The 108,757-nt window shown below is 43.9% G+C and overlaps 2 protein-coding genes across 10 annotated transcripts; one reads left to right on the top strand and one right to left on the bottom strand.

The window, feature by feature from the left end:
- Window positions 1-4,731: 4,731 nt before the first annotated feature.
- On the bottom strand, window positions 4,732-22,049 carry Cnep1r1 (CTD nuclear envelope phosphatase 1 regulatory subunit 1). Its single transcript, XM_040735310.1, has 6 exons — window positions 21,928-22,049; window positions 21,029-21,100; window positions 15,624-15,697; window positions 10,065-10,174; window positions 9,493-9,547; window positions 4,732-6,055 (listed from the first exon to the last, which is right to left on the bottom strand). Exons 1-6 carry the CDS (start codon window positions 21,950-21,952, stop codon window positions 6,014-6,016), a joined length of 378 nt encoding a protein of 125 aa, XP_040591244.1. The 5' UTR covers window positions 21,953-22,049; the 3' UTR covers window positions 4,732-6,013.
- A 21,860-nt stretch (window positions 22,050-43,909) lies between these two features.
- On the top strand, window positions 43,910-99,309 carry LOC110342650 (nuclear receptor coactivator 5-like). 9 transcript variants are annotated; one of them, XM_040735365.1, is made up of 10 exons: window positions 43,910-44,045; window positions 46,708-46,771; window positions 77,486-77,563; window positions 81,434-81,519; window positions 81,648-81,774; window positions 85,477-85,676; window positions 90,814-91,077; window positions 93,916-94,110; window positions 96,164-96,295; window positions 98,815-99,309. In XM_040735365.1, exons 1-10 carry the CDS (start codon window positions 43,925-43,927, stop codon window positions 98,871-98,873), a joined length of 1,326 nt encoding a protein of 441 aa, XP_040591299.1. In that variant the 5' UTR covers window positions 43,910-43,924; the 3' UTR covers window positions 98,874-99,309. The 9 variants fall into 9 exon arrangements, with proteins under 9 accessions (XP_040591299.1, XP_040591298.1, XP_040591297.1 ...); XM_040735364.1 differs by having other exon boundaries at window positions 77,483-77,563; window positions 81,437-81,519; XM_040735363.1 differs by having other exon boundaries at window positions 77,483-77,563.
- The last annotated feature ends 9,448 nt before the right edge of the window (window positions 99,310-108,757 follow it).

Here is a 108,757-nt window from a genome sequence, read left to right as displayed (position 1 = left end):
CCAAATATCGTTCCATGATTTTTTTTTGTTTGTTTGTTTGTTTTGGTTTTTCGAGACAGGATTTCTCTGTGGCTTTGGAGGCTGTCCTGGAACTCGCTTGGTAGTCCAGGCTGGTCTCGAACTTACAGAGATCCGCCTGCCTCTGCCTCCCGAGTGCTGGGATTAAAGGCGTGCACCACCAACGCCCGGCCCCATGATTCTTATTATATCCATTGTCCTGCTCAAAACCTTTCAGTGGCTTCTTTTCTTCTGAGGGTAGTTTTGAAAATCTAGCTAGGCTGCCTCATCTCATTTCACTCCTGTGCCCTTATCTTTAGGGCCTGGGGTTTCTCCGCCCCCACTTTTTTTTTTTTTTTTTTTTTTTGGTTCGATACAGGATTTCTCTTTGTAGCACTGGCTGTCCTGAAACTCATTCTAGACCAGGCTGGCCTCAAACTCACAGAGATCCACCTGCCTCTGCCTCCTGAGTTCAGGGATTAAAGGTGTGCACCCCCACTCCCTGCTAAAAAGTATTTCTTTATGGGTACCTTTTCTGACTTTGGGCAGAAACAGGTCTCTCTAGAAATACACCCTGTTCCTTTGCTTCAAGGCACAATGATGAATCGCCACCTCTGTTTCTATATGTAGTTGCACAATTGCTGTCTTTCCAGCTGAAAATCACATCTCGTAAGGACAAGATACCCATTCCCACACATCACTGTATTTCCAAAAAGATCTTGGCACAAAACTGTCATCCAGTTCCTTAAACGAACAAAGAGACATAATCAGGAAAGATCAGGAAATGCAATCTAGATGGATTAGAATTAGAATTCAGATGAGATATAAATGTATTTCTTTCTTTCTTTTTTTTTTTTTTTTTTTTTTTTTTTTGGTTTTCCGAGACAGGGTTTCTCTGTGGCTTTGGAGGCTGTCCTGGAACTAGCAAATGAAGCTTATTATTTATTTTATTATTATTTTTGGATGGGCCTTCATTCTGTAGTCTCACTGAGTCTCACTCGCTACATGGCCCTAGCTGGTCTTGAACTCACAGAGATTCAGCTACCTTTGCCTCTCAAGAGCTGAGATTAAAGAGATGTGCTACTATTCCCATGTACTGGCTTTTGTTTTTGTTTTTGAGACAGGGTTTCTCTGTGTAACAGCAGTTCTTGTTCTGGTGTTTGAGACAAGGTCTTGCTATTTAATCTTGCCTGGCATCAAGCTAGTTATTCAGCATCCCATAGCTAAGATTTTGAATTATTTTTCCCCTTGCACATACCCACAAAGAAGTAGTAGAAATACATTTATATCTCAGCCGGGCATTGGTGGCACATGCCTTTAATCCCAGCACTCGGGAGGCAGAGGCAGGCGGATCTCTGTGAGTTCGAGGCCAATCTGGTCTACAGAGTGAGTCCTAGGACAGGCTCCAAAGCTATGCAAAGAAATGCTGTCTCAAGAAAAAAAAAGATATTTGTCATAAACTACTGATTTAACAAATTTTTTGTTTGTTCTTTAAGACACAGTTTCTCTGTATAGCTCTGGTTGTCCTGGATCTCACTCTGTAGACCAGGCTGGCCTTGAACTCAGAATTCCCTCCACCTGCCTCTGCTCCTGAGTGCTGGGATTAAAGGCATTCACTGCCAGCATCCCACTTAGCAAAAATTTAAAGTGTGTGTGTGCCCGCGAGCGCGTGTGTGTGATGTGTGTGGGCACACATGCCACCTTGTTTATGTGGAGGAAAGAGGACTACTTTGTGGAATTGTTTCTTCCCACCAGCCTTTGTAAGAGTTCCAGGAATCACATTTAGGTTGCCAGGTTTGCTTGAAATGCCTTACTTACTGAGTCATCTCATCTTTTTATTTTTTTTAGGATTATTATTATTTGTTCAGACATCCGTTGCCCCTTCATAATTGTGTATTGTAGCATCCCTAAAATAACTGAACTATTTTGTTTTGTTTTGCTTTTGGTTTTTGAGACAGTGTTTTTCTGTGTAACAGCTGTGGTTGTCCTGGAACTTGCTCTGTAAACCAGGCTGGACTCAAACTCACAGAGACCTGCCTGCCTAAAACTTTTGAGAGCCACATAGCATGGCATTCTGCTTCATGCTACCAGCACCTTCTCTGTAAACCAGGGAGCCTCCTCAGTCTTCCAGAAGTTTTCTTGGACTACTCTTAGGCCTGGGAAACTGAATAACTTGGGTTTACACAATGTTCTAGCATTTATCATTTGATCATTACCTAGAGCATATTCTCAGACCTAGTTAAAAAGTTGTTTTCTTGTTTTATTATAGGTAGGGATGCATTCTGGAGAAATTAACATTAACATGGGTCCGCCATTTAGTTTGTGTGCCCATCTCTCTCTTAATAGTCCAAAACTGTCAGCAAATGTGTGCACATGAGGGCTGGGGATGAGCATTGGTGTTAGAGTGATTGCTTAGCAAGTGCAAGGCCCTGGGTTCCAGCACCAGTGTTTCCAAAAAGTGCACACAGAAAAGACATACCTGCATGTTGTCCTTACTAGCCTGGGAGCTCCCTGCAGGGAGGGTGCACTGATAGCCTGTATTAGCAGTGTAGTTGAAATAAGTCTCTAGAGAGCTGCTTTCCCTACTTGCTATTGCCCCTGGCTCATGTTGCCCTACATTAAGTAATTAGGTAATTATCAAAGAACTTCAATGCCAGGAGTCAGCTAGGCAGTCCTCTGGTTCGACTCACCAGTATGACTGTATATGATCAAGGAGAGGTTTCTTTTTTTTTTTTTTTTTTTTTTCTTTTTGGTTTTACGAGACAGGGTTTCTCTGTTTTGGAGGCTGTCGGTCCAGCCTGGCCTCGAACTCACAGAGATCCGCCTGCCTCTGCCTCCCGAGTGCTGGGATTAAAGGCGTGCGCCACCAACGCCCAGCGGAGAGGTTTCTTTATTTACGAAGTTTTTGAAATATCAAAGGAGTATGAATGATTTTGATTATTTCAGAAGAGATAATTACTTTTGAAAGGAAAGCTGAATATTGAATGCCTTCAACAGATGTGGCTGGCAGGCAGGGGTGGTGATTATGTAAATACTGACAGCTCTGAAAAAGTTGCTGTTGGACAGTCGGCTGCCCATTCAATTCCACATCACTCATTCATGAGCAAGTCTTTCTGCTCATATAAAAGTGCTTGTTTTAGGCACTGCCCAGGGAGCTGGAAACAGCAGCTATACCCTGGTCCTGGTAGGGGTTTACAGAGCACTGTAGCTCTAGACTGTCTTTAACAAAGTTACTATTGCCAGTGGTGACACACCTATAATCCCAGCACTCAATGTTATGATAAAGCAAGTGGGGAACCTTGATGGATTCCATGGCAGGCGAGGGTGACCAAGGAGGGGGACAAACATGCCAGGCAGACAGAACTTATTAAGAAGTTTTATCAGAAAGGGAATGGTGGGGGAGGGGAGGAAAGAGAAAAGAAGCAAATGGACAGAGAAGGGAGACCGGAAAAGTCCGTCTGCCCAGGGAACAGCAGGAAAGAGGGAGAAGAGCGGGAAAGAGAGCTTAATTGACAGAGGTCTTTCTTTTAAAGGGGTCCTTTGCACCTGGGCTGACCAGGGTACTGCCTGAGTGCATTCTGCCAGGTGACATGGGAAGGCCAGCATAATGCCTGAATCCTTACAAGTAGGAGGCTGAGGCAGGCAATCTCTGAGTTCCAGGACAGCCAGGGCTACATAGTAGGACCTTGTCTTGAAAACCGGGGGGTGGGGGTGTGGGAGGTGGAGATAATTATCCTAAGTCTGGAGAGATGGTTCACCACTCTTGCATAGGACACAGATTGAATTCCCACCACCTATATGATGGCTCACAACCATATGTAACTCCAGTCCCAGGGAACCTGACATCTTTTGGCCTCTGTAGACAAAACACCCATACACATAAATACCTAAAGAATTAAAAACAATTATGGCTGTTTGCTTTGCAAACATAATAGCACATCCCTTTAATCACCCTAAATGATAGACTTAGGACACTGAAGGATTGCCATAGCCCAAGAATTCAGGATTGACTTAGAAAACAATGAGGCCTGGTCTCCAAATGAACAAGAATGAATAGAAATATAAAGGAAAACACCAACCTCTGGTGCTGTAGCAGGATGCTGTTTCTCAGAGCCAGTGGATCCCAAGCATATATATTCAGATATATGCTTATATATTCAGATATATCTCTTCTAGGGGAGAAGAGCCAGGATCTTATCACACACCAAATGAGTACTCCCCTGCCCCCAATACTCAGGGCCTTAAAATCTTCTTAAGCTTTACACTATAGGGGGAAATTCCCAATCTAAGTCTGTAAGAGCAACAAGACAAAAACCTACATTTTCTGAGTAAAAGTCAAGCACTATTAGACCATGAAGAGTAAGTCATGGAGAAAGCTAATAGTCTAGAATAGTACCGGCAACTGTGCTTGTTCTACTGAACAGTTACAATAAGACATGGAAGCTAGAGAGTACTAGCTGTTCTGGAAGACATCGGGCTCAATTCCCAGCTGCTACATGGTGCCTCACAAACATCTGTAACTCCAGTTCCCGTGAATCTGATGCCCTTTTCTCATTCCCACAGGCACCAAGCATGTAAGTGGGACACAGACACACGTGAAGGCAGAACACTCACACACATAAAAAAATTAAGTAAATTTCTAATTTGGAATTAGCTTGTATCTGATACATAAAATGTTTACATTTTTTTCTATTTTGCAAACACAATAAACCAAAGAAAGACTCTAATCACTAGTTATATATAAAGTATTTATTTTTATGCACATATTTACCTACAAAATTTACAGAAAACAATGCAGAACATACAGAATACCCTCTGAAAGAGTTCTTGAAAACAGAGGGTTTTATTGCCGCAATTCAAAGAATGCAATTTTATACACAGGAAAGTCAAGATGAACAGGTTAGTTAATGGCAGCTTTATTCAATGTTTTTGTCCTATTATTCAAATTTAGTTTCATATTAGATGAAATTTAAAATATTGCTCATGAAATAATTTAACCTTTTCAAAACCTTCTAATAAACAGGTAAAAGGCACCTCTAGTACTTTTAAGTATTTACAGCAATCCCATTGTTCATTTTCAGGGCTACTGTAGTACACGTGGCTGTTGCGCATACACAGTATGTCATCAACACTCTCCAGCAGTGACAACTGCAGGCTCTGGTTTGTGGTGTGGTTCCTGTTAATGGTGATGGGTTGGGCCATCAGCTACACCAGGACAGTACTAGTCTCCCACATCTAACATGCCTACCACAGCATAAAATTCAGTCACCTAAAATAAGGACTGTCAAATTCCCAGACAATACATAATTTAACTTGTACAATCAGAAGACTTTGGGGTGTTTTTTAAAATTCTTTTTTAAAAAAGTAATTTAGTGTTAAATGAAAACAATTTACTGAAAAATTATAACAATAGTTGCCAGAATCCAGTATTGGGCTTAACAAAAAAATTGTCGAAACATGTATAAATTTTCAACATAATGGAAAAGAGATTTTCTCAGTCTAAGTGGAGTCTGATCTTTTCCTGCAGCACAATGGAGGAGGCGCTGAGAATGAAAGGCACACATAGCAGCCAGTTTTGAGGAGCTGTGGAGATGCCAAGCAGATGGTTCCTGAAATACTGGTGCAGGAGAACAAAGTCCAAACATTTTCTTCTTGCTTTAACATTGGCATTGATTTGCTATTTACAGTAGTTTGCAAAAATACATTATAAAAACTGAATGAGGTTTGGTTTCTAAGTTTAACTTAGTAACATACACACATACTTCATCTGCAAAATTCTTTGCAGGAGCTGAAGTACTAAAGTGACACTAATACTGAACACAGGTAATCAAAGGTACTGAAGCACTGAGAGCTCAGTCATCATCATCGAGATAATCTGGGCAAATATTGCACGCTTCTTGTCAGTTGTTGCTAAACCGTCACATATTCAACTCCAAAAGGAATCCTTTATGGCGTTTTGCTGTATGACTTATTTGAAGAAAGACTGGTTTAGGTTTCCTAACAACAGTGCTGATTGTCATTGAACGTGAGGTCTAGGTTTCAAAATTAGCTTTCCTGTCTGTAAAAAAGAAAAACAAAAAAAGTCAATTCACAGTTAAAAACACCAGCAGTTACTTACAAACTTAAAAGGCATTGGAGGACCATGGTTTAACAGGTAAAGAAAGACACTCGGTGTCAAGCTTGATAACCTGAGCTCAGCCACTAGAACCCATATGGTAGATTCCTGTGAATTATCCTGTGGTCTCCCCCGTTTCTCCAGTGCTGGTATTAAGGGGTACACCACCACACCCTGCAACATGCACTTTTGTCCTGATGTTTTGTTGAGTAATGTTTTATGGTGGCACTGTTCAGTTAGGTTGTCACTAGCTATATGAAGTTGAGTACTTGAAATGAAAATAGTTTAAATTGAGATGTTCTATAAGACACAGGGAATGTCATAGAAAATACCAAAAGGGGGATAGTTTAAAAAGAAAAAATACACTGGGCAGAGTTGGAACTTTTGGCCTGGGGAGGATGGTGGGGTGACAGCAGTGGTAGAGGCAGCGGTGCACGTCTTTCATCCCAGCACTCGGGAGGCAGAGGCAGGTGGATCTCTACGAGTCTGAGGTCAGCCTGGTCTACAAAGTGAGTTCCAGGACAGTCAGAGAAATACTATCACCAAAAAAAAAAAAAAAAAAAAAAAAAAAGCACAAGGATTTGGTGTTATTTTTTGGCCACCATCACCACCACCACGACCACGACCACCACCACCATCCCACCCAAACTTTTCTTTTTAGGGGTTTATCTGAAGGAAACTAGATTTAGGTTGAAGGGTTAAATCAAATGTGTTACTTTCCTAACATATCTATTCAGTATTGTTTGAGTGCCTACTATGTGCCAGGTACCATGTAACATACTAAATATTTAGTAATAAACCACACAAAGCAGCTTCTATCACAGTACATTTAACAGAGAACACACCCAGCATGAAAGATGGGAAAATAACCATATGTCAAATAGGAAGTTAAATTACAATGCAACCAATATGCAATTAGACATAACAGAAGATGATTTGGGAAGGGAAATAAGCCTGGGACTACACATGGTTAATGGCCAATAATTAGTGGCTGTTGGGTCAACACATTCTTTTACTAGAACCTAATAAGAATATATATCAGGGGGCTGGAGAGATGGCTCAGGGATTAAGAGCACTGGCTGCTCTTTCAGAGATCCTCAGTTCAATTCCCAGCAACCACATAGTGACTCACAACCATCTATAATGAGATCTGGTGCCCTCTTCTGGCATAAAGGCATACATGCAGACAGAACACAATACATGATTAAAAAAATAAATCTTAAGAGCCACTGTTCAGTTCCCAGCACTCCCACCTTGGGAAACTCAACTACCTTGTAACTCCATTTCTAGGGGAGCTCAATGCCTCTGCACCCCGAGGGCACCTGCACACACTGGCATATACCACCATATATACACGCACACACATTAAAAAACGAGAATACACAACAAAGGCCGGGTGGTGACGGTGGTGGCAGCAGTGCACACCTTCAATCCCAGCCCTTGAGAGGCAGAGACAGGAGGATCTCTGTGAGTTCTACAGAGCAAATTCCAGAACAGACTCCAAAGCTACATAGAAAAACCCTGTCTCAAAAACAAAAAGAAATTCAAATAAAATATACAACCAAAGTGCAAAACACAGTATTTGGTTGCTGAGAATTTAGACAGTTTTAATTTATATTTCTCTTCAGACCAAAAATGTCACCTAGATCCTGGTTGCTTTTTCAGCAGTCACTTAATTTTTGTTAACTTCTTGCTATCTTAGAATGCTTCTCTTATGTGTGTATGGCTCTGTATTCACGGCGTGTATGCAGAGGACAACAGCAGGTGTTCTGTTCCATCACTCTCCATTTTACTCTTCTCGATCAGGGCGTCTCACTAACCCTGGAGCTGACAGCCCCAGCAAGTCTCCTGTCTACCCACTACAGTGCTGGGTTACAGGCAGCTGTGTGGCCATCCCTGGCTTCTTAGCATATTTTTTCATACTAGCTTTTCACTATTCTACTGAGGTATAATTTTTTAAAAATAAGATTCATTTTACTTTATGTATGTGAATGTTTTGCCTGCATGGATGTGGGTGGTCCATGTGAATACTTAGTGCCCTCACAAGACCCACTTGCCTCTGCTTCCTGGGACTAAAGGTATACACCATACCTGGGTTTTTTTTTTTTTTTTTCTGATTTATTTGAGACAGGGTTTCTCTGTGTAACAGCCCTAGCTGTCCTGGAACTAACTCTGTAGACCAGTTAAGTTTTGTTTTTTGTTTTTTTCCAGACAGGGGTTCTCTATATTGTTTTGGAGGCTGTCCTGGAACTCGTTCTGTAGACCAGGCTGGCCTCAAACTCACAGAGATCCACCTGCCTCTGCCTCCCAAGTGCTGAGATTAAAGGCGTGCCATGTTGTTTTTTGAGATAAGGTTTTTGTATGTAGTTCTGGTAGTCCTGGAGCTCACTATGCAGACCAAGATGCCCAGAACTCAGAGAGATCCTCCTGCCTCTGCCTCCTGAGTGATGGGATTAAGGTACATCATGATTTTGTCATTAAGGAAGATCAAAATGAGATGGGCAATGGTTGTGCATACCAGTGATACCAGTAATCAGGAGGCTAAGGCAGGAAAAATGCAGGTTTGAGACCAGCTTGGATGACTTAGTAAATTCTAGACTAGCCTAGGCTACAAACCAAAACCCTGTCTCAAAATTAAAATAAAAAAACAAAAACAAAAAAGATCAAATTGTCAACCCTACCAATTATTTGGCACCACTGACTGTTGAAGCTAGAACCCACAAAAGTCTATAGACTGTAACCCTGGCTGGTCTGGAACTTGCTATGTAAATCAGGCTTATCTCTGCTTCCTGAGTGCTGGGGTTAAAGGTGTGTGCCAACAAGCCTGATAAAGAATTCAGGTATACTCTTGTTTTGTTCAGATAAGGTATTATTATGGAGCCCAGGCTGGCCTTAACCCCTTTGCTGTTTCTTTGTTTTGTTTTGTTTTAGGACAGTATTTTTATCTTCAGGCTAGCCTCAAATTTGTACATAGGTAAAGAGAGCCTGGAACTTTGATCTTCCTGCTTCCATCTCCCAAGTGCTGGGATTACAGGTGTACACCATCATGCCTGGTTTCATGTGGTTTATACGAGTTAAACAATCATTCTACCAACTGAGCTACACCGCTGCACACTCTTGATTCTCTTGCCTCAGTTCCCTAGTAGGGAGATTACAGATAAATGCCACCCTGCCTGACCCACATGACCCAAAGGCCAGTTTTTCTAAAACTAAACATATTAGTACTCTCTCAGTGTTTTTGTTATTTTTGAAACAGGGTCTCACTATGTTGATCAGGGTGACCTTGAACTTGAAGTAATCCTCTTGCCTCCCAAGGGCAGAGATTATAAATGTCAACAATCATACCTGGCTACAGATATATTCTAATAAAAAATACTTACATCATCACAAGACATATTGTATTCTGCTAGTACCGTTCGACATCGAGCCGCTATACTGAATCAATGTCGTCAAAGGAAAATCACCAATACAAAGAAAGCTTCTGTTATGGTTTAGAAATGAAATCGTCCCCAAAGGCTATGTGTTACAGGCTTGGTCCCCAGTCCTTGGCATGTTGAGGTAACTGAGTAATAGAGAGATACACTTCATCAACAGATAAATCCACTGACCCGTTCATAGCTAAGGGGGTGGGTGGGACCTAGTCAGAGGATGCAGGTCACCAAGGAGGTGACTTTGAAAGACACTGTTTTGTTACTGACCCTTCACTGTTTCCTGCCAGCATGAGGTGAGTGGGTTGATTTCCTTCATGCTCCTTGCTGTGATGTGCTGCTAAACACACTGGAGCTAGCCAATCATGAACTGGACCTCTGAAACCATGAGCCCAGACCAATCTTCCCAGGTATTTTGTCACTGGGATGGATGTGATTAACACAGTTTCTAACAACCACTTAGATTACAGGGATGGTCTTCAGCTTAGTTCAGAGCACAGAGTTCAACTCGTGGTAAAGGATACATTGACGGTGCGACTACTCTTTTGTGTATGCCAGCAAAGAACAAGCCTATTAGAGTTATACAGCTAACTGTGAAAAACGGATGATTCCATAATGACGTGAAGAAGGACACCTGTAAAAGAAAAGTGTGAGATATAAAAATCTTAGGATCCTACCAGAAATGCAAAATGTTCTATCATCTAGACTATAAGGGTGTGAAGACTTCCAACAACTCTAGTTCTCTTTATTGCTGTGCTGTGAAAATAAACACATGACCATTTCAAATTCACTCCTATAACAAAAAACCACCCCACCAAAACCCTGACTTCTCTGCTCAGTGAATGAGGACGAGGCCTTTAGTCAACATCTCTCCCATGTTCTCCCCCACCCTCCAAAGACAGGTTTCTCTGCTTAGCTCTGGCTGTTCTGGAATTGGCCAGGCTGGCCTCTAACTCACAGAGATCTGCTTGCCTCTGCTTGAGTGCTGGGATTAAAGATGTGCACCCCCCCCCAACCTTTAGTCTCAATGGAAACACAGATTAAAGTTGATTTAATTACCTCCCTGTTGAAAAGCTTCCTCAAGGAAGGAGTGGTAGTGGTTGTGATACATACCTTTAATTTCAACACTCAGGAGATAGAGGCAAGTAGATCTCTGTGAGTTCAAGGCCAGCCTTGTCCACATAGGGAGTTCTGGAATAGCTGCATATTGAGACTTTGTCTCACAAAATTAAAACTACCAACAAAAGCTGCCTTTAGAGAATTGGGCCAGCTCTGTCATTGATGATCAGGTTGCACTGCAGACTAATCTTCATCTCCTGCTCTACCTCCACACATATGCTACCTACCCTATTAGCTTAATTCTACAGCTCCTCAACCACCTTGGCTTGAAAAAAATAAATGAAGCTTATTTGAAATTTTAAAAAATGACAGTTTTGAAGCTACTTGAAAAATATTGAAGTAAAAATATGAAATTTTTAAAAAGTTGTTTTTGAAGCTACTAAGATTTTAGTGGCCACAGAACCCTGAAGCAGGGAAAACTGGGAATAGGGAGGCTTCATTCAGATTTGGGCATAATGAAATAACTATAGAAAAGCTGGAAATACACAATTCTAAGAATATGTATGAACAAGAGTCCAGAATCCATGCTTGGAATATGAGAGGGCACAAAGGGCAGAAGGTTTAGAAACAGAAATGCAGCAAAGGGAAAAGATAAACTAGAAAGAGAAAGTAAACGGACTGGTAACTGCATAGAGGAAACCCTACGGGAGGCGCAGCACTCCCCACAAGAGATACCTCGGGGCTTAAGACGGAGAATAAATATACACACACATTCAAGACAAAGAAATGGACTCGGGGGCTGGAGAGATGGCTCAGAGGTTAAGAGCACTTCCAGAGGTTCTGAGTTCAATTCCCAGCAACCACATGGTGGCTCACAACCATCTGCAATTCAATCTGGTGCCCTCTTCTGGCATGTAGACAGAACACTGTATATGTAATAAATAAACAAATCTTTAAAAAAAAAAAAAAGAAAGAAATGGACTAGGTATATGATTCAATAAGGCCAATCCAAGAAATAAATAGCAGGAGGGAAATACTCTTGGGATGAGGAGATGCTGAAGACAAGCTAATGTTCCACTGGTCTCTGACCTGGTACTTACATTGTAGCCATGGAGCTTGGAACTCACAGCAATCCCTCTGCTTCAGCCTCCCAAGTATGGGGAATATAGGCATAAGTCACCACATTCGCCCCTAAAGAACAATCTTTTACTCTCTGAGGTTTATTGGTTAGCAAGATGGCTGGGTAAATAATGATACTTGCCATCAAGCCTGATAATCTGAGTTCAATCCCTAGGACCCACATGGTGGAAGGAGAGGGATAGAGGGAGACAGAGAGACAGGGAGAGAAGGAGGGAGGAAACAAGGGAAGAAGGGGGAAGGAAGGGAGGGGGGAGGAAGGGAGGGAGTGAGGGAGGGAGAGGGAGAGAGAGAGAGAGAGAGAGAGAGAGAGAGAGAGAGAGAGAGAGAGAGAGAGAGAGAGAGAGAGAGAGAGAGAGAGAGGGTTTTCTTTCTTTCTTTGTTTTTTGGGACAGGGTTTCTCTGTATTGTTTTGGAGGCTGTCCTAGAACTCGCTCTGTAGACCAGGCTGGCCTCGAACTCACAGAGATCCTCCTGCCTCTGCCTCCCGAGTGCTGGGATTAAAGGTGTGTGCCACCACCGCCCGGCTGAGAGAGAGAGATGTAATTCAAGAAAATCTGAGGTTTTTTTATTTTGTTTTTTCTGTGTTTCCTTGGCTGTCCCAGAACTTGCTCTGTAAACCAGGCTGGCCTCAAACTCAAAGACTCTACTGCCTCTGTCTCCTAAGTGCTGGGATTAAAGGTGTGTGTCACCACATCTGGCTAAAATGTGTCTATAGTTAGCATACAGTACCGTTTTAACTAGTAATGTGTGTATAGTCCATGTGTGTGCACTAACCTGCTTCTCTATAACCCTCCACCTTATTTTTAAGACGGGGTCTCTCACTGAACCTGGAGCTCACTGATTTGGCTGAACTGGCTGGTCAGCAAGCCCTGGATACTGTATCATCACCAACCCTGTCCTCCCCCCAGCACTATGGTTACTGACATGAACTGCATGTCTGGTTCTACATGGCTGTCAGAGTTATAAACTCTGGTCCTCATACTATACAGCAAACACTTTACCCACTCAATGGTCTCCCAAGGCCTGATATTTCATAGTTGTATGTTACTTTTCTGTTGTTATCTAGCAACAATGTCTCACCAGGCTGGTCTCTGTCACTCCTGGTTTAGTCTCCCATGACGCCAAGATTACAGGACTGCACTACTACCCTGGCTTTATGTTTTCATTTTAATTAGGTCAGCTGTATTAGCCTCCTCCCCTCCATGGTAACAATCAATGGTATCTAAACAGCAGTCTCCTTCTTTCAGGAGTTTGCAATATCCGTTCTCTCCCTGGCTTTTGTATTCATACCTCCTGCTTCAGATATAATTGCTGGTTAGAACTCTCATCAGGCTTGCGGTTATTAAATACTGAAGTGAAAAGAGCCAGCCCTAAGGCTAACATCTTCTCATCTAATTTAGAAAATTATATTAACTACAGAGTTTTGGGCCTATTTCCGATTACATTTAATTCTTCGTTTTATTAAGATCTCAACTAGCTGAAATCAGCTTATATTTTTCTCAATTAGAAGTAGACTCATTTCCCAAGATAGAACTTTTTAATCTTCTTGCCAGTTTCCTTCCACCCTCCCCTACAGCTGAGTACCAAGTACAGCCTTCAGATCAGACTTTATACATGAACTCACAGGAGCGTTTCCTGTGTGTCACAAAACACCCTCTAGTAACATAAAACTCTACTACCAACCTCCCTTGATTCCTGTCCTTCTCCATCTCCACTCCGTGGAGAGTCAGAGAGGCCACACGCTAAACAACCCCCGTGGCTGTCTGAATTGCCAACTAAATTGATGACAGAAGCTGTATTATTAGGTTTCCCCTTCTGCATAACTTAAAAAGTAGAACATAAACCTTCAAATGGTGTCTACTTAATTATAACTTTAAAAGAGAGAGCCTAAGCTGGGCAGTGGTGGCACATGCCTTTAATACATGCATTCGAGAGGCAGAGGCAAGCTGATTTCTGTGATACTGAGGCCAGCCTGGTCTACAGAACAGGACTGCTACACAGAGAAACTCTGTCTTGACAAAAGCTAAAGAAAAAAAAAAAAAAAGGACTGAGAGATGGCTCAGTAGTTAAGAGCACTAGCTGCTCTTCTAGAGGTCCTGAGTTCAATTCCCAGCAATCATATATAACCATCTGTAATGAGATCTGGAGCCCTCTTCTGGTGTGCAGAGACACAAGCAGACAGAACACTGTAAACATAATAAATCATTGAAAAAGAAAGGAGAGCCTATTTTTAAGATTCTGTAAATTGTAAGACTAACTTACAGCTGGGGAGAGGTGATCACTGACAAGCCTGAGACTAGCCAGATGTGTTGGTGTGTGCTTAGAAGCTCAGCACTGGGGAGGCAGACACAGAAGCAGCTGGATGTGTGTAAGTTGAAGCTACCTTGGTCTATACAACAAGTTCCAGGACAGCCAGGGCTACTTAGTGAGACCCTGTCTTGAAAGGGGACAGGGACGGGGACAGGGAAGGGGGTGGGGTAGAATAAAAAAAAAAACAAGGAAAAACCCAAGGCTGCAGATTTTCTAATAAAAAAGACTGAGCTTAAAATTATGGCACTAGGAGAAAGAGGTGGAAACTCACAACATTCTATCGGCTTTCGTCAAATAACCCTTCCAGAGCTGGCCTTATGAAATTCAATATTGCACTTGGTATAGTAAAGCTCCTGCACAGTGCCCAGTGGGAGATCTCTCAGTGTTCCCTATATTAAACACCAGGCAAGAAACATGGAAGGACTAATGTGTGTGTGTGTGGGGGGGGCACTTTGCTAACTAAGCAGCTGGCAGGTGTTCTCTTCAATGACAATAAAAACACATGGAATTAATTGTGACTCCAGGATTAGGTCACTTAGAGATCAATGTATAACTCAATTCTATCAACTTTGCTGAGCTATGTGGCCTAGAAATCAGTGACTTGGTTTCCTTCCTGATTTTGGCCACCTGGTCTAATCTGTTTATCAGTTATATTTGTCTTTTTTTTCCTGGCATCTCAAATGCTTTATAGGTTACTAAAAGGTATTAACAGATAATTCACTGAATTACAATTTTTTTTGGAATTGTTTTGGAGCCTGCCTCTGCCTCCCAAGTGCTGGGATTAAAGGCATGCACCACCAACGCCCGGCTTGAATTACAACTTTTAAAAGCTGGTACTAAGCAGGGCAGTGGTGGTTCACACCTTTAGTCCCAGCTCTTATGAGGTGGAGGCAGGTGGGTCTCTGTGAGTCTAAGGCCAGCCTGGTCTACAGAGAGAGTTCTAGGACAGTCAGGGCTATACAGAGAAATTGTCTCAAAAAACAAACAAACAAAAAATAAATAAACAAGCAAAAAAAAAAAAGCTGGTACTAATGATACTAGCTGAACAAAACAGAAAGAAAAGAATTGCTATATAGAAACAGAAAAATTCAAAAAATGAAATAACAGTACAATTTTTTTTTGTTTTTTTGAGACAGGGTTTCTCTGTATTGTTTTGGAGGCTGTCCAACAGTACAATTTTTAATATCTTTTCCCTTATAAAGGTAATTAGCCCATGTTGGGTGGTAGTGGTACACATCTGTAATCCCAACACTCACAAGGCAGAGGCAAGTGGTCTCTTGAATTTGAGGTCAGCTTGCTCTGGTCTACAGAGTAAGTTCTAAGACAGCCAGGGATACACACAGTATACAAAGAAACCCTGTCTTGAAAAGCACAAAAAAAAAAAAAGTAACTAACCCACAAGAGCCAGCCAGCTAGAGCTTTCCTTAAGCAAACTATTACTGAGCACGTTGTTAATATAAGGATTAACGTCATTAGTAGCAGGCACAGGTAGCTTGGCCTCATACTCCATGAATAGCATTACTACATCCAGTATCTCATTTAATCTGCTAAAGATTTTAAAATGAAATTTCTACCTTTTGTGTCTCAGGATCTATTAGCCAGTTCCAGGCACCAGTAGCTGTACAGACAGACACCACTATAAGAAGCACTGGTGAAAGATAAACAAAAAATTAGTAAGCAAACACATCCCTTATCCCTTCTTGTCTTGATATCCTTCCATCAGTGCCTAACAGACACAGCCAAGGAGTGTATAGCGTTTGATCAGACAGCAATGACAGTGCTCAAGAGTCAGACTTGACATCTTAAGGGACTCTCCTCAACATTCTGAACCCTGGGAAAGGAGGATGATAGCAACCTCCTCTTTCTTGGTTAGAATTCATGAGAGTGAGCTCTAAAACTTAAAACCAAGAAGTTAGATGGCAAAACTTCTACATAAGTCTCCATGTTACAGAAGTTTGATTGTGGCTTTGCAGATCCTGTAAACTTGAATTGGAAAAAAATCTTCCTATTTTCAGCCGGGCAGTAGTGGTGCACTCCGGAGGCAGAGGCAGGTGGATCTCTGTGAGTTTGAGGTCAGTCTGGTCTACAAGAGTGAGTTTCAGGACAGGCACCAAATTACACAGAGAAACCCCGTCTCGAAAAACCAAAAACCAAACAAATAAACAAAAAAACAACCTTCCTATTTTCTAATTTTCTAATGTCTGAACCACACTGAAGCCCTGTGAGTTCTAACTGAGGGGCTCTTCCATCAAGACTACTGCTGTTGGGTTAAACAAGAGTCACTGTTGGAGTCCTGTGGGTGTGAACTCAATGTGGAACACACCAATTAGGACTGGTTTCTAAAAGGGACTTAAAGAAAGACTTAAAGAAATTTCTACAGCTAGTGCAACCTGAAAAGGGCTTACACTTTCCCACTAATTTTTTTAATTCCACATTTGTTCAGCTGCATATATGTATGCATGCACATGTATGTGCCATAGTGCACATGTGGAGGTCTGAGGTACCTATGGGAGCTGGTTCTCTCCCTACACCAGATGGCTGCTGGGGACTGAACTCAAGTCATCAGGTTGGGCGACAATCACTTTACCTGCTGAGCCATTTGCTAGAATCCCCCCCTTAAAATCTAAATAGATTATAAATTGAAGAATAGATGGCATTAATAAAAGAAGAATGAAACTGTGATAGTTAATGTTCTGGAAATTCATTAACTCACAATGAATAGATTCTGGATTTTATTTATTTATCACATTGGACAGATTTACGAATAGGAAAACCAATTTTCAGGAAACAGAAACATAATAATATTGTAATCATCTGCAATTTCTAGTGATAGAGGTTAGTAAAAAATAATTTTATGCAGCTGGAGATATGGCTCAAAGGTTAAGAGCAATGGCTGCTCTTTCAGAGGTCATAAGTTCAATTCCCAGGAACCACATGATGGCTCACAACCATCTATAATGAGATCTGGTGTCCTCTTCTGACAGAACACTGTATACACAATAAATAAATAAATAAATCTTTAAAAATGTATTTTAGGTATTTAGTAATACACTCAAAATTATTTTCTGAGCTAGGAATAAATTAAACTCAATTTCTTACTTTGTAGTTCCAGAAAGAGCTATATTATCCTGGTACTTTTACAAAAATGACATAAAACCAAAACCAAATGTTAGAAAGGATTTCATATCTGTGTTTTTATTTGACTGGTCCATGCAAGCTGATGGCACTTGCATGAAGCAGATGGAGAGTAAATGTGTAAGTCACATGCCACTTTCCAAGACAGGGCAGCGCTGCACACATTTTAAAAGGTTTTCCAGCAAAGGTTTGGGAACAATTTCTTCCTAAACAAAAACAAGAAAATCATTATTTATGTATCTAACCAATCAAAACTTACAGTATATGGTTACAGCTTCACAAAGACAGCTAATAAAATCATTTAAAAGTTCTGATCCCAGGGCTGGAGAGATAGCTCAGAGGTTAAGAGCATTGACTGCTCTTCAAGAGGTCTTGAGTTCAATTTCCAGCAACCACATGGTGGCTCACAGCCATCTGTAATGAGATCTGGCACCTTCTTCTGGCCTGCAGGCATACATGCAGGAAGAACACTGTGTACATAATAAAAAATAAATCTTAAAAAAAAAGTCCTAACCCTTGACTTCAGTAGTGCTTTTTTGGTCCTGCAGCCGGAGTCAAACCCTGAAATAAGATATGTCTTTGCAGGGCTGAGATGGCTCAGTAGACTAAAGAGCACATGCTGCTCTTGCAGAAGACTGGAGTTCAGTTCTCAGTACATGGTGGCTTACAATGGTCCATAACTCCAATTCTAGTGGGCCCAGCACCCTCTGCTGCCCTCCTTGGTACTAGGCATGCACACTTGAAAGGAAAATACTCATACACATTAGGATAAATATAATAATTTAAAAAGGGCAGTGGTGGTGTGCACCTTTAATCTCAGTACTTGGGAGGCAGAGGCAGGCAAGTTCTAGGACAGCCTGGACTGTTACACAGAGAAACACTGTCTACAGAAACAAAACCCAATATAATAAAACAAAATAAAATAAAGGACCAGGTTCAATTCCTAGGACCCACACTGTGTGTGGCTCACTACCTCCTCGGATACCAGGCACGCATGTGGTACACATATACATATGCAGGCAAAATACTCATACATATAAAATAATAAAATCTAAACAAATTTAACAAAAACTTAAAAAGCCCATGTCTTCGTGCTGTCTGGGTGGTTCAGCCATAGAGAGCATGTCTAGCAAACTGGCCCTGGATCTGAGGCCCAGCACTGAAAAACAAGTTCCATCCCAACTGTACTTCTAGGCAGAAACTAAATCTGTGTCCAACTTCCTAGGACTAGTCCAGAGCTGAGTGGTATAACACATCCGTGGTCCTGGCAACTGGGGAAGCAGGGCAGGAGGATCATTTGAGCCTAGAAGTTAGAGGTCAGCCTGAGCAAGATAAGAAGGAGATCCCAAATCCAAAAAGAAAAGGAGGAGAGGGAAGAGGGAAAAGAGACAACTTGTCTCAGTACAGATGAGCAGAACATTCTCATGGCTTTAACAATGCTTTCATTCTTGTTCACATTTCCCACTCTGCTCCTTCCTTGGAGCAGTAACTAGAACTCATTCAAACCATACTTCGCAGCCTTCATAGTACTTAGGAATAGGCAGTGGTAAGGTGGAAGTCTTTTCTGGGTCAGGCTCCAAAGTACATCATTATGTTGTATTAAACATCAACTAGGGAGGTCACCAAGATGGCTCATCTGATAACAGTGTTTACCCTCAAGCCTCATCCTAAGTTCAAGTCCCAGGATCCACATGGTAGACAGAAAGAGCTGTCTCCCACACATAGTCCTCTGGCTTCAGCATGTTAGTAAACCTGTATGCAGGTACACGTACCCACAGTAAATGTAAGAAATATAATAGTTTTAAAATAAACTAAGAAAAAGTCATAACCTTTATTTTTAAATATGTAATTTTATATGTGTGTACCTGAGTGTACATATGTACACTACATGTATGCAGGACCTGCAGAGGTCAGAAGGTTGAGCTGCCGTGTGGGTGCTGGGAACCAATCTCAGGTCCTCTGCTGAGCCATCTCCCCAGCCCTATGTTTTAACCTTTTCTAGGTATAAAATGAATGATTTTTTTTTTTGGTTTTTTGTTTTTGTTTTTCGAGACAGGGTTTGTCTGTATTGTTTTGGAGGCTGTCCTGGAACTCGCTTTGTAGACCAGGATGACCTAGAACTCACAGAGATCCGCCTGCCTCTGTCTCCCAAGTGCTGGGATTAAAGGCGTGCGCCACCAAAGCCCGGCCAATGAATGATTTTTTTAAAGCAAGTGTTGTATATGCTAAGCATATGCTCTACCACTGAGTCATGCCGCAAGTCAAAATATGACTTTTCACTTTCAAAAATATTTTATTATTTTAAGTTATGTGCATGTGTGTGTGTGTGTGTGTGTGTGTCTGTGTGTGTTCATATGGATTTGTGCACACATGTGCAGAATCTAAGAGAAGGCTGGAGTTACAGGTAGCCGGCATGGGTGCTGGGAACTGAACCTGTGTCCTCTACAAGATCAGTATGCACTCTGAATAATGGAGCCACCTCTACAGCTCCAAAATATGATTTTTCATAACAAAATTGTATTTCAACTGCTTGTAAGCAAATTGTGTTTTGCTTTGAGAGTCTCTTATGCATAAGTACACATGTTCACGCTCATACACGTACAGTGTGTGTGGGTTGGCACAGTCAATGTGTAACCTATTTTATGAGACAGAGCATCCCATCGAACCTGGAACTCACAGGCTACTAAAATTTTATTGCAATTTTTAATCAAAGTATAACATTTAATAAAAAACATTTATGTTAGAGCTGGAAAGATGGCTTAGCAATTAAGAACACCGGTTGCTCTTCCAGAAGTCCTGAGTTCAATTCCCAGCACCCACATGACAACATACAATCCTCTGTAACTCCAGTCCAAGAAGATCTATTGCCCTTTTCTGGCCTCTTTGGACACACACACACACACACACACACACACACACACACACACACACACACACACACACGTAATTCACAGATATACATGCAGGCAAAATACCTTAACACATAAACTAAAAAAAACCGTGATTTTGTTTTGGACAGACAGCGCAGCAGTGAAGAGCACTTGGGTTCTCACAGAGAACCTGGGTTCAGTCCCCAGCATCCACACAGTTGCTTATAATCACTAGCCTAGCAACTCCAGTTGCAGGGTATATGGTGCCCTCTTCTGGACTCTGCAGGCACCAGGCTGTACATACATATATGTAAGACAAAACATTGATATACATACTTCTGACATGTGTATACATAATGAATAAAAAAAGAAAAGAAAAATATAACCATATAAAATAGTCTGTTGCCAGGCAGTGGTGGTGCAAGCCTTTAATCCCAGAACTCAGGAGGCAGAAGCAGGTGGATCTCTGTGAGTTCGAGACCAGCTTGGTCTACAGAGTGAGTGCCAGGACTGCCTCCAAAGCTACAGAGAAACCCTGTCTCAAAAAAAAAAAAAATTCACATATCGTGTGTGTGTGTGTGTGTGTGTGTGTGTGTGTGTGTGTGTGTGTGTGTACATGATATGTATAGCCATGCATGCCACAGCAGGAATGCAGAGGTCAGAGAACTCTGTGGAGTCCATCTGCCCCTTCCCCATTTAAATGGCTTCTGAGGACGAAGCTAAGTCTAATGTCTACTGCAAGCACCCAGACATCTTGCTAGCCCATAATTTTCTTTTCTTAAGCACTTCTTTGTAATACATTGTTGACAGTGTCAAATAATACATTTAAAAGTTGTCTAAACACAGAAATCTTATGGCTGAGTAAAACATGCCTTTCTCAGTCCAAATTATTAAATGAAAGGAAGTCATTCCCACTTAGGAATACAGTTATCAGCGGCACTGCATTTTCCCTTAGAAAGCAATCGGAAACTTACTTCTCCAGCGTCCAGTGGCAGGTTGCAAGCAATGAATATACTCAGTAAGTCTTCTTTCGAAAGCCTTGAGATCTAGGCAAAGAGAGTTCAGTTCTCCACCTGCGCTTGCCAGTCTGAACTTACTACAACGAAATTCAGGTCGATAACTGCTACAGGTCTTACACATCAAATCACGTGTCGTGCATTGTTTGCTTATGATGGCAGCTTTAAGTAAACAGCAAAAACATCACTTTCCTTTAATTCCAATTTCTGGAAACCAGTTGGTCTACTTTTAGAAGCTTGAAAAAAAATGGTAGTGGAAGACCATTCAGAGCCATAAGCTGGAATTGGGGGAGTTGCAAATAAAAGGACCAGAACCTGACTGAATTCTAATTCTGTGGAACCAAGTCTACTTGACCGCAAATCATCCGATTCAGGCTCTAGTTCTATCATTAATTGATGCTTATGTAGCATGGGCTTACTAGACTTCCGGAGACAGATAACGGGCTGTGCAAAGACACTCCCTGCCCTCCTCGGAATGGGCTACCGGCGCGGGCAGCAGCACAGCACCTACGCCTTGTGCTGAGGCAGGGCGTACCTCCGAAGGAAGTGGGTGCGAGTTCCACAGTGGCTTTTTTTTTTTAAACTTTGGAAGGCCAAGAGCACTTCGAAGCCCGGGCAATTACCGGAAGCCGAGGAAGAAATTAGGGTTCCGGCTCTTGGGGCTGTCAGACAAAAAAAAAAAAAAAAAAGAAAGCAAGAAAGAAAAGCAAAAGGATCCGCAGTCCACGACAGTAAGGGCTGCTCAATGAGAAGGTCCCCAGCCCGAGCCGGGAGAACGCGGCCCCTCCGCGGCCGTGCGCCCGTGTCCCCGCACGCCGCCCTCGCGGGCCCACCTGCCTCGGGGCCACACACTCTACCTTCCGCCTGTTCCAGCGAGTTCATGTCGGGCGGCAGCTCCGGTCACCGCCACGGCCCGGTCCGCATCGCAGCCCTCAGTCCCCGCCCGACCCGCAGCGCCAACTCCCACCTCTAACCGCTCCCCTCAGCCCCTCCCCTTCGCACCGCCCATTTTCTAGAAACGCTGATTTTACTGGGTGTCTTTGTCAGACCTCTTAACTAAAGTTGTTTTCTATTGGCTAATTTCAGCAAACGCCTTCAGGGACCTGGGGTTAGACGGTCAGCGGGAAGGGCCAAGAACAGCAGGCAGTCAGGCTGATATGGCCATGGCGCCACCTGCTGCCTCGGGGAGGAACTGCAGGCTGGCCAAGCGTCCTTCACTTCTACACATTTACTTGGTTTCTTTTTTAGTTCTTTCAGTTTCTAAACAGCAATAGAGCGCCCACTACTTTCTGGGAAGTGTTCTGTTGCTAAGAGTAGATCAACAAGCTATCCTTGCCCTCAAGAAACTAAAATATGTTCAGTGGTAAGTAAATAGAAGCCCTTAAAATAGATTAATGGTACCTCTTTTCTTAGATATCCAACTCCTTCAAGAAGGGTTTTCTCTCTTAGTTATTTTCTTCTTATGTCATCCTGTATTCATAAGTAATAAAGAATGCAAGGTACAACTATAACAAAAATATGTACACGGCTAGCAAAATGTATATTTGATTCTAATGTCCTGTTTATTTCCTGGCTGTCATTGATTCATTCAATAAGTATTTATTGCATGACACACTAAGCATTCTATTTATCCAAGATACAATTATGACCAAGGTAGATAAGATTGCAGTCCTCACAGTGAAAGGCTGCAAGGAGCAATAAGCATGACAGCAAGCAATTGATTTCAGATACGAGTGGTTCTCCAGAGAAGGCAATAGATAATACGATGATGGAAAGAAAGGGGTTTAGTGACCTTACAAGGACATTTGCGCTGAGGGCTCCAAGATGACAGAAAAGATGAGGGCTGATCAGGTCTTGCAAAGCACTACCTTGTTTCAAAATTGATACATTGTATGTTTTACTCACCTTCAGACTTCCTCTGATAATAGGAGTCTGCTCCTGACTTGTTACAGATCCCTCTATTGCAGTGTCCCCCCCCCTTTTTTTTTTTTTTTTTTTTGGTTTTTCGAGACAGGCTTTCTCTGTGGCTTTGGAGACTGTCCTGGAACTAGCTCTTGTAGACCAGGCTGGTCTTGAACTCACAGACATCCACCTGTCTCTGCCTCCCGAGTGCTGGGATTAAAGGTGTGCACCACCACTGCCTTTTGAGATCAAGTTTTTCTCTGTAGATTAAGCTTGCCATGAACCTGCTGTGTAACCCACTCTGGCTTCAAACTTGCAGTCACTCCTGCTTAAGTGCTGGGACTGCAGGTGGTGTAGGGAAAAGGGTCCAGCCAAAGAAACACACCTTGAGCAGAGCCAAAGAAACACACCCTGACCCTAAAACTAAAGTCAAAAGGCTAAAAAGGACCAGTGAGAGAAACGCCCTTTGGCCCTGAAACCAGAGCCAAATCTGACCCTGTGCAGAAAATTAGCCAATCCCTGAGCAGAAGACCTAGCCATCTTAAACTCAGGGATTGAAATCTGACCAATCCCCACCCTGGAAAACCTCAGCCCTCTAAGAATCCCTATATAAACCCTGTATCTGTTCAGCTTGTGGATGTTTGTGCTGCCCAGCTGTCCTCTGCCACCTTTCCATCCGAGCTGTAACACATAATATTCATTGACTCCCGAGTGTCATAATCCATCCCTGTCCATCACATCAGATCTGTTGAAATGCTTATAGGTGTGGGTTGCCATGTCTGACTTTCAATGTGTAGATTAAACCTTTGAAAGAGTTATAAGCCGGGTGTTGGTGGCGCACGCCTTTAATCCCAGCACTCGGGAGGCAGAGGCAGGCGGATCTCTGTGAGTTCGAGGCCAGCCTGGTCTACAGAGCGAGTGCCAGGACAGCCTCCAAAACTACACAGAGAAACCCTGTCTCGAAAAAACCAAAAAAAAAGAGTTATAAAATACACTTAATAGATCATAAGTTTTTTGTTTTGTTTAAAGACAGGATCTCTATATACTCCCAGCTGTCCTGGAACTCACTCTGTAGACCATGCTCACATTGAACTCACAGAGATCTGCCTGCCTCTGCTAGGATTAAAGGCATGCACCACTGCATCCAGACCTGTAAACATTATTATTTTTAAAAATGAGGCATCTGAGTGTGGGAGGCAGAGGCAGGCAGATGTCTTTGAGATGAGGCAGAAGCAGGCGGATCTACAGAGGGAGCTCAAAGTTAACCAAGACTACAGCGAGAGTCATCTTAAACCAAACAAACAACAAGCTGCATCACTGGAAATGGGGAGTAAGCTTTGTTTCACAGGCTTTTGCTTCAGGTGTGTGTGTATGTGTTTTCCTGTGCACATGCCTAAAGTGTGTTCTCATCAAAATGTAAAGCATTCATACATAATTCAGGGATCCAGTAAGAAAAAAGTCTTGAAACTATACAAGTTATCAAGGCAGTTGTTCAGAGCTTGATTCTATGACTGAGAAAAGTAAAAATGTGTTTGCAAGAATCTTGCATTAATGACCATAGTCTGAGTGTCCTCTAGTTCAAACTACCTTCTCTCTCTCTCTCTCTCTCTCTCTCTCTCTCTCTCTCTCTCTCTCTCTCTCTCTCTAAGGAAGTTAGAATTTATTTTGGCGCAATTTTCAAATATTAATATTTTATGTGATGGGTATTTTACCTACATGTATGTTGTGGACCATTTGTATGCCTGGTGCCAGCAGTGGTCACAAGAGAGTGTCAAATGGCCCAGAGTAATAGGTAGTTGTGAGCTGTGGTGTGGGTGCTGGGAATCAGACCTGAGTTCTTTGGAAGATCGTCCAGTGGCTTTAATCCATAAGCCATCACAATTTTCTAAAGTATATTTTATTTTAAGTTTTATGTATGTGGTAGTTTTTATGTCACAGGTACGCAGATGCCAGAGAAGCCCAAAACAGGGCATATGATCCCCTGGAACTGAACTCACAGGGTGTTTAAGCTGCCTTATGGAAGCTGGGAACTGAACTTGGGTCCTGTGCAAGAGCTCTGAGTGATCTTGGCACCTGAGCTATCTCTCCAGCCTATTAGTTCAAACTTCCAGGGTAAATCTTTACTCATGACAAGGAAGGCATGGCACTGGGCGATCAGGCAGCCAGTGAAACTGCATCTTCTGGTTAGTTGCAGGGATAAATGCTGGTGAGTCCTCAAGCTGCTTTGACTTCTTCAACGCTCCATTTCCACACCTCCAAGTCTAATTTCCACATCTCCAAGTCTAATTCATCATGCTTCGTTTTGACACACAGCAGTACTTAGGGGGAGCATGAGCAAATGTCTACTCAACCAGATAAGGTGCTGACAAAATGGCAAAGCAAGGATAACTCAGAAGTCCATCTTAGAGAACCAGTGAGCTCATCCAGGTTGCTTATAGGAGTGTAGCTGAGGTTACTCACAGGAGTATAGCTGAGGTTACTCACAGGAGTGATGGGGAAAGTCCTTCTGCGTATATGTTGTCTTATTGGTTGATAAATAAAGCACTGTTGGCCAATAGGGAAGCAAGATATGTGGGACTAGTGTAGGTATTTTGGACTGATCAGGTGGGACGGGTATTCTGGCACTCGGGAGTCACAGAATACTAAGTGTTACACAGCTCAGATGGAAAGGTATCCTGCAGCTCGGGAGCCAAGGACCACCACAGGTTGTAGTAAGTTTAGCAGCTTACAGCCCTGCCTCAGGGAAAGGCTTCCCCAGCGTATTTGCTCTGCTCCAGCAGGAGAGGGTCTTCCAGCTGGGGATGTTTTCCCAGTGCAGCAGTTTTGCTTTGGCAGGAGGTTTCCCAGGGCGAAGCTGTGTTCAGCTCTGCTCCTGGGAGAGTGGAGAGGGAAGTGTAACAACTCTGCTCTGCCAGGGGAAGGTCCCCCCCCGCCCCTCCCCCGGCCCCCCCACCCGCAAAAGTGTTACAGCCCTGCTGGCTCTGCTCTGTCCAGGATCGTCTCTGCTCCGCCCCACAAAAGAAGGTCTTCACCCGAAGCTCATCCAAGGGGTTTATTGGGAGGGAAGAATCCAGGAGAGTGGCTGCCCTTGCCACAGTGGCAGAGGACAGCTGGGTAGCACAAACAGCCACAACTGAACAGATACAGGGTTTATATAGGGCTTCCAGGGTGGGGATTGGTCAGATTTCAATGCTGAGTTCAGATTAGCTAGAGCTCCTGATCAAGGATTGGTTAGTTTTTCTGCCCAGGGTTAGGATCAGATTTGGCTCTGGTTTCAGTGTGTTTCTTTCACTGGTCCTTTTTAGCCTTTTGGCTCTAATTTTAGGGCCAGGGTGTATTTCTTTCACTGACTCTGATTCCAGGGACAAAGTGTGTTCATTTGGCACTGGTTTCAGGGTCAGGGTATGTTTCTTTGGTTCTGGTTGCAGGGCCAAAGTGTGTTTCTTTGGCTCTGCTCAAGGTGCATTTCTTTGGCTGGCCCCTTTTCCCTACAACTAGGAGTAGAGGAGGATTCTGGGAAATGTAGTCAAGATTGGATTCCAGGAAGAGAGGACGCACGAGGCTGGCATCCTTGGTAAAATAAGACCATATATATGTAGTTATGGGTAATACTTAAGACAGAACTAGACAATGAAAAGCCCTGGACATAAAAAAAAAGAAAAAGAAAAACCCTGGACATTGGCCAAAGCATTGTAACTAATAGAGTCTCCATGTGTTATTTTGGGGTTGGCGTGACATTGGGACCAGGCTGGTGGGAAGAATCTCGTTACAATAGGAGTGTAGCTGAGGTTACTCTCTGTGCAGCATGGAAGTCTGCTGTGCATATATGAATGAGTGGAGGTGCACTCAGAGACCAGATCCCCCTGTGGTCAGTGCCCAGTTGGCCCTGAGAACCAGGCCAGGCCAGATCCTCTGGAAGAACAGTCCACACTCTTAACCGCTGAGCCAAGTCTCCAGCCCCATCACTGTCAAGCTGGAAAAACTGGATCCAATTATCTCTTGTCTCCAAAAACACACCTCATTGGCAAACACACGCACAAACTGGGAGTCCAAGAAATGAAAGACAGTCCATCAAGCTAGTGTAGCTATTCTTGTATTGGGTAAAATAGACTTCAAGCCAAAATCAGTCAGAAGTGACAAAGATCAGATGGCTCTTGTCACACAAGTCTAGTGACCTGACTTCTGTTCTTGGAACCTACATAAAGATAGGAGGAGAGAAGGGACTTGACTAAGTTGTCCTATGCATCATTCGCAGGCACACACACACACACACACACACACACACACACACACACACACTCTCTCATGTGCACACACAGACACACATACAGATAAAGGTAGACACACACGAACATACACAGTAACACACAGAGAGACATAAACACACCCACACACAGATACACACATACAGAATAATATCAATGCCAATAATAATAATTTCCAAAGAGAGTCAGGGCCTGGTGAGATGGCTCAGCAGGCGATGGGGATTGCAGCCAAGCCTGAGGACTTGAGTTGAACCCCTAGGCACCATGTCGTATAAAGAGATAACTAACCCTCATGGTTGTCTCCTGACCTCCACACACATGCTATTGCATTTGTGCAATCATATACATATACAGAACAATGGATAATTTTCTTTTAAAGAGAGGGGACTAGCTAGGAGGCCTGGGCAGTCTATAGGTCCTCTAAAGTGGAACCAGGGTTTATCCCTAGTGCACAAGTGGACTTTGGGAGCCCATTCCCTATGGAGGGATACTGTTGCAGCCCAGATACACGAAAGAGGGCCTAGGGCCTCCCCCAAATGATGTGACAGACTTTGATGATCTCCTGTGTAGGGTCTCACTATCCTTGGGGGTTGGGTGGGACCTGGGTTGGGATGGTCAGTAGGGGGGGCATGGGAGAATGGGAGGGCAAGGGAATGGGGGGATTGATATGTAAAATAGGATTTTTGGGGGCTGGAAACATGGCTCAGAGGTTAAGAGCACTGGTTTCTCTTCCAGAGGTCCTGAGTTCAGTTCCCAGCAACCACATGGTGACTCACAACCATCTATAATGTGATTTGGTGCCCTCTTTTGCCATGCTACACGCCAGAACACTGTATATATAAATAAATAAGTAAATCTTAAAAAGATTGTTTCTTTTTTTTTCTGAGACAGGGTTTCTCTGTATTGTTTTGGAGGTTGTCCTGGAACTCACTCTGTAGACCAGGCTGGCCTCGAACTCACAGAGATCTGCCTGCCTCTGCCTCCCGAGTGCTGAAAAAGATTGTTTCTAAAGTAAATTAAAGAAAGAAAGAAAGAAAAGAAGGAAGATGAAGGAAGGAAGGGAGTAAGAAAGAAAATAAGAAGGAAAGAAAGAAAGAGAGAAAGAAAGAAAGAAAGAAAGAAAGAAAGAAAGAAAGAGAAAGAGAGGGAACTAGAGCGAGAACGCAGTGCTTAGGAGCACTGGTTGTTCTTGCAAAGGACTCAGGTTCAATTCCCAGCACCCACATGGTAGCTCACAACTGTAACTCCAGTTTCAGGGGTCTGATGCTCTCTTCTGTTCTCCGAGAGCACTAAGCATGCAAATGGTTTAAAAACTTACCACTATGAAAAACCTGGGACATCTAGAAGTGGAAAAGTTCCTGGACACATATGGCCTACACATTTAAGGGGATACAAATGATTTAAATAGTCCTGTTACAAGCAAGCAGATTGAAACAGTTAATAAAATTCTCCCAATGAAGCCAGGCATTGGTGGTGCACGCCTTAATCCCAGCACTCGGGAGGCAGAGGCAGGTGGATCTCTTTGACTTTGAGGTCAGCCTGGTCTACAGAGCGAGTTCCAGGACAGCCTCCAAAACGATACAGAGAAACCTTGTCTTGAAAAAAAAAATCTCCCAATGAGGAGAACTTCAGGTCTTAACAGAGCTAAAATTAAGTTAATGATGTCAGGAATACAAACTGTAGCTGAGATAGTTATCAGTTGGTAAATGATAGTAACAGGGAGAGGGAGAGAGAACAGAGAAAGATGGTGTCAGGGCAGTGAAAAGAACCCGAGGACTGGAAATAGGAAGGTGTGCTGCAGGTGAGGCAGAAAACAGAGTGAACCTTCCTTCCTTCCTTCTTCCCTCTCTTCTTCCTTTCTCCCTTCCTCCCTCCCTCCCTCCCTCCCTCTCTCCTCCCTCCCTCTCTTCTCCCTTCTTTCCTCCCTCCCTCCCTCCCTCCCTCCCTTCCTCCCTCTCTTCTTTCTCCCTCCCTCCCTCCCTTCCTCCCTTCCTTCTTCTCTCCCTCCCTCCTTCTCTCTGTCTTTGAGACCAGGTCTTATTATATGTAGCCATGTTGGCCTTGAAGGCATGATTGACCCTCCTGTCTCGACCACCTAAGTACTGTGATAACAGGGACAAACCCATGCACACATGAAAACTGGACACGACCTTGTTTTGTGAAACAAGAAAACCTACAGAAGCCAGAGACAATGCAGAACCAACAGGATGAAGTAAGTCATTGTGATGAACAGTGAGGGCCCCGAATGCAATCTGGATGCTGAGCGCGAACTCCTGGAACTCATCACCTTGACACCAAGACACAAGAGGCAGATGGACGAGGAGAGTGAGGACCATGCAACCTGGGCTCCATCAGAGTTTCCATCAGGCGTTCACACCTCCTGATTCCTGACTGACTCATCATTCTTGGGGGGGACATCGAAGAACCCAGGCGTCCGTCCGTTCTCTGCACCTTACTTTTTCTGACACCTGTGAAGATATGGAGAGTGTAATAGGGTTCCAGACCTTAGTAAGCCCCAAAGAACTTAGCACAACTGACTCGTTGATGGAAGTAACTTTCAAGCTGTAAACCTTAGCATGTGGGCATACCACCTGACAAAATGAAAACAGAATTAACCCATCAAAGTCCACAGTTCTGGGAAAGTCTCTAAATGTTCTAACCTTGCTTTTTGGCTTCTGTAGTTCTGCTTCTGGCTAACTGATCTTGTTAATTGAAGTATGTCAACCTAGAACATAGTTTTTGTGCTTAAAAGCTCACCTTGAGGGGCAGGCATTGGTGCTGCACGCCTTTAATCCCAGCACTCAAGAGGCAGAGGCAGGCGGATCTCTGGGAGTTTGAGGCCAGTCCGGTCTACAGAGCCAGTACCAGGACAGGTTCCAAAGCTACACAGAAAATCCCTGTCTCAAAAAACAAAAACAAGCAAGCAAACAAACAAACAAAAATCTCTCTCACCTTGGGACTACACTGAGATCTGGAACACCTAGTGTAGTCACTGGTTAGCTAATAAAGATTTCCATTTGTTAAAAAAAAAAGTCTCCCAACACAGCCTGGCTATGGTGGCACACTGCCTTTATCCCAGCACTCGAGGGGCAGAGGCAGGCCGATCTCTTTGAGTTCCAGGCCAGCCTGGTCTAAAGAGTGAGTTTCAGGACAGCCAAGGCTGTTATTCAGTGAAATGCTGTCTCAACCCCTCACCTTCTGCCTAAAAAAAGTCTCCCAACATAGAAAATCCCATGAGCAGATGAGTTCACTGCTAAATTATACCAAACCTTTCAAGAAGAGCTAAGACCAACGGTCCTCAGACTGTTATGTAACAGAAATAGAAGGAACCCAACCAAACCATCCATCCTAAAGAGCAAGTGTTATCATAATACTCAAAATTCATAAGGAAGTAACAAAATTAGAAAACTATGGAGTAGTTTTCTTGATGAACACAGACATAAAAATTTTACTAAGATCCTGGCAAATTCAAGAAACAAAGTTGGTTCCCTTCCAGCCGTGCAAGGATAGTTTGACATACAAAAATCACTAAGAAGAGTTTGGCACATAAATAGACTTCAGGATAGAAAGTGTATGCTCAGCTGGGCATTGGTGGCGCACGCCTTTAATCCCAGCACTTGGGAGGCAGAGGCAGGTGGATTTCTGTGAGTTCGAGGCCAGCCTGGTCTACAAAGTGAGTTCCAGGACAGCCTCCAAAGCTACAGAGAAACCCTGTCTCGAAAAACCAAAAAAAGAAAAAAAAAAAAAAAAAGAAAGAGCATGCTCAAGTCATCAGACATGATAGTGTGCACCTATGATCACAAGACAGTAGCGGCAGGAGGATCCAGAGTTTAATGATATCCTCGGCTACGTAGCAAGTGTGAGGCCAGTGTGGGGTGCATGAGATCCTGTCTCAAAGGAAAAAATACTGAAAGAAGACATAGAAGCATTTCAACTGATGCAGGGAACGCTGTCTACAAGTTCAGATCCTTTCATGATAAAATCTTGGAAGACACTAGGAATTGAAGGAACATATGTATCTATTATGTAACAGACCTTTGTGGGGCGATACAACACGTGTCCATGCACTCAAGAAAAAGAACTTTCATCAGATGGAAGTAATTATTGTAGCAAAGTCCAACTTGGTAAGTCAGGGGCTTTCCTTGGGGGTACTAAGAGAAGTGTGGGTGAGGGACCCTTATTGGAGTAGGGATGACCGAAAAGCCCAGCCCAGTACCGGTGACAACTCACAAACCTGAAGCCCACAGTTGTCTGCATAGCTTTTGGAGCTTGCAGACAGCTCCAAAGAAAAAATACGAATTGCCAATAAGTACTTGAAAATGTGTTCCCCATTTGCATCAGGGAAATGCAAATTAAAACTAATTTGGGCTGGGCCATGGTGGCACACACCTTAATCCTAGCACTGAGGAGGCAAAAGCTGATGGGTCTCTGAGCTGGAGGCCAGCCTGGTCTACAGAGTAAGTTCCAGGACAGTCAGGGCTACACAAAGAAACCCTGTCTCAATAAATAAACAAACAAACAAACAAACAAATAACAAAAGCCCAACTAATTTGGAATTCATTTTCTTCCAGTCTGAATGGCTGTCATTAAGAAAACAATTGATCTTAATCCCAGCACTTGGGAGGCAGAGGCAGGTGAATCTCTGTGAGATCAAGACTAGCCTGGTCTACAAGAGCTAGTTCCGGGGCTGGAGAGATGGCTCAGAGGTTAAGAGCACTGGCTGCTTCCCCAGAAGTCCTGAGTTCAATTCCCAGCAACCACATGGTGGCTCACAACCATCTACAATTCAATCTGGTGCCCTCTTCTGGCGTGTTGACAGAACACTGTATATGTAATAAATAAATCTTTAAAAAAAAAAAAAAAGCTAAAGAGCTAGTTCCAGGACAGGTTCCAAAGCCACAGAGAAACCCTGTCTCGAAACCTCGCCCCCCAAAAAAAAAGAAAAAGAAAAAAAAAAGAAAACAATTGACAGCAAATGTTGCTAAGGTGTAAGGAAAGAAGATTCTATGTTTTGACTTTTAATCATGTTTACGTGTGTGTGTCTGTGTTGATGACCTGGTGCCCCCAGAGGTCACTTGTGTCCAGTTCACTTCAAGTTGACTCATAGTGATTGCCAGACACCTGACACGGGTGCTGGGCACCAAGCTCAGGTCCTCTGCAAGAGCACTACGTGCTGTAAACATTGAGTCATCTCTCCAGCCCCAGATGAGCAATCTTTTTTTAACGATTTATTTATGTATTTATTATGTATACAGTGTTCTGTCTACATGTATCCCTGCAGGCTAGAAGAGGGCACCACATCTCATTACAGATAGTTGTGAGCCACCATGTTGTTGCTGGGATTTGAACTCAGGACCTCTGGAAGAGCAGCCAGTGCTCTTAACCTCTGAGCCATCTCTCCAGCCCCAGGATATGGAATCTTTAATTATTGACTGTGGAAACATAAACTGGTACAGCCACTGTGGAAACCCATGTAACAGTTCCTCACAACCTTGCGACGGAGCTCCCGTATGACCCAGCTCTGCCAACTTTGAATTTATACCTGAAGGGCGCCGAGTCAACACACCACGGAGAAACATGTGCATCCATATTTATTGCTGCATTGTTCACAACAGTCAGGAAGTAGAACCAACCTAGAAATCTATCAACAGATTAATGGGTAAAGAAAATGTGGCACACAATGGAATTTCATGTAGGTATAGAGAAGAAAATGGATGCAACTGGAAATCATTGTGTTAACCAAAACAATATTGACCCAGAAAGACAAACACTGAATGCATTCCTTATATAAAGAGCCTAGATTTAAAACTATATGTGGTGTGTATATGTGTGTGTGTATTTGTGTGTGTGTTTGTATATTTGTGTGCATGTGTTTGTATACTTGTGTATGTGTGTTCTGAAACTAGAAAGGAAAAAAAAGAGATATTTTTAAAGGCCTATTTAGTTTTCTTTGTGTGTGTGAGTGTTTTGTTTGCAAGCATGTGTGTGCACCATGTATACTTGGTGCCTTCAGGGACCAAAAGAGGGCATCAGATTCCCTGGTACTGGCATTATAGATGGTTGTGAGCCGCCATGAGGGGTCTGGTAACTGAACCTAGGTCCTCTATAAAATGTAGTGAGTGCCCTTAACCACTATGCATCCCTCCCACCCAGGAAGAAGGATCTTAAAGGGAGGGGTGAGGAAGAAAGGCTAAGCAGAGGAAGGCGGGAAGAATGCTCCCCGAGGGGAGGGGAAAGACTAAGAACACAGTTTGAGGACTGTATGAAATGCCATGGTACATCCCATCACATTGTAATACTCACTTGATTTTTTTTTAAAGATGAAAAACAAAAGGCCTTAAACATCATTGAGAGAGCCAGGCAGTGATGGCGAATGCCCTTGATCCCAGCACTTGGAAGGCAGAGGCTGGGGGCTATAGCTCCTCCATCTATTCAGCCCCTTGCCCTCTTTTCCTAACAGCGGTTTGATGGACATTAAAAGATAACATTACTCAGTTCAGGACTCTCCAATGCTGCTCCTAAAGTGACTACAACAGTGCTGGTCATTCTGTTTTTCTCGGTAGCTCTGCAGTAACGCTGACCAACTGTTTGGGTAAACTTGAGTGTGGGGTTACTTATTTGGTCACCAGAAACTAACCAGAGGCTACATTCTTGAGTGAATGGTGGTAGATCATGCCTTTAATACCAGCATTCAGAAGGCAGAGGTAGGCAGATCTCTGTGAGTTCGAGGTCAGTCGGTCTACAAAGCTACACAGAGAAACCCTGTCTCAGAAAAACAAAACAAAAACACAAAAACTGACTCTCCTACCCACAGCCACTATTAACGGCCCATAGCCCCTCAGCTAGGGAGCCTCATGTGTTCCTCCCCATCCATGCTGGAAGGTCCACAGACTTGATATAGGGCAGGTAACCACAGCCACCAGGAATTCATGTCCAGAAGACAGCTTCATAACCTCTCTAATATTCTTTGTACCCCCTCTTCTGTGATGTCCACTGAGCCTTGGGGTGTGGGAAGATGTCCTCATCAGTTCTGAGCACTCAACAGTCAGTTATTCTCACAACTTGGATCAATGAACCTCGCACTGACCGCTGTCCAATGTGAATGGAAGCGTCTCATCAGAGAGCAGCACTGATCTATGTGGGTGCTCTGGGGTTTACCTTGTTGTTGTTTTGTTGGTTTTTAGAAGCAGGGTTTCTCTGTGTAGCCTTGGTTGTCCTGAAACTCACTCTGTAGAACAGACTGTCCTCAAATTCAGAGATCCACCTGCATCTGCCACCCCAGAGCTGGGATTAAAGGTGTGTGTGAGTCGCTACCACTCAGTGTAACATGTTTTGGTTTTGTTTCTACATTTATGATATGAAAACAGCTTTTCTCCTCTATGAGCTCTTGAATATGTGTGAAGGTGGAACTTTTCCCACACCACGAGCATTGACACGGTTTTATTTCTTGGTGCATTGTTAAGTGCTTATTAAGATCTATAGGTGGTGATGGTGCACACGTTTAATCCCAGCACTCAGGAGGCAGAGGCAAGATAACTATGAGTTTCAAGTCAGCCTGGTCTGCAGAGTGAGTTCCACGATAACCAGGGTCTACAGAAAGAAACAATACCTCAAAAAAATTATTAAGATCTTAACTTAGTCTGGACCTCTTATCTATCATGTTGCTGGCATTTATAAAGTTTCTCTTCAGTGTGAATTCTTTGGTATTTAATAAGCTTTCCCGAATTCCTGGTACTTCAGAAGCTTTCTCATCCATGTGTTCCTGGTGAAGGTATGGAGGTCTCAGGGGTTCTTCTTTCCATATTGTGGGATGAAATGTGATTGGACAGCTTCCTGAGGCTATGTCTTCCTCACCGTTTTGAACTCTTTCTGAAATCCTAAACCCAATAGGATTCTTTTTTTTTTCTTTATTTGTTTTTTTGAGACAGGGTTTCTCTATGTAGCTTTGGAGCCAGATATGGCACTGTCTCTGTAGACCAGATTGGCCTATAACTCACAGAGATCCGCCTGCCTCTGCCTCCCAAGTGCTGGGATTAAAGGTGTGCGCCACTACTGCCCAGCCTCTTCTTCTTACCTTCCTTCCATTTTTTTTCAAGACAGCGTTTCTCTATGCAACAGCGCTGCTATCCTGGAACTCACAGAGATCTGCCTCTGCCTCCTGAGTGCTGGGATTAAAGGTGAACACAACTGTGCCTGATTCTAAACAGGATTCTTTATTTATTTACTCTTATTTTTATGTACATTGGTGTTTTTGCCTGCATGTATGTCTATGTGAGGGTGTTAGATCTTGGAGTTAACGTCAGTTTGTTTGTTGCCGTGTGGGTGCTGGGAATTGAACTCAGGATCTCTGGAAGAGTAGTCAGTGCTCTCCATCACTGAGCTATTTCTCCAGTCCCCTCAAACAGGATTCTTTAAATTGCCCTTGTCATATTATTTTATCACAGCAACTAATAAATACCCAAGAGAAATGAAAGCATATGTTTATGCAAACATTTGTGAATGAATTTGTATAGTCAGTCATTCATAATGACTAAAACTCGGAAGGACTCAAATATCTATCAATGAATGAGTGAACAAAACATGACTCTAACTCATTCAAAGCAGTGAAAAGGGAATTCTGATAAATGTACTGAAGTGAACCAACCTTGAAAGGGTGTTAAATGAAAGAAGCCCAAACACAGCCAATGGTGGTGGTGCATGCCTTTAATCCCAGCACTTGGGAGGCCGAGGCAGGCAGATCTCTGTGAGTTTGAGACCAGCCTGGTCTACAAGAGCTAGTTCTGGGACAGACTCCAAAGCCACAGAGAAACCCTGTCTCGGAAAAAAAAAAGAAGCCCAAACACAAAAACAACATAATCCATATTTCCATTTACATACAACAGCCAAGGTAGATAAATCCACCAAGATGGGAAATAAAAACAGCAGTGTTCAGGGGACTCAGGAAAAAGATAACAGGGAACAGCAGATGGCAAGTGCGAAATTTATTTCCAGGACAAGATGCCAGGTGAACAACTCTGTAAAGAAACTTAGAACCACTGAATTGTGCACTTCTAAAGGGCTAACACTGTGGCATGGAAATTATATCTCAATATTTAGGAGTGGTGGAGAAATGTCATACAATTTACCTCAACTGCTGCAGAAAAAAAAATGTTTGACCAAAATCCAGTGGCCTTGAAGTACAGAGGCAGCAAGTTGTCTCAGTGAGGCCTGCTTTGTGAGCCTGGTGCTTTCGTCACAGTGTTTTATCAAAGCAACAAAAGATAACTGATACAGCAGGGACAGAATGGAAGGGACCGTCCTCAACATGATCCAGAATGTTCTGTAAAACTCACAGTGACCCTCGTAGCTGATGGTGAAAGACTGATGCTTTCCTCTAAGGAGAACACAAGAGTTTCCACTTTTTTCCCCCAAAGACAGCTAAGTGGGGGGAGAAATAGTTAAAACAATAGGTGTTTTGTTTTATTTGTGGTTTATTGTTTTGGTTTGTGGGTTTTTTTGTTTGTTTGTTGTGTTTTTCACTGTTGTTGTTTTGAGGCAGGATTTCTCTGTGTAGCTTTGGAGGCTGTCCTGGAACTTATTTTGTAGACCAGGTTGCCCTTGAACTCACCGAGATCCACCTGCCTCTGCCTGCCAAGTGCTGGGATTCAAGACCTGTGTCATTACAATCTGGTTAAGTTTTCACTCTTAACCACATTAGAAAAATTCCTGAGCTGGCCATTGCTGGCACATGCCGTTAATCCCAGCACTCGGAGGACAGAGGCAGGTAGAACTCAGTGAGTTCGAGGCCACTTGGTCTACAAAGCAAGTTCCAGGACAGGCAGGACTGTTACATGGAGAAATCCTGTCTCGAAAATCCAAAACCAAACCAAACCAAACCAACCAACCAAACGCTGGAAAACAAAAAACAAAAATTATTTCTGTGTATAGGTGTTTTTCTGCAAGCATGTCTATGTACCGTGTGCATGCCTGATGCCCAGTGAGGCAAGATGAGGCCATTACACACAATGGTGAGCCACCATGTGAGCGTGAGGATGACACTTACTAAGACAGTCCATAAGCAGCCAGTGCTCTTAACATCTGAGCCGTCTCTCCAGCCCCCACTCTTAGCACTTCTGTTCAGTATTGTGCTGGAGCTTCTTGATGGGGCTGTTAAACAAAGAAAAAAAATCACAGGAAAAGCAAAATGTAGCTGACTTGATCCTGTATAGTATCTTAAGAATTACATCAACAAATAATTAGAATGAACAAATAATGTAACAGGATCATAGAATACAAGGTCAATAAAAATAAATTGTATCTTTTTCTTCATTTTGTTTTTTGAAACTGTGTAACCTGGCTGACCTCAAGCTCAAAGAGAGATCCAACTGTCTCTGCCTCCTGAGTGCTAGAATTAAAGATGTGGGTCACCATTCCTAGCTCACAAAAAATCTTAAAAAGTAGTTTATTTTTATTTTATGTGCATTGGTATTTCACCATGGGTATCAGATCCCCTGGAACCTGAGTTATAGACAATTGTGAATTGCCATGTAGGTTCTGGGAATTGAATCAGTGTTCTTAACCTCTGAACCATCTCTCCACCCCATTTAAAAACAAAACAAAACAACAAAAAATTTTAAAGCTAAAAAAGAATAAAAAAAGAGCTGAGTGGGTTGACTTATGCTGTAAATATAGCAAGTGGAGGTTGAGACAGGAGAATCACAAGTTTAAGGCCAGCCTGGGCTGTGTAGTATAAAACTACAGCTCTCATCTTACAGGGACTAATAGACAGTTTATTTTGGGCTCATTTTGAGTAGCCATGGCCCAGAAACACAGATTTAGGTTACCCCAAGTTCCATGTTCCAATGTGGAAGCAGTTTCACAGTTATTCTAGTTTTATAGAACAAAGAAAATAATAAATCAAGGCAAGTTTAAAATACATTGGTGGGATAGCCAGGCAGTGGTGTTGCACACCTTTAATCCCAGCACTTGGGAGGCAGAAGCATGTGGATCTCTGTGAGTTTGAGGCTAGCCTGGTCCACAGGGCTAGCTCTAGGACAGCCAGGGATATACAGTGAAAGCCTATCTTGAAAAGGTACATCAGAAGGGCAGGTAGAGTAAATTATCTAATCACATTCTTAGTTTTTGGATTGGTGGACACTAACTGCCTGCTAAGTCAATAGATTTGAAAAGAGTTTCATCCATTGTCATAGATGTTAGTTCTGACACAGAACTAGGCAAGGAATGGTTGTCCTGAGGTTCGGAATTTAACCCAAGATAAGGTCTAACCTCTGGACCTGTGACATTCCAGTCTCTCCACAGCCCAAAACCAATGAGCAGCCAAAGAACAGACGCAGACACCGTTCAGTTTTCAGCCACAGTGGGAAGATCTTGTCTTTGTTTTTGAGAGAGAGTCTCACCATGAAGTCCTGGCTGTCCTGGGACCATACGCCTTCAATCCCAGAACTCAGGAGGAAGAGGCAGGCAGATATCTGTGAGTTCGAGGCTCAAGAAAAAAAACTAAATTAAGAAAATTGATTTAATTAAAAAATTAAAGCCTAGGATAGTGAGTTCGCTCTCTTTTTGTTATGTATATGTGCCACAATAAAAAAAGCACAGGGATATGACATAATAAATATTCAGTAGCTTTCCCAGTTTATGAAAGCTTAAGTCCAGCTTGAGCCTCCGAAAGGAAGGGTAGGTGTGCAACTTGCTGGACCTTTTTCACGGTCCTCCAGGACCTCACTTGTCAAAGGCAAGCACAATCCCTAGGGAGGAAGACTGGGGGAGGGGCGGGAAAATACTCCCCATGGCCGGAAGTTCCTGGTCAGGTGAGTGTGGCTGGCAGAGGCAAGGAGGCTGCTTTTGTCCCTCTTTCACAGTTGGTGGCTTTCCCCAGCAAGATACGCCTGGTCATCGCTTACTAGCCTGTGATCCCAGGTGGGTTTGCCGACTTTCCTCAGCTCTTCCCTACGGAGTTGGGGAAACTAGGGGAAGCAAGCTGCTCAGATGTTTGAGGGGGAATTCGGAGAGGAGGGATGACAAGTGTCCAGGCCACACCCATAGTACTGTTTCAGTATCAGCTACTATAGTTATTAATTATGTTGTGTGTGTAGGAGTGTGTGTGAGTGTACTCTCTGGGGATTACTCACTGTAGGTAAATACCACTGAGCTATGAACTCAACCCTAGCTTTTATTATAAGTTTTTCTTGTATAAATGATATTTATTTATATATATATTAAAATATTTGCAAGTAGGGTGTTGGTGGCGCACGTCTTTAATCCCAGTACTCGGAAGGCAGAGGCAGGCGGATCTCTATGAGTTTGAGGCCAGCCTGGTCTACAGAGTGAGTTCCAGGACAGCCTCCAAAGCCACAGAGAAACCTTGTCTGCACTTTCTGGTTCTGCCTGGGCTCTATTTCACTGGCCAGGCCTGACTAAACAAGTGCATTCTATCTTCAGAACAACAGTTCAAAATCCCCTCAGCACTGCTGTCACCCCTATGCTATGCTGGACTCTGGGCTGTTCTCAGAAATGCAACCTAATAGCACCCCTCCCCCTTTTTTCCAAGTTAGGGTTTCTCTGTGTAGCTTTGGAGCCTGTCTTGACACACCCTCTGCAGACCAGGCTGGCCTGGAACTCACAGAGATCCACCTGCCTCTGCCTCCCAAGTGCTGGGATTAAAGGCGTGAGCCACTGATGCCTGGCTACTCCTCCCCTTTTGTTTTTGTTTTTGTTTTTTTTTTTGAGACAGGTTTTCTCTGTGTAGCTTTGGAGCCTGTTCTGGAACTAACTCTTGTAGATCAGGGTCTCAGCATTATGAAGGTTGAAGACCACTGTGCTAAAGCATCTCCTTAACCACTCCCCATTCCTTTTTAAAGAAAGATGTTGCTGCAGATTACAAAATGACTTCATTGCCGCCAAATCCATAAGGTAAAGAAATCCTACAGTTTGGTCTGGATGGCTACCTAGTAACCCATTGTTTGGTATATTTAGATCATCTCTAGAGGGCAGAGAAGAATTGGCATTTACTATCTGTCTTTACTTGGCCTTGTGACTCTTTAATTCTTGCAATCCACATGGGGATGAAATAAAATCTCAGTAAGTGCCATCTTCAAGGCTAGAGTACCTCCCTCGGCACAAGGCCCTGGATTTGATCTCCAGAACCGCCCAGGCCCCTAACATCTGCTGCTGTTTCACTTCTGACTTATTCATGTGCATTAATTTTTTCTTGGCTATATATTCAGTGTTGGCATCATCTCCTAATTTATATATATTCACTTGGTCGGTGAAAGACAAACAGACATTCTTCACTTTAATTTAGACTGTTGTGTGTCTTTTCCCAGGGAGACAGGAACAAACATTTGCTTGATGCTGTGGATGGGTGTAGGAACAGGTTCATTTTCTCTGCCAATTAAAAGATTAAAAGGCGGAAAAGAAGCCTTATGGGAAACCTTTGGGGCGTGCTGGTGGACCACCATATGATGCTTGGACAATCTGGGTTCTTAGTCTCTCTCATTAATAAAGAATTTAAGAATGGATTCAAATGGAAGTTTGAGGACAATTTACTAAAATCAAACAAAACAAAACAACTTCAAAAAGACAGAGGGCGGGCAAGCAGTAAATCTTGCAGCTGTCCAGAGAAGACTTGAGAAGATTAAACTGGCATGGAGGCCAGCCACGTAGCAGGGATGGGGCTCTAGAGAAAGATTAAGAAAGCCCAAAACATGGGCTGGAGAGATGGCTCAGCCGTTAAGAGCACTGGCTGCTCTTCTAAAAGTTCTGAGTTCAAATCCCAGCAACCACATGTTGGCTCACAACCATCTGTAGCGAGGTCTGGTGCTCTCTTCTGGCCTGCAGGCATACATGCAGACAGAATACTGTATACACAATGAATAAATCTTAAAGAAAGAAAGAAAGGAAGCCCAAAACATCTGTGAGTTTAAAAGCAGGGGTTGTCCGACTTGCATGGAAAATACCTTTACCAGCTAAGCTATTTTGTGGCTATATTATTATTATTATTATTACTTTTTGTTGTTGTTTGTGTTTTTGAGACAGGGTTTCCATCACTCTGGAACTCACTCTGTAGACCAGGCTGGTTTCAAACACGAGTTTGAGACCACCTGCCTCAGCCTCCTGTGTGCTGGAACTAAAGGCATGTGCCACCACTGCCCAGCTTTATTGTTTTTGAGGCATGGTTTCTTTTATCCCAGACTGACCTCATAATTGCTATGTAGCTGTGTGTGGATTTGAGCTCTTGATTCTACAGGCCCTGCCTCCAAATTGCTGGGATTAGAGATGAGTGCCACCACGCCCAGTTTATGTGCTACAGAGATCTGATCTCAGAGCTTGTGTGTGCCGGACAAGCCAACACTCTACCAGTTAAACATCCAGCTCTGTCCTCTCCTCTTTGCTCTTTGAGACAGTGCTCCAAGCTGGCCTGGAACTCACTGTGTAGCCCAATCTGAACTTGTGACACTCCTGCTTTTCTGCCTCCTGAGTGCTGCAACTATAGGTTTGTATCACCATTCCTGGCCTTTCCTTCCTTCCTTCCTTCTTTCTTTGTTTCTTTTTTTTTTGTAAAGAATAATGAATGAAATCATATTTTACTATTTGAGTATCTGTTGCTTCCTTCTTTTTTTTTCCCCCCGAGACAGGGTTTCTCTGTAGCTTTGGAGGCTGTCCTGGAATTCACTCTGCAGACCAGGCTGGTCTCGAACTTACAGAGATCTGCCTGCTTCTGGCTCCCAAGTGCTGGGAATAAAGTTGGGTGCCACCACCACCTGGCTACTTTCCTCACTTTTAATAAGGCATATCTATCTTTCCACTTGTGCTCAAGTAGATATTTAATGAGCCCCCAAGTAATAGACATTAGCTTATTAAAATAGTTCACTGTTATAAAAAAGGATGAAAATGAATTGCATTTTGCTGGGTTCCCCAAAGAACACACAATTGTGTGTGTGTGTGTGTGTGTGTGTGTGTGTGTGTGTATGTATTCAAGTGTGTAAAAAGAAACTGCTTAGTAATTGTGGAGGCTCATGTGTTTAGAAACATCAGGGTAGCCCTCAGGCTGCAGACACATGGAAAAGCCAATCTTGTTGCAGTTCAGATCTGAAGGCCTTCTTGAAGCTTCCCTTTTGCTTGGGGAGGGCAGGCAGTCTTGTTTTAATCAATCCTTTAACGGACTGGATGAGGTCCATCTATATTATAGCAGGCAATCTGTTTTATTCAAAATCTGATTTAAAAAATTTTTATTTTATACTCTATGCATGAGTGCTCTGCATATAAACCTGCACCCCAGAAGAGAGCATCAGATCCTATTATAGATGGTTGTGAGCCATGATGTGATTGCTGGGAATTGAACTCAGGACCTCTCAAAGAACAGCCAGTGCTCTTAACCCCTGAGCCATTTCTCCAGTCACTCAAAAATCTGGTTTGATCATTAACTTTTATTCAAAAACATCTTAGAATTATCTAGACTAGTGTTTGATCAACTAATCCTTGGCATAGCTAAGTTGACATGCAAAATGAACAGCTTGCACTCAAAATTCTGAATGAAACCCCTGCCTTGTCATTCCTGCTTCTATTTCACAAGCTCCTTTGTCACTAACTCTTGTCACTCTGCTCTTTGTCCTCTGCTCACTAACTGTCCTGTGAAGAAGAAGAGAGCTGAGTGTGGTAGTACACAGTCACAATCCCTAAACTCAAGAGACAGATAAGGAGCCAACGACAGCTCACGTTAATGACTCCACCAAAGTCCAACTTGGCAAACCAATGGGTGTATTGGGGTTATTTACTGAAGAGTCATTGAGGGGTAACTTATTAGTTCAGTGGTACATAGCTTATCTAGGATGTGCAAGAACTTGGATTTAATGCTTAGCATTGGGTGTGTGTGGAAATAGTTGGTTTTATCTAACCTGTTTCTTACATCTATGGGTTTTATTGCTTTTTGGATATATTAATAGATGCTTACAATGGTTCATTCAGTAGCAAGTCTTCAGAAATAAACTCATCACAGACTCATCAGTTCTCGAAGGAAAAAAAATACCCCAACAACCCACAAACAAACACACAAAGAAAACCTAGCATGGCTCCAAGGAGAAAGCAAACAGGCAGGAAGTCCTTCATTTCCCATCGCGTTCCCTCTGCTGGTGGGATTCACTGCCGGACAGTGAGCGTCCTCACAGAGGGGAGATATCAGATAAACTCGGCTCTGGTGTGTATGTGTCCTTGTAGGTGGTATCACGTGTGCTGCAACTGTGGGTGGTGGGCTTTCGGATTAGTGTCAATGTTTTTTGAGACAGCGTGTTACTTTTTAGTCTTAGCTGGCCTGGAATCACTGTGTAGATAAGGCTGGCCTTGAATCACTGAGATCTGGCCTGCCTCTGCCTCTTGAATCATTGTCATCTCTTTAACCCGGACTGAAGCTTTTGGGTGCAGAAATTCTGTCTTTTTTGCCGTATACTCAACATTTTGAACGGCTGTGTGTAGTACACAACTACTGAATGAGAGAGGTGATCTGGTTGCCAAAAAAAAAAAAAGAAGAAGAAAAGAAAAGCAAAACTAGAGGGAGGAAGGTTCTGTAGAGGAGTGACTGAGAAAGAAGAACAAAGAAAAAGTAAAGGAGGGCGGGGAAAAATCAGTGATAGAACCAGTTCCAGGCTCCAGCCCCCAGTTTCTGGGAGGTGGAGTAGAGGAAAATTGTACTGCTATGTGCCTCCTCCGCGGCAGGGGGCGCCGTTTGATTCAGCTAGTTTTTGGGCGTGGCACATGGGGGCGTGGCCACAATCAAGCGAGGCTGGAGAGGCTGAGGCAAGGTTCCGTAGCTCCAGGTGAGTGTCGCCTACTGTGGCTCACAGCAAGATCCTCTTGGCCCTACGTGACACTGGAGTGCCGAGGAGGCAGAATCCGGGCCTCGGAGACTGGGCCGACTGGCTCCTGCAGGCCTCAGTTTCCCCAGCGGTGAGTGGGGGATGGGCTGGCTGCTTGGGCCCTTGGCTTGCTCCTGGTTCCCGCCTGGCGGCCAGGCCTTGTCCTGGAGGTCCCATCCCTCCTCCAGCCCAGCCTGGTGGCTGGGGCCAAACCTAGATGTGAATCTAGACCAACTGTGCGACCTTGGGCAAGTCACGTCCCCTGCATGCCTGTCCTTTTAGGGCTGACTTAGGCAGTATGCGGGCAAGGGGATGGCGCAGCAGGTGAAGGCGCCTGACGGTGGCTTGTTCTCTGACCTCCCACACCACTGCCGTGGCACGTGAGCACACCTCTACTCCAATAAGTGAATAAAAAAAGAAAATGAAAAAAGATTGCTTTGAAATAGGCAGCATGCACCCTTACCTGATAGGGTTTTCAGAGCCCAGTATAGGTTCAGAGTACATTAAACCACAGTTTCTTTGCGTTACTGTCGCTCTAGTTGCACTTCTGTGATGATGTGATTATCATTTTGATTGCCTGGTGTTGTATTCTTTGTTGTGCTGGAATGGAATCCCGGACCTTCTGTGATATAGAGAACTGAACCACGTTCTTTGTCTAATACTCTGTGATTTCCTCCCCAGTAAAGGAGCAGAAACCGCTGTCCTCACATCTTTTATCTCCGTGGTGAATGAGTGGGGGAAGTTTGAGGCTTAGTACTGGCCAGTCTGGGGGTCAGTGGTTGATTCTGAGGTTCCTGCTTTGTCTGAAAGAGGCATTTTAGTAATTAAAGTGTTTGATGAGCATGGTGGAACATGACTTTAATCTTAACTGAGGCAGGCAGATCTCCTGAGTTCAAGGTCATCTTGGTCAACATAGGGAGTTCCAGGACATCTCAAGAAAGAAGGGCGCTAAGCGGCGTGATTGGGTCTTATTTTTATGGCATGATGCCTGGAACAGCAGCTCTTCGTTCTTCGGCGCCTCCCTCCCCCTCTTACTGTTTTTAATCTTTGTATTGTAGCTCTGACCTAGGCGAAGGGAGGCGAAGGGCTTTTGCTGGGTCAGCATCTTCTGCCCTGGCTTGCCCTAGGCCTGCAGTTCAGTGCTGATTTCAATGCTGCCCTTTGTTGAAAATGTTTGAGAATCTGCAGCTCTAAGGTCTCATTTTGCCAGGTCTGGTGACAGTGAACTCTTTCTGGTTGGTTGTTTTCTTCCCTTTTTTTTGAAAGACATTTATTTCTTTCCCATGTGTAACTGGACAACTATAGTCTACAGTATTTTTCTTTTTTACTTCCAAAGACTTGTAAAGAACAATGGGATGGAAAGATGGCCTTATTGTGAATAAGGCCGTTACAGATACTTGTTTACATGATTTATAGGAATCTGTTTTTTTCTTTTATTTCTTCTTCTTTTTTTTTTTTTTTTTTTTTTTGGTTTTTCGAGACAGAGTTTCTCTGTATTGTTCTGGAGGCTGTCCTGGAACTTGCTCTGTAGACCAGGCTGGCCTCAAACTCACAGAGATCCGCTTGCCTCTGCCTCCTGAGTGCTGGGATTAAAGGCATTCACCACCACTGCCTGACTCATGAAGTATATTTTAGTAGGAAGGGTTCCTTAATGTTTCTTCTTATTACCAAACCTTAATGTTTCTACTGTTTGGTCTTAGACATTTCATCATCTCTCTCAGGAGTAATCAATTGATTAAGGGAAAAACAGATCTTTGCAGGCCCTAAATAACAGGTTTTTTTGTTGTTGTTGTTGTTTTGGTTTGGGTTTTTTTTTTTGTTATTGTTGTTGTTTTCTTTTTGGTTTTTTTTTTTTGAGACAGGGTTTCTCTGTGGCTTTGGAGGTTGTCCTGAACTAGCTCTTGTAGACCAGACTGGTCTCGAACTCACAGAGACCCATCTGCCTTTGCTTCCTGAGTGCTAGGAATAAAGGCATGCGCCACCACCGCCCAGCTATAGCTGTCACTTTGTCCAGCAGTATGTGGCACTGAAGGGAGGGAGACGGCCCAGCAAAGGGGGCTAAAATCAGTGAAATAAAGATTCAGGTTTTCTGGACTAGAGAGATGGCTCAGAGGTTAAGAGCACTGACTGCTCTTCCAGAGCTCCTGAGTTCAATTCTCAGCAACTACATGGTGGTGGCTCACAACCATCTGTAATGAGATCTGGTGCCCTCTGCTGGCCTGCAGGCATACATGCAGACAGAATGCTGTATACACAATAAATAAATAAATCTTAAAAAAAGATTCAGGTTTTCTTAAGTCTTTTGGGGTGTGGTGTTACATCGGTGAGCTGCATCCCCAGTTTTACAAATGATAACATTGCCACTGCTGTTCTCAGCTTCCGCTCACCTCTGTCCTGTTCTGTAATCTCATCTTTCCTAGATGGCTTTGTTGGCTTAGACATTCTTCTTTTCTCTGTTGCACAGAAATGGAATTCATAGAGTATCTCTGGGCTGTAATTACTCGTCCTCTGTTGTGTGTGCTTTGGGTGGACAATTACAGGGTGGGGGTGTGGGCTAGAAATAAGCTGGTATTGATGTTGTAAAGAATGGTCTTCTAATTTAATCTTGAAATATCTTTTTTAGGACTTAAGATGTCTTCTTTGATCAGGCGCCATTTAGGACATGGGAGACCTTCAGTAGCTAAAAGGTAAAATGAAATATTTTTAAATGTGTCTTTTTAAAAATCCATTTGGGGTAAAAATATCAAAATTAGATGAAGACAGAGTGCAGGTGTCAAGATTTTTTTTTTTTTTTTTTGGTTTTTCGAGACAGGGTTTTTCTGTGGCTTTGGAGGCTGTCCTGGAACTAGCTCTTGTAGACCAGGCTGGCCTCGAACTCACAGAGATCCGCCTGCCTCTGCCTCCCGAGTGCTGGGATTAAAGGCGTGCGCCACCAACGCCCGGTGCAGGTGTCAAGATTTAACTTTGACAATTACTTCTGCTCTTACTTTAATTTTTAGTCCATATAACTAGAAAAACGACATCCTTTTCATTTTCTGGTTGCAAAAGCAATGCACGATTTGTTTTGTTTGTAAATAAACTATTTAGGAATGATAACATACTTACAAGAAGCTGAAAGAAATACTTTATAAATATATTCACAACCCTGTGGTGTGTGGTATGAAGCAAGCCCCAATCCTGTGTAACTCATCCCTGGGCATTCACGAGGGTTAAGCTATGTGGATTCTTGACGCTCATTTTTATATTACTAGTGAAGGTCAGAAATTGTAAATTCTGTTTCTGTATTGCAGGTAGTCTGTAAACATCATTGTTTATGAATATTCATTAACTTTCTAGCTCTGCAAATGTCAGAATAGCTGCTATCCAGTTTTTGTTTTTTCCTTCTGTTTTTAAAGATTTAAAAAAGTTAATTGTGCTTATATGTGTATCTTTGTGTGTGTGTGTGTGTGTGTGTGTGTGTGTGTGCACGCATGTGTGCATGCCTGTGGAGGCCAGAGGCAGCAGATCCCTTGGAATCAATCCATTGGGAGTCATATGACATGGGTGCTAAGAGCCGAACTTGGGTCCTCTGGAAGAGCACTCTGTGCTTTTGACCAGCTCACCAACTGTTGTTTTAACAGTTTTATCCACATATATTAATTGTACAGAAAACAGGTGTCATTGTGACATTTCTTTTCTTTTCTTTTTTTGAGACAGGGTTTCTCTGTATTGTTTTGGACGCTGTCCTGGAACTCACTCTGTAGACTAGGCTGGCCTCGAACTCACAGATTAAAGGCGTGCGCCACCAACACTCGGCTCATTGTGACATTTCATACATCTGTGTACTAGACTTAGATCACGCCACCCCCCTGTCTCTTCCCCACTGGCTAAATTTGACATGAGAGAGAAAAGTTGTAATCCTTGTCATTCAGAGTCTGGTTTATCTGGTGTAACAGATGATCTCCAGTTTCATCTGCTTTCCTGAAATGGCGTTTCTTTTTTCTTAGTGTATGTGCAGGTGTGTGTAGTTTCCTGAACTGCATTTCCTTTTACTTAGTGTGTGTGCAGGTGTGCAGGTGTGTGTAGTTGTGGATGCATGCACGAGTGTGTCATTCTCAGGAAGCATCTACCTTGAATTTTGAGATAGGGTTTCTTACTGGCCTAAAGTTCACCAGTTAGGCTAGGAGAGCTGGCTGGCCAGCAAGCCCTACCTGTTTTTGCCCCCTCAGAGCTAGGTTTACAGGTAGGGACCACTATACTCATATCCATCCTCCTCATTAACTCTATCCATCAAACTTAAACCTCCCCATGGCAAGCACTTCCCTACTGAGCTGTCTCCACAGCTAATTTTGGTTGTTAACACACCTGGGGGGAAGGAGTCCGATTGGCTTGTAGGCATGTCTGTGGGTGTTTTCTTGATTGCTAAATAATGGAGGAGGCCCTGACCCACTGTGGATGGTGCGACTTATATGCGGGTGGGCCTGGGCTGTGTAAGAAAGCCAGGTGAATAGGAGCAGGGAAAGCTAGTCAGGAAGCAATGTCCCCCATAGTCTTTGCTTTTGCTCCATCTCCTGGTTCCAGAGTGTTTGCTCTGGCTTCTCTTGGTGGCACACTATGATATGGACATATAAGCCAAATAAAGTCCCCCCCCCTCCCCGCCAAGTTGTTTTTAGTCAGTGTTTTATCATAGCACTTGCAAGTTAGGACACCAGCCCTCCATTTTTCTCTACAGCTGAGTAATAATCAATATATATGTTGTGCCTGTGTGTATGTATGTGTGTGAGCACCACATATTCTTTTTTTGGGGGGGGTTCAAGACAGTTTTTCTCTGTATTGCTTTAGAGCCTGTCTTGGAACTCACTCTGTAGACCAGGCTGGCCTTGAACTCACAGAGATCCGCCTGCCTTTGCCTCTTGAGTGCTGGGATTAAAGGTGAGCGCCACCAACACCTGGCTCATTACATATTCTTTATTCATTTATCTGATGATGGGTTTCTTTGACTATCGTGAACAGTTTCAAGACAGAAGTAGATATGCAGGAATCTCTGTTGTATGCTGACTTTGATTCCTTTGATGAATTTTGGGAGTGATTAGTATAGTTCTTTTTAAGGAACCTCTATGCTGATTTCCATAATTGCTATACAAGTTACTAGAACAGCTATAAGGAGATTTGGTGCATTTGTCTTGGTGATAGCCATTCTGACTATGATGAGATCCTCTAGCTTCTGCCTCCTGAGTGCTGAGATAATAGACTTGTGCCACCACACCTAGCTCAATATGATTTTGAAATGCATTTCATTTTCCTAATGGCTGGTTGTAGATGTTGAACATGATATGCTGCCATGTGTAGCAGTGAGAAGAAACCCGTGAGAGTTGACTCTTCTGTGTAGTTGCAGGGTCGGAACTCAGGTCATCAGTAACAAGTGCCTTTATTTGAGCCATCTTGCCAGCCTGTATTTAATGTTTTGAGTTCTTTATGTTTTCTGGGTATCAGTTCTGGTCAGAGGAAATGGTTGATAATCCCTCTCTTGTCCCGTAGGTTCTGGTTACTGTTAATGGCTTGCATTGCTGTGCAGGGCTTTTAATTTGAAGTGTTCCATTTGCTAACCCTGGAGTCCTGTGCCTGTTTGGAAGTCTTTCCCCATTTCTCTCTGGAAGTCTCAAAGTTCAGGTCTTATATGAAGGCCTGTGATTCTAGGATAAGATGACAAGTAGGGATCTAGAGGACATTCTTCAATGTGCGGATATCCAGTTTACCAGCACCATTTGCTCAAAAGGCCATCTTTTCTCCAAAGCATGCTTTTGGAACTTTTGTATAAATTAAGTTGCTCAGACTCAAAAAGACGAATACTATGTTTTCCCTCATATATGGAACCTAGAGCCAGGTTTATATGTGTATGTGTGTTGTTTTGTATATGTGTATAGGTTTGTAGCTCACTAAATTAGAAAGCTGACCAGGAGCAGGAAGGAAGGTATACTAAGGGAGGGGTAAAGGGGAGAACAGGATAATGTCCCCTGGAAGTAGAACAGGGAATTGGATTGGGGGAGGATTGTATGGGCACCTGCAAGAAGGTAGGGGTGAGAGAGTGTAAATTAGAACAAAATATAATGACACATATGAAAATGCCACGGTGAAATTAATTGGTTTTAATAAGGGACTGAGGACATGTTTCAGTGGGTTAAACACTTGTTTCAAAAACATAATAACCTGAGTTCGGATCTTTAACATCCACATAAAAAGCCACTTTTTTGAATTTACCTGGGGAAAAGTCTTTGGTAGAATCTTTAAAAGTCTTCTAAATAAAGGGTTGTATTGTCTGCAAGCAGGAAGACTTTTTCTTTTGTATTTATATTCCTTTTATTGAAAGTAGACACGGTTTCCCCTCCCTCTACCCTTCCCAGTTCCTCCCCACCTCCCCTCTGATCCAGCTTTACTCTCTCGTTAGGGATACTATAACAAAATAGAATATAAGTTAAAACAAAAACAATCACATTGGAATTGGACAAGACAAACAAACAGAAGGAAAAGAGCCCAAGAAAAGGCACAGGAATCAGAGACCCACCCGTCTACACACCCAGGAGTCCTATGAAATCACTAAGCTGGAAGCCATGTTACGCATGCAGAGGACCTGGTGCAGACCTGCGCATGTCTGTGCTTGCTGCTTCAGTCTCTGTGAGTTCGCTCGTGTTGATCTAGAGGGCCTTGGACTCCTGGGGTCCTCCATCCCTGTCGCATCCGCCACGCAGCCTCTCTGACTCTTACACTCTTTCCGCCGCCTCTTTCAAGGGGGCTTCTCTGAGCTCTGAGAGGAGGGATTTGACGTAGACATCCCGTTTAGGGCTGAGTGTTCTAAGGTCTCTCACTCTGTATGTTGTCTGGCTGTGGGTCTCTGTATTTGTTCCCACTTGCTGCATTATCTCTGGTGATGGCTGAGCAAGGCACTGATCTTTGAGTATAGTGGCGTCTCAGTAGGAGTCATTTTATTGCTATTTTTTTTCTTTTTGGACCCATAGTATTTGATTTTACCCTAGGTCCCCAGTCTATACAGTGTTTGGTTCTTGATCACCCAAGCATATTGGGATGGGTTCCAGTCTCCTGGAATGGGCCTGAAGTCATGTCTCATGTCTAATTGGTTGGTCACTCCCTCAAGCTTTGTGCCACCATTGCCGTAGCGTATCTTGTAGGCAGGAAACCATCGTAGATCTAAGGGTTTGTGGCTGGCTTTGTATTGATGCTTTTCTTCCAGTAGACTGCAGAGTACCTTCCTGTATCAAAGACACTAGAATGTCTCATATTCAACTCCTTTGGCCAACAACTTATTAGATAGAATTCAGTCCTGGTACTAGAAACTTCATCTTGGTGACAAGAGATATCCAACTGGGGCTCTGTCTCCCCGTTATTTGGTGCTTTCATTTAGATCACCTTCATATATCTGTATATTTTAGGAAGCCTCTGCTGTAGTAGGTTTCTATACTACCCCTCAAATAGTCCTTAATTTTAGCCATCTCTCCCAGGATTCCCTCCCTCATCCCCCTCCTGATCTAGAAGGAACCATTGCCTGGCTGTTGCTGCTGCTGCCGCTTTTTTTTTTTTTTTTTTTTTTTTTTTTGGTTTTTCGAGACAGGGTTTCTTTATGTAGCTTTGGAGCCTATCCTGGCCCTCACTCTGTAGACTGGGCTGACCTGGAACTCACAGAGATCCACCTGCCTCTGCCTCCTGAGTGCTGGGATTAAAGGTGTGCACCACCATCGCCTGGCTTCCATTGCCTGGCTTCTTATGTTTCTCTGCTGAGGGACATTTAGATTGTCTCTAATTTCTGACTGTTATGAGCAGCAATGAGCGTGGTGGTGTAAATAAATGTCTCTGTGGTAGGTTGAAGCATCCTTTGGGTCTATGCTTGTGCTGGCTAATTTTATGTCAACCTGATACAAGCTAGAGTCATCTGAGAGGAGGGAACCCCAATTAAGAAAATGCCTCCACAAATGGAGCTGTAGGCAAGCCCGTAGAGCATTTTAATACAATCAGCCCATTGTGGGTATGGTCAGCCCTGGGCATGTTGTCCTGGATTCTGTAAGAAAGCAGGCAGAGCAGGCCATGGAGCTCAAGCCAGTAAGCAGCACCTCTCAATGACATCTGTATCAGCTCCTGCCTCCAGATTCCTACTCTGCTTAAGTTCCTGTTTTTATGGATGTGGAAGTATAGACCTTTCCTCCCTAGGTTGCTTTTGGTCTTGGTGTTTCGTCATAACAATAGTAACCCAAACTAAGACAGTGCCGAAGAGTGGTGTAGCTGGATCTTGAGGTACATGGATCTCCATCTTCATGAGCAACGGACTCACCCGAAGAGTGGTGTAGCTGGATCTTGAGGTACATGGATCTCCATCTTCATGAGCAACGGACTCCCTGATTGCCATAGTGGCTGTACAAGTTTGCACTCTCACCAGCAATGGATGATGTTGCCATGACTCCGCATCCTTGCCAGCATGAGCTATTACTTGTTTTATTGATCCTACCCATTCTTACTTGTGTAAAATGAAATCTCAAAGGTAGTTTTGATTTGTATTTCTCTGGTGGCTAAGGCTGTTGAATATTTTTCAAAGTGTTTCTCATCCAATTGATTTCCCTCTATTGAGAATTCTGTTTAGATCTGCACCCCATTTTTAAGTTGTGTTATTTTTTCTTGATATCCAGTTTTTAAAAAATATTTTATTTATTTATTGTGTATACACTCTTCTGCCTGCATGCCAGCAGAGGGCACCAAATCTCATTCAAGGTGGCTGTGAGCCACCATGTGGTTGCTGGGAATTGAATTCAGGCTCTCTGGAAGAACAGTCAGTGCTCTTAATGGCTGAGCCATCTCTTTATATATTTTGGATAGTAACTCTCTACTGGTCAGATGTGTAGTTGGTGAAAATCTTTTCCCATAGGCTGCTGATTTGTCTGAATGACAGTGTCCTTTGCCATGCAGAAGCTTCTCAGTTTCATGAAGTCCATTTATTGTCGACCTAACTATATTCTGTTCAGGAATTCTGCTCTGTGCCAGTGAGTCAAGGCTGTTCCCATTTTCTCTTCTGTCAGGTTCATCAAATCTGGTTTTATGTTGAGGTCTTTGATCCATCTGGAGTTGAGTTTTGTACAGGGTGATAAGTGGATCTATTTGCATTCTTCTGCATGTGACATCCAGTTTGAGCAGCACCATTTGTTGAAGATACTGTGTTTTTTCCAGTGTGTATTTCATTAATCTACATGTCTGTTTTTGTGTCAATACTATGTTGTTTTTATTATTATAGCTCTGTAATATATACTGTAAAGTATAATTGGGGATAATGTTACCTCCCTCAGTTTTTTTATTATTCAGGATTGTTTTAGCTATCTGGGATTTTTCCATAGGAAGCTGTAAATTTTCCTTATGAGATCTATGAAGAAATGCATTGGAATTTTTTTTTTTTTTTTTTTTTTTTTGGTTTTTCGAGACAGGGTTTCTCTGTGGCTTTGGAGGCTGTCCTGGAACTAGCTCTTGTAGACCAGGCTGGCCTCGAACTCACAGAGATCCGCCTGCCTCTGCCTCCCAAGTGCTGGGATTAAAGGCGTGCGCCACCAACGCCCGGCTGCATTGGAATTTTGATGGAGGATTGTGTTAGATTTGTAAATTGCTTTTGATACAATGGCCATTTTTTTTTTTACTGTATTTTACTGATTCATGAGCATGGGTGATCTTTCTATTCTTTTTTTAAGTTTTATTTATTATGTATAGAGTGTTTTGTCTGCAGGCCAGAAAAGGGCACTAGGTCTCATTATAGATGGTTGTGAGCCACCATGTGGTTTCTGGTAATTGAACTCAGGACTTCTGGAAGAGCAGTCAGTGCTCTTAACCCCTGAGCCATCTCTCCAGCCCTGATCTTTCTATTTTTGGATATGTTCTTCAATGACTTGAAGGTTTTTCTTCTTCTTCTTCTCCTCCTCCTCCTCTTCTTTTTCTTTTCTTTTTGATTTTCAAGACAGGGTTTCCCTGTGTAGCCCTAGTTGTCCTGGAACTCACTATGTAGACCAGCTGACCTCAAATTCATTGATCTGCCTGCCTCTGCCTCCCAAGTGCTGGTATTAAAGTGTGTGCTGAAGTTTTTAACCACATAAGTCTTTCACTTACTTGGTTAGAGTTACTGCAAGATAGTTTATATATTATTTTAAACTATTGTGAAAGGTGTTGTTTTCCTTATTTCTTTCTCAGTCTATTGGTCATTTGTATATAGGAGGGCTACTCATTTTTGTAACTTAGTTTTGTATTCAGCTACTTTGCTGAAAGTGTTTATTAGCTATCGGAGTTTCTTGGTGAAATTTTTAGGGTCATTAATACACTATCATATCATCTACAAATAAATGTACTATAACTTGTAGCTCGTTGATCTCCTTCATTTGTCTTATTGCTTTAGCTAAGACTTCAAGTACTGTGTTGAATTGGTATGGAGAGAGTGGGCAACCTTGTCTTTCTGAACTTAATGAGATGATCATGTGTTTTGTTTTTCTTTCAGTTTTTTATATAGTAGACTATATTTATTGATTTTTGTATGATAACCTAACCCTGCATCTCTGGGATAAAACATACTTGATCATGGTGGATGATCTTTTTGATGTGTTCTTGGTTTCAGTCTGCTAGTATTTTATTGAGAAATTTTACATCTATGTTTATAAGAAAAAATGGTTTGTAATTCTCTTTCTTTGTTGGGTCTTTATGTGGTTTGGCTATCAGGGTAATTGTGGCCTTGTAAAATGAATTGGGTGATGTTCCTTCTGTGTCTATTTTATGGGATAACTTGAGGGGTATTGGCATCAACCCTTCCTTCAGCAGTTCATCTGGTAATGCCGAGTGCTGTGGCTAACTCCTAGGCATTGACTCTTCTTTGAAAGTCTGATAGAATTGGGCTTTTTTTTTTCTTGAGACTTAATAACTGCTTCTCTTTCACTAGGGATTACAGATCTGTTTAAATTGCTTATCTGATCTTGATTTAACTTTGGTAAGCAGTATGCATTGATAAAATTATCCATTTCTTTTATTATTAGACTTTCCAGTTTAGTGGAGTACAGATTTATAAAGTATGTCCTTTTGATTCCCTGGATTTCCTCAGGGTCTTTTTTTTCAAATTATTTATTTATTATGCATACAGTTTTTGTTTTTGTTGTTTTTTGTTTTTTGTTTTTTGTTTTTTTGACACAGGGTTTATCCGTGGCTTTGGAGCCTGTCCTGGAACTCACTCTGTAGACCAGGCTGGCCTCGAACTCACAGAGATCCGCCTGCCTCTGCCTCCCGAGTGCTGGGATTAAAGGCGTGTGCCACCAACACCCGGCTTGTTTTTGTTTTTTATCTGTGTACATACTTGTACCCCAGGAGAAGGCATCAAACCTCATTATAGATGGTTGTGAGCCACCATGTGGTTGCTGGGAATTGAACTCAGGACCTCTGGAAGAACATGCAATGCTCTTAACCTCTGAGCCATCTCTCCAGCTCCAGGGTCTGTTGTTATGTCTCCCTTTCATTTCTAATTTTGCTAATTTGGATATTTTCCCTTTACCTTTTAGGTAATTTGGATAAGCGTTGTCAATCTTGGTTTCCTCAAAGAACTGATTCTTTGTTTTATTGATTCTTTGTATTTTTTGCTTATTTGATTTCTTTTTTTTTCTTTTCCTTGTTTTTTTTTTTTTTAGCTGCTGACCAGTATTCCATAGTGTATACGGAGCATGTTTTGTTATCCATTTGTCAGTTGAAGTGCATTTTGGCTGTTTCCATTTCCTAGCTGTTGTTAATAGAGCTGCAGTTAACATGGCTGAGCAAGTATCTGCGGAGTAAGATGAGTTTGCTGGGTATAGAAGTCTTAGTTGGCAGTTATTTTGTTTTAGGGCTTGAAATTTTTCCTCTTTTCCTTCCTCCTCCTCCTTTTCTTTTCCTCCTCTCTTCTTGCTCCTCCTCCTTTGAACAAAGTATTTGACACCTTCCAGTTTGGTAGTGTTTGTTGTGTGAAATTAGGTACCCAGTGTTTGGCACATAGATATTCAGGGTTGCAGTTTTTTGATGGGTTGTTCCCTTTATTTCTGTGTAACGACTTTTATCCATTCTACTTTTGACTTGAAGTCTCCTTCCGCAACTATGGACATAGCTGTCCCTGGCTACTGTCATCTGCCGTTTACTTGGGCCGTTGTTTTCTCTCCTCTCCTTAGCACGCGTGTATCTTTGCCAGTGAGATGAGTTCTCCTGTAGACAGCAGATAGTGGCTCTCTTCCTAGCCCATTCAGCTGGTCTGTCTCGAATGTTGTGGTCTAGTGTTCCGTCCACTTTTATTTCTACCTCAGTGACTTCTTAACGTTCACTCCCCGAGTCTCTTTGTCCACCAAAGTGATATCTTTTATTATTTGATTTATGGAGCTTTTCATTTCTCAGATTTTGGGGTTTTTGTGTTTTTGTTACTGTTGTCTATTTCAAGACAGGGTTTCACTGCTTACCTCAGGCTGTCCTGGAACTCTCTTTGAAGACCAGGCTGACCTTGAACTCACAGAGATCTGCCTGCCTCTGCCTCTGCTTTTTGAATTCTGGGATTAAAGGAATGTGCCACCATTGCCCGATGAATCCTGTCTTTTGTGTATCCCCAGAATCATTCAATCCATCAATCAATGAACTGGGAAGTAAACAGTCAATTCACCGTCCCTCCACCCTTCCCTCTCTGGCTGAAGTTTTCATCTAAGTTGATGCCAGGTTTTGCGTTCACTTACTTGCTTCATCTGTTTAATCTTTTCTTTCTGTTGCTGTGATAAAACACTGATCAAAAGCAACCTTTTTTATTTATTTCAGTTTACATGTTACTGCCTGTCATTGAGGGAAGCTTAAAAGCTAAAACAATGCAGGAATGTTGCTTACTGTCTGGCTCACATGTTCATGCTTAACTAGCTTTCTTGTATAGCCGAGAGCACCTGCTTGTATTACCCATAGTGGGCTGGGCCCTCCTCCTTAATTAGCAAACCAAGACAGGAAGATTGCAGCTCCGAGATTGGTAGAGAGATGCTGTCTCAAAGAAATAACATGTAGCGTGATACCCTATATCCTCCTTAGGCCTCTGAACGCATGCATGGGCATTCACACCTATACATGTGTGCATTTGCCCCTCCCATATACACACTACACACACACACACACACACACACACACACACACACACACACACACACGTTACAGAGTTAAGACACACCCCTGGAGCCGGGTGTTGGTGGCGCACGCCTTTAATCCCAGCATTCGGGAGGCAGAGACAGGTGGATCTCTGTGAGTTCGAGGCCAGCCTGGTCTACAGAGCGAGTTCCAGGACAGCCTCCAAAGCTACAGAGAAACCTTGTCTTGAAAAACCAAAAAAAAAAAAAAAAAAAAGACACACCCCTCGTTCCTGTGATACTACTGCTGTCCCCGCCCCTTTGCTTCTAGGCTGCTCAGTGAGCATCCTTTTTTATGTTCTGGGCAATTGGAGAAATTTATATCATCTACAGACAGATCCTATAGGTGAAGCAAGAACTTTTGCAAAGAAGACTCACTTATCATTCATTGAGAGAGACATGGGCTCCAGATTCCACAAATCTGCTTTTCCCACAATTCTAACATAGGTACAGTGTATTGTTTTTCAGATGCAAATGCCAGTTAGATATGAAAATGTCATGTCTCCAAACAGCAATGTGGTTCCTGTCTCATTCCACCAACCACTGAGAGGCCAGAGGTGCAGATCTGTACAACAGCTAAGTCATTTGTTCCTTCTTCCCAGAAGGCTATGTAGTTTTCCTGTCTGAGATTTATATATTTGTAATTCTTATGACTAAAGAAAAATTTACAGGGTCAGTGATTGTTCGAGAAAATTCCCTGTTGTGTGTTTCTCAAATACTTTTCCATGTTGGGGACTGAAATTTTCTGTTAGCATAATCTGAGAATGTCAGTGCAACAGTGACTCCTGAAAGTGGAGTCTGTAAATGGAGCATGAGTCATCTGTTAGGTCAATATTAACTGGTTTGTAGAGTGAGGTCTTCAGATCTCCATCAGTCTGGTCTTCATTTCCTTTTGGAAATGCCCTCAGGACCCTGAAAGAATTAGCTGTGAGTAGGCAATCCTAATGACATGCAGGATCCTGGTTGCAAAGGTCAGCAGAACGTCATCTTCTTCCCGTTCTGGACAAGGGAAGTCTGAAATCAAGGTGGCAGAGGCTGGTGCCTAGATTCTCTGAGGGGCCTGCTTCCTCTTCTAACTGGGTTTACCTCCCTCCCTAGTCTGGCTCCCAGCTGCAGCTCTGCAGAATCTCCCTCCCCTGTCACATGATGTTCCCTTTCTACCTCTGTGTCCATACTGCTTGGTGACATTGGTCATTGCATTGGTACTCAGTTGAATCTGGAATGACCTTGTCGTAACTTGGTTACCTCTACAAAGGTCCTATTTTCAGGTACCGTGTGTGTGCTCCCTTTCCCCGTGGTTTCTCTTTCTGTGATTTAAGTTACCCTTAGTCATCCATGAACTGAAAATACTAAATGTTTATTCTATAAATAAATGATCGGTGATTTTTAAATTGTATCCCATTCTGAGTCAGGATGATACTCTGCTTTGCCTTGTCCAGGGCAAAAATCATCACTTTGTATAGAGTAATTACATTGTACACACTGCCCGCCCTTTGGTTACTAAGTAGCCATCACAGATTATATTGGCATTACAGAGCTTATATTCAGGTATCTTTTATTTTACTTAATGTCTCAAAGCACAAGAGTAGTAAACCTGGCAGTTCAGGTGTGCCAAAGGGAAGAAGCAAAATGCTTCCTTGTATGAGAGGATGAGAATACAGTAGGGTACTGTGAAACAAAGACTACGTGCACAAAATCTATTGCAGGATATTCTCTTAATTGTTCCTTAAAGTTTGTTTTTTTTTTTTTTTTTTTTGGTTTTACGAGACAGGGTTTCTCTGTTTTGGAGGCTGTCGGTCCAGCCTGGCCTTGAACTCACAGAGATCCGCCTGCTTCTGCCTCCTGAGTGCTGGGATTAAAGGCGTGCGCCACCAATGCCCGGCTCCTTAAAGGTTTTTAATCTCTTCTAAGTTCAGCTTAACAGGTATGTTGCCCATGTGTGCGTCCATGCGTCCGTGTGTCCATTTGTGTGTGTAAAAACACACAGATGCCTTTCTGTCTTTAGTTTCACGTATCCACCAGGAGGTCCTGGAATGTGTCTGCCACAGTTTAATGAGACCACTGTAAGGTCATAGTCACAGATATCAGGGTATGGGATGTCAATATACCTCTTTTTTTGTTTGTTGTTGTTACAAGACAAGGTCTTACTCTATAGTCTAGGCTAGGCTAGAATTTATGTGGTCCAGACTGGCCTCAAATTCAATCATCCTGCCTCAGTGTTCCAGGGCTGAGATTATAGGCATGATCCACTATAGATGGTTCAGTGTATCTTTTTGGAGGCTACAACTCACCCTACAATAGAATAAATTGACTATTTAAAGTGGCATTTGGAAATTGTTTGATTTTATAAGAAGTGTGTGTGAGGAGGAGGTCCTCATTACCAACCCAAGTCATGCAATGGGCGGAATGTGAGTCAGTAGTCACGCCCTTGCTTAGTCTGCACTAGACCCTGGGTTTGGTGCCTGGGATTGAAAAAATACAATAAAAAAAGATTCATGTTATGGATCCTGTTCTAATAATGTTTGTAACTATGATGGAATAGGGTAAAGTATTTCAAGACCATCCTGCTTTTTCTGTAACTAACAGTGAGGTGGATGAGATTGCTCATGCTGTAAGCTCCCAGTTAAGGCGAGAGGATCCTGAGTTTGAGTATAGCCAGCCTGGGCAACCTAGTGATACCCTGTCTCAAACAACACAAACCAGAGTACTGTGACCACACTAATACTTTCAGGATTGTTAATTTCTGATAAAAACTTAATGTACCCTTCCCCCACTCCTTTCCCCATTTATTTTAGCTTTTGGGAAAAGGCTTTAAGCCCCATTAAACATAGCCCTAGAATATGGTGTATGCATATACAGTTAGATAATATTCTGGGATAGTGTTGTAAATTGGGTTGCTTTTGTGCTTTCTTGAAGGCTAGACTTTGGAGCAAATGCAGCCTTGTTTCAAGGCTAGTGAGACTACTACTGCCTCACTGGACATTTACTCTTTGAGGAATGAAACCTTTGCAGGTGTCCTGTAAATACTGACTTACAGCATGCTGTACACTGTGTATTGGGTGGCAAAAAACACTTTTGGAAGCACACACTTAATAGATTGTAGGTGCTCAGGTAAGATCATGCTCATCCAGGCATCACTAAAACAGAAAATCCCTGTTACTTTTGCTGAGAAAATATTAAAGAGGAGTGAGTAAAATAAAGAACTGTCAGCCAGGTACAGTATACGTCACTCCTGTTATCTTAACACTTGGGAAGCTAGGGCAGGAGGATTGCCATGAGTCTGAGATCAGCCTGGGAGAAACACACACACACACACACACACACACACACACACACACACACACACACACACACACACACACACACACCCCAGCCTGGTATACAGTGTGAATCCCTGAGGGGCAGGGGAAGCACAGAGAGGTAGAATTGTAAGTTGACTAACACAGGGTATTTGGCAGGAGTTCATGGGGAGGGGGAAAAGCTACCACATTTTTCCACTTACACATAGCTGTGATGGGATTTCCTGGCACTCAGTGTAGGTTTCTAGCGATTGGCCAGGGCCTAATAAGCTCTGACGTGGCAGAAAGAACTCACTCTCTTTTCCCCCTTTGCAATTCCTAGCTTTCTCCCAGTGAAGAATGCCAGCATATTCTTTTATTTGTGTAGGTTCATCTACAAAATAGTAGCAAGATGCAATAAAATATCCAGGTGGGTGACCCAAATAAGCCATATTCTACCGAAGAGGCTATTGAGGTAGCTGAGGCTGCAGACCAAGTCCAGTTCCCAGCTTTTGCTTTAGGGCAGCTTGAAGAGTTGGGCGAGCTGTGGCTGAGTGGTACCCAGCGTGTAACTGTAGGAGATCAAAGATGCTCTGGTTCTCCTGATCCTCCTGGAGACCTGCTTTGTTTATTTACATGAGAAAGGAGGGCTCTCTGTGCTTGAAGGTCTCAGTCACTCATGTAGCGATCATATGGCAGTGGGCCATTGCACACCTGCAAGGGGACAAGGTCTGGCCCTGGAGCTGAGGAACAGTAGTGAACAGACGGAACTCCTGTCCGGGAGCTTTTCTTTCCACCAGGAATGAGATGACACAGGACATGAATACTTAGTGTGTGGCCCGTACTCCTGAAGACTATTACTATAGCCAAGAGTCTCTGGTGACTTGATGGCTGATGCAATATATCCTGAATGTGATCCTGGGACAGATAGGCTGAGTAAAAAGAAATCTGTCTGGAAGCAGGACTTCAGGTAATGTGGTGATGGTAGTGATAGTGTGTCAGGTGTGGGGGAGCTGGGAGCCTAGGTGGTTAGCAAGGTGAAAGGTCCTCCTGGGCCAGTCACAGTGGGTGACAGCCAAAGGAAGGAGCATGACGTGCAGTGCTGGTGTGTGTGAGGCTGCAGTGTCTGTGTCTGTGAGGCTGCAGTGCTGGTGTCTCTGGGGCTGCAGTGCCTGTGTCTGTGAGGCTGCAGTGCTGGTGTATGTGAGGCTGCAGTGCCGGTGTGTGTGAGGCTGCAGTGCCTGTGTCTGTGAGGCTGCAGTGCTGGTGTGTGTGAGGCTGCAGTGCCTGTGTCTGTGAGGCTGTAGTGCTGGTGTGTGTGAGGCTGCAGTGCTGGTGTGTGTGAGGCTGCAGTGCCTGTGTCTGTGAGGCTGTAGTGCTGGTGTGTGTGGGGCTGCAGTGCTGGTGTGTGTGAGGCTGCAGTGCTGGTGTATGTGAGGCTGCAGTGCTGGTGTCTGTGAGGCTGCAGTGCTGGTGTCTCTGAGGCTGCAGTGTCTATGTGTGTGAGGCTGCAGTGCTGGTGTCTGTGGGGCTGCAGTGTCTGTGTCTGTGAGGCTGCAGTGCTGGTGTCTCTGAGGCTGCAGTGCTGGTGTGTGTGAGGCTGCAGTGCTGGTGTGTGTGTGTGTGTGTGTGTGTGTGTGTGAGGCTGCAGTGTCTGTGTGTGGGGGGCTGCAGTGTCTGTGTGTATGAGGCTGCAGTGCTGGTGTGTGTGGGGCTGCAGTGCTGGTGTGTGTGGGGCTACAATGCTGGTGTGTGTGAGGCTGCAGTGCTGGTGTGTGTGAGGCTGCAGTGCTGGTGTGTGTGAGGCTGCAGTGCCTGTGTCTGTGAGGCTGTAGTGCTGGTGTGTGTGAGGCTGCAGTGCTGGTGTCTGTGAGGCTGCAGTGTCTGTGTCTGTGAGGCTGCAGTGCTGGTGTCTCTGAGGCTGCAGTGTCTATGTGTGTGAGGCTGCAGTGCTGGTGTCTGTGGGGCTGCAGTGTCTGTGTCTGTGAGGCTGCAGTGCTGGTGTCTCTGAGGCTGCAGTGCTGGTGTGTGTGAGGCTGCAGTGCTGGGGTGTGTGTGTGTGTGTGTGTGTGTGTGAGGCTGCAGTGTCTGTGTGTGGGGGGCTGCAGTGTCTGTGTGTATGAGGCTGCAGTGCTGGTGTGTGTGAGGCTGCAGTGCTGGTGTGTGTGTGTGTGTGTGTGTGTGTGAGGCTGCAGTGTCTGTGTGTGGGGGGCTGCAGTGCTGGTGTGTGTGGGGCTGCAGTGCTGGTGTGTGTGGGGCTGCAGTGCTGGTGTCTGTGGGGCTGCAGTGCTGGTGTGTGTGAGGCTGCAGTGCTGGTGTCTGTGAGGCTGCAGTGCTGGTGTGTGTGAGGCTGCAGTGCTGGTGTGTGTGAGGCTGCAGTGCTGGTGTTTGTGAGGCTGCAGTGCTGGTGTTTGTGAGGCTGCAGTGCTGGTGTGTGTGAGGCTGCAGTGCCAGTGTCTGTGAGGCTGCAGTGCTGGTGTCTGTAAGGTCAAGGTAAGGAAATTAGGTCAGGTAGGTTGAGGTGGGTGCCTGACGTCCTGGCAAAGACTCTGTCCTGACTGGGCAGATACTGGCAAAGCTGTGGATCTGGTTATCTTTCTGTTTACAGCCCATTCTAATAATCTTCTGAAAATCCCCACTAGAGGGCATTGCAAGGCTTAAACATGGGCTCAGAAATTTAGGGCCAGCTCCTACCAACCCATTTTCCTACAAACAGGCTGTAAAGGAGAGCCAACTCTTCAGTGAGTGTTTCTTTTTTCTATTTTTCCCCCCAAATTTCCATGTCTTGCCTGCATGCCTGTCTATGCACCACACGTGTGCCTAGTGCCCATGGAGGCCAGAAGAGGACATTGGATCCCCTGGGACTGGAGTTACAGTTGTGAGTCACCATGTGGATGCTGAGAATTGAACCTGGGACTACTGGAAAAGCATCGAGTGCCCTCTTAACTGATGAGCCGTCTCTGCAGCCATCACACACATGAGTTTTTAGAATGCTGAGAACCGTGTTGAAGAAGGGTGCACATGGACACTGTTTAAGACACCATAGCTAAGAATGTAGATTGAAGCCGAGTGTTGGTGGTGCACACCTTTAATTCCAGCACTCGGGAGGCAGAGGCAGAGGCAGAGGCAGAGGCAGGCGGATCTCTGTGAGTTCTAGGCCAGCCTGGTCTACAGAGCGAGTTCCAGGACAGCCTCCAAAACAATACAGAGAAACCCTATCTCGAAAAACAAACAAACAAACAAACAAACAAAAAGAATGTAGATTGCTCTTTCAAAGGACCTGAATTCAGTTCTTGGCACTCACATCAGGTGGCTAGCAGCCACCTGTAACTCCAGCACCAGTGGGAATCCAATGCTTTTTTTTTCTGGCCTCCATGTACACATATAATTAAAAATAAAGTAGATGTTAAAAACCTCCTTGTGTGTTAGTTCACTTTCTGTTGCTATAATTGTGCTGGCTAGATTTTGTCAACTTGACATGTTAGTTGGAAAGGGAGCACCAGTTGAGAAAAGGACCCCACCAGATTGGCCTATGGGACGCTTTCTTGATTAGTGATTGATTTGGGAGGGCCCAGTTTACTATGGGCAGTACCATCCCTGGACAGATGGTTCTGGGGTATATAAGAAAGCAGGGTGAGCAAACCAGTAAGCAGCTAAGCAGTGACTTTCCATGACTTGTTTCATTCAATTCCTGCCTTGACTTCCATTCATGATGGACTCTGGGCTGAAATTAACCCTTTCTTCCCCAAGTTGCTTTTGGTAATGGTGTTTTATCACAGCCATAGAGACCCAAATGAAGGCAATCGTGAAATTCCTGAGGCAGGCTAACATAAGGAAGAAGAAGTTTATTGGGAGAGTCACTGACATGACTCCATCGTCACCTTAGTGCTCCCACAGACCTCATGGCAGATGGTTATGATGGGAGTCCTTGCTGAAAAAGAGAGATCACATCACCAAATGACAGGAAACCAGAGAGTGATTCAGTGGACTGGTCTGCTGTCAACACCAACTGTGATGGTTAGATTTAATTTCATCTTGATACAGTATAGAATCACCTGGGGAAAGGGCCTCTGAAAATGTCTGTGATGGATTCTCTCGATTGTGCTCATTGATGTGAGGGACCCACCCATTGTCGGCAGCACATCCCTGGTCTTGGCTCCTAGACTCAATGACAAGGAGAAAGGCAGTTGAGCAAGCATGCATACATGAATTCATTGCTCTCTGCTCTTGATTGGTGTGTAGTATGACTAAGGACTTCAAGCACTTCGGCTTTGACTTTGTTAAAATGATGGACTATAAGACACTCTCACAAGAACTCAGGAGTCCTCTATATAAGAACTACCTTATTCCCTTCCAAGAAGAGCTGTGCCAGTGACCTAGTGACCCCTCTCAAGGCTCCTCTTTTTGGCACTTCTACCCTAGGGTCTAAACGTCTGACACATAGGCTCTTGGAGCGGGGGATGCACCCACATTATAAGCAAACTGTGCACTGCTTCCCTCCCTGCTCGATCCCTCCTTTCCCCTGAAACCCTTGGCAACCACTACCTCACCACCACACTCTAAAACACAGGGCTAGGGAAGGAGCTTGTGGCTCCTTTGGTTTTTGTCTCTTTAACAAAGCTATGTTACTTTGTCTGTTTCTAGAGGCTTGGTTAAAATTTCTCCAGAGGAATGTTAAAATTCAAATTGTTTCTAGTGAAATTTAAAATTATGATAGAACTTCTAAGAGTGGATCCTTAAAAATCTTTTTAATTTTAAAATTTATCCCCAGAGATTCCTACTGTGAGAATTTAATAGATTGGCTGTCTTAGAAGTTGAGGTAATTGAGATGCAACAGTAAAAATTTAAAAATAGTCACCCTGGCCTTCCTGGAGGCCCTGGGAATGTGTGAGCATTTAACCTAAAAGTGCTGAGTGTCTTCATGGGGACTTCGCTCCTCAGTGACATCAGACTCGAGTAACTTCTGACTAGCACAAAGCTGGAAAATGTGGAAACTCATTACTGATGTAAAAGGAGCAAAAAAAAGAAATGTGGAAGAGACTGGGGTTCCCCCAGTATTACTTTTTATAATTTTAGCTCTATAACACTGAAGTATAATACATAATAAGCTGCACATTAAGATGTATAGCTTGATTTTGGCCAGTGGATGTCAGACTGTCTTTATAATCAAGATAGTGAACACACTCTCAACTCCCCAAGCTTTCTTGGGTCTTTTTGCAATTCAGTCTGCCTTTTTGCCTGTCTTCAGTATCAATCTGTCATTTTTACTACTTTAGTTTGCATTTTGTATAAATCTGTGTATAATGTAATTTTATAAACAATGTATAAAGGGAATCATGCAGAAAATTATCTTAGGGTTATTCGTTTTTTGTCTTCTTTCAGTGTAGTTATTTTGAGATTCGTCCATATTGCTGGATAGATAAATCTGTTTCCCTTTCATTGTTATTTATTTATTTGCAGTGTTGGGGGAATCACACCCAAATCCTTGCACACAGGCAAGTTCTCTGCTACTGGGCTGTGTCTCGGTCCTAGTCCATTTTCCCGGTTCATATGTTGAAACTTGCTCTTTTTTTTATTTGTTCTTCTTTCACATATTACATCCCAACTAGAGTTTCCCCTCCCTCCTCTCCTCCCAATGCCCACTACTACCACCTCTCTTCTCCCCCAGATCCAGTCCTCTTCTGTTTTCCTTCAGAAAAGGGCAGGCCTCCCAGGAATATCAATCAAACATGGCATGTCAAGTTACAATAAAACAAAGCATCTCCCTTCATATTAAGGCTGGATGAGGCAACCCAGTTGGAGGAAAAGGGTTCCAAAAGCAGGCAAAAGAGTCAGAGACAGCCCCTGCTCCCACTGTTAGGTGTCTCACAAGAACACCAAGCTAAACAACTATAACATATATGCAGAGAACCTCGGACACAGCCATGAAGACTCCCTGATTCTCTGTGAGCCTCTATGAGCCCAGGGTAGTTAACTCTGTGGGCTTACTTGAGGTGATCTTGACCCCTCTGGCTCCTACAATTCTTCCCTCTTTTACAGGATTCCCAGAGCTTTGTTTAATTTTGGCTGTGGGTTTCTGCATCTGCTCCCATCAGTTGCTGGATAAAGCTTCTCTGGTAACAATTATGCTAGGCTCTGTCTGGTCTAGAAGTATATCAAGAGCATCATTAGAAATCATTTCATTGACTTTTTTCTTTGCCAATCATGTTTGGTTCTATCCTGGGTCTCTGAGCTATCCAGCCCCTGGGTCCAGGCCCTCCAGGATGTGTCAGGGGTGGGTTCCCTCTCATGGCATGGGTCTGAGGCTGGACCAGTCATTGATTGGCCATCCCCCCAAGTTCTGAGCCTTTACCCCAGCACATCTTGCAGGCAGGACAAAGTGTAGGTTGAAGGTTTTGTGATTGGGTTTGTTACAGAAGATGGCCAGTTCAGGCTTCCTATCCCATTGCTAGGAGTCTTTGCTAGGGTTACCCTTGTAGATTCCTGGGAGTTTGCATTGCACTAGGTTTCTACTTTGCCCTTGAAGTGCCCCCCCCTTCCAGTTGTCTCTCGCAGTCCTCTCTCCCTCTATCCCCTCAACCTAATCCCTCCTATTCCCATCCCTACTCCCCCCGAGTCCACCCGAGAAATTTATTCTGTCTCCCCTTCCCAGGGAGATCCGTGTGTGTGACTAGCCCCTTGAGTCCTCCTTGTTCTTGGCCTCTCTGTGTTTATAGAATGATTATCCTTTAAAGGTAGTATCTACTTATGAGTGAGTACATACCATGTTTGCCTTTCTGGGGCTGAGTTACCTCACTCAAAATGATTTTTTTTTCTAGTTCCATCCATTTGCCTGAAAGTTTCATGATGCTATTTTTTAACAGCTGAGTAATACTCCATTGTGTAAATGTACCACATTTTCTGTATCCATTCTTTGAGGGACATCTAGATTATTTCCAGTTTCTGACTATTACGAATACAGCTGCTGTGAATATAGTTGAGCAAGTGTCCTTATGGCAGGATGGATTGTCCTTTGGGATTAGCTGGATCAATTCCCAATTTTCTGGGAAACTGTCATATTGGTTTCTAAAGTGGCTGTACAAGTTTACACTTCCACCAGCAGTGGAGGAGTGTTCCCTTTGCTCCACACCCTCTCCAACATGAGGTATCACTTGTGTTTTATATCTTAGCTATTCTGACAGATGTAAGATGGAGCCTCAGAGTTGTTTTGGTTTTCATTTCCCTGATGGCTAAGGATGTTGAACGACACTCCTCTGTTGAGATTCTCTGTTTAGATCTGTACTCCATTTTTCTTTTAAGTTGGATTATTTGGTTCTTTATATATTTTGGATATTATATTTATGTATTTTGGATATTAGCCCTCTGTCAGATGTGGAGTTGGGAAAAATCTTTTCCCATTTGTAGGCTGCCATCATTTTGTCCCATTGATTGTGTCCTTTGCCTTTCAGAAGCTTTTCAATTTCATGAGGTCCTATTTATTAATTGTTAATCTATTTTTTTTTCAAGACAGGGTTTCTCTGTGACTTTGGAGGCTGTCCTGGAACTAGCTCTTGTAGACCAGGCTGGCCTTGAACTCACAGAGATCTGCCTGCCTCTGCTTCCCCAGTGCTGGGATTAAAGGCGTGCAACACCACCGCCTGGCTATTAATTGTTAATCTTAGTGCCTACAATATGGGTGCTCTATTTAGGAAATTGTCTCCTGTGCCAATGTGTTCAGAGCGATTCCCACTTTCTCTTCTCTCGGGTTCACTGTATCTGGTTTTATGTTGAGGTCTTTGGTCCACTTGGACTTGAGTTTTGTGCAGGGTGACAGATGTGGATCTATTTGCATTCTATGTACCGTCATCCAGATAGACCAGCACCATTTGTTTAGGATACTTTCTTCCCTCTTTCTCTTTTTAATTGTATAATTTTGGCTTCTCTGACAAAAATCAGGTGTTCATAGGTATATGGATTTATGTCTGGGTCTTTGATTTGATTCCACTGGTCTGTATGTCTGTTTTTATGTCAATACCAAGCTGTTTTTATTATAGCTCTGTAGTAGAGCTTGAAATCAGGGATGGTGATACCTCCAGAAGTTTTTTATACAGGATTGTTTTAGCTATCCTGGGTTTTTGTTTTTTCATATGAAGTTGAGTATTGTTCTTTCAAGGTCTGTAAGGAATGTGTTGGGATTTTGATGGGGATCTGTATTGAATCTGTTGACTGCTTTTGGTAAGATGGTCATTTTTGCTATGTTGATCCTACTGATCCTTGAGCATAGGAATTCTTTTCATCTTCTGATATCTTCTTTGATTTCTTCAAAGACTTGAAGTCATTGTTATACAGGTCTTCACTTGTTTGGTTATAGTTACCCCAAGATGTTTTATACTATTGGTGGGTATCGTGTTGTTTCCCTGAGTTGTGTTTTGTCGAGACAGGCTTTCTCTGTATAACAGCCCTAGCTGTCCTGGAACTAGCTCTGTAGACTAGACTGGCCTCAAACCCATAGAGATTCACCTGCCTCTGCCTCTGAGTGCTGGAATTAGAGGCGTGTGCCACCACTGCCAGGCTGTTTCCCTGATTTCTCTCACAGCCCATTGCCATTTGTATACAGGAGGGCTACTGATTTTTTTTTGAGTTAATCTTGTATCCGGTCACTTTACTAATGGTGTTTATCAGTTGTAGTAGCTCCCTGGTAGAATTTTTGGGGTCCTTTATATTGTATCGTATGTCCTATCATCTGCAAATAGTGATTCTTTGACTTCTTCCTTTCCAATTTGTATCCCCATTATTTCCTTTCATTGTCTTACTGCTCTAGCTAGAACTTCAAATATTATATTGAATAGATAATGGAGAGAGTGGACAGCCTTTGATTATTCTCTCTACTTAATTTGATGTTGGCTATGGGCTTGCCTTTATGTTTAGGTATGTTTGTTGTATCTCTGATCTCTCCAAAACATTTATCATGAAGGGGTTTTGGATTTGTTTTGTTTTGTTTTTTGAGACAAGGTTTCTCTGTATTGTTTTGGAGACTGTCCTGAAACTTGCTCTGTAGACCAGGCTGGCCTCGAACTCACAGAGATCCTCCTGCCTCTGCCTCTGCCTCTGCCTCCCAAGTGCTGGTATTAAAGGCATGCGCCACCAACGCCTGGCTGCGGGGATTTTGGATTTTGTCAAAATCTTTTTCAATATCTAATGAGATGATCATGTGGTTGGTTGTTTTTGTTTTTGTTTTAGTTTGTTTTTGTGACGGATTACATAGACATATTTTCATATGTTGAACCATCCCTGCATCGCTTGATCGTAGTGGATGATCTTTTTGCTGCGTTCATGGATTCTGTTTACGAATATTTTATTGAGGATATTTGCATCAATGTTCATGAGGGAAATTGGTCCGTAATCTCTTTGTTGAATCTTTGTGTGGTTTGGGTATCAGGGTGACTGTAGCCTCATAAAAGGAATTGGACATTGTCCCTTCTGTTTTCTGTTTTATGGAATAATTTGAGGGTTATTAGTATTAGGTCTTCTTTAAAAGTCTGGTAGAATTTTGTAATAAAGCCATCTGGTCCTGGGCTTGTTTTTTGTTTTGTTTTGTTTTTGTTGGGAAGCTCTATTTCCTTAGGGCTGTAGGTCTATTTAAGTTGTTTATTTGATCTTGATTTAACTTTGGTAAGATTTTCCAATTTTGTAGAATACAGGTTTTTGAACTATGACCTAATGATTCTTTGGATTTCCTTGGTGTCTGTTGTTATGTCCCTCTTTTTGTTAATTTGAATATTCTCTCTCTACTTTTTAGTTGGTTTGGATAAGGGCTTGTCTGTTTTGTTGATTTTCTCAAAGAACCAGCTCTTTGTTTCACTGATTCTTTGTATTGTTCTCTTTGTTTCTTTTTTGCTGATTTCAACCCCGAGTATGATTAGTTCCTGCCATTTACTCCTCTTGGGTGTGTTTGCTTCTTTTTGTTTTAGAACTTTCAGGTGTGCTGTTAAGTTGTTAGTATGAGATCTCTTAGCACTACTTTCATTGTGTTCCAAAAGTTGGATATGTTCTGTATTCATTTTCATTGAATTCTAGGAATCTTGAATTTCTTTATTTCTTCCTTGACCCAATAGTCATTCCGTAAAGAGTTGTTCAGTTTCCATGAGTTTATGAGCTTTCTGTTGTTTTTGAAATCCAGCTTTAATCTGTGGTGGTCTGATAGGATGCCGGGGATTATTTCAATTTTCTTGTATCTATTGAGACTTGCTTTGTGACTGAGTAAGTGGTCAATTTTGGAGAAGGTTCCATGCAGGGCTGAGAAGAAGGTATATTCTTTTGTGTTTGGGTGAAATGTTCTGTAGATATCTGCTAAGTCCATTTGTTATTTCTCTGTTTAGTTTCTTGTCTGGATGACCTGTCCATTGGTAAGAGTGTGGCATTGAAGTTTCTCATTATTAATGTATGAGAATCTATGTGTGATTTAAGCTTTAGTAATGTTTCTTTTACAAGTGTGGGTGCCATTGTGTTTGGCCCATAGAAGTTAAGAATTGAGATGTCAATCTTGGTGGATGTTTTTCTTTGATGAGTATGAAGTGTCCTTTCTGATATCTTTTGATTAATTTTGGTTGGGAGTCTATTTTGTTAGATATTAGAGTAGCTATACCAGCTTGCTTCTTGGGTCCATTTGCTTGGAAAATCTTTTTCTAACCCTTTACTCTGAGATAATGTCCATCTTTGATGTTGAGTTATATATTTTTTTGTTTGCAGCAGAAGGATGGATCCTGTTTTTGCATCTGTTCTGTTAGCCTGTCTTCTTATTGGATAGTTGAGTTAATTGATATTGAGAGATAGTAATGTCCAATGATTGTTAACTCCTATTATTTTGTTGTTTTTGTTGTTGTTGTTGGTGGTGGTTTTGTGTGTGTGTGTATGTGTGTGTGTGTGTGTGTGTGTGTGTGCATGCACATGCTTCACTTTTTTTGGTTTTACTGGTTTGAGATTATTTCCTGTGTTTTCATGGGTGTATTTAACCTTCTTGAGTTGGAATTTTTTTCTAGTACCTTCTGAAGGGCTGGATTTGTGTGAAGATATTGTTTAAATTTGACTTTGTCATAGAATAGCTTTGTTTTCTCCATCTATGGTAATTGAAAGTTCTGCTGGGTGTAGTAGTCTAGGCTGGTATCCACAGTCTCTCAGAGTCTTCAAGACTTCTGTTCAGACCCTTCTTCTGGCTTTTAGAGTCTCCATAGAGATATGGGGTATAATTCTAATAGGTCTGCCTTTATATATTGTTTAGCCCTTTTCCCTTGCAGCTTTTAATATTCTTTCTTTATTCTGTATGTTTACTGTTTTGATTACTACGTGGTGGGGACTTTCTTTTCTGGTTCAATCTATTTGGTCTTCTTGTACCTTAATAGGCATGTCCTTCTTAAGGTTAGGAAATTTTTCTTCTATGGCTTTGTTAAGAATATTTTCTGAGTCTTTGAGCTGGGATTCTTCTCCTTCCTCTATTCCTATTATTCTTAGGTTTGGTCTTTTCACAATGTTCCAGATTTCCTAGATGTTTTGTGTCAGGAATTTTTTAGATTTAACATTTTCGTTGACCGCTGTTTTTTATTTCCTTTATCTTATCTTTTACACCTGAGATTCTCTCTTCCATCACTGTGTTCTGTCAGTGATGCTTGTGTCTGTAGTTCTTATTCACTTATCTAGATTTTATATCCTCAGGATTCCTTCAGTTTGTACTTTCTTTATTGCTTCTATTTCCATTTTCAGGTCTTGAAAAGTTTTATTCATTTCCTTCACCTGTTTGTTTTTTCTTGGCTTTCTTTAAGAGATTTTTAAAAATTTCCTCTTTAAGAACCTCTATCGGGGCTAGGCGGTGGTGGCGCAACCTTTAATCCCAGCACTCGGGAGGCAGAGGCAGGCGGATCTCTGTGAGTTCGAGGCCAGGTTGGACCGACAGCTTCCAAAACCAAAAAAAAAAAAAAAAAAAAAAAAAAAGAACCTCTATCGGGGGCTGGAGAGATGGCTCAGAGGTTAAGAGCACTAACTGCTCTTCCAAAGGTCCTGAGTTCAATTCCCAGCAACCACATGGTGGCTCACAACCATCTGTAATGAGATCTGGTGCCCTCTTCTGGCCTGCAGATATGCAGGCAGAATACTGTTTGCATCATCATCATCATCATCATCATCATCATAATAATAATAATAATAATAAAGAACCTCTTTTATCTTCGTAAAGTTGGTTTTAAGGTCATTTTCTTATGCTTCAGCTGTAATAGAATAGCTGGGCTCTGGTAGTGCCATATTGCCCTGACTGTTGTTGATTGTGTTCTTATGCTGGTGTCTAGGCATCTGCATTTGGGATGAATATAGGTCTATATTGATTTCTGAGTTTGTGTTTGTTGGATGATGGCTGTTCCTTGGTCTTCTGGTCTTTGTGGTCTGTATTTCTGTCATCCAGCATGACCTCTGGTCCAGCAGGGAATCTCTGTCGGAGTTGGGGGCTGGATTTAAGAAGATAGAATGGCCCTTGATCTAGCGGGGGAAGGGGGGAGGTCTCTATTCTTCTGTTTGGTGTAGTCTGCACCTGAGCAGTGGATATGTATACAAGGTGTGTCCATACATTGAAGCTCTTAATCCCAGCTGCTTATTATATTTTAGACAGAATATGTCGTAGGTAATTAAGGTTGAATGATGCCAGAGGTGTGTGCTCTGATCCTGTTGGATTGGTTGATTGCCTTATAAGAAGAAAGAGATTTCTGAAAGGCAGTTTTCTCTAAGTCAGGGAGAGACCTGCAGTGGACTATCTTGACCTTGGGCTTCCCACCAGAACCCTAAGAAATAAAATTGATTCTTGATTTTTTTTAAGATTTATGTATTTATTGTGTATGTAGTGTTTTATCTGAATGTATCCCTACAGGCCAGAAGAGGGCACCAGATCTTATTACAAATGGTTGTGAGCCATCATGTGGTTGCTGGGAATTGAACTCAGGAGCTCTGTGCTCTTAACCTCTGAGCCATCTCTCCAGCCCTGATTCTTGATTTTTTTGAGACAGGGTTTCTCTGTGTAACAGTCCTAGCTGTCCTGGAACTCACTTTGTCGACCGGAGTAGCCTCGAATTCACAGAGATCCGCCTGCCTCTGCCTCTCAAGTGTCGGGATTAAAGGCGTGCGCCACCACCGCCACCCGGCTAGAACTCTGTCCTTTAAGCCACATGGTCTCTGGTGTTGGTTGCAGCAGCTCAGTGAAGGCATGGCTGTGTGGCAGCTTGTTGGTTGGTTTCCAGTTGCTTTTTACACAAGGTCCCTGGGAACAGTAGATAGAGTGCATGTGTAGTCTGCACAGGTAGATATGTCTGCTGTGGTTTGAGTGTGTGTCCCCAAAAGCTTGATTCCTTAATGTGGTGGTGTTGGGAGGTAGCTGCTCGAGAGATCATGACTAGTGGGGGGCTGTTAGCCTTTGAGGACACTGCCTCTAGAAGAGCTCTGTCCTGGAGCACGGCTTCCTGTTTGGCCCTGTGATCTAGATGGAACTAACTGTTTGTATGTGAAGCCTTTATACCTATGAAGTAAAAACAGCCATAGCTATTTCATTATAGTAAGGAAATAAGCATTTTTATGGTGTAAGTTTCTAGTAGTGGACTGACTAGCTTATATGATGAATATATGTTTTACTTTGTGTGTGTGTGTACATGTACGGAGACCAGATGTCAGTGTTGGGTGTCACTCTCTGCCTTATTTTTTGAGACAGGGTGTTTTGCCAAGTCAGCTGGATTGGATGGCCCGCACGCCCTAAGGATGCTACTGTCGCTGCTCCTCAGCACTGAGATGACAGATGCATGCTGCCCTGCTCAGCTGTGCTATTTTGCTTTTGCTCTCTTTTTTTTTTTGTGGGGTAGGGGGTATTTGTTTGTTTAAATGAAGACTTATTTTAAGTTTAGTTAAATGTTTATGTCTGTGTGTGGGAATGTACACATGTGAGTCGGGTGCCCATGGAGTCCAGAAGAGGGGGTTGGAAATCCAACTCTGCATCTTCTACAAGAGCAGTATGTGTTGTTAACCATTGAGCCGCCTCTCCATCTGCCCCCCCCCCCCTTTTAAACAGTGCTTTCAAAAACAAACCCCAGAAGTGCTAGGGACTGAAGTCAGCCCCATGGCTGTGCAGCAAGCATTCTACTGTTTGAGCCATTTCTCCAGCTCCTATTATACTTTTTAAGAAACTGTCAAGCTACCTTCTGAGGAAAGTCTTCTGTTTGCCTACCTACAGTGAGAGTTCTGTCTCTTCCCCACTCATATCCAGTCTTAAGTTGCTCTTAGACCAAAGGCTCCTACTTGGTATCCCTTGGCTAAGAGAGGTCAGACAAGCACAGTGCCCTGTGGAGCCTCCCTCATCTCTCAGGCCCTTAGATTAGGATTTTATTATTATTATCATTATTGTTGTTGTTGTTATTGTTATTATTATTATTTTAGTTTACTTTTCATAAAAACTTAAAATGACAGTGTTTTCACCCCTCTTCCTTGGCCTTTCATAGTTTTCCCTTTCCTTTATACAAAACCAAACCAAAAACAACTTGCTGACTTGGAGTACTGGGCTGGAGAGGTATTAAAAGAAGTTGGGATGGGGAATGTTATTGCCGTGTATCGGTGGGTAAAAGCATTTGCTGTGTGAGCCTTATGACCTGAATTTAACCCCAGAATCCATGTGAGAAAAGCTGAGTGCGGTGGCCTGTGTGTCTGTAATCTTAGCATTCCTGTGGCAGTATGGGAGGTGGAGATGAGAGCATTAGCCAGGAGCCTGAAGACCAGTTAACATGGAGTAAGCAGAGCAGCAGCCATTGAGAACCAACTCCAGAGAATTAGCCTCCGACCTCCACATGTCTGTGGTGACACAGATGCACTCGTGATGTCTCATGCACACACACAAACAATGCATTTTCAAGACTTGGTTAACGAAGTCAGAGTTTTAGAGTCTGACCCATGGGGAATTGAACCTAGGCTTTGTAGCTGTGTGGAATCCTGCAAGACGAGCCTTACTTTCCTTGTCTTGCCTTGTCAGTGTGTGTGCAAGCTGAAGCTTGTGTGGTGGTTACAAGGATTCGATATAATACACCGAAACATCTTTGTTTATTGAACATCTGGGAGGATTTATTTATTTATTAAAACAGATTTATTAGTTCTGCTTATTGTTGAACAGTATTTGACTTATTACCCATCACTGACTGAAAGGAACTGAGGTTTTTTTGTTTGGTTTTTTTTGTTTTTGTTTGTTTTTTCGAGACAGGGTTTCTCTGTATTGTTTTGGAGGCTGTCCTGGAACTCGCTCTGTAGACCAGGCTGGTCTCGAACTCACAGAGATCCGCCTGCCTCTGCCTCCCGAGTGCTGGGATTAAAGGCATGGGCCACTAACGCCCAGCTGGAACTGAGGTTTTAATGGATATTAACTAGTTACACTGCATTGCCTGGTCAGGGTGACCATGCACTGTTAAATAATATCCAGGACGTGGTTTGATCTTTTGCACATATGGGGATATGGCATGTGTCCGCGTAGGTACTCTCACCAAGGCAGTTCAGCCTGTTCAGGGAAGCCTCTGGTCTGCTCCCTGGCTACTCAGTCTGTTTTTAAGAAGATTGGAGCACACCCTGTCTCCTGTAGGGTTGCTCTTAGGCTTCTGGGATCATGGCCTGTGAACACCGCCCGAGTTTCTCGGCAGCGTGTGACCATGGGTGGCAAGGATGCTGTCTTTTTGGCCTGCAGAATCCTGTGTCCAGCTGGCTGAAGTGTGCTGAGAGGGTATGGAGCCTTTCCTCCAATGCACAAGTAGCGAGTTAAGTTTTTGAAAGTAGTGCCAGTCTGCTCTGCTGATGTCAGTGGAGTTTGAAAGGTTGCCCTCAGCACGGGCAGGTAGACTGAGCTGGAGTTACAGGGAAGGGAGGGTATTAGTGGGCAAAGGATTTGTTTTGCCAGGAGGGGGTGTCTTAAGGCTTTCTCTGCTCTGCCCGACCGCTGGGTTTCCAATACCCTGCAGTGCTGCTCCTTAGAGCCGGCTGGCTTTTTTGGCATCATTTGGTTTAGTTGCTAGGAAGCCGAATAAGGCAAATGCAACTTCCTTTTGACTTGCTCACATTGAACCATCTGCTTATTCCTTTTCGTGGCCTTCAAACTTGGCTAGGATCATTGAGAAGAGGGTCGAGTGGAGCATCTGCGCCCATCCTTTTGGGGAAGGGAATGTTTTCTACTAACTCTTTAACCCTCTCAGTCCACATTTGTAATCTTCTTGTCAAAACCCTTGGTTCTCTTAGCTAGCAACTTACAGCAAGCATCGTCTCCTAAGGTTTGGCCCTTTTTGTCTTAGGTTTCAATCCATATTAGTACCACATCTCTTAAATGAGGCAGATGGTGGCTGTGTGTGTCAGAGTGTATTTGGAATGTGACTGTACGGCGGCTTTAGAGGAGGTGGTTCACACTGGAGTTGGAGCACGCAGCCAGGAGCTGCATTATGAAGTGAGTGTCAGGTATGATCCAGGTGGCAGTGAATCCTTGGAAATTTGATAGTGCTGGTGGAGCAGCCATCAGAAAGAAGCTTAAAACAAAACCAGTGGTGCTTGTTTCTAGAATTGATAATTGCAGAGACTTCTGGCATTGCATGTAGACTTGCAGATTTGTCCACTTGGGCAGCTCAGACTTGAGCTGAAGCCCTTCTGTGGGTGAGTTGTAGTGGTCTTTTCTCTGTCAGAGCTACACATTCAGTTGCCAACTTTGCAGAAGCAGTTGAACAAACACACTGAGCAAAAATAGAAACAGGTATTAAGGAATAGAGTAGAGCTTCTGACAAAAGAGATTCTTGAAAAAAGCCATTGTTCAAGTTTTTGAAATCCAGTTTTACTGAAGACTTAATCACCTCTGAGTGTACCAGAACTGTGGAAACTAATGTATGAACTATGGGAAATAATTTCTTCTTGAGTGTAATTTGTCTTTGTTGTTTTTTAGCAGTAAGCCATCTAAACCTTTTCTGCCAACTTCTCATTCTCCCCAAGAGGGCTACTTAAAGGAGTGTGAAGACAGGCTGAGGTGAGGTTTTATTGTTGTGGCTCAATTTGCTAAAAGCTTAGGTAGTAATGCAAATGTGTTCTTACTGTGCGGATCTAGATGTTCGCTGAAATTGGTGCTATTAATATTTGCTTTTGGGAAGTCCCTTGGGTCAAGTTGATCATATTAACCACTCTACTTTAACTTTTACCTCTCCATAGTCATTTGGACTCTTAACTGCAGTGTACCCCTGGCCAGAAGGGCCTCAGTCACCAGGTCTGTGTGGTAGTTTTCAGCCATCTCTGGGTGGCCTGTGACTCTTCTATTTGTGACTTTCTGCTACTGTCTAATTGCTGTTACATGCTCAAAAAAGATAATTTATTTCACTGCAAGACAAATTAGTACTTCAGAGGCAAAAATAAATGTCAGTTGGTTTTAGAAATTGGGTTGGAAGCTGAGCAGTGGTGGTGCACACTTTTAATCCCAGCACTCAGGAGGCAGAGGCAGTCGGATCTCCGTGAGTTCGATGCCAGCCTGGTCTATAGAGTGAGTTCCAGGACAGGCTCCAAAGCTACAGAGAAACCCTGTGTCAAAAAAAAAAAACAAAGCCAAAAAAAGCAAACTTGAAAAAAAAATGGGGTTAAAGAGTTAAGCCAGCAGTTAAGAACACTGGCACTCTTCCAGAAGGGACCCAGGTTTGATTTCTAGTACCCACATCATTTCTCACTACTATCTCTAACTCCATTCCCAACTCTCTGCTGGCCTCTGTGGGCATCACATATGCACACTGTACACATAAGAATGATAGTTATTTTTTTAAACCGAGGAACGGATAGACATACAAAAGCATATGATATTAAAGTGAGATCTTTTGGTTAGACTGTTCCAGGTTTTTGGGTCTGCCTTTGTTTGAAGCGGGGTCTCTCCATAACCCCAGCTGTGCATAAACCAGGCTGGCCTCATGCTCTCAGAGGTCTGCCTGCCTCTGCCTCTCAAATGCTGGGATTAAAGGCATGCACCACCATGTCTGGCCTTAAACAACATTTCGCTTTGTTTCCTAGGTTGGCCTTGAAGTGTTGGGCTCAAGTGATCCTCCTGTGTGAGCCTCAAGTAGCTGTAGCTAGGGCAGGGTGCCTTGTCCTCTCGTTCCCTTTAGTGACTCATGGTTATTGCCCTGCAGCATGTGCACCCCACTCTCAAGGCCCTTCTTCTGTCCCCTCCTTCCCTCCTCTGTATTCAGCAGGGAGTGCCTCTAAGCAGGTGAGTCAGCGTAGCCTTTCTGGCTGCTCACCTTGGAGCCTTCTGTGTAGTTTTGGTAAAAACAGGTTTCCTTACATTGTATTTGAATTGATTTTTATGTGTATGAACTTTGACAAGACCTCCCTTTTGCCTCCATTAGAGATGAGTTTTGTGACATATTAAATTAATAATTCAAAATTGAAAAATGCTTCCTCAAGTGCAGAAGTGCTTGGAAATATAGAATTCAGGAGAGCTTGGAAATATAGAATTCAGGAATGCCTGTTAATAGGGGTTAGTTTCTCTCAGGCACCATTTCCTGAAAGAGATCTAGAATGCCTGCGCTGTTAGGTTACCTTCTGAAGGAGAGCATTTCTGGTCTGCTCTGGAAGGAGTCTAGAGGCAGGAGTGGATAACAGTGGTCAGCTTCCCTTGCGGGCTCACTCTGCCTCAGGCTCCATTCTCTGGGCTTTGCCATGTCAGCTCCTGGAGTTCCTGGACAGGCACTGTTAATAGTTTCCATTTTAGAAGGGAGGAACTTAGCTGCTGGTGTAGGAGCATACCTCTAACCCCAGCCCATAGGGCATGAAGGGAGATCTGTTGAGGCCATCCTTAGCTACAGAGTACTTTAGAGACCAGTGTAAGACCCTTCCTCAAAACAACTGGACAACCAGCCAATCAGAAGTAAGGAGCCTGAGACAGCTGAGGATAAACTCTTTTTCTGCTAGAAAGTCAAGCAGCGGAGCCTAGGCAGTGGTACACATCTTCTGCTGCTTGCCCCAGACTGCCCAGGTGTAGGCAGCACCTTCTGGGACACCTTGCAATCTCCTCTATTTCCTTGGTTGGGAGCAAGGAAATTTACTTTCTACTTTATTATTAGAAGGCATATAGGGCTATGGGTGTAACTCTGGTAGAGTATTTGTCTGGTATGCGTGGGGCCCTGGGTTTGACAATACCTCTCCCAAGAAGAAGGAAGGAACAGAGGGGAAAAAGGAAAAAGAGAAGGAGAGAGAGGGGGAATACAAAGATTGAGGGAAAGCTAGGGAGAGCAAATACAGCCAGGGTTAAAGAAAGCTGGTAACTTGGGATAACTGGACTCAGTGCAGGCAGCAGACAAAGCTGCAGCAGGTGAGGAGGAGGGGATACTGTGTGGAGTGCAGCATCCTCCAGGAAGCAGGGCGAGTCTCAGACTCAGACACACAGTTATGTCTACTGTGTGGAGTGCAGCATCCTCCAGGAAGCAGGGCGAGTCTCAGACTCAGACACACAGTTATGTCTACTGTGTGGAGTGCAGCATCCTCCAGGAAGCAGGGCGAGTCTCAGACTCAGACACAGTTGTGTCTACTGTGTGGAGTGCAGCATCCTCCAGGAAGCAGGGCGAGTCTCAGACTCAGACACAGTTGTGTCTGCTGTGTGGAGTGCAGCATCCTCCAGGAAGCAGGGCGAGTCTCAGACTCAGACACAGTTGTGTCTACTGTGTGGAGTGCAGCATCCTCCAGGAAGCAGGGCGAGTCTCAGACTCAGACACAGTTGTGTCTACTGTGTGGAGTGCAGCATCCTCCAGGAAGCAGGGCGAGTCTCAGACTCAGACACACAGTTATGTCTACTGTGTGGAGTGCAGCATCCTCCAGGAAGCAGGGCGAGTCTCAGACTCAGACACAGTTGTGTCTACTGTGAGGGTAGATGAGACGAGCCTAACCCAAAGCCCAAGAGGAGAAGCCTGGGATTGATGCTTGTGGGCAGTGCACAGGGCAGTCAGTTTGACAGAGTGTATCCAGTGCCGCTCTGCCTTGTGGGTGAGGCCTCTTGTGGGAGTGCAGCTAATTGCTGCCTGCTGAGACTTCTCTCCCTGGCAGGATGTTCCTTGTGGACAAAAACATTGCTATCTAGATACTGGGGAGCTGCAATAAAAGTGCCTGATTTAGGGTACAGAGTGCATCCAATTCCCCGTTTCCTCTGTTAAATCACAGCGAACGGGAGCACTTTGGATGGTTAATAGATTAACCAGCATCTGTGCACTATTTTGCACGCTTTTAACAAGGGAACATAACTTGCTCAAGGGAGCCGAGGAGTACTTAGGAGTGTGGGAGCTAAGCTCAAGGCGTCGTGTTTGCCTGTATTTAACAAAGACCCTTATAAGTATAGAAGTGAGCACCTTTTTTCACAGGTGAACATTTTTATAAAAGCATTTCCTTTCCTTCAGACTGAATGCTGTAAGCATGAGTCAGTCTGGTTGTTTTGTGATTTGCATCTTATTTAACAAGGATAGTGACTCCATTTAGCACTTTTTATTGTAGCATATGAGAAGAAATGAATGAGAAATGGCAGAAACTCTTAGATTCACATAATGCTCTAAAATGAGAATAGATTATTAGGTAGAATTTCTTTTGTGGGGTGGTTCGAGACAGGGTTTCTCTGTGGCTTTGGAGCCTGTCCTGAAACTCACTCTGTAGACCAGGCTGGCCTTGAACTCACAGAAATACTCCTGCCTCTGCCTCGAGTACTAAGATTAAAGGCTTGCACCACCACCGGCATTGGGTAACATTTCTAAGCAGTCGCTGTCTTGGGTGACTACAGCTTGCACTGGGTGATCTGGGTTGGGTTTTTATGTTGTGGGGGCGTGTTCAGAGGGAAAACATATCTGCAAAATTTGAGAAAATATTTTCATATTTCCAGCAGTACTGAAGAGTTACGAGGGAATGTGGTTGATTATTTAAAAAGGAATGAAGATTACATTGAGCAATGCCAGGACTTTCAGCTAGGTAAGAATTCTGTCAAGACTGTTTACAGTGTGCTGACTGTTGTGGAAGTACTGAGCTTTACTTTTGTAAGGCCGCCCTGCATGATGGAGATTCGGTCATGCGGAAGCCCCAGTGCACCTGTTTTTCAGATCTCGCCAATGGCAGGGATGCTCAGAGAGAGGCGCTTTTCCAGCACTTCTACCAAACACTCCAGAAAACATGGGATCGAGAGAAACCTTCAGATTGCGTCATTGTCTCTATGGACACAAACCAGAGGTGACTTTATGTCTTTTTAACTTACCAAATGAGGGTGTGTGTGTACATTATGATTTAAGTGTGCGGTCTTGGGTATTAGGAGCATTCCCTTAAGATTGTCAAAATGTCACTGCCAGCCTAACTAATTGGAAGTAGGAGCATTATTTCCAGATCCCTGTCTTACTGAGATTTTCTTTATTGCTTGGACACACACACACACACACACACACACACACACACACACCCTTTTAGGCTGTGTGCATCTCATGCATGGGGACTTTTCTGTGCTGTGCTGTCCACTATCTTAATGACAGTGATTTCATGAGTGATACCAGCTGCGCCCCTGGCTTATGTCTGTTTGGCATACCACTCACCACATGATGCAACGGATCCTACAATGCACGGAATTCTACTATATGATTCCAGCCGTATGTGAAACATGACTCTATTAAGACAGTGCTGAGCTTTCTCACATTTCTTTTTTAGTCTGACTCTATAGCTCCACTGGCCTGGAACTTACTGTGTTGACCAGGTTAACCTGGGAGGCAGAGATCTGCCTGCCTCTGCCTCCCAGGTGCTGGGATTAGTCATGGCCCGTCGTTGCTGCCGCCTTCCTCTTCCTCCTCCTCTTCTGCATTCTTTCTTTTTTTAATCTGCAATCTTACAGCAACTCAGAATTTTTATTCACCATTCAGAAGCAAAATCACGAGTCTGTTTCATCTGTAGGGTGTTCAGGTTGGACCTTGGGAGACAGTATGCGAGAAGAAATGAGGTCATTCGCAGCGTGGGAGAGGGCCATCCCTTTTACAGTCGAATGATGAGTTTCTCTTTAATTGAAAGATGTCCACAAATGCCCTGGATTAATTTGACCATGTAGTAATTTAAACAGATTTTGAGCCTAGAGGTGGAGAAGACTCAGCATGTGCAGGAGGTTTGCTGCCTCAACATTTAGCAATTTTGCCACAAGATTGCTTTGGCCTGGTCACTGCATTAGTCTTTGGCTAAATTAGTTTCCCCCCTCACTCCCCAAAGGCAAGGTCTCTGTGTAGCCCCGGGGTTAACTGTGAACTTGTGGCAGCCCTCCTGCCTTAATCTCCCAAGTACTTGTCAAAAGTTTGAGCTTCAATGGCTGGGTTACATTAGCTAGCTTGGTTTTCCTCTTTCCTCTTTGTCCCTCTCCCTATAAATATTTATTTTATTATGTATATATAATGTTCTGCCTGCACATCAAAAGAGGGCACCAGATCTCATTATAGATGGTTGTGAGCCACCATGTGGTTGCAGGGAATAGAACTCAGGACCTCTGGGAGAGTAGCCAGTGCTCTTAAACTCTGAGCCATCTCTTCAGCATCCCCCACCCCCCAACCATCCAAACATGGTCTTATATAGCTTACACTAACCTCAAACGTGCTATCTAGGGGAAAATGACCTTGAACCTGTACCTCCACCTCCCAAGTGGGATTGTAAACATGTGGCATAAACTCCCAATTTATGTGGTGCTGGAGATTCAGGGCTTCGTGCATGCCAGGCCAGTTCTCTGCCACCTGAGCGACTGCCCAGCCCTTAGGTTAGCCTTCTTAGCATTTGTAGCAAGTATCATATATCTGACTTGGATCATCTTGTATTTCATTTAGAACTGTGGCTGACTCCAGCTGCTTGTTGGACTAAACATGACCCTGATGCTCTGGCTGTCTTCCCATCAGCAGAGTGGGGCGGCCAGCACTAATTGAGGGCAGTCTTGTAGTGAAGACTGTCTGAGACTGCATTTCTCCTCCTCTCCATCTAGAGTGGCATTAGAAGCTACTCCTCACATGTTGCCTAGTTCCTGCCTGGCGTTCCATGGCCTGGCAGTTAGCCATGGATCAGGACACTGGAGTGGATGCAGCCAAGAGTTATGTCAGCCGCATTGTGTCTGCAGCTGCTGGTGCCCTGTAAGCAAGGCATGCTGTTTGCTCTCTTGTCACTTTGATGTTTATAGTGATACTTTGGTTGGTTGATTCATTCCTTTATGCTGCAAAACACTAATTTTCAGTTCATGTCATCTAATGTGAGTTCTTTCTGTGATGACTTTCAAACATGAACTGTATGAACTGTTTTGTTTTCTTCCTGAGTTTATTTTCTGAAATCATCCATACGTTGATAAGTGACCAGAAACATGTTTTCCTGTCACCCTAATAATCTTTAGTTCTGTGAAACATGCATTTGGCTGACTTGTTACATGTAAAGCTATAGGTAAGTATAATTCACTAACATCTCCTGTTTGTGAGAGGTGCTGTGTAACGGGGTAAAACACACACACAGCAGCTAGGAGAGCGGATGTAGGGCTGAGGGGATAGCTCAGTTATAAGAGTGGTTCTCCCTGAGTGCACTCTCACAAGCCCGGTTCTTGGAAATGGAGACGGGAGTATCAGAATTTTGAGATTATCCTTGGCTGCACAGTGAGTTCTAAACCAGCCTGCACTACATGAGATTGTCTTAAAAGAGAGAGATCAAATGTACTAAGGGCTTATCCCACCAGAAGCTGAATATTCATATGAGGAAGAGTGGGTTACCATAGTTCAGAGATTAGCTAAAGAGTAATGTCACTTGTTTTGAGCCTCTGCGCTGAGGACTAACGTGACCAAGAAACAGAAAGGCAGAGGGATAGCAGAAGGAAAGGGGGAGTCGATCATCGAGGGATGATGAATGAGCTTGGCAAGAGAACGGGTGTTTGAAGGTTAGTGTGTGTAGAGCCTGTTTAGATGGGTTGAAGTACTGGCTCTTACTACTTTGGTTTTTTTTGTTTTTTTTTTTCTTGCTAGGTCTGAGAATGCTAGTTAAGGGCTTTGCAGGTTTTTGGTAATCACTAGGTAAGAATGGCCACATCAGCTCAGGGAGAGGCTTGGGTAGATTGACTGAGGATGGAGGCTGAGGAAGCAGGACATGAAATCACTCCAGGGTTTCTGACCCAAAGCGGTTAATGATTGGTGAATGCTGTCTGACTCCAGTGTCACTCGTGCTCTCCCTGGAAAAGAGTCCTCTTGATAGAAGTGACGCTTGAGGTGAAGACTGTCTTGTTCTTCAGAGCAGTCTTCTCACTTGTTTTTTTGTTTTTCAAGACAGGTCTCTCTGTGAAACAGTCCTGGCTCGCCTGGAACTCACTCTGTAGACCAGGATGGCCTTGAACCAGAGATACACCTGCCTCTGCCTCTGCCTCTGCCATACTGGGATTAAAGATGTGCGCCACCACCTAGCAAATGCTTCCATTTTTAAAAAGGCTACTCATCATGCTTACTCAGCACAGTACTCAGTATACCAAACCAAAGCGCAGCCTCTACTGTCTGGTTTGTTTTTTGTTTTGGGACAGGGTTTCATGGTGTAGCCCCAACTGTGCTATGTAGTTCCATATGTAGACCAGGCTGGCCTTGAATTCACAGAGATCTTCCTACTGCTGTCTCCCAAGTATTGGGATTAAAGGCATGTGCCACCATGCCTGGTTTGCTTTCTTTACTAAATTATATACATAGTCAATCTTATAAAGGATTTTACAATTTCAGAAAAGACTTACTTCACTAACATAAATAAAATAAAAACATTGCCTTACTGTTTGCATGCTTAAATGTGTGGTGGTGGTGTGGACTCTTTTCTTCTATTAAAATGAAAAGTAACCTGTGTTTTATTTGTTTATTTGTGTGTGTGTGCGTGCGTGCCTGCTTATGTGTGCGTGTGTGTGCGCGTGTTAAGGGATTATGCCACAGCCATAGGCCGCCGCCTGCAGGATCGTGGTCTTGTAGTGGAAACAATTCACCTTGTCTCGGAATCGGACCTCACTCGCGCACTGCAGGATGTTAAAGATGACGGTTCCCCCTTTTGTATTCTCGTGGAGCAATCTAATGTGAAATATTCCTCTTGTACCGTAATCATGCTTCATGACTCCATCAAAAGTAAGTGTCAGTCCTAAAAGCGTCTTTAGAGACAACCCTGCCTTTTCTTTGTGTGCTGGCATACTTTGAAGGTTCGTGTTTGCAGCTGAACTGCTTTTAGTTGAGGAAGAAAGTACTTTTTCTGTGTATCGATGAAAGCTGAAAGCTAAATCACCTTTACTGCATCTATGTAAGGATCACACAGCCAGGTATGGTGGGCTTCCACATTTAGTCCCAGAACTTGAGAGGCAGAGGCAGAAGGGTGGGTCACTTGAGCCCAGGAGTCTGGGCTGTGTAGACCCTGTCTCAAATACAAAAGGGCCTAAAATATCCCATCCGTGATGTTATATAATAGATTGCCATCTGTAGAGGCTTTGGCCAGATCTTACCACCAGCTTTTATATTCTTGATGGTCTCAAGGATTCTCTTAAACTTTGTATTAATCTACTTTTCCTCACTGTGTGTGTATGTGTGTGTGTGTGGGGGGGATGATCAACTTAAAAAGAGAGAAGCTTTGTGATCCAGTTTCTTAGTTTTCCATCTGAGTTCATACAGAACCATGGTGCTGGGTCCTGCTGAGTCTGGGTCCGTCATAGCAGTGGTGTCAGAGAAAGCTGCTTACCTGGACCATAAGCGTGAAAGACAGGAGCTAGGGACCAGATTCAGTGTCCCTTTCCAGAGTGCACTCTGGTGACCTGACTCTGTCCTGCTGGACCCTGCTTCTCAACACAGTGGCTGGAGACCAAATCTTTAACACTCTGGCCTTTGAGGGCCATTGACCCAAACCCTTTGTTTTTTTTTTTGTTTGTTTGTTTGTTTTTTTGTTTGTTTTTTTGGTTTTTCAAGACAGGGTTTCTCTGTGGCTTTGGAGACTGACCTAGAACTAGCTAGCTCTTTTTTTTTTTAATATTTTATTTATTTATTGTGTATACAGTCTTCTGCCTGCTTGCCAGCAGAGGTCACCAGATCTCATTCAAGGTGGTTGTGAGCCACCATGTGGTTGCTGGGAATTGAACTCAGGACCTCTGGAAGAGCAGTCAGTGCTCTTAACCGCTGAGCCATCTCCAGCCCCACTAGCTAGCTCTTGTAGACCAGGTTGGTCTCGAACTCACAGAGATCTGCCTGCCTCTGCTTCCCGCGTGCTGGGATTAAAGGCGTGTGCCACCACTGCTCGGCTCTTTTTTTAAGTATGTCTTTTCTGTGCTTTCTCATCCATTTCTTTGTTACAGCATTCATTAGAATACATGAAAATTAACACACACACCTTTTTGTTTGTTTGTTTGATTTTGAGACAGTTTCACTGTGTAGTCTTGAGTAGGATAGAACTCATTCTGTAGAGCAGGCTGACCTTGAATTCAGAGATCTACCTCCCGAGTGCTGGGATTAAAGGCATGTACCACCACTGCCCAGTAAAAGTGATACCCTCTGTGCTCCCTGATTTACAAGCTTAGGCAGATGCACACATCAAAGCACATCCTTCATCTTCTCCACTGTGGTCAAATGTGCTCTTCTTGTTCCTGGCTCGACCCTGTCCTCTGCAGTTGGAGGCTAAAAGTGGCATTTTTCTTCCTGGACACAGGGAGAGCCTCATGGGAGTCTCCTCCATACCCTGCCTCTCTGTCACCCAGACCTACTGAGTTTTCTAGTCCTCTTTCAGAAGCCCCTACACAATTCTGCTCAGTCTAGATGCATTAAGTGTCTCCTGTATCCCAGGCTCTGTATACCTGGCTTCATTTTTAGCTCTGGTTAGCAGTAGTAGTTGAGCATGCTTCTCCTACAGACTCTGGGTCACATGTCCCAGCAGTAGTTAGAAGATCTTTCTCTTGAACGGAGCCCATGCAACACTAGTAGCTAGGGTTTATTTCTCTCCCTAACGTCGAGAACTGGTAGAGAAGCGAATATAGGGTTAATGTTCTAAATTCAACTGTCACATTAAGTCTGAAGGGAGAAACTGATAAGCTCTTGTTTCTGACATGGGAAGGCTGGACAGTTTTAGTAGGACCATGGCATCTCTTTTGCCTACCGTCCAGCTTTTGTTCAATACTACACTGGAGAGTATAAAATTATGATTTTTCTGTACTCAGTAGTTTAGGAGGCAAAAATCACAGTTACTATACACATAAGTTCTAGAAATGTAAAGAACACACTCTTTCAATAATTACAAATCCCACTCTCCAGGGAAAAGGTTAATTTGAACCAGTTGTGAAAAGGACTAATTATGTTTCGTTACTTAAATGTTGACATCATGCAAGATCATTTAGGAAGTTATCACAAAATAGGTAGAATATTTGTTGAGTGTTAATTTTTAAAAAATCATTACTCCAGGCAGTGGTGGCACATGCCTTTAATCCCAGCATTTGGGAGGCAGAGGCAGGAAGATCTCTGTGAGTTTTAGGCCAACCTGGTCTAATGAGTGAGTTCCAGAACAGTCAAGGATACAGGGAAACCCTGTCTCAGAGAAAAAACAAAAACAAAAAAATCACCATTATTTCAAAAAGCATTAAATCTACTTTCAATATGTTCTGAAATCAGAGGTGATTTATTTTTTATGTTCAGAATAGTGTTAATGTGAACATTATTTGTTATCCCTAAATTATTAAATCCAGATCATAAGTAAAGAGAGCCTTGTTTTCTCTGATGAGCTGTGTTTTTACTAAAAGTAAAAGCAATCACAACTATTCTCTTTCAGGATCCTTTATAATAAGTATGTGGCCTCTGTGCCAAGTATTTGAAATTAGCCACACGGTGAAGTTTAAAGCCTGAAGGCTAACATGTAATATAGTCATAAATGTAACCTTAATAAACATAGTGTAAGATTTAGCCAAATATGATCATGGCCCCTACAGCTCTGAAGAGCCCTGACTTGGAGTTTTTTCAGAACACAGTGATACATGACAGGCCATTCAGGGTAGGACTCCATCTGAGAGGCAGCTGTCATGAGGTTATCTTCCCCAGACAGACCTGGAAGAGACTGGAAGACATCTATGTATTGCCTACACCCAGGAAGGCATGGGGAAGCTACTTTTAGGTCTAGAATATTTTTTTGTGTGTGTAGTATTTATCTTCTAAAGTACTCCCGACTAGACCTAAATTCCCACAGGGCCTTGCCAGAGACTGCAAGACCACTGAGGTTGTGGGTTACTCTTTGCATGGCTGCACCAACCTGGAAGCCCTGTGTGCTAACCCTGTCAGGTACACGATTAGAAATAGGCTCTTAAGGATGTAGCAAAGACTAGCAGTTTCTTATCATCTGTAACCCCTCGGCTTCCACGGCTGTCCTTTCCAGCCTAACCCTGCCCATCTCTTCTGGGTATCCTCTTCCTCTTAGTACTGCATCCTGATGCGATGGTCCAGCAGAGCACCTTCACCTTTCCGCATTCCATTCCTTGTCCTGTGGTCTTCGTCTTCCATTATTGTGTGTGTCATTGTAAAGTGGTAGATTTCATAATGACGTTGTTCAAGCCTGTTATGTACTTTGGCCATGTTCACTCCCCATTATTTCCTCTTGTCCCTTCCACTTGTTTCTGAGTTTTGTTTGTTTGAGATACGGTCTCAAACAGATTTGCTGAGTAGACTAGGATGATGTTGAGCTTATCTTTGCCTCTCAAGCGCTGAGATTAGACATGTGGTATCACATTTGACTTTCATTTCTAATTTTTGATGTGACAATTTGGTCTTTTAAAAACTGGGTTTCTAGCCGGGCGTTGGTGGCACACACCTTTAATCCCAGCACTCGGGAGGCAGAGGCAGGCGGATCTCTGTGAGTTCAAGACCAGCCTGGACTACCCAGTGAGTTCCAGGACAGCCTCCAAAGCCACAGAGAAACCCTGTCTCAAAAAACCAAAAAAAAAAAAAAAAAAAAACCAACAACAACAACAAAAAAAACAAAACAAAAAACAACAACAACAACAAAAAAACTGGGTTTCTTTTCTTTAAGAATTTCTGGGCTCAGGAAATTGCTCAGTAGGTGAAAGTACTTGCTCTATTCCCAGCACTTTTTATGGCAAGGCGGGAGGTAAAGAGAGAGGATTACCCGGAAGTTTGTGGGCCAGCTAGCCTGGAGTATGCAGTATACAGTGATAGGCGTGAGACCTGCCTCAACACAAAGGAGAAGAGGGGGAATCGACTTTGGAAAGTTGTCCCCTGGCCTCCTCTGCACCTGTGCTCCTGAACACTCGCACCCTCTTTCTAACTCACTCTTACACATACATAGACACTAAGTAAATAATTAAAGTTAATTTTGTTGACACTTATCCCATGTATTCCTACAGCTGTTGCTTCTAATAATTTATATATATTTAGTTTAAAATTTTGGGGGGGTTACGGTCTCTTATGTCAGTGGTTCTTAACAACCTGTGGGTCACGGTCTCTTTGTGGAGTCAAATGACCCTTTCACAGGGGTTGCCTAAAAACCATCAGAAAACACAGATATTTATGATTCATGAACAATAGCAAAATTGCAGTTATGAGGTAACAATGAAAATAATTTTATGGCTGGAGTCACCACAACATGAGGAACTGTATTAAAGTGTCACAGTATGAGGAAAGTTGAGGACCACTGCTCTATGTGACTTTGGCTGTCCTGGAACTCACTGTGTAGACCAGGCTGGCGTCTCACAAAGGTCCTCTGTCTCCCAAGAGCTAGAATTAAAAGCAGGCACCACTATGCCTAGCCTTTGTATAATTTTTCAATAAGAAATGTCTATTTTGAAATCAAATAGAGCACCTGCTGTGTAGGGTACTAGTCATTCTATTCAGAACCTCACCCATATCAAAGACCAAGACAGCTGATACAGCTTGCAGGCGGGCTGTCCGTCTTCTGACTTGTCTTTTCTTGTTATCTTATTTTATGAATATCTCTTTAAAATAGAGAGCGAGACAGAGAGACAGAGAGAGGCAGAGAGAGACAGAGAGGCAGAGAGACAGAGATAGAGACAGAGAGAGGCAGAGAGAGACAGAGAGGCAGAGAGACAGAGATAGAGACAGAGAGAGGCAGAGAGAGACAGAGAGGCAGAGAGACAGAGACAGAGAGAGACAGAGAGAGGCACAGAGAGAGGCACAGAGACAGAGAGAGGCAGAGAGATAGAGAAACAGAGACAGAGAGACAGAGAGAGAGAGAGGCCCCCTGTATGGTAAAGCTGCTTGTTCTTCTCTCTAGTACATCGGCATATGCCCCTGGAGGATGCACTGGTTCTGGTGACTAAAGAATTGAAGAGATTTTTCACTGGACAAAGCGCTGGGATTTCGCAGAGGGCTACTGAGCTGGTGGATGACTTCCTGGCCCGTGAGCGCCTGGCCAGTTACTCGGTTCCGTCTAGCATTTGTCATCTTCTTTTCCTGTTGCGTGAGGGGAAGCATTTGTACAGTGACGAGCTGGGCCTGATCATGGACTACCTAACGGTCAGGAAAGAGCAACTGCAAGGTGCGTGGTGTCGTCCCTTCCCTTCTGAGTTCTGGACTCTAGTAGGCGAATCCTTTTTCTATAAACCCGTGTGTGCACGAAAACTATGGGTTTTTTTTGGGGGGGGCCTGGTTTTTCAAGACAGGGTTTCTGTGTGTCTTTTGAGGCTGTCTTGGAACTAGTTCTTGTAGACCAGGCTGGTCTTGAAATCACAGAGATCCACCTGCCTCTGCCTCCCAAGTGCTGGGATTAAAGTTGTGCACCATCAACGCCCATCTCACTCTTAAGTTTCTAACCTTTATAGACTAAAATGTTTCTTTTGAGTTTCTTTTGAATCAGACGTTATGGTAATTTCTTTTTGCATTTATTATTGTTATATGTATGTGCAGGTGTGGATCAGAACGCAACTTGTGGGAATTGGTTTTTCTCTACCATGTGGGTCCAAGTGGTTAAATCCCAGTTGTCGGGCTTGGTGGCGGAGCTATTGCTGGCTGGCCCTAAAATACAATTTTTGACTTACTCTTTGATGTCATGCATGTACATAATGAGTTTTGATTGTGTACACTTCATTACCCTCTCATCCCCTTGTCTCAGTTCTGTTGAACTCACCTTTCTCTCAGCAAGACCCCCAGCTGCTTTCATGACTGGTTTTGTGCCTTGCTGAGTCTGAGTAGGGTTGCTTGCATAAGTATGAGTGTGGGGTTATTTACTGGAACACAAGCAGCTCACTAGTAGCTACACTACTGAAATAAAATGACTCACTTCCTCCCCAGCAGCCATTAACTGCCTGTAGCTCCTCAGGGAGGTGTGGGGCCTCATGAGCCCCTCCTCAATCCATGGTAGAGCATTGGCTGGCCCAGTCTTGTTTGGGTAGCCGCATCTATCTACTATGCATCTGTGAGTGCAAAAGCCGTGTCGTGTTCTGGAGACAGCGCTACTCAACGCCGTTTCCCTTCCTGTGGCTCTTGCCTTCTTTCTGCCCCTTCCTCCATGACTACCCGAGCCTGAGGGATGATGGGTGGGAGGAATGATACAGAGATGTCCCATTTAGGGCTGAGCACCCACACTCACTCATTCTCACCACCTTCACCAGTCTTGAGTGGTTGCATTAACTAAAGCTTCTCCGTGTAAGACTGAGAGCAGCACTAACTATGAGTATAAACGTAAATATTTAGAAGGCAGTTTGACAATGTGTCCATTTAGTCAAACAACAGTAGGTTTTCCCTAAGGCCTGTGCCCTCCCAGCTAGCACCATGAGTTTTTGACCAGGTTTATAGTATCAGTCATGAATTCCCTCCTGTAGAGCAGGTCCTAAATCCAATCATCAAGCAATTGGTTACCCTATAACCTTCAAGCCACCCTAGTGGCATGGGTAAGCACATCTTGCCTGGCTGGTCAGTGTTACAGTTTGCAGGATCCATGACTGGGTAAGACTGTTGATAACTTTATCCCACCAGCCTCTAGCTCTGTGGAAGCTAGCCATCAAGGGAGAAGCTTCCGGCTCTGTACCAGCTTGATTTCTCTGCATCCTCCAACATACAACAGTGTGTACCTACAGCAGTAGAACCTTAACTGCTAGGCAGCCAAGGGAACCTATATTCCTTTGTGAGCCTCTGGAAGCTCCCTCGCCAATAGCACATAGGGAGGTAGGTATCCCACACCTAGCATCGGGACTTCCGTTTCATAACTGGTAGCTTTAGAGAGCAGCATTACCCAACCATTGACGGTACATCCATTCAGACTTTTTAGTTTATTTGTTATATGCACGAGCACGATGTGTGGAGAGAGAGCATGAGCGTGCCACAGCATGCATGTGGAAGTAATTTTTGTGGAGTTGGTTCTCTCCTTCCATGTTTTGTGGGCTCCAGGGATTAACCCAGGCTTGTGCAGCAGGTGTTTTATCCAATGAGTCATCTTGGCAGCCCTTTTCTTTCTTTTTTTTTTTTTTTTCCTTAAGTTAGCTTTACAATGCAATCGGTTTCCAGACAGCTTTTTCATACATCCTTAGTTTTGGTTATTCCTTCCCTCACCTCCATCCTTAGTTTTGTTTACTCCTTCCCCTCGCCTCCATCCCATTTAAACCCTTCCATGAGCCCTGGTGTTTCCCTTTCTACTTTCATATGTTGAACCAAATTTGTAGTAAGTAGAACGACCTCTGTCTGCACATGGCAATGCCAGTTCCTCCCTCCTGTCTCTGGGCTTCATTTTTTGTTAACACTGATATGCTTGCAACACTGATGGATGGGGTAAGCATGAAGATATGTATGGTTCCTAGTCTTGAGGATTTTAAAGAGCATTTCATTCATGAGCTCACCTTTAAAAGTCATGAGTTTCTAGCTGAGCCTGGCGGCACACTCATTTAATACTGGCACTTGGGAGGCAGAGGCAGGTAGATCTCTGAGTTTGAGACCAACCTGGTCTGCAGAGTGAGCTCCAGTACAGCTAAGGTGACATGGAGAAACCCTGTCTCAAAAAAGCCAATAAATAAATGAATAAGTAGTAACTTTCTGGTTAGCTTGGTTTGAGTGAAGTGTGTGAGACAAAAATAATAACCACTTGTCCCTTCCAAGGAAAGGTAGCTGCTGTGCCGCACACCTGGGATGCATCGCAGCTTTAATGACTCGTTCATCTGACAAGAGAGAGAGTGCTTAGTTTTAGATATTATTATACTTACTTTCTCGGGGTGGGTGGAACCTATAAAGATAGAACATGACAGCTCTGTTTCTTTTTGTTACAGGATCTTCTAAATCAGTAAAAGGAAAGAAGCACGCAGAAGTGAAACTTTCTTGAATAGTCCGAAAGGCTCACTGGCCTGGACTGCAGGCTTCTGCTAACCATTGATTCCTTTTACATTTCCAGGATTCGAGACTCGGGATCCATCAGCCAGCAGCATGCCTCCCTCGTTTCAGGGCCAGATCACCCCCACGGTGAGCAAGCCTCCTCCTCTGCTGCCAGTTTCTGGCCCCCGGCCCTTACTTGATATTCCTCTTCCGCGCTGCTCTATCAAGCCGCTCGTTGGAGACAGGCAGGAAGTTGGCCTGCTCCCAGCACCAGGTCAGTGCTCGTCTGCCATGCAGAGCAGATCTCCTCTCGCGTGTCTTTCTCCTTGGGGACCAGATGATGTGCTTTGGATTTCCTCCTGGATGAGACACAGAAACTGCTGAGCTTTATGGCCAGGGCTAGAGCTGTTTGAACTGGGTTCTTATAATTCCTACCCTAGCTTCAAATGTTTTTGAGGGTTTTATTTTTGAATGCCGGAAGTCTTCTAAAGTAAAGTTTCTTTACTCTGGCTTTTTTTTTTTCTTTTTCCTTTTTTTAGTTTTATCAGTTTTACTTGTATGTGAGTGTTTTGCCTGCGTGTGTAAATGTGCACCATGTGCATGCCTGGTGCCCACTGAGGTTTTAGAAGAAGGCATCAGATCCCCCGGAACTGGAGTTACTGACAGCCTTGAGACACCACGTGTGTTCTGGGAACCAACTCTGGGTCTATTGTGAGAGCAACAAGTTCTCTTAACCACTGAGCTATCTCTTCAGCCTCACTGTCCTCCTTTTCTGTGTGAATGGATATGCTTCAGGTTAGTTTAACACTAGAGACTTGAGAGCTCTCATGGCCAACCTCAGTCCTGATCGGATCCTGTTGGCTTGGAAGGGTTCTCAGACCCATCACTTCCGCCTGGGAGGAGGCCTGACTGAAGTCTAACCACATACGTTCAGACATCCAGTCAGGCCTGGCTGACTTTGACCACCAATCTCTGTGTACCCGAGGAGCCTCTGTGGTGGTGGCCGAGCCCTTTCTGTCCCGAGAGCAGGAAGTTTATCCACAGAGCGCTCCTGGGTCCTCACCTTCCTAACCCTGTGACCTCCCTAACCCTCTTACCTCCCGTCTTTCCTATTCTTCCCTGGTCCTTGAATTGATTTGGAGAGGAATAGTTGCTAAGAGCACATTTTCAATTTACCACATTAAAAAAGAACTTGCCATTAGGGTCTTGATTAAAACTATGACTTTTCTTTTTAAAAAAAGTTTTAAAAAATTAAAAGTATATGTATGGGTGTTTTGCATGTATATCTGTGTATCACATCATGTCTGGTGCCCAAGAAATCTGGAAGAGAGTGTATGGTCTTCTGGGAGTGAGTTAACAGATGGCTATGAGCCACCTTGTGGGTACTGGGGCTTGAACCTGGGTCCTCTGGAAGAGAGCCAGTGGGCTCCTAATCACTGAACCATCTTCCAGCCCCCCAAAACTTTTCACCTGATTTTCAAGTTAAATTTATGGTTAGGAATGGCCCCCTCCTCCCCTCCCAGTGCTGGCCTTCAATTCAGAGATCCATCTGCCACTGCCTCCGTGTGCTGGGATTAAAGGCATGAGCTGCCACCATGTGGCGGAGTACATACATATATATGCATACACACGTAACATATTTATTTATTTATAGGTTTTTCGAGACAAGGTTTCTCTGTAACAGCCCTAGCTGTCCTGGAACTCGCTCTGCAGACCAGGCTGGCCTCAAAACTCACAGAGACCCGCCTGCCTCTGCCTCCAGAGTGCTGGGATTAAAGGCGTGCGCCACCGCCACTCGGCTTATTTATTTATTTATTTTGAAGAATGCTTTGTGGGAAGGGGAGGGTGAGTACCAGAGAATTCAGATAAACTGGGATTAGAACAGGATTTCCAAACTTCCGTTTGAAGGTTTATTTGGTAAATATTTAGGATTTGGGAACAAGAAGCAAAATTCAGGTTATTGTATGTATATTTGAATAGTGGTTTAAAATATTAAAACTGCTGGGCCAGTTGGTCCAAGACAAGCCTAGACTACATAACCAGATCTTGGCTCAAAAAAAAACCAACAACACACAAAACAAAACAAATCATACAAACTAAGGGTCAGGGGAGATATCCTTAGCTTGAAGGCCATCTCCAGACAAGGGACCTGATTGGATGCTGGTCTCTAGTTTGCCTAGCCCTAGACAGGACCACTGAGGAGCTATCCTGTCTGAGAAGTTGGAGCCTGGTGTGAGTTCAGATTGTTCCTCGCTTAGGCTCTTTCTAAAGATGAAGGGAAGTCACTCAGTTCCTTCTGTTTACGCTTTGCTTTTCATTCTCCGCAGGACTGGTCAACCCCAAAGGTCTGTTTCCCCCTCCCTTGCTTCAGGTAGGCCCATCCAAGAGGCCTGCTCCCCCAGGATGTCCCTCCGCCATGCCTGTCAAAAGACCACTGCCTCGGAAGAAGCAGTTGCCAGGTGAGTAGCGCTTGAGTTGAGTGGCCTTCTCAGTAGTGCTGCCCAGTGGACCTTTCTGTGGTGATGGACAAGTTCTGTGGCCACACTATTAACACAGCATCACTTACCACATGCTTGTTGAATATGTAAATGTGGCTGCTGCAACTGGGTATGAAACCTTTTTTGTGTTTTGAAACAGTCTCTCTCACATAGCCCTGACTGTTCCGGTACTCACTCTGTAGTTCAGGAAGATCCACCTGCCTTGCCTCCCAAGTTCTGGGATTGAGGGCGTGTGCCGCCACATCTGGCAAGAGTAGGCAAATTTTTTAATTCAATTTAAATTGTTCACATGACCATCGGCTGTACTGATGAGAACAGAGTGAGCAGCCCATCTCTGGGCCAGTGAGGGCGTCAGAAAGCTGTGTTACATTTTTATTAATGTAAACTCCCCTTTTTATTGGTTTTGTCTTGCTTTGTTTTTCCAGACAGGGTTTCTCTGTGCAGCCCTGGTTGTCCTGGAAGTCACTTTGTAGACCAGGCTGGCCTCAGACTCAGAGATCCACCTGCCTCTGCCTCCCGAGAGCTGGGATTAAAGGCGTGCGCCACCACCACATGACTCTTTCTTTCTTCCTTTTGAAGTTTCACATATACATGGGAAATGTTTCTTTCATAAATGGAGATCATTGTTAATTGCTATAAAATGGATGGTGACTATAGGAAAAATATGCACACGACAGTGTTATTAAATTCCTATTACATGGTCTTGTCTGCCTTGGTTGCTTAAGCTTAAAACTTAAAGCTTGCTTGCTTGCTTCTGGCTAAAATGGGGGTTACTAAAAACCAAAACAGGCTAATAACACACCAACACTACTCTCTGTTGATTTATTCAGATGGACCAGGAGAGACAGGCCAAAGGAATGTCTTCTCATGATGCTGTCAGTCAGCTGTGGGTCTTGAGTCTCTAAACGCCTGTGTAGACTCTGTTGGAATCAAAGGAACAGGAGGCTCCCTTTCGTGGGAGGAAGGCAGGCCTGAGGTGCTGCTGTGGTTGGGATATACACATTTATAAAATGATGGGAGGTGTGGAACACGCTTTGTCTGTGACTCTACCTCCCAGCCTTCAGATAATATGACTGGGTTTCACATGTCTGTTTGGCAGGTTGGAGTGGTGGGACTTCCTTGGGGGAAGTTTAAAGGACTTTTAATTGCCCCTAAGATGGCCCTCCATGGCTTCTGAAGGCTCTTTTAGTCCCCAGACAACAAAACTGATAATGGGGGAACGTTTTTTAAAAAGCAGAAAAGCATCTGGGGATGTACGTCAGTTGGCATAGTGCTTACCTTAGAATGTGAGAAGCCCGGGATCCAGTGTCCAGCTCCATATAAGCCTACATACATGTGGCAGATCCTACTTTGATTATTGGAGTGCATGTACAGAGCTGGATGTAGCAGTACCCATCCTTCATCCAGCTCCTAAGCTGTACATTCTCTCTCTGTCTCTCTGTCTCTGTCTCTGTCTCTGTCTCTCTCTCTCTCTCTCTCTCTCTCTCTCTCTGAATTAAAGTATAAAAGTATATACAACATCTTCTCCCCATAAAAAAGGGAAGCCAGAAGCATGTTGGTACAAAGTAGACAAATGACTGTTAGGGCACATCAGACTTCCATTGGGTACCAGACGCGGATATGCCATCTAGTTTTGTTTTGTTTCTTTAATTTTTTTCTGTGTAAATTTTATTTTATGTGTGTGAGTGTTGTGTGTCCATGTGTGTACATGTGTGCCCGGTGCTTGAGGAAGTCAGAAGCGGGCATTGGATCCTCGGGAACGTTAGTTACAGGTGGTTGTGGGGCACCATGTGGGTGATAGAGATTGGACCTGGCTTCTCTGCAGGAGCAGCCAGTGCTCTTAACGGCTGGACCATCTTCCAGCTCTGCCGTCAGCTCTTTACCATTGCCGTGACCTTGGTATTATGGTCACCTCCACTTTCTAGATGAGCTGCTCGAGGCACAAAGTAACTTGCCCAAAGTCACACCCAGGTGCCTGGTGGAGCTAAGACTGCACGCTGTCCAGGTGACCCACAGCCTGTGTTCTTCATCACCCCATGATCCCAGTGACACTGGTTTCAAGGGAATCGTCCACAGCCTACCTTAGACAGAGGCCCAAAGGACTCTCCCATAGCCACCTGTCCTTACCCCGCAGTTGTGAGAACTGTAAAAAGTCAAAGGGAGGAGTGAGCATGGTTAGCATGGATCTGGGTGCACCCAGGAGGTAGTCAGGAACTGGGGAGCCTGGTGGGGAGGGGCAGCCTGATCTTCAGGGGGAACCCATGGGTCTTCTATATGACTCCTTGGAGACGGGGGTTGGGAAGCTGCTCCATGCTACCCTTCAGTAAGATGAAGGTTATCACCAGGATTTAGTGAGCTAATAAGGACACTTCAGTCCATTGGAGAATTACACAGATGGGTTTGGTCCTGATGTGACTAGGCCTTGGATCAAGCTAGCTACTAGGATGGCAAATGATACTGCTTTATTCCTTCTTTTGCAGTTCTTTTGAAGTCAGTGCCACCCAAGTGGGCACTCCAGCCCATGTCCTTACAGAACTAAGGGATGTGCTGAGGAGTCTGAAGAACGAGGTGGCTGCTTGTGGCCCAGAGGGCAGCTTTGCGTCTTCCAAGAATCAAGGCCCCTGCTTGGCTGCAGTACCGCTGTCCAAGCCCTGAACACAATTGTGACTTTCTTTGACATATAGTCCCATGGAGACTTTCCCATCTATACTGTAATTTTTTTTCCCCCGAGACAGGATTTCTCTGTGTTGCTTTGGAGGCAGTCCTGGAATTCACTCTGTAGACCAGGCTGGCCTCAAACTCACAGAGATTGACCTGCCTCTCTCTCCTGAGTGCTGGGATTAAAGGTGTGCGACACCATCACCCGGCTATACAATATTTTTATGTCAAGCAAGATAGTTGTACAAGGTCATTGATTGTTGCCTTGAGCCCTAAAGTTATTCAGTTATAATAAAATGTGTGATTTTTGCATAGTGCGGGTGTTCATGTTAAAAACTATTTGGTCTAATTTTAGAGCTACAGGAAATTTGCAAAGATGATACCAACAGTTTCTTCATGACGCTTCCTAAGCAGCATCTTACATGACCATGATGCAGTTGTCAAACCTAGTGCCTTAATATATCAGAGTAACATTAACTATATATTAGAATGAAAACGAACACAGATGTGTTTCATTTTAATATGTTCCTTTCTTTTACTAGGAACTTTTTTTTATATAAAGGCATTTGCATACAATGTCCTGTAGCTGGAAGATGATGGCTCATTTGTTAAGAGTACTTGTGTTTTGGAGGACCTGGGTTTGGTTCCTAGCATTCACATGGTGTCTCCAATTCCAGGAGATCTGACATTTTCTTCTGATATCTGTGGGTATCAGCATGCATATGGTGCACATACATACAAGTAATGTACTAATACACAAAATTAAATCTAAAACATTTTGAAAATAAAAAAGTATTGTAAACATCCCTGTACTCTTTCGCTCTGCTATGAAGGTAAATTCTGTAGTTCATCACAACACCTGTAAATATCTTTGTATGCATCTCCCCAAAATAGGGGTATTTTCCTATAGAATTGTGATACCATTATCCTAGTTTAAAAATTAATAACTAAGCACAGAGTGTTGGGTGTTCCAGAAGCTAAGGCAAAAGATTTTCAAGCTCAAGACCTACCTGGACTACATGGTAAGTAAGACCCATCTCAAAATCCCCCATACCACAACAAAAATATTATTCCATATTATTTACTTACCTTGTTTAACTATTTGAATTTTCACAATTATCCCAAGAATGCTTTTATAACTTCCTTTTCCTAAAGGAGGACCTAATTAATGTTTGTTCATTGTATTTGGTTTCTTTTTACAGAGATCAATCCTGCCTCCTTTCTTTTCTTCTTCATACTGGTTTTGAATTCCAGTCAATGGTTTTGCAAAGTATGTTAACTGTGACTGTGTCTGCTTTTGTGGGCATGGTACCATTTACCTATCTGTATGTCTAGAGTTTGGTCTAGTAGTGTGGTGGTTTTCATGCTGCAGGTTTTTGACTACAATATTTGGAGGATAGTGTGTCATTTAGAAGGCCCACTTAGCTGGAGTTCAATATGTGGGCTGAGTGGTGACTTCCTGGTACAGAGATAAAATTCCCTGGCATCATACAAATAACCTGTTCCCCACTGACTTGTGTCTGTCTACTGATGGTTTCCATGATGCTAGTGCGTGGTCTTTCCCTCCATTTTAAGTGAGTTGTATCTTAAATGTTGGTGGGTTTTGGTTGTTCATTCAAGATAAGCTGTTACTTCGAAATGCCCCTTGTGTCTGTTTTCATTCTTTTTTTTTTTTTTTTTTTTTTTTTTTTTTTTCGAGGCAGGGTTTCTCTGTGGCTTTGGAGGCTGTCCTGGAACTCACTCGGTAGACCAGGCTGGTCTCGAACTCACAGTGATCTGCCTGCCTCTGCCTCCCAAGTGCTGGGATTAAAGGCATGTTCCACCATGCCTAACTTTGGCTAAACTGTCTTTAGCAACCTGTTCTGTCTTTCTGGTGACTGACCTGTTTGTTGTAACTACAGGGCCCTCTTTGCTTGCTTTGATGCCAAGAACATAGTAAACTGGTAGGATTTCTTTGTCTTTTTGTTCTCCTTTTTAAAAATTTATTTCATTTCATGTGCACTGGTGTTTTGCCTGCATGTATGTGTGTGTGAGGGTGTCAGGTCCCCTGGAATTGGAGTTACAGACAGTTGTGAGCTGCCATGTGGGTCCTGGGAATTAAACTCAGGACCTCTGGAAGAGTAGTCAGTGCTCTTACCCACTGAGCCATCTCTCCAGCCCTTTATTCTTTTAAGCAGTTTTTATTTCAAGGACAGCTCTCGGGAACCAGTCTTCTCCCACCTTGTGAGTTGTAGGTGTTGAATTCAGTTTGTCAGCCTTGGTGGCAGCCCTTTGCCTTCTGAGCCATCTTACTGGCTCTTTGTTTTCCTCTTTTAAAGATGGGATCTTGCTGTGTAGTGGTAGTTGACTGGATTTAGAATCACCATGGAAACACACCTCTGGGTGTGCTATTTAGGGTGTTTCCAGAAAGGTTTAGCCCAACATGAATGTGGACGGCACTATCCCATGGGCTGGGTTCCTGGTCTGAATTAAAAGGAGACAAGCCAGCTGCACGCCTGCACACCAGCACGCCTCTCTGCTGTGTGACTGCCGATGCTGCCTTGCCTTCCCCAAGGTGATGGAGACACAGTTGCCCTGGGCCATGTTAGAACACTACGTACCTTGAGCTGCCTTTGTCACAGCAATGAAGGAGGTAATAGAGTGGCCTGGCTTATTTGTCTCTCTGTTCCCTGAGTGTCACGCTTGCCGGCGTGTGGCACTGTACCCAGTGGAACTGTTAGAGTTTTAACCATTGATGGGGAGTTTTTCTTCTGTTTTGTCATTACACACTTGCACATGTGTTCCTGTGCACATGTGCACGTGTCTGCACATAGCTTTGAGAAAGAGTGGTTTGGGCATCTTTGAGCAGGTCCTTGGCTCAAAAGGGTTCACTACATCCTGAGCCCTGGCCTCAGATCCCATTTGTTCATGTAAGTCCCAGACCATGGTCCTCCTGCCTTCTGTGCCTATGGTGTGGTGTTCATTTCCGCCAGCATACTCCAAGCTCTGAGAACTTCAGGGACTTGCTCCTGAGTTCCTGGCATTTATCCCAGTGCCATCAAAACTCTGTCTGTCTGTCTGTCTGTCTGTCTGTCTGTCTGTCTGTCTGTCTATCTGTCTGTCCTCTCAGCAGATCATGGGCCCAGGTGGCAGGACTAATTTGTCCCTTTGTGTGTCCAATACCTAACTCGGTGCCCAGACTCAGCAGGTTCCTGGTGCATATTTGTCATGGTTTGTCTAGGACCAGGGAATGTGGACGGGGCCTGACCCCTCGTCCTAGGGCCAGGGAGATTTGGAGGAGTGACTGCCCAGTTGCTTTTGCCTAATTTCTCTGCCCAAGACTGTTAAATGCGAGACTGATTTCTTCCTCTACTACTGAAAAACAGAAACTGAACACCAGGCACACACCTTTAATCCCAACACTCAGGAGGCAGAGGCAGATGGATCTGTGAGTTCAATGCCAGCCTGGTCTACAAAGTGAGTTCGATGGCGCAAGCCTTTAATCCCAGCACTCGGGAGGCAGAGGCAGGCAGATCTCTGTGAGTTCGAGGCCGGGCTGGACCGATAGCCTCCAAAACAATACAGAGAAACCCTGTCTCGTAAAAACCAAAAAAAAAAAAAAAAAAAAAAAGTGAGTTCGAGGACAGTCAGAGCTACACAGAGAAAACCTGTCTCAAAAAAAAAAAATACAAACAAAACAAAAAGAAACTGAAATCTAGACTGTCTTTTCCAATCTCAGGAGGAATTACTGATGGCCAGCTCCTTTGAAGTTTTCCTAAACTGCTGTGTTTGGTCACGATGTGCCAATAGCTGTCCATGGACATTATACACCAGCGGTTGTCAACATGTGGTTCGTGGCCATTAGATAATACATGTCTCTTAAGGTCTTAAGAAGGTGGTTCAGAGTTTAAGATCACTGATTGCTCTTCCAGAGACCCTGAGTTCAATTCCCAGCAACCACACAGTGGTTCGCAACCATCTTTAACGAGATTTGGTGCCCTCTTCTGACATGCAGGCAGAACACTATATACATAATAAATAAATAAACGGATCTTTAAAAGGGAGGGTGGGGATTGGAGAGATGGCTCAGCCGTTAAAGGCTAGACTCACAACCAAAAATATAAGAACTAACTGGCAAAATTACAGTTATGAAGTAGCAACGAAAATGCTTTTATGGTTGGCAGTTGATGGAGGAAATCCTGTGTATATGTCAATAAAGCACTGTTGGCCCATAGGGAACCAAGATAGGTGGGACTAGGAGTCCAGGAAGACTCTGGGTAGGAGAAACACAGAAGAAACACAGGAGTCGAGATGTAACGCCATGGGTTAGGAAGCTCGGAAACTTCTCCGGTAAGAGACATACTTAGATTAGCAATTACGGGATAAATACTTAAGTCAGAGCTAACCAGTAAGAAACAAGCAAGGCCAACAGCTTCATAATTAATATAGCCTCCTGTGTTTATTTGGGACTGATGTGGCTCTGGAACCAGGCTGGCGGGAAGGCTTCCCTTTACAGGCAGTCACAACACGAGGAGCAGTATTAAAGGGTGGCAGCCTTAGGAAGCTTGAGAACTGCTGCTCTACATAATGAGCTCCCCCGACTTCCCTTCCCCACGCGTGCTGTTCTCATGCCCTCTTGGGATCCTGACCTTTGATGACTAGTTACACTTAACAACTGTGTCTTTCACGGCCTATCCACTCTCCAGCCTCCAAACACTCTCCACTGCCACAGGGAGCCGCCCCACTCCCACCCCGGGCCTCTGCAGGCAGCTTAGTGTGATGCTCATGTTCTCTGGGGCCACTGGGCAAACGAATTGGCTTGAACTTGAACCCTTCTTGGCTCTCCTGTGCTTGTTTGTGTATGATAAACTTTCTGAAGGCGTCTGGAAAGCAAATGTTTGAATTGTGCATCGGTATTTGATCAACCTTTAGTGCTTGTCTGCACCCACGGACTGGAGGGGCTCGGTCCTTCTAAGTAGGCTAGAAAGACAGAAGGTGAACTCTTGGACAGCACAGGGTGGCCCTGCCTTCTGTTTCCTGTACTCCTGAAGATGGTCTTAGAAGGAGGGAATTAATGTAGTGAGCGCTTGCTTCTTCTTTTCCTGCTGGTGAAGTTCTATGTGCTAGTGCTCTCCTGAGAATTCTAGTGAGTGGCATAGACCCCTCGGGGATTCTGCTGTCTACCATCTTATAGTTGAGGAGTGGGGTGACAGCCGCGTAGAGAATGAACAGCTTCTTTTACTGCTACGGGAGTAATATACCCTCAGGCAGAAAACCTGACCTTGCAGATAGCACAAGCGGCAGAGGCATGCCTGGAGAGGGCGCCTGAGCCTCTTTCTCCTGTCTGCTTTCCTGTTCTTCAGTTGCAGCTTGCTGCCTCTTTCATTCATTAAGAGCATGAGCACCGTCTGTCTGTACCAGTTAGTTTGTCTGTGCAAACACTACAAGCCGCCTAACTAGTCTAGGGTGGGCGTTTAGTGTGACTACAAAGCTTTGTTGTACATACCTGTGATAAGCGTCCTTCTCCATATATTTTTGCTTGCCTCTATTTTATAGTTTTCCTGAGGATGAATTTGGAGACATAGAACTCTTGAATCAAAAGACTAGAAAGTAAGAAAAAATTAATCAGTGCTGTTGATATAGACAATTAAAACTCAATCTGTGGCTCTCCTGTCTGGACACAGGGCTAATAGCTGGGTGGAGGCGAGGATGGCATCCTGTGTGCATGCTGGGGCCAGCATTCAGAACACGAATTCTGAGCCGTTTTGCCTACTCCACCACTTACTAGCTATATGACCTTGACCTTTAAAATTAACCTCAGGATCCTCATCTACAAAATGGAATGAGAAAGGTACTCATCTCATAAATTTACAATAAAACAAAAGGAATTTCTACATGTGAAGCATTTAGAATAGCCTAAGGCCTATAAGTGCTATACAAGTATTTCAATTCTCTATATTCACTTCCACCTAACTGCCTCTGCTTATCAGTGAATAAGGGCCCAATTGTTTTTAGTGGGTGTGTTGTATTCTGTTGTAAGAATGTCTCCCTGAGGGTCTGTAGGCACTTAATGGTTGCAGTATGGCCCACTGCTGATTAGTTTTTCATGCTCCTCTAAGCAACCCTAGTCAAAGTCACTGGGACACACACATGTGCGCACACACACACACACACACACACACACGCACGCACGCACGCACGCACATGCACAGAGCTCAGGAAAGGTTGGGGAAGGGTGGCAATAAGGACGGGCTAGATGAGAAGAAAAATTGCATCAGTGGGAAGGAGGGGGTAACCTGTGATCAAAATACATATATGGAGCTGTCACAACGAAACCCATCATGCATAATAAATACGTGCTAATAAAAGCTCTTTTAATTTTAAGATAAGCCAGGTGGTCTTGGCACAAACCTTTACAGGAGGCAAAGGCAGGTGAATCTTGAGTTCAAGGCCAACCTGGTCTACAGCGCTAGTTTCAGGGCTACACAGAGAAACCCTGTCTTGAAAAACCGAAAACAGTAAAGGCGGGGTGGGGGAGATGAGTCTTGGACTGAGGGTGTAGCTGAGCAGTGGTAGAATAGGTTCATGCCCTAGGTTCAATCCCTACCACTTCCCACCCCTGTAATAAAAGGGGGGCCTTGATCCACCCAAACCCCCACTGGCCATTAAACCAAGCCCTTCCTTACCTGCTAGGTAAGGTTTCTACCATCCAGTTGCTTCCCTGAACTGTAGGTTTGTTTGTTTTGTTTGTGGGGGCGGGTGTTATCGGTGTTTGGTTTTTCAAGACAGGGTTTCTGTGTGTAGCCCAGGCTGACCTCAGACTTAGAGATTTGCCTCTGCCTCTGCCTCTGCCCCCTGAGTGTTGGGATTAAAGGTGTGCGCCACCACCTGGTCTGTTTGTTTTAAGGAAATGCCACTTATTTTCTATTTTATGTATGTGGATGTTTTGCCTGTATTCGTGTCTGGGCACCACATGTGTACAGTACCTGCAGAGGCCAGAGGAAGGCTAAGATCCCCTGGAACCAGAGGAGTTACAGTTGGTTGTGAGCTGCCGTGTGGGTGTTGGGATTCGAACCTGGGTCCTCTGGGCAAGCAGCCAGTGCTCTTAACTGCTGAGCCATCTCTCCAGTCCATTGCTTTGTTTTTAAACCAGACTTCTGCCTTCTGCTAGTCATCCTCTGTGATAAATTCCTGGAGTGAGTTCTCTCTCTCTCTCTCTCTCTCTCTCTCTCTCTCTCTCTCTCTCTCTCTCTCTCTCTCTCTCTCTCTCTCTCTCTCTCCTCCCCCCTCTCTTCTTTACTTCCTGCCTTTCTTCTTTTTCCTCCTCTCCCTCTCTCCCTCCTTCTCCTCCCCCCCAATCTCATCATGAACATTCCCTAAGTTACCGGGTCCGGTCTTGGACTCACTCATTCTCTGGGGGTTCTGGGTTTAGAGGTGTAGACCACTGTGCCTTAAGGACACTTCCAGCAGTCCTTAAAGGGACATGTCCAAACTTCAGACACCAGAGGTTCTGGGAACCCTGGTCAGGGTCCCTCGTCTCTGTACAGCCCAGACTCCTCTGGCGATGAGAAGACAGATGTTGAAGGAAGCCAGAGTTAGGGGAAAACACCAGCTAGTGTGTGTCGCCTCTGGTGGAAAATGTTCCATCTCCAAGAGGGGGTCTGTGCTGGCCTGGTACAGAAAGGCCTCAGTACGAACCTCTGGTGTGGTGTCACGTGGAGTACAAGCACTGCTGGGTACTTAGGAGCACGTTTTATCGACTCTTCATGACTGTTCTTTGGAGTTGACTCATGGCATAATCTCAGAGTGGGTCATTTGAACAAGGTCACCCAAATTACAGGTTATTCTGCCTTGTTAGGTCTGTATAGCAGCAAACCTCACTTCATGCAGTTAGCAGAGGGACTTTGACCCAGGGTATGTGTTGCTTTGCTGTCAGGAAGCCATTCTGTGCCGCCTGGGCAGGGCCTGCTTTTCTTCCCGAACAGTGAGGAAGGACGTGGAGACTGAGTACATTCTAGAGTCCTGTGATGTGTGTGCCAGGTTACGGTGGCCATGCCTTTAATCCCAGAGACAGAAGCAGACGGATCTTCATGAGTTTGTGGCGAGTCTGTTTTACATAGAGTCCCAGGCCTGCCTGCACTGCTTAGTGAGACCCAATCTCCCTCAACTCCTGTCCCTGAAAGGGGGTGGGAGGGAGCGCTTTGATGTCAGGAGACCCATGCCACCTTCTAAAGCTTTGACCAATAGTATTTTTAATAGTATTTGGGGGGGGGTACTATACTGACAAACACTCTAACACTGAGCTATATCCCCGGCCCTAATTATAAGGTATGGAAATCCAGAAAGGAGGTGAGACCCGCTAGAGACTAAGATCAGCATAAACTTGTCCTTATTACTAAACCTGAAGGAGAAAGGGAAAGGAGAGACCATTGCCCATGGGAACCAGCCTGCCCCTCCCGTTGAGTCCTGTATACCCCTCCTATGTGCCTGTGAGGAGGATCTGTTCCTGGGCATAGGACATGTGGCACAAGGATTTTGTAGGCTGTGGCCTGTCCTGAGGAGACGACCATAACACAGTTTGATTTAGTTTGCTGAAGGGCATCTGGCCCTGAGGGGACTCGGGCCCCAGGCTCCCCACCTCTGGAGACCCCTTGTGCCCTCCCAAGTCACTTGGCAGTTGTGATGAGTCCAAGTTACAAGACAGCATGCTTTCTGTTATCCGTTCCTTAAAGCATTTGTTTTGAGGAGGTCTAGATGGCTCAGCCGGTGCTTGTCACGAAGCCTGTCTGTGGGACCTGGAAATGTCCTGACCTGTACACACACACACAATAAATAAATGTTACAAATGAAAATGAAAGAGTTTATCTTAAATTCCTTATTCTAGGGAGGGAAGAGGAGTTAGGGGAGGAGCCTGAGTTTGGGGGGGATCTTAATTTGTGGCTCCTGACAGAGAGTTGGCAAGTGGCTTCTGGGGTCTGGCACTTGTGGTCCCCACATTGCTCCCCACTTTCCTGCCTGGGAAGATAAGCTGTGAGTCCTGTACCCGGCTTTAAGGCTCTGCCCTCCTCTCTAAGAGAGGTAGGATTTGAACTGTGGGTACATGTGTCAGGCAAGTTTGTTACGGAACTGAGGGGATCAGGAACCAACTCAAACTGAGTGAAGAATTCACAGGAATCAAAGATGGCTAAGGAGCTTCTGGCCTCGGGCACAGAGGGCTTGGGCAATTGTCTGCTTTCTTCCTTTCGGCTATATACTACCCAGAAGTGCTCAGCTTCCTTCCAAGTTTAGGGAGCTCAGGGGCCAGGAGGAGAAGGTCAGCTTCTTAGAAGGGGTCACATGGAACCCAGCCTGGGGCCTTGTGCCGATAGTCCCAGCTATTTAGAAAGAGATTTGTAAGTTTGAGGACAGCCTGAGCAACTTAGAGAGAACCTGTCTCAGAAAAATCCCAAAATATGTCAGGGTGAAGTTCAGTGGTAGAACATTTGTCCATTGCTGCACACTTGGCCCACAATAGAGGTGCTGGCTCTGATTGGACCCTGTGATCACTCTTTACCCAATCACCAGAGGGACAGGGAAGCTAACTGGTCAGGCTGCAGTCCTATGTCCTGTTCAGCGAGTAAGGAATGGTGGTCATTCCCATATACACAAAACTAAAGCAGGAGTGCTTGTGCCTATAGGTTACTATAGCAGGGGTGTTTCTGCTCAGAGAAAGGTGGAGAGCCACTAGGCATTTGAACACATGACTCTGCACTATGTCATAGGAAAAAATGAAATAGCAAACCACAG

The sequence above is a fragment of the Mesocricetus auratus genome, unplaced genomic scaffold (genome assembly GCF_017639785.1).
Source record: "Mesocricetus auratus isolate SY011 unplaced genomic scaffold, BCM_Maur_2.0 Super-Scaffold_100045, whole genome shotgun sequence".
Lineage (NCBI taxonomy): Eukaryota > Metazoa > Chordata > Mammalia > Rodentia > Cricetidae > Mesocricetus > Mesocricetus auratus.
Note: the sequence above shows the minus strand (reverse complement) of the source record. Positions and strands in the feature narration are given on the sequence as shown.

Excerpts from the sequence above, each read along its gene's own strand:
- LOC110342650 (XM_040735363.1), top strand. The coding sequence starts at position 43,925 with ATGTGCCTCCTCCGCGGCAGGGGGCGCCGTTTGATTCAGCTAGTTTTT. Across the intron at positions 46,772-77,482 it reads AGACCTTCAGTAGCTAAAAG|CAGTAAGCCATCTAAACCTT; the intron begins GTAAAATGAAAT and ends GTTGTTTTTTAG. Across the intron at positions 91,078-93,915 it reads CAGGAAAGAGCAACTGCAAG|GATTCGAGACTCGGGATCCA; the intron begins GTGCGTGGTGTC and ends TTACATTTCCAG.
- Cnep1r1 (XM_040735310.1), bottom strand. The coding sequence starts at position 21,952 with ATGAACTCGCTGGAACAGGCGGAAG. Across the intron at positions 15,698-21,028 it reads TGCCACTGGACGCTGGAGAA|TGCTTCTTATAGTGGTGTCT; the intron begins GTAAGTTTCCGA and ends ATCTTTCACCAG. Across the intron at positions 9,548-10,064 it reads AGAGTAGTCGCACCGTCAAT|TATAGCGGCTCGATGTCGAA; the intron begins GTATCCTTTACC and ends ACATTGATTCAG.